Source organism: Talpa europaea (genome assembly GCF_964194135.1).
Source record: "Talpa europaea genome assembly, chromosome: 1".
Lineage (NCBI taxonomy): Eukaryota > Metazoa > Chordata > Mammalia > Eulipotyphla > Talpidae > Talpa > Talpa europaea.
Genome location: NC_140073.1, coordinates 114,748,022 through 114,892,200, shown reverse-complemented (window position 1 = coordinate 114,892,200; position 144,179 = coordinate 114,748,022). Strand labels below are relative to the sequence as shown.

At 38.1% G+C, this 144,179-nt stretch overlaps 4 protein-coding genes across 11 annotated transcripts; 2 read left to right on the top strand and 2 right to left on the bottom strand.

The window, feature by feature from the left end:
* Positions 1 to 1,845: 1,845 nt before the first annotated feature.
* Positions 1,846 to 10,306, top strand: FKBP7 (FKBP prolyl isomerase 7; the record flags this gene model as incomplete). 2 transcript variants are annotated; one of them, XM_084255800.1, is made up of 4 exons in its annotated part: positions 1,846 to 2,083; positions 3,813 to 3,964; positions 6,762 to 6,895; positions 10,145 to 10,306. In XM_084255800.1, 4 exons carry the CDS (start codon positions 1,887 to 1,889, stop codon positions 10,304 to 10,306), a joined length of 645 nt encoding a protein of 214 aa, XP_084111926.1. The 2 variants fall into 2 exon arrangements, with proteins under 2 accessions (XP_084111926.1, XP_084111925.1); XM_084255799.1 differs by having other exon boundaries at positions 1,887 to 2,083; positions 6,765 to 6,895.
* Positions 10,307 to 12,135: 1,829 nt separating this feature from the next.
* Positions 12,136 to 17,119, bottom strand: PJVK (pejvakin; the record flags this gene model as incomplete). The annotated part of the gene is made up of 6 exons (XM_084246937.1): positions 12,136 to 12,428; positions 12,609 to 12,707; positions 14,080 to 14,197; positions 15,307 to 15,448; positions 15,981 to 16,176; positions 16,909 to 17,119. 6 exons carry the CDS (start codon positions 17,117 to 17,119, stop codon positions 12,136 to 12,138), a joined length of 1,059 nt encoding a protein of 352 aa, XP_084103063.1.
* Positions 17,120 to 19,187: 2,068 nt separating this feature from the next.
* PRKRA (protein activator of interferon induced protein kinase EIF2AK2) lies at positions 19,188 to 32,128 on the top strand (the record flags this gene model as incomplete). 2 transcript variants are annotated; one of them, XM_084235723.1, is made up of 8 exons in its annotated part: positions 19,188 to 19,252; positions 19,798 to 19,967; positions 21,761 to 21,842; positions 24,230 to 24,308; positions 25,659 to 25,776; positions 27,005 to 27,099; positions 30,161 to 30,335; positions 31,971 to 32,128. In XM_084235723.1, the coding sequence occupies 8 exons, from the start codon at positions 19,188 to 19,190 to the stop codon at positions 32,126 to 32,128; spliced, it is 942 nt and encodes a 313-aa protein (XP_084091849.1). The 2 variants fall into 2 exon arrangements, with proteins under 2 accessions (XP_084091849.1, XP_084091850.1); XM_084235724.1 differs by lacking the exons at positions 19,188 to 19,252; positions 19,798 to 19,967 and having other exon boundaries at positions 21,830 to 21,891.
* A 25,494-nt stretch (positions 32,129 to 57,622) lies between these two features.
* Positions 57,623 to 136,186, bottom strand: OSBPL6 (oxysterol binding protein like 6; the record flags this gene model as incomplete). Of its 6 annotated transcripts, XM_084228657.1 has the most annotated exons (25): positions 57,623 to 57,731; positions 58,715 to 58,837; positions 60,446 to 60,572; positions 62,122 to 62,266; positions 64,915 to 65,059; positions 65,584 to 65,662; positions 67,574 to 67,637; positions 67,959 to 68,096; positions 68,773 to 69,026; positions 69,553 to 69,640; positions 73,714 to 73,851; positions 75,536 to 75,643; positions 83,363 to 83,386; positions 84,051 to 84,184; positions 87,804 to 87,969; positions 93,338 to 93,412; positions 97,921 to 98,013; positions 98,571 to 98,674; positions 105,064 to 105,196; positions 107,673 to 107,843; positions 107,953 to 108,066; positions 109,175 to 109,228; positions 112,032 to 112,154; positions 118,233 to 118,325; positions 136,070 to 136,171. In XM_084228657.1, 25 exons carry the CDS (start codon positions 136,169 to 136,171, stop codon positions 57,623 to 57,625), a joined length of 2,904 nt encoding a protein of 967 aa, XP_084084783.1. The 6 variants fall into 6 exon arrangements, with proteins under 6 accessions (XP_084084783.1, XP_084084788.1, XP_084084784.1 ...); XM_084228662.1 differs by lacking the exon at positions 83,363 to 83,386 and having other exon boundaries at positions 136,070 to 136,186; XM_084228658.1 differs by lacking the exons at positions 83,363 to 83,386; positions 93,338 to 93,412.
* Between the last annotated feature and the right edge of the window lie 7,993 nt (positions 136,187 to 144,179).

Sequence of the window (144,179 nt, the reverse complement as noted above, 5' to 3'; positions counted from 1 at the left end):
GGGGGCAGACATTTCCTCCTGGGAAGGCAGTGTGCCCCTGCGAGTCCCCCGGCAAGGAATGGCGAGGGGCTGCAAGGAATTGTGACGCAGGTGATTTATCTTAGATGACTCCAACTTAATTTAGCACATAAAACGTGGACCCGAACTTTGGAGTTTTAGTCTAACGATGGGGACGCCCTCCCACCCCCCAAGCTGTTAGGATTTTTTTTTATCCTTTTTTGAAACAACCGTCATCTTACATAATTGGCAATGATTTTCAGATTTGTGGAATTTTGCAAGCTTTTTAGCAGAGCAGGTAAAGCGAGCTAGTGCTGCTTCTTTTCCTAGCATCACTGAATAAGACTAAGACCTTTTCCCTTCTAGAACTTAATCCAGACCTTCACTGAAGTCATTCTGGCTTGGGCAAAACCTTTATGTATTCATTCACTTGGCAATCAGGTAAATTGATGGCGAATAGAGCTTAATGTGAATGATAAAACACAGGTGGTAAGAAAAGTATGGTGGTCACGATGCGGTAGTAAAATTAAAATTTTAGTATGTTTCAAGGTTATAATAAAATGTTGGGGGAGCGAGGAAATCTGGCTTTGTGGGAGACAAATTGCAGCTGCATATTAGCCGTGAGATTTGAACAAAATGTCCAACATTCAAGTTACCCCGTTTCTCCCCGTGCAATGTTGATCATTGCAGAGCATCTCACAGAGTTGGTAAGAGAAGCGACACTGATTAAGAGCTTTCCCAATAGCTAGTAGCCCTAAAATCCAGGGCGACCCCAAGTGGTGGGGGAAAGAAACACAAGCAACGGCCGGTCCCGAGTCGCCGGCATCGGCCCGTGGGAAAAGCCTTTAGGCGGGAGGGGAGCGAGGGCTCCGCCCTTTACTGGGGTCCTGGTGGTCGTCAAGGTTGTGTGTGTGGCTCAGCCTGGAACCGCTTAATGCATGACTCCGACTCCTAGAATGCGATTCGAGACACCCCTGAGGCACCCCGAAAGTCATCACAAGCTAACTTATTACCCTCAACTTCTAGAATGCCCCCCAATACGCAAGTTTTCTAGGGACCCGAGGAGCATTTTTTTAAATATTTATTTATTTATTTATTTATACAAGAACCGGGGTACAGGCCAGATTCGTGGGAGGGTGCCGAGGAGCAGAATTTTTTTTTTTAGTATTTTATTTTATTTTATATAATTCTTACATCATTTTTCATTTTTGCACAATGTATGCATTTTCATTTTGATTATATCCCCCATACAATTGCACCACCTCCTTATTTTGACCCTAATCTTTCCTCTCCGCGCCCCCCACTCCCCCGCAGTGTGTCTCTGGTTCATAGTTGCTTGTTGATTTTGATTTTTACTTTGTATTAATTAGTCTTTTTCCTGGCCTTTTATTTTGGTTATCTAAATTCCTGCTATGAGTGAGACCATCCGGTATTTTTTCCTTTCTGACTTCGCTGAGCATGATCCCTTCCAGCTCGAGGAGCAGACTTTTAAGCCTAGAAATGACAACCACATTCACTGACCACGCCGTCCTACCCCAGGCTATTTTATTTCGTCTTTGGCCAGTTTCATTTTAGGAAAAGCGAGTGTTCCCGAACCCGAGAAAAGCGTCTGTGAAATACGCGGACTTGGAAAGGAGAAAAGGCACCCAAGGAGAAAATGGACGCCCGGGCGCCGGGACTAGGGCGCCGGGACCAGCGCGCGGGCCGCCCCAGCCGGGCAGCGGCTCCAGGGCCCGCGCGCGGCGAGCAGGGGGCGGGGCTCGGCCGGCGGCCCCGGCCTTTGTGACGTAGGACAATGCCTGCCACGCGTCGGAACTCGCCGGGGCGGCCCGGGCCACAGCGACGCGCGGCGGGGAGCGCGGCGGGCCTCCGGGCCGACTTCGGGCATCATGCGTGTCCTCTTCAGAGTAGTCGTTTTCTTTTGTGTGTGGGACGTTTTTACTGCCCAGAAAGAGAGCCCAGAGGAAGTGAAAATAGAAGTTTTGCATCGTCCAGAAAACTGCTCTAAGACGAGCAAGAAGGGAGATCTGCTAAATGCCCATTACGACGGCTACTTGGCTAAAGACGGCTCGAAATTCTACTGCAGGTAGGAAATGCCAAGAACTGCTTCTGCATGCAGTGATGCAAGAAATCTAGCCTCCCTCCAGCAGCCTAATTGGTTGGTTGTTTTGAATGTTGTTTCTTATCGGTAAGAAGAGCCTGGGTGTGGGGGGATAGGGGGGAATAAGGTTAGATTCCCTACTCCCTATTAAACTGAGCATTACTTTTTATTTTTTTGTCTGATTTATTATTTTATTATATATTTTTACATCATTTTTCATTTTTTGTACAATGTATGCGTTTTCATCTTGGTTATAGTCTGAGCATTACTTTTTAAATTATTAAAAAATATTCTCCCAATGCCCCCCTGGTAGCGCAAGAGGTTAAGAGGCAACCTATGAAACTATCTGTAGCCCCTGCAGCCCTCCAGGGAGCAACCCACATGGCGAAGCAGATCTCTCCTGACTCGACGCTGCTGTCCTCAACAGTGTATTTCAGTCAGTCTGCCTGTGTTCTGTTCCCCATTCTGTCTCTGATGAATCAATTCACTACCCCCCCCAACTCTGGCCTGTACCCCAGCTCTTGTATGCATAAATAATCTTTAAAAAAAATATTTGCCCAAGAAGTCATCAAAAATATGCTACACCCACACATATCCCTCACCACCACTACCCTTTGGGCCTATAGAATTCAGTAGAATTGCCGTGAGGATGTTCACCCTTTTATTTGCCTTGGCTTGGAGTTTTTAGAGGATTAGGTAGTTTAAGAGATCTTCAGAAGCACGATTTCTACAAGCCAGGAGCCACTATCCAGTTGTACCAGGAAGCTACTAACTACAGTGACAGATGACTTCTGAGCCCTGCACTCTCTCACCTGCATGCCACCCCTCCTGGTTCAGATTTAATTGTTGGTTTATTATACTCAAGGGAGAATGTTGTTTTTATTCATCTGTACTATTACTATAGAAAGATAGAATGGGGAGGGCTTCCCCGGTGGCGCAGCAGTTGAGCGCTGGGTTGCGAAGCTGCCCGCGGCCTCTGCCACGCCGGTTCGATCCCCGGCTGGTCCCCGGCCACCGGAGGAGGGTCCCACATGGCGCACAGACCTCTCCTGCCGCCCGCTGCTCCCCTCAGCAGTGTACTTCGGTCCTTCTGCCTGCTCTGCTCCCTGCTCTGGCTCTGGTGAATTCTCTCACCCTCCCGCGCTTCTGACTGTACCCAGTGTATGTATAAACAAACAAACAAAATAAATAAATAAATAAATAAAGCATGCCTCTATTAAAAAAAAAAAAATAGAATGGGGGAAAGTTAGCTATTTCCCTTTAGAAGAAAATAAGGAAATTCAATAAGAAAAAATTAAAATTTTAATTACTGTTGAAACGACTTTTTGAGGCCAAATCTATACCATCTTTTTTTTTTTTAGAACAAACCTAAAGAGGTTAAATGAGCTATTTGGACAAGCTGTGCAACTTGTCAGGACCAGGAGACCCATTAAAAAGTTAACAGTTGAATAGTTTTTATAAAGATAATAAAAAAGAAAATGAGATGACTGTTAATGACTAGCTTTGGGCAAATAATATATGTCTCTTTCTGGCTATTATGAGAGAAATTTGAGCCAAACACTCCATCAGGGGGTTCAGAATGAGTGCTAATATAGGAAAAGAGAGGGATAGAGAAGACTCCAATTTTCGGTTATAACTAAATACCCATCTGTAATTCAAAGTTTGAATTTAATTTTCTTGAAGTCACGTTACCTAAGTGTTGTTTTGATTATAGCCGGACACAAAATGAAGGCCACCCCAAATGGTTTGTTCTTGGTGTTGGACAAGTCATAAAAGGCCTAGACATTGCTATGATGGATATGTGCCCTGGAGAAAAGCGAAAAGTGATTATACCCCCTTCCTTCGCATATGGAAAAGAAGGCTATGGTAAGGTGTTTTTAAATTTCTTCTAAGTTATATTTAAAAATCGTTAGACTTTTGGGTATACATTTAAAAGAATTGAAAGCAGGTCTTAAAGATTTAGATGTACACCCAGCTTCACAGAAACATTATTCATAGTTGCCAAAGGTAGAAATAATCTGTGTCCATTGACAGATGAATGTATAAACAAAATATGGTATAGACATAGAGTGGAACATTATTCAGCCTTAGAAAGACAGGAAATTCTGAAATGCTACAACATGGGTGAGCCCTGAATACATTATGCTGAGTGAAATAACCCAGTCATAAAAAAGAAATTCTGTATGATTCAACTTGAGGTTACATACAATAGTCAAACTCATAGAGGCAGAAAGAGAAGGTTGTTTGCCAGAGCCTAGGAGGAGGGTAAAATAGGGAGTTGTGGTTTAATGGGTATAGTTTCCACTTTGCAAGATGACAGGGTTCTGGAGATTGGTTGTACGATAGTTTGAACAATACACTTAAAATGGTTACAATGGTAAAGTTTATGTTATGTGTATTTTCGCAGAATTAAACTTTAAATTACTCAAAAAAAATGAAATATGATAGAGGAATTAATTGCAGACGTTTAGGGGCCAACAAACTTCAGCTGTATCTAGTCCAATCCAACTCAGTCACCTCTTTATACTCATAGAGAATGTCAGACATCATTGGGAAAAAGAGTCAGTTCCACATAACTACAGCATTTTAATGTTTTTTTGCCAGTTACCACAGAACCATAATTTGTATGTCCTATTTTTAGTTGTACAGGATCCCAGAAGACAGAGAAAATGAAAGATAATTTGAATGCAGTACCTGTGACAATGTTGTCATAGATTGAGGCCAGTTGTAGGCAAAATGATATAAGCAAATTTTCAATCTGTTAAATCTCATTTTCAAAGTTTCCCTTTGTCTCATGTGTTTTCCCATCAGATATCCCCACATTCTGTCCATTACTGGAACACCCACTGCTTTATCTGCTTAGGATACCCATATCCCTCACCAATAGGTGCTTGTCCTATTGGGTACCTTTACTCTAAGGCAAATGCCTACTTAATTTATCCTTTTTATAAACTAATTTATGCTTAAATATGAATGACTAACCAGGTGCCTAAGCTGTTAATAAACCAGACCCTGGCTACAGAGATGTTGAAGTTTAACTTGAGAAGTTCATATTCAATATAATGTGTCTCCAATAAGCAAAAATGATGAATCCTACTAGGAACAGCACCAACATCTTGTTTTACACTTAAGGAAACTGAGGTTCCCCCTGCCAAAGTGTGTTCCTTAGGAAGTATTTAATGCTAACCTACCTGCATTGCAATAGCTTAGATTAGGTTATTTTAAAAGTTGCAGTGTGGGCCGTAAGTAACCTAACAAATGACTTCTTGATCAAATACACTTTTTAAAATAAGTTATTAAGGTCTAACATTAACTATAACTTTATTTTAGGTAGGACTTGAAGAAGTCTTTCCTCTGCACAATATCCTTGCCTCATGTCACAGATACCTCTGCATGTCTTGAAATGCATGTGCCTTTTTAGTGCTTTAATTAATGGTAATGTGGTATGTATAGATTCTTTAACTCCTATATACTTGATATGTTTCTCTAAATACAAGTAACTTTATGGAAAAATGCATGTTTTTCTCTTTCTTATTCTCTTTTTTTTTGGCAAGAAAAAGACTAATGGGCAATATTTTCTATGTTTATGGTAGAATTGTGCAGAAACTTCCTCTTAAGAAATTTAAATTTGTTATCAGGAAAAGTTTTTTTTTCTGTCATAAGATCATGAACTGGAAAGAGTAGGAATGAATTTTGTAAAAGTAATTATTGAATCACTCTCTAGCTCTTTTACTCTTACTCTAGTAACATGCAACGGTGGTGAGGATTGTCACATTAGTCATATAGTGCATGGGTAGGTTTTTCTATGGCTTTGAAATGACTGATATAGCTCTTTTGGCTGTAACTTTTAAGTTCTTTTCTCTTTGGGTTATATAAACACTTTAACAAGAATTCTGTTCTGCACTTTTCATTAAAGAAATTACTGTGTTCTCCAAAGGATAAACAACCATTTTTTAAAATAAATGTTAAGTGTCATTCATTCAACAAATATTTGAGTGTCTGTAATGGATCAAGCTCTGTATCAGATTCTGGAAATATACTGGTGACAAAATCTACCCACTGCCTTTTAGCAAGTCATTTCTGCAGGTCATTTTTAGGAAATGGTCATATGAAAAACCCCACTGCTTGCTTGAATCATCTGTGATAGCAGGTAATAGATTTTTTTTTAAAGAGAACTATTCAACTAATACTTAATTTTCTGTTGTGATGAGAAATTTCTTCATAAAACTGTCATTGGACTATTTTGTTTCCATTGTGCTTAGCTTTTAATGTCTACAAAGAATTTGAAAGGTAAGTATTAACACATTTTATTTACAATTCCAAAAGCTACACAAGATCATTTTCTAAGAGATTTCTGATCTATACTTTCAAGTTTTTCTGCCCTTGCATTTCTTCTCTGCACCTGCTCTATCCTGTATAATGATGGGGCATATTAATAAATAATACACAATTTAAATTTATTTTTATTTAATCAGGAAATGATAATCACCTAGGTTCTTTGAACTGACTTCATTTGAAAACATGGGAAAAATTGATTTAAAAGTATTTAGAAAGCAAATTTTATAAACATGAAATTATGCAATCATGCTATTATAGCTATGTGTAAATGAATATTTGAACATTATTGTCATATAAGTTAAACTGTTAAAATTTATATTCTTAGCAGAAGGCAAGATTCCACCGGATGCAACATTGGTTTTTGAGATCGAACTTTATGCTGTAACCAAAGGACCACGAAGCATTGAAACGTTTAAACAGATAGATACTGACAATGACAGGCAACTCTCTAAAACTGAGGTAATTTAAACAAATTGTGTGTATCTAAATTTCCCGTCACAATCTAACTGCATCTTTGTTATAACTATTATTTTTTAGATCTGCCTCATGTGGGCTGATTACTTTGCTTTTTTTTTATTTTTTTATTTATGCATACAAGAATTGGGGTACACACCAGAGGTATGGGGGTGAGAGGATTCACCAGAGACAGAGTGGGGAGCAGAACAGGCAGATCTACTGAAGTACACTGCTGAGGGGAGCAGCGGGCGAGTCAGAAGAGATCTGCTGCACCATGTGGGTAGCTCCCTGGCCAGGGATCAAACTTCTGCTGCAGTGGCTGCAGATTGCTTCAGAGATTGCGTCTTAACCCCTTGCGCCACCAGGAAGGCTCTGATCACTTTGCTTTTATGGAGCTAGCTACTAAAAACTTTAAGCTCTAGAAAAACACATGCATTTTCAATATAAAACACCACCAAATCATCCTGTTCAATTGCCTTGCTATTGCAAGAGGATCATTAAAACACCAAACTAATCTCTATAGGGCATTTCCATCTCTTAAATTATAAGAGCATCAGATCTCTTTTAAGCAGCACTATAGAAATTTATATTATGGCAAATAATTCCCATCTGGATTGTGAGGATACATGAAATTATGAAGAAATCTAGCAAGAACCTGAATTATTAGACAAGAAAGTTAGTAAACAGGTGTTTAGAATTCAGCTACCTAGCCTTCACATAACAGTTAATTTTATATATGATTGAGGGCTTAATGGAGAACTTGAATGATAATAAAATGTTTTGCCCATGTTCTCAGTAACAGGTACTATTATAAGCACATTTGTGTGTGAACCAATTTAATCTTCATGACAGTATATGAAGTAGACACTATTGTCATCTTCATTTTATAGAAGGGGGAAATGATGTCCAGACAGATTAAGTAACTAGCCTAAGGCCACACATCTCTAAAAGGCAAAACCAGATTGCAACCCCAGCAATCTGACTCCACTATTATTCTCTTAACCATGGACCAAACTTGGCTCTTACAGGGAATTTCCATCATGAATGCGTCAGGGCTAATGTTTGTTTTGTTGAAATTTAGTATCTTACCCAGTCCCAATGACTGTACACTTTTGCTTAAATTGAGTTAGCCCAGTTATCTCCACTCTTGCTTGAAGACAATTAAACATGTATAATTCTCTCACCTAAATAAGTAAAGATAGGCAACTGAATCACTGATTTCAAGTGATAATAGGAAGCCCCTTTTCTCTGTTTCTTTTCCCCCCTCCCTCTACAATCCTTTCCCCATCCTAATTCTGCTCCCTTTTTCAAGAAATTATTAAGGGCTTTCCCTTGAAGCTCTGCTAGTCAGCTGATGGAGAAATAAAGGAATGCGAACATCCCCCGTTTCTTAAGGGCAGTTATGTACTTTCTGTTAGCTCCTGATCAACCTGTAGAGTGAACAGTAAATGAATTCATATAGCACCCAAGTCTCACCCTGTGCACAGAAACCATCCAATATTACTTGCACAGCAAGAAGTGTATACTGCAGTGAGACTGGTTTCCACTAGACCTTAGGTGATCTTCTGTTCTTTTCTGGAAAATGAAACTAAAGAAAGTCAAAAATAGTGACCTGCTTAGCTACAGTTTGCCGAGATATTTCTCATGTTATCAGGTGTCAACTGCATTTTCACTAAATGGATAGTGAATTTTTGTGCATGCCTGAATAATAAAAAAGCTATCTTTTATCGACACCCACAAACATTAATCCTCACATCAATCCTACAGTATAGATATATTTTCCCTCCTTTTATAGGTGACAAAACTAAGATTCAGAGAGGTTAATTTATTAATTGAAGACCACACAGCCAATACATGGCAAGGCCTGGATTGAAAACATGAACTAAAAGAAACACTTTACTTCCTTATCAGAAGAATTAGTCAGCTATTTCTTCAGGATAAGTAAGGTGGGGGAGAAGTATTTATTTTCTTAATGGCTATGTGGAAATAGTAGGATCCAATATGAGCAAAATTAAGGTCACGTTCTTTCCCACTGCCTTTTTTACCTCTTCACTAGAGTGTACTAGAAAAGTACATTTTGAGAGCCAGCAATATTGGTTATGAAAAGATAATTTACTTACTTAGGAAGTGAGGAATATTTGAGACTAAAATCTTTACATTTACATAAGATAGCTAAGTTGGAAGAAAAAAAATACATCTCCCTTTTCTAGAACAGTTGATATATTTGTTAAGATTCATTGATCATGCTACAATAAAATCAGCTTGTGATGGACTTAGTTTGGGATATGTATTGTTCAAAACTGCTCAGGGTTCAACTTTAGCCTTTAAAAATATCCTTGTCCCTAAAATGCCGTAGCCTTGCCAAACATTTTCTCTAGATAATTGTGCTTTGCTCTCTTAGTTATTAAATAGATTAGCACTTAACAATGGAATTATGATTGAATCCCATATATAATTTGAAAATTTTTAGTAGTCACACTTTAAAAAAAAGCAAGTGAAATTTTTGTGATCTATTTCATTTAATTCAATATATCTAAAATATTACCATTTCAACATGAAATCACTATAAACATTACCATAGGAAACTTTATTATCTTCCAATTTGTTATGTATAGTAACCTAAAAGTAGCATATTTCACTTCTCTCTGCCCTCATTTCACATGTTTAGTAATCATGTGTAGCTAGTAGCCACTATGTCAGGTAGTACTTAGAGTGTCTTTGTGTAGAGAAATGTCTTATTATATAGAGAAAGCAAGATACCTGTTCTGTATTTGACCCTATTATTAGTTTGTCATAGTTATGTATATTTGGGGGAGCTATAAAAACATAGGGAACTTAAAAAATTGAATTTGATTTCAAAATGTATGATAGGTTTTATTGATTATGTATGTAAAAGTATTCATTATTTTTATAGATTATAAATACCAGTTTGGATTTTATTTACTAATGGAAATCCTTGAGAGTGATTTTCCTTTGATAATGTAGGCGATGTAGACATTCAGTTTCAGCAAAATTCAATTGAAATGTAATCTTTGTGTTTGTACACTAACCATCTATAATCTCTGGAAAGCTAAAGTGAAATGTTTCTCTACAGAAAATTGCTTCAGTTATTAAAATAAAACCTCAAATAGCTTTTAAACTTTTTGTATCACTTTCAGTCTCAGATATAAGTCTTTATGTAAACATTCCTCAAAGTCATTGGGAGTGTACTAGCATGTCTCTTTATTAAGAAATACTATTTTGACCCTCTAGATAAATCAGTACTTGGAAAGGGAATTTGAAAAAGATGAGAAGCCACGTGACAAGTCATACCAGAATGCAGTTTTAGAAGATATTTTTAAGAAGAATGACCATGATGGTGATGGCTTCATTTCTTCCAAGGAATACAATGTATATCAACATGATGAACTATAGTTTATTTTTCTATCAGAATTTCATACTGTGCTTTATAAAATGAAGTCACTTTTCTCCAAGATGTATTTTCTATTTTTCACCCATGAGAATATATTTGGACACCTCCTTTGCATGTAATTATGTTATAATAAATGTGAGACTGTTTTGCAAGTTTAACTTTGAGGAAACGTTCTATTGAATTTCCTATTGCTTTATTGACTTCTGTGTCCCAGTGGGCAGTTTTCCCCCTTTGGAACATATATGGCAAAATCTACAAGCAATTCCTAATTCTAACCTTAACAGCATAAAATAAGTATGCAAATGTCCCATTTATGTTAAAATGCCCCAGGAATTAACATTTCATTTGCTTATACATTTCATAGTTTATGCACTCAGTAAGATGTTAGTATAGCGCTGTCCCAAAGAGAGCTTCGACATACTCTCTGGTATTTTTTGTACAGTTTTCTGGCTTTTGGGTATTTGTTCCAATGAAGAATGTTTAAAGATATTTAACAGACCAAAGATGTTCTGCCTCTTAAAGCAGGCATGATAAAGTCTATATTGCTCTGAGTCTTGTATTCCTTCAGACATCAATATAAATATGCCACTACTCTTTCTTGCCTACTCGACCATCCCTAGACTTTTTGTCTTAATTGTTTTAAATCAATGCCACAGTGGTTTCCAGTCCCCTTTCTCTAGGTGTCACCTTTCTGTGTCACTTCATATCACAGTGTTATTATTAATGATGAGCATTATAAGCTGGTATGCTGTCAAATATTTGATAAATGTGAAAATTTATTTTCCACATGAGGATATCAAATGAGAATACAAATGAGGACATAGAGTGCTGTGGGGATTTTGTGACATGGTCAAGTTAAGAAGAGGAGGTAAGATATGCTATAGATGATTTTCATTGGTGCCAAAGAAAGGACACATCTTTATTGAGACATGAAAGATTTTTTTCTTCTGTGTATGTAGGAAAATATGGTCAGGCAGTAAATACCTATAGATTTACTGTAATTATAGATTTTGGATTTTAGAAACAATATTTTTGCTGTGATTTTAACAAGAATATATGGTAGATAAATAATTTAGGTTAGAAACTGGTAAAGGAAAAATTCAGATGTCTCACAGAATAGATGGGGAAAAAAAATCTCTGAGAATTAAATGTTTTAAATATTTTCAAAGGAGAAAGAAATAAATGTGTCCTAGATGCTTCAACTTTAAAATGATAGCAGTGAGTTTGTATGAAGACAAACGCGGCAGGCATATGTACACCACATAATGGCAGCCCATTACTACTATCAATCACCCTGTAAACTGTGTACATAAAACCCCAAACTGTGCTCAGTGTGCTTTTAATTTGATACTACAATTAAACATTTAAGATTGCATTAAATTATTAACACATTTTTCTCATTTTACCAGACATGGGGCAATAGTTAAACCATAAAGTCACCATTAGTGCACTCTTGTCATCCTTAAATGTTGAATTAAATGCAGATTACAAATAATATTTAGAAAAATCTATGTAAAAAGCTATCTGAAACAATAGACTAAATCTTAAAAAACATTTCTCAAGTGACCAGCAGGTGTTATGAAGGAACACCTTCATATTCTGAATTCTATACTTAAACCTTTTTTAACATAAATAATAATATTAAACTTCATAACAATTTATGAGGTAGGCACAATTATCATCTCCATTTTATAGATGGGAAAATGATGCCCAGACAAGTTAGTTTTTCTTTCTCCTTCAATTTGCTGCAATTCACCAAAGCAACCCTAGAGAATTTTGGAAAGGTACGTAGAATGGTTGCACCCAAATAGCAACTGGTACACTTTTCATTTTATTTCATTCTCTTGTGCCAAACATCAAAACAAGGAACTGCATGAAGTCTCACATACTTCTGCCCATCAACAGAGCACTGAAAGCATCCATAAACTGTCTCCCTTTTTAAGTTCCCCATTCCACAAAGTATGCAAGGCCCTTTTGGGATATTGTGATTAAGTAAATTAACTCGAATATGAGTCCCTTCTTTCAGTGAAATATCAGTCATGCTGAGAGGTTTGTCATAGTAGTCAGAAAAAAGATCATCTAAGTAAAGCTGTGAACGAGAAATGGCATCCATCACTCTTCTGTCTAAAAGAACAAAAACAGAGAAATGTGTCAGAAATCAAAATTAAAAAGGTTATCACCAAACTGCATTTATAAATACATGAATCCATCATGAAATGATTTAGCTTTTAATTTTAAATTCTTGACAGCATTCTTGAATCTGAGAAGAAAAAAAATACTTTGAAAAGTCTTCAAAGGACATACTTCTTTCAAATAGTATATTTCTCAATCTGTAGAGCAGTGCAAATGTTGCTGTTTCCTCCCTTTCAAATCCTCCTTTTGACACTGAAGTGACACAAAGGTCTATAAAAAATGATAGAAGATATTATTACTTGAGCAACAATTTGTTGAAAATTTTGGTTATAGACAATGAATTCTGGTACATGCCATTTGTTTTAAGTTAAATTTTACATGTTTTTGGAGAAGATAATATTCACACATTACAAAATCCAAAGACAACAAAAAGGGGATACTACGACAAATGAGGTTGTAGTATACCCTGGCCCCAACCTCAGTTTGCCACCCCAGAGGTAACTACCATGACTAAGTTTCTTGTGCATACTTTCAAGATATGCTCCATATCTTTTTGTTAAAAAAGATTTACTTATTTATGCATACAAGAACTGGGGAACAGGCCAGAGGTGTGGGAGGTGAGAGGATCCACCAGATACAGAGCAGGGAACAGAACAGGCAGATAGACTGAAGTACACTGCTGAGGGGAACATTGTGCAAGGCAGGAGAGGTCTGCTGCACCATGTGGGTAGCTCCCTGGCCGGCTGGGGATCAAACCCACGCTGCAGAGGCTGTGGACAGCTTCACAGCGCTGTGCTTAACCCCTTGCGCCACCAGGGAGGTCCATATCTTTTGCAGCATAAAGGGATATGTATGAATGTATACCAAATTCTTTAGGTCCAAATATTACGTACTGTACACATTTCTTTGAAATATCTCTTAGAGACTCTCCCATGTCAAGATCTATGGTGCTTCCTCATTCTTACTGTCTTCATAGTATTCTGTTGTGTGGATGCACTATTTTTAACCACTTGCTGATATCTATTAAGCAATATCTATTAAGGTTATTTCCTGAGTGTGCCTGCAGGATAAATTCCTAAAAGTGTGAGACTACAGTATACATACATGATAAATTTTGATGGATGTATCTATATGTCAGTTTACACTTCTGCCAACAATCAGTACCATGGTAAAAACCTATACCTAAAGTTTTCCGAACAGAATTTCTTTGGCATGTAGTTTTGTTTCTGGTCTCCCTAATCCTTCCTTCCACAGAACTGCAGAAACAAACTAAATGAGGTTTAAAGATGTTTATAAATTACCCTGGCTAGGGGCTCCCTGCATTTTCTTTGGGCTCACCTAGACTTGAGCAACTGGCTTCCTAATCTTAAAGACATGAAATGTGGAAGTTTAAAGCTACACTGAGGTGCTAAGCCAGGTGATGACATCAGAAGTATTTGTTCTTTTAAAGTTATTTCATAAGGAGAGGTGGGGGGAGGGGTGTTCTACAATGAGCAAAACTGAAGAAAAATAGGGACAAGAGGATCTTTCCCAGGCACTTCACTCTAGCACAGGATTCTATAATCATTAGAAGAGAGAGATTGCCATTAAATTCTTCTTAAAAGTAAAATCATTTCAGTGTTTCATGCAATCATTCACTTACCAAAGGCACCATCCAAGTAGATGAAGAGTTCAGAAACACTGAAAGCTATGGTTGTGTGTGCTGGAAAAACAATAGCTTTGTCCCTTCCCTTGGGATTCTGTTCATCCATAAAATGAAACTATATTAAATAAATAATAATATTAATGTACATGTTATATAAGGATAGCTTTGTGGAGCAGCAAAAACATTTCCTACTATTCTCCAACCACACACACACAACCCCTCATTTAAAGAATTATCGTACTTGAATTGAACTGTTTATTAGCAAAGGTACAAATAGTCCCATAGGACTCATAATCTCTGTTAAGGAAAACCTCAACCACTTTATCATTTGCATTGTATTGCAGTCAATGATTAGTGCTTCAAAACAGTAACAAGCAGTATTTTGCTTTGGACTACAAATCTTGAACTAAAACTTTGGACTTTTGTTTCAAGGCCCCCCAAGCTTTCCAAAGCTTTCTCAAGCAATCTTCAGCTTATTTTCCAAAGCAATCACCAAAAATTAAGGAAAAATTTCAGTTCCTGCCCCCGAAATGATTCAAAGGTAATCAATTTGGTGGGCAGCTGAATGTAGCCACTGAACAGAATCCTTTATTTGCAAAGATTACCGCTGAACTCTCTTTCTAACAATTGGTTTTCATAAAACCAAGTCATTATTATGTGTCACCAAATGACAAGGACAAATAATATAATTGAAATAAAAATTAAATCTCAAAATTTTTTAAAGGATTTAATGCTGAATGAAATATGTTTGGTGATTGACAATAGTATTTTTTAAAGACAATATTATTTTAGAAAAATTAATGTAAAAATATAAATTCAACTTTCCAAAATACAGGTATAAACCACATCACTAAAAAATAAAATCAAAGAATTCAACATCACCCTCTGATTTTTTGCTTAAAACAGTACTTGAATAGCAATAGAAGGGACTCCAGTATGCACATTAATTCACGAAGATTAGTGTTTTGCTTATATTACATAATATAATATAAATATATAAATAATATATATAAATATATATGTATTTTATATAAATTTTCTTGGATGTTCTTTCATATCTAAAACGAAACCATTTCTGTACAAAATCCTAGATGCTTCTCAATAGTATTACAACTCCATTATCTCAACATTTGACAAAATGCACAAGTCTCACTGAAAAGTACTTTTGAAAAATTCCCATTGCAGCTTTTTAGTAAAAGAAATTAATGAGTGTGGTTTATGTACCCTCATAGCTTCTCCACGAATTCCAGCATGCACAGACAGTGAGCACTGTCGTGTGGTTCGAATGCTCTCCATGACCACGCATAATACTGCCTTTCTGTTGCTCCTTGACTGACGTATTAAGCTGTGGTCAAAATTAATTTTTCTAAAATAAAGAAAAGAGTCATTCACAAGAATCTATAACATCTAATTACAGTTATAATTAAGTACATATTTGATATAATGTGTTAGCTTGGTCATGGTCCATCTTAACTAAAAGTAAATCAAGGCAGGCCTAATACAAATTAGAAAGTATATTCCAAAGACCTTTAATAATCTTCCTCTCTATTTCTTAAAAACATGTTTATTATAGGACTTTGCATTCAGCATGTCTGCTGCAGCAGATTCCTATATTCTTTTAATCAAATAATTCAGCAAATGTATTCAGAGCCAGAGCGATTGTGTGGAATAATTAAAATTTCTGCTTATACCAAATGATTTTAGACTTCTACCTTTATCCAAAGTTTGGATATAATTTGTAGTATTTCAAACAAATCAAAACAAATTACACTATTAAATATAACCTGAATGTTTTATTTACAGAGAACATTTCATTCTTTATAATAAAGTTGATATAATTTATGTAATTAAAATAGTTAATGAAAACACTGGAATACATTAAGTACTATTATACTGACCGGGTAGTAATTTCCTTGAGTAATGTTGGTACTTCTACTTCATGTTTGGTTACTACACCAAATGAAGCTTTTACTGCAATGGAATCTGATCCAGAAACATTAATCCCAACATCATTGACAATATGGTTGCCTCGCCTTCCATAAAGAGACACATCTGATTCATCTTCATAATTCAGTAACTGATAAGATGAAATACCTTTCAGAAAATGAATATTTTCAGAAAATTAATATTTTTAAATGTCTTGAATTTTCTAGCGTAGATCATATATAATGGCATGTTAATTTACTATGCAAGACTTGATTACCTAAATATTAATGAAAAGATACCACTTCAAACCAAGATCAAAATAGCAAATCAATTAATTTGACAACAAAAATAAATACCTGGAATACTTAAACTAAAATTCACTCAACAACTTTTTAAGCATCAAGATCCACTGGTGGGTTGAAAGAAAAACAAATGTTTAAGAGAAATAATTTGTCAAAATGCCCACTTATCTCTAACTATCCTGAAAATACATTTCAGTTTACCAATTGTAATAGCTGAATCATAAAAAATAAACACATTATTTTCATGTCATTTGACTCAATGAGATAGGTAAGACTAAATAATACCCCTATCTTACAGATGAAGAAATACATCAACTCATATTCTCAGTTCATTTGGCTAATACAATTTATAAAACAACTGAAATAAAATTATACAATGAATTTTCTTATAAAATAGGTTTGAAGATTATTCAACCAATAAGATTTAACACTATATAAATGTTAGGCATTATTAATATTACACTACTATCGTAACAAAAGTTGGTTTTATAAGTGAGATATACAATATTACAAACATAAGTAGTATTTACACAACTATGTTTAGATTATAACAAAGAGCTGAATGAATAGTTACTACCAAGCAGATATTTAAACTTACCAGTTGAAATTTCTCTGTCTCCTAGAAGAATATCTTTCAGTGTAAAAGGCGTGGAAGTAAATTTATATCTAGGAAGCAGAAAGCACCGCTTCTTTTTTACCACCAGACTTAGAGGTTGGTATCTGTCAGCCTCACTGAGACTTGGAACAGGAACTAATCTCCCTCCATCTCCAACTTGCTTGACAAAGCTCTTGGTAGCGGCAGCAAACATATTAATATGGTATCAAAACGTCATCAACTGCAACCCTCAGATAATAAATCCATATTTTCAAAGAAAATTAGGCACAAAACTAAATGTTGATTTTAAATATAATTATACACCTTAAAAGAAAGCATGGTTCCACCAAGTAGTTTACCAGTGTACAATTCACAACACTGCCTCCCTTGCTGCACGCAGGTAATGAATTATAGATGAACGATGTAAAATGATATACTATTGATAAAAAAAAACTTCAATTTGGAATTTCAGTCTATAGCACAAAGGTATAAAGAGAAAGGTAATAATTCTAAAATACTACCACTGTCCTTGAGAGTGTCCCTGTTGATAGTGGTTTGCCAGTTTTGAGGGCACAATGCAATTTAGGGATTAATGTTAGCCCTGGACATCATGCTACCGTGGACCTAAGCCCAAAGGGAATTCCTTCTTTAACCAGTCATGCTAATTTTAGCAACAAGAAGTGCGGTTTTGAATCCTTCTGATATACAGTTCATTGAACATTTCATTCATTTTCCTTGTAAGCACAAAATTAATGTAAAATGTAAATTCACAGCATTTTTTAAAACTACATGCAGATTTTTAGAAAATACGGAATGAAAGTCAAATTATATATACTGTATACTATGACTTAGGAGTTTCTTAGTCTGAAGCCGACACACAGACATTTCTTTGAGATAGAGTCATGCTTGCATTTATTTTGCTTTTGTTTCATTATCTGACTTACTCAACCTTTAAAGAGAGCTATGCAAGGTTCTGCCTTCTTTTTAATGAATTCTGCGGCTAAAAATAGATTTTAGCAAACAAATGTGAGTGATGAAATAGTGTATTGCTATATATAGTTATGTGGTTGTTAATATTTTGTAAGAGTGGTTACATGGTACTTTCAGCAACGTAACAACATCGTCCATAGTAATTAATATACATACATTTGTAGAGGGAGTAGGAGGAAAAGCATAGACTTAATTCAAGATCCAAATAATATATTTTTTTTTTTCATTTGCTTTTATGTACCGGGGTTTAAGTACCATCAGGGTTCGTGAGTAACCATGGTTTTAAATAATGCCCCTAGGTACGCATAGTAGTATTGCGCAATCTCCCAGAACACGAAGAAAGCACAGGAGTCATTTTTACAAGTGGCTCGAGCAGCGACACATCCAATCTCTCTGTCGGATCCCCACCAAAGGGGGTGCATCTCAAACGCCATTACAGCCCGCAACACAGGTGTGTAGACGCATTTCAACGGCAACCGGTCCACAGACAAGCCTTCCTTTACAACCTATCGTGCCTGCCTGGGGTTGGCGGGCCCAGCATTCACCCTGTCACACAGCCTCGAAGACAATGGGCCCAGCTGCCTGGACAGGAGGGGGAACCCCGGACGTCGCCGCGAGTTCCTACAGGCTGGGCTCGTGGAGCAAAGCCCACTGCAGCCTTCAGGGACGACTGTACCCGGAGCCTCCAACTTCGGAGCCCTAGGAGGCTCTTTAGCAATTTTGCATTAGGAATTTTTAAATCTTTCTCTTAAGTGACGCAGCCCCCTCCCTAACACCACCATCAGCACCAACAACAAATAAAAATGTGAGGCTCAGTCAGGGCTCACAGATTCATGCCTGCCCGACAAGCCTCTTCTCCGCAATAGAAAAGGCATCCTTGAAAAAAACACAGAATTGTGGCCACAAGGCCACAAGATCGGTCGCCTAGAAGCCTGGGAGCCAATGGTAAGGCACAGACGCGAGCTGAGCAGAGCTGGGGCTGCTAGCGGAGGCGGAGCCGGAGGAAATGGGGCGTGGTCTCCGGGAGACACACCCCCCTTATGGGCGTGGCCACCAGAAGACACAGGTCCGGAGCCCGGGTAAAGGGGGCGTGGCCGAGGGCCGGGGGCGGGCGCTGCAGCACCGAGGCCCCGCCTCCGCCCCCGCCCGGCCCTTCGCAAGCAGGACGCAAGCAGGGAGGAGAAAGGGAGGCGGCGGCACTGGCGCGCTCCTCTCGGGGACCGGCCGACCCGGGGAGCGAAGACGTCGCTCCTCACAGCCCTTCCTCCCGCTCCGAGCCGTCCCTTCTCGCCATGTCCCAGAGCAGGCATCGCGTCGTGGCCCCGCCACTGGAGCGCGAGGACAGCGGGACCTTCAGGTCAGCCTCGGGCAGGAGGGGCGGCCCCGGCGGGGCCCGGAGACGCGGGGCCGGGGAGGCGGGGGCGCGGGCGCGGGAGCCGGCTCTCCCGCGGCATTCTGGGTAAAGCCCCTTCCGGGCGTCCCCGCCCCCGCCGCTGCGGGGGACCGCGGGTCTCGGCCCCGCCCTCCCGGCCGCCGCCGGCGGGGGTCTGGCCTGGCCCCGCCCCTCTTTCTGAGTAGGGTGTGGGGTGCGCGGAGGTGGCGAGTCCGTGGGAAAGAGCTCTGTGGACTTGGTCCAGAGAGATGGCTGCACGGGTGACCTCCCTGTTCTGAGAAGCCTTCCTGCCTGCGTTTAAGTTAATCTCCCTAAAGACCCCCGCACCCTCCCCAGCCCCGCCGCATTGGGGCAGGTAGATGGTGTCCCTTGCCAGTTCTGGCCCTGGCCACTGGGGAGCTTTGAGTACCTCCTTGGCGCCCTTGGCAGCTGTCAAAACTGGCTTCTGAGATCCTGTTCCTTCCCGCTTTGGCATGCACACAAAGCACACCTCTTTCTGGTTCTTGCAGTTTGGGGAAGATGATTACAGCTAAACCAGGGAAAACGCCGATTCAGGTATTACACGAATATGGCATGAAGACCAAGAACATCCCGGTCTATGAGTGTGAACGATCCGATGTGCAAATACACGTGCCCACTTTCACCTTCAGAGTAACCGTTGGTGACATAACCTGCACAGGTCTGTATGCACAGTTAACCACATGACCATGCAGAGTTGGCTGTTAAGACTTGACATTACTTTTCCGTTCAGAGAAGTGCCTTTTTTTTTTTTTTTCACCAGAGGTAGCTTGTGGGGAGCTGGCACTTGAGACTGAGATGTCTGATCTCAGGTCACTGAGACCAACTTCATTGGAATTTTCTCTTCCCTAGATACCAAGAGAAGCTCAGAAACATAACCTAGGGATGGTAGGGTACTTCCAAGATTCAAGGAGAAGCAGAAGTTGTTCTTGGTGCAGTACTGGATCAGTAGGGGCTATCAGATTTCATAGTTTTTTCGTAATCACAGATGGCTAAATCTGGGTCAGGAGGCATGATTTGAGAACTTTCAGAGTCTCTCCACTCTGTGAATAGACCATTTGGCCCGTCAGGCCCATTATACAACACTGTATTCTGTATCTAAGCAAAATGAGGGGTCCAGAAGGCTCAAATACAATGTATTGCTTAGTAGAGTCTAGAGTCTACAGTTTCTGAAACTGTACAGGTATTTTAATAAGACATTATCCCCTTTCTTATACATGAGGAAACAGATTTGGAGAGCTCATAAATTACATTTCAGAGTTCAGACTCATAGCTTATTATGTTCTGTAAGTTTAAGAAAATAACTGAACTGCCCCTTTGTAAATGTAGATATTGTATTCCCTATCTATTAATCACAAGCACAAGAAATAGTGGGTACTAAATTTAATTTGGAATACTAGCAAGAAAAATATTCAGGAAGGCTGAAGATCCACCATGGGCTACCTGAAGGCATTTGTTTATATCCCTGGGAATCTGAAGTCCATTATTTACCTTGAAGCTTCTTTATAGATAAAATCCCACACTAGGCTGTGTGCTCTTTCAAGGCAGAGACTCTGTTCTCTGCTGTATCCGTGACACCTATGTTAACGGGTAAAAGAATATCCTCGAGTATCCTTTGATAAATGTGTGTCCTCTGATACTTGAGGGTCACACTTGAAACTTAATCCATGTGCCTTTTGTTTCTTCCACACAGAGCAATGGACATCTGGACTCTGATACCACTTCCACGGGGTTCTCAATACCTAATTTGAAATCAGAAAGAAAATGCCATGTGTGACTGGTCACTGAAATTTAGATACCAGTCTAAGTGATTAGTCAGGTTTGTCCATTATCCCTCTTAGCTACCCACGTAGGGATGTGGAACACACATAACAGAAGCTGTTACAATCTTCCCTACTGAAACATTCTCCACTGGACTTGTAGTCAGTGACAGCATAGCCAAGCAAATAGATTTTATCTAGTATAGGATGGGCCATTTGAGTACAGTTGTGCACCTTTTGCAGTGACTATTGCTGTAAGTAACTCCCTTAAAGAAAACTTTTTGCTACAGAAGAATTTTCTTCCTCTAGGAATAAGGGAAGAGTAAAATACTAAGTTGCATTTTTTCCAAAGGTATATATGCCATGGTCTACTTCATTACCATTTTATGTAACGGACACACATAAAGTAGAAATAATAAGGATTTTTATGTGAACATGCATATACTTAAATATATGAAACATTAAATCATGATTTTTAATGTATTAATTTCATGTGGGGACTATTTTATTATAGTGTGTAACTATGAGTGTGTATTTGTATTTACCTAGTAACTATGACTTTATATTTGTATTTATCTAGTCTATTAAGTATATAAATTCTGTAGTGACTTTGTATTATAAAATCATCTATACATGCTTCATATTTTCACAACATATAGTCTATACAATTTTTTTTTTTTTCATCTTAATTCAGGTGAAGGTACAAGTAAGAAGCTGGCGAAACATAGAGCTGCAGAGGCTGCCATAAACATTTTGAAAGCCAATGCAAGTATTTGGTGAGCTAAATTTCTTTGTATTCTGCAGCTCAAAAATATCATGGCTGAGGTAAGATTAAAAGTTTGGACATGCTCACAAAAGCAACAAAGTAAACAGTTGTTAGTGTCTAGCTCTAAAATTCTGTTCTTTGTAAAGACCTGTTATCCATTAAAGGCAAGTTTATTCTTAAAAATTAAAACCAGCAATTAACTATGAAATGAAGATTCTCATGAATCGGCCCCCCCTTATAGGGTACAGTAGTACAAAGCCAGAATTTTTCTGACAACTCTCTTGTGTTGTTTCTGGGCGTCCCCAGTGGCGCAGCAGTTGAGTGCTGGGTTGCAAAGCTGCCCGCAGCCTCTGGGGCGCCGGTTCAATCCCCAGCTGCTCCCCGGCCACTGGAGGAGGGTCCCACATGCAGACCTCTACTGCAGCCCCCTGCTCCCCTCAGCAGTGTACTTCAGTCCTTCTTCCTGCTCTGCTCCCCGCTCTGGCTTTGGTAAATTCTCTCACCCTCCCGTGCTTCTGACTATACCTAGTGCTTGTATAAATAAATAAATCTTAAAAAAAAAAAAAAAATGCAGACTTTAAAAAAAAAAAAAAGATTGTGTTGTTTCTACACTGACAAAATCAAACTGTGCGGTAGCAATGGATAATCTAAAGTATTCTTTAAGGAATTCCAGTTTAGAAGAAGGAGACAAAGGTATTTCTTCACATGATAGAATATATACAAATATAAGAGGATAGTAAAGTGAGATGTTAATTCTTGATATATCTATCCAAATTAAATTTATTCCACTTTAGGTGCTTTCTGATGGTGTGTCAGTTCTAAAGCATTTCATGTATCATAAAGTGGCATCCTTTGTTTCCTGAGAGGTATGCCCTGGGGCCTGGCATGCCTTCAAGTTCTTCTCTACATGCACTCAAATATCTTGGAGTACAATCTGATATAATCTGCTCATAGCCTATAGGAGAGTTTCCTGGGAATGTAGACTATGTGTTTTTGTTCTTGGTCATAGCAGGACTTATAGCTTAGAGATTATTGAGGTTCTCATGCAGCACTCCTCCCTTTTTCTTAGTCACTCTGAACCATTTGGGAAGTTTAGAAGTAACCAGTGACAAGCTTTGGATCTCACAAAATGATGCTTGATTCTGCAGGTCATCAATTATAATTGATTTATGCTAGCTTTCATGACATGTTAAATGGTGTGGCAGGTGTTAGATTTTCCCCTTGCTGTTGATGGCCACGCTATTTCTGTGCAGCCCAAAGTGTTGCATATATTTGTAAAAATGAGTGTGCAGAATGTCCTTTATGCACTTGGGCACTTCACTTTGTCAGCAAAAAAGGCTAACTACTATATATTTGTGCTTCTTGACAGATAAGATGGGAACACTAAGCTGTAATCAGGCCTAAAGTGGCCTGATTTAATTAATACAGAGACTTTCTCACTTCATCACAATTATTTGGGTAGCTTCAATTCAGCGTGCCTCATTGTAAGTGAATATTCATATTTCATCAGTCTATGTAAAGTTTCAAATTCTGGCACTTGGATAAGAAACTTGAGGAATTGGCAGTAACTAGACCTCATTAATCAGGAAAGAAATGACTCTTCAGTTGCCTTGGTAGTAGTAACCTTGGAATATAGCTTATTTAGTGTTAAGCACTGAACTCCCAAATAACTAGTAATTTCCAACTACTTAGAAGAGATTGTTCTCTTTTCTTGCAATCATATCCTCACATGCTGAAACCAGATCCATGCAGGCTATCTATTTTATGCAGGATACCTATAAACATTAGGAGGATTATCCTAGCATTGAGCAGATAACAGGTCAAACAGATCTTTCTTCCATAGTTCCTGGATGTAACACATTTATGATTTGTATCACACACATTGCCAGGCTATATTTCCTGGCTAGTCTTCCCTTTCTTGTGTAGTTGTAACCATAGTATACTTTATTTAAATACATTTTTATTGAACCCCTACCTTATACAAAGTACTACAGGGCATATAAAGGTAAGTAATTCATAGATCTTAAAATCCCCATCAAGGATTTAACAATCTGAACAGGGGTGGGGAAGGGTGAGTTTGGGTGAGGGATATATTTGTAAGGATATATAATTCATGGTAAAATGATTTCCGAAGAAAGTGTTAAACCCAGTATTAGAATTGCATAAAGGAGGAAGAAATTCTGTACCACTTGGGTGAAAGGATAGCCTTTTTAGCTGAAGTGACATTTGAAAATTACCTTGGGTCATAGACAGATCAGATTATAGAAGAGATGAGAGGAAAGGACTTTTCTTGGGAAATGAGCAGCAAGGCATAGAGGGTTAAATGGAAATGCTTGCTATTTGTTTAATACTTTGGAGAAATTATCTTGCTTTATAATACTTTAAAAAAATGTTTAGCTTTGCAGTTCCTGACCCCTTAATGCCTGATCCTTCCAAGCAACCAAAGAACCAGCTTAATCCTATTGGTTCATTACAGGTGAGTTCTTAGACTTTTCACACTTAACATTTTGTCTACTGAAAAAAGATGTCATAAATTGATAGTATCACAGGGGCTGAAACAAGGAATTAATATTTTAAAGATAAGATAGTATTTTTTTTTCAAGTTATCATTAGTTATTACAGTGCTAACTTGAAGTTGTTTTTCTATTTATTTACATTTTGGATATTCTTCCATATACAGTATCTGCCTTTGGTTTGTGGAATTCTCATTTGAGATCAAGAGGACCTCAGTGCACATGGGTAGAGTGTTTTATACTTTAAGAATATTTCTTGCCACGCTATGACAAACCTTTCTACTTCTGTTGAAACAGAAGACTTTAAAAAGGACCCGAGCCGGGTAACCTAACTCAAGAAAAGGGAAGTAGTCTGTTTATTTGCTTATTCTACCAAAAAAATATATTCAGCTTTGAATTTCAGCATGCAGAATATCCTCCCTGCAAATTATCCATGTGCTCTGTTGGACAGTTCCCCTACCTGTTATCCAACTAGTCCTTTGGTCTCTTTTTTGCTATGTGACTTCTTCTGTAGCTTTCTTCCCCTTTTTCTTTAACAGCATCCAAGTCTATTTGGTTGCTGTCTCTGCTGTCATCTGCTTTTGATTAAATGTAGTGGTTGGCCAGCTATAGATGTGGAAGTATAAAAGTAGGAGGGGAGGGGCCTCCCTGGTGGCGTAAGGGATTAAGACACAACCTATGAAGCTATCCGCAGCCTCTGCAGCATGAGTTCTATCCCCCAGCTGGCCAGGGAGCAACCTGTATATATTAACTAGGCATGAGGCAGCAGACCTCTCCTGACTTGCCCGCTGCTCCCCTCAGCAGTGTATTTCAGTCACTCTGCCTGTTCTGCTCCCCACTGTCTCTGGTGAATCCTCTCACTCCCCCCCCAACTCTGGCCTGTACCCCAGCTCTTGTATGCATAAATAAATCTTTAAAAAAAAAAAAGCTAGGAGGGGAAAGGCTTTAGGAACTGAGGGTAGTGAGACATGTGGATTTCTATGATATTCCCAAAAAAGGGTGATAGTAACTTGCCTTTCTTTTTGAACCCTTTTGATTGATAGCAGTTTACTGTGGCTTAATGGAAGAACAGCACTTGAGCAGAAAACAATGTCAACTTCAGTACTGTAGTCTTATAAAATGTAAAATGCAAGCATTTCTTTGGGAAACAAATGAGGGTCAGCCCTCATTTTTTCTTTGCAGAATATCATTCTTTTCAAATAGATAATTAGAAAGGAAATCAAAGTCATGAAGGAATATCATTTATGTGATTGAACCAATATATAATAAAAATGACTGTTAATTACTATTAAAAATTACTGTTGATTTCATAGGAACTGGCTATTCATCACGGCTGGAGACTTCCTGAATATACCCTTTCCCAGGAAGGAGGACCTGCTCATAAGAGAGAATATACTACAATTTGCAGGCTAGAGTCATTTATGGAGACGGGTACTTACTTCTTTTTACTCTCACACAGTTGAAGACATTGGAAATATTTTCATATGATGTATCACCACAGAAATATCTGTTGTGCTATTTTTTCAGATATTTCTGTGGGAAAAAAATTGACACTCTGCTACTCTACTGTCTCTCACTTTTCTGCAATTGAATTTAAGTGTAAATATTTGGCTTAAGATACTTTTACTTCATAATTTGATATTTATAAAAATCATCATGGTTGTTAATAAGAAAACAAATAATGGACCTTTAAAAGTCTTCATTGATGGATAATTGACTTTTAAAAAACATGTTTTGGAAAAATTAGTAAATCACTTAGATTCTTGTAGCTATTGTAAAAATAGGAATAGAAGATTACATTTGAAAACAAAATGATTAATAAGAGGCTAAATGACAAAAAAATTGCAGTAAGAGAAAAATGAAGTAGAAATTATCCTTTTGAATTATAGCATGTTCTTTGTTTTAAAGACCATAAACTTTGAGGAAAAATAGGTACTTGAAAAAGAACTAGTGAGAATTCCTATTTTAACTTCTCGCACATATTTTTATCATCTTTACAGTGGCTTGAAATGTAACTGTACCTTGGTTAGATATTAGTTTCAAATAATAAGCAATAGTTTGCCCCTGAGAGGTAGCCTGAGCTGGTGCAGAAGCAGGGACCTCAATTTCCATTTTTGATGCAGTCTTTTATTGGCAAGGTTAGATAAATTACTTAGCCTCGTTGAGCCTCAATTTTTAAAGCTTTAAAACAAAGGCATGGAAATAGATGGCTTTTTATTTTACCATCTTCTAAGCCCTTATTCATGTTAAACAAAGAAATTCCACATGGTAGTCAGCTTTAAGAGATGGTAAATAAGAAATAGGCATTGAGAGATAAGGGAGTAATTCAAATGTACCTTGATTAAATTTAATTTTTGGTCCTAATAAAACTAAATATAGCTCACTAAGTTGGATATAGGGAAGTATAACTGTCAGAGAAAAACAGAAATTATAACTTATTACTAAAGAAAACTGTTAAAAGAAATGCCTTCAGAAATGTAAGTATTAATAATTGTATGAAGCACAGCAAGAAAATATGTCGTCAGAAAACCATGAGCATAAAATCAGGAAATAAAATCAAGAGGTTGTTCTCTGATTAAACCCAATACTTTATGCTTTTATCATCCTTTATAGTCACAAACTCCTTTTCTAAATCTATCATTTCTATTTCTTTATTTAGGGAAGGGGGCATCAAAAAAACAAGCCAAGAGAAATGCTGCTGAGAAATTTCTTGCCAAATTCAGTAATATTTCTCCAGAGAACCACATTTCTTTAGTGAGTAGTGATCTTACAGCTATGATGTTAATGTGATTAAGCATCTCTTGCTGTAGGAAACTTCCCTTGATTTCATGTATAGATGCTTCACAGTTGCAGTTTTCTTTTTAGTCTCTTCATTGTTCTGTTGTATGCTACCCTTGTTGCATCCTATTTGTAAGCCAGGGACACGGGTGTGACCAGGTAAGTGAACTTGGGAAATACATTATTTGAAAGAAGTATATTAACTAGGAAATGAGAAGTAAGGACTTCAGCAGTGTCTTCTCTGAGTTTATGATAAAATAAGAGCTCCTTCTGTAGACAAATCAGACTATACACAAATAAATAATAGAATTTTAGTTTTACCTTAGTAAAAAAAAACTTCACACTCACTTCTTCTAAAATTAAATCAAATGACTCCAAAATCACAAAGCTCGTTAAGTTTACATTAAATTCTGTTAAATCAAGGAAGAGATCATTTCCAATGCCATTTAAGCTCTTCCAGGCAATATACACAACATTAAGGAAAGTTTTTATACTCTCAAAAACAAATATAACACTAACACCAAGACCTGACAATTTCAAATCCCATTGGAAAAAAATATGGATTAATCTCCCTTATGTTGAAACACCTTAATATTCAATAGAAATTAAAAGAATAAGGGGCCTCCCTGGTGGCGCAGCGGGTTGAGCGCAGCGCTGTGAAGCTGACTGCAGCCACTGCAGCGCAAGTTCAATTCCCGGCTGGCCAGGATTCTCCCATGGCGCGGCAGACCTCTCCTGTCTCACCCACTGCTCCCCTCAAGTAGTGTTTTCGGTCCGTCTGCCTGTTTTGCTCCCCGCTCTGTCTCTGGTGAATTCTCTCACACTCCCACCCTCTGGCCTGTACCCCAGTTCTTGTATAAATAAATCTTTAAAAAAAAAAAGAAATTAGAAGAATAGTATGTAAACCCGGCAAGGAAGCTTTATTTCAGTAATGCATGGATATTTCAAGATTAGTAAATCTGTAACTCTAATTAATCACACATTAAAGGATTAAAGAAGAAAAAAACAATCCTTTTAACGGATGCCAAGAATATATTTGACAAAACTCAGCACTCATCACAGAGAAACACTCCTTTTTTTTTTTTTTTTTTTGTGGGACCCTCACCGGTGGCCGGGGAACGAACTGGCGCTGCAGAGGCTGCGGGCAGCCTCACAGCCAAGCGCTCAACTGCTGCGCCACCAGGGGAGGCCCCACAGAAAAACACTTCTAAATTATCCCTGTTTTGATCAAAATATATGCTTGAAAAAAATCAAGCACTTGTTTACATATTACATTCATCCCCATTAATTTCAGAAATAAAATAAAGATATCCACTAATACCTTTTTTTAAATCTTTTCAACTTTTTTATAGTATATGTTCTGCTTTATAATGATTGAAATTTAATATTAAAATAATAAAGTGATGAAAATTGCTCTGTATTTTAATTGTTCCATTAGATTTAATTCTTTGCAGATTTGTTTATAGTGTTCTTATATATCTTATGTCTTAATGTGATCATCACAAAATTCAACCGAGAGACTTTTGTACTATAGAAAAGTATTTTTAAACACTTCTAGTATATAATTGCACATGCTTCTATATTTTCTTGTGACTTTTTTATGTGTATACTTGTGTTACCTAGTTAAAATTTTAAAGTTAAAGTGCTTTTTTGCAAAGCACCAAATCTATAGTTATGTCCATATACAGTAACATAACTTTAAGCTGCAATATATGATAAATGAAACAAGTAATGTCTGTTGTATGAAAATTTGAGTAACAACAATTATACAGGAATGAAATATTTACATAAACCAAATGGATTGCACCATTATTGTGCTATTGTCTCAAAGAAAAAGTCATGCACAACCAGAAGTATCCCAATAGTTACTATTGTTAGGCAAAAAAACACACTATTGTGGGGGGGGGGAACTGACAATTTTCATATATTCAGAAATGTGTTTTGAAAGGAGAAACCTGAAAGGCCCCCAAATTGTAGCATAACATGAATCGATTTGTTTTCAAATAGATTTGGTGATATTTTTAAAATATGACTTTAAATGTCAGCCCTTTATTTTCATGTATCCCCTTTTAAGATTTACATTTATAGTGACAGCAAGTGCTCTGTAACATTCATCGGATTAGGCAAAGATCAAGTCAGTCATCTTGCATATGGGTTAATCTGCAAAAAGTGCAAAAGTGTGAAACAAAAATCTCGATTATATACATATGACTCAGTTTGTAAAGGAGAAAAAGGTGAGTAGTGTATACTTTCTAATAGAGTGCACTTTAGCACAATGCCAGTAGACTGAACTCAGAGTAGGGCTCCCTAATTTGGAGTTAGGACTTCTCTCTCAAGTGTGTTTCATGTTGCATAGTGAAAAAAAATCAGAAATCTTTTAGATCTGTATCCTTGCTCTGTGGAGAAGGGCAGGGTAAGAAAAATTAACAGTGAAATTTATTTTTGAAATAATTTGCTTAATCAATCAAATATTTTATGGTTGCTAAAGCTATGCACTGTTGAATAAACTCAGCCAGGAACAGCAGGCTAAGGAAACAAAAGTTTAAAATGTCTAAGCCAACTGGTGGCTATCCTCTCTTTAACATCTAAATTTCATGTGCACTGAGAAAAATATTACTGCTTCAAAGCAACCAAAATGATAGGCAACTGAGGTCTCAAAACAGATACTTCTTCCCCCATCACCATGAGGCTCAACCACAGTTCCTTCCTCAGAATTAATGTGTCTGTAATTAACCTGAATATGTCCAGTTAACTCAAACACCACACACCTCCAGACTTCTCAGTACAAACTTAAAATTTACCCTAAAACTTTCATTTCCTTTAAAATTGTTTCTGCTAATGCCCTATTGTAGAATTTTCCAACAAAAAAAAAATAATAATTAAATTGTAAAAAATTTAATTCCTATAAAACTTGGTACTTTTATTGGATTTTTGACTGCTTTACAGAAAAAATGCTCTGTAGGTGACATATACTTTTAATAACAGTGTTGGAACCCAATCCTAGTTAAGAGTGTTAATCTATATTTCTGTTTTTCAGACAAATGTAGTAGGACATTCTTTAGGATGTACTTGGCATTCCTTGAGGAATTCTCCAGGTGAAAAGATCAACTTGCTGAAAAGAAGCCTCCTTAGTATTCCAAATACAGATTACATCCAGCTGCTTAGTGAAATTGCCAAGGAACAAGGATTTAATATAACATATTTGGATATAGGTATGATTTATTTTTCTTTTGGATTATCTCAAAACAAATTTCCTTCTTTTTCTGAGAGAAGTACTAGTTTACTGAACCAATTTTTAATGTTCGATAACTAATTAAATTTCTAAGTATATACAATCAGAATAAGAAATACAAATAATACTGACAGTTAATAAGAAAAATAATGTTTTTTAAAAACTATTCTGCATCTTATTTATTTAGCAAGTTTATTTTTAAAATATGTTTGAGAAATAAAAACTTCTTTCATAGTTTATTTCATTCATCAGAAATTCTGACTACATATAACTACCAGAGCAGTAACATCTATAACCAATATGTCCCATTCTTATGGAAAATAGCTAATATCTATATAGTTACAATAGTAACAGCAGCAATAGCTAAGATGTATAGTTTTGCTCTGTGCCAGGCCCTGTTCTATATCAACTTAACTGCAGTCTCAGAGTAACCTTTGTGAAATGAGTTCTGTTACCATATATTTCCGTGTGTGTGTGTGTGTGTGTGTGTGTGTGTGTGTGTGTAAAATAAGGTAAGATACCTTTGAGAAACTCGTCCAAGGCCACTTAGCTAGTCAGTGGTAGATCCAGATTAGGTAAAGAATCTCAATAGATTGACTGTTGAACTAGTCCTGATTAGGCAGCATAACCAAAAGACAACCACATTTCTAGAGCAAGTAGCAAATTTGTGAGTCCCAGTCTCTTCAATTTGTCACGTCGAATCTATTCTGAGATAAATGGTGACAATTCAATGTATAAGATTATCCCAGCCCAACTGTCATCTATATTTTCTCTAGCTCTTAGTCTTAGATAAGACAACTGCAGACAGATTGGAAAACAAGTCAGATGGATTTTTAAAATTCAGTTTAAAAAGCTGAGCAATTTGTGTTTGTGTGTGATAGGTATACTGAGATTGATGTAGAACCTAGGAATTGCATGGAGACAGAAAATTAGCAAAGGTAGCTCATGAGAGACTATTCATCCAGTAAATATTTATTAAGTGTCCATACTTTTGGATGGTTAAGACCCAGAACTGAATGTCTTGTCATGAATAGGACTAAGGAAGAATCCTTAGTCCTTTGAATCCCAGAAAATAAGAAACCTGAGGTGATTTTTTAATTATGAATTAATGATGTCTTTGAAATACTTCTTACTAATTTCGAGAACAAAATAGTGATTATAAACTCAGAACAGTTGTCTAAAAACCACAGTCAGTTATTTTGGCAAACTTCTATGCAGTTACCTTCCAAAGAATCTAGGTGTTCTTCAAGGGAGATGTTTGGAGTTGCCTTTGGAGTTTTTTTTTTTTTAAATGCAGGACTGGCCACTGCATCCCCAATTTTGCATTTTGTTTTTGATTGAGCAGGTCAATGCAACCTCAGCCTTTATTTCCTTAAAGTTCTGTCAAGTGATTATGAAGCTCAGCTGTGTTAGAGAATAGCTATAACTTAGCATTATACTTTGGTTTTCATTTCATTTGTACAAGGATAACAAAGATAATGATTAGGCTATTAGATCATGAATACTTATGGAAGGATGAACATAAAATATTACGATAATAAAAGCTGTTTATTTATAAAGGATCTGCTCTCTTTTCCCTTGGCATTTACAACCATGTCTGAATATGTCCTTGCAGAAGAACTGAGTGCCAATGGGCAGTATCAGTGTCTTGCTGAATTGTCCACCAGTCCCATCACAGTCTGCCATGGCTCGGGGATCTCCTGTGGTAACGCACAGAGTGATGCCGCTCACAACGCTCTGCAATATTTGAAGATAATAGCAGAAAGAAAGTAAACTTGAGAAACACGGAAAACCCTTCAGTAGCACATAGTTTCCCTTTCTCTCCTTCCCAAGTAAAACATTTACTATAAAGTCTGAGTTTGTGTGTTGTTTCTCTCTCTTCAGAGTCCATCCACATTCCACATTTAATTATCTCCTAGTAGTTGTGTTAAGCTCTTTTTAATGGCTTCAACTTTGTATTGGTATATTGTATTTATAAACTTTGTACCATAGGCAGAGTGTAGCACCCATTTTACAATGCCATGTACATAGAAGGAAGAAACTGCATGATTATTGATGATGATGATGGTAATTAAGGTGAAGAAATAAAACTGCTAGCAACAGTCTTTCTTACTGGTGCTTAACCTCTTTATTGCGCAAGGCTCTGTAAAAGGAATTCAAAGGAATTCTAAGGAATTAGAATGTTGATGAACACAGTAACAGGCTCTTGCTGAATGTGATTATTAAATTTCAGGGAACATGATTAGTCTGCTGTGTATTTGAATCCATGTAATAAAGAGCTGTTGTTATAATGGGTTCTGCTCATTTTATATGTTACTGGTTTGACAGTGGCTCCTTTCTTTTGGCTATTCTTGACAATAACTGAGTTTAAGGTACCCCCAAGTCACGCCTATGCTTTCTCTGCTTCTGGTTCTATCAGTTAGGAAGCATGCATTCTAAAGATACAGTTCAACTCCTGTCAGATTGTCCAGATTTTCAAGGAAGTTAACTGCATCATCAGGTGCAGCATTTTGTTTACCCCTTTGCTGAGGCTCTTAATCTAGTTGGTTGTACCCATTAACCTTGTTAGGTTAATTCCCCAGTAGGCTGAACAGGCAACTATGCCTGTTTTAGATGCATCAGTGGTAGGAAAAGATGCTATATGACATTTATAACAAGTTTCAATAGGACAATTAGTGCTTAAAGGACTCTGGAATAAGGCCTTGCCATCTGTAACAGAAAAATAAATACCTTTCTATAAATAGCTCCTGCTATGTTGCTGGACCTTGGTAGAGATGTAGCACCTAACAATGGAACATTCCATGGCCTTGTTGCGAAAACTATTAGGAACTGGATTCTAAAGGTCCCATCAAGTGAGAAGGGTGGGTAAGTTGTGCAGAAATCCTTTGTAAGATGAAGGCTACGTGTGGGACCAAACAATGGATAGAGGACACTATGCTACTTTGGCAGGGAGCCCAGATTCATGTGTCAGCCACCAGTGTTGTACCACTGCCTTTTCCTCAGCTCACACCTATCACCACTGATCCTGTGTGGCCAGTTGTTCATGGAAGTGAAAAGACCTGAACTTGACTCAGGCGGGTAAGGCCAATACAAGGGTGCAAACTGAAAATAGATGACAAGATCACAACCCCACTAAGTGTACCATGAAAGCTAGTGATGAGGGGAAATCCAATAAGAGAGCAGTTTGGATAATACACACAGAAGTACTGTTTGTGTAGAAAGTGGCCCAAAGTCAGATGGTACTTGGCAACCGACTTGGTCAGGAGGTTAGGGACCTGAGAAGAATAGACAAGACGAATAAGGACAAGAAGAACTGAAATAATGATACGTAAATGGGTACAAAGTGTGGAGAGCTTCGCATTATATGCTGATCCAACCATTAAACACCCATGCTGGGAGAGCCCCTAAACAACCAAGCTGATGAAGTGACTTGGCTTGCTGACATCATCTAGCATCTGGCATTTGATAGCCACTGTGATGGGCTTAGAGGCTAAGGACTGGCCCCATGGGTTGGACCTCCACATTCACAACTGATCCAGTTATACCCACAGCTAATGGTTCAGCCTGCCAGCAACAAAGATAAATGCTGAGCACCCATTCCTCAAGGAAACCCATCAGCCACGCAGTGGCTCACTCGCAATGCCCCACCAGGGGCAGTGATTCATTTTGACAAGAATGAATTTTGACAGCATTTTGTTTTGTGCGAGTAGACATGAATTACTATGGAGTAGCTAAGAAGTTTGAAAAAGATTTACATCAGGAAAAAAGAGGCAGAAGATAGAGACAAACCAAGCATATGGGATAAAAGCAAGAAAGAGGTCAGGCTTAGAGATGATATATTTGCATATATGATGAGAAATTAGAGCTCATTTAGGTACCAGATTAAGAATTAGATGGTGTTTTCAGTGCTGAGCTCTACTACAAATACATTTCAATTCATGAGCTTTCCTCTTTATTTTATTGCAATCTCCTTTGTGGCCAGACGGGTGTGTTACTGCACAGTATTTATTGATTTGAAATTCCAAAATTGACAGGAATACCCATTCCTGGATGATTTTGTTTTGCTTTACATTTCTAGTGAATAGGGTGATTTTATTGCCAAAGGAAAGTTAAGGATTATTCATGCAAATAAACAGGACTTAAGCAAATGCCATGTTTTCACTTGATTATAGTAGGACAATAGTAAAGATTAATGTTAAACAAAAATACCGAGTATTTTTGCTTATGTCCTATTGGCCATCTTCCACTTGAAGCACTGGACTAAGAGCAAATTCATACTGCACTTTAGGGTTTAAAAAAAAATAATATGTAGTCTTTACTAAAGATTTAACTATGTCTCCTGACACTGGACAAGACATTTTACATGTAGTACATAAAACCATATCTCATGCAGTAATTGAGCAGTTTTGAATCAGATTTCCTGGACTTGAATTTAGTACCAACACTTAAAAAGCTATATGAATTTTGGGCCAGTTGCTTGAGCTCTCCATTCCTCATCTCTAATGTAAGAGCCTCCATGATGATGGGATGGCAGATTCTGGTCCAGCCCTCCCACGCAAGAGACACCAGGGGGCTGTTTTCAGACATTGGGCAACAACACAGATTGTTAGCCTGGAGGGGAACACATTAAGTGAACCCCCACATTCACCCTAGTTCTCTGTCCCTGGGCACATTTTCTAGACTTCAGTGTGAACAAGTAAAATCTTATAAGGGGTGTTGAATTGATGAGTTTGATGGGTTGAATTGTGTGATGGGTATCAGAGGAAAGGACATACATGAGAAGGAATTTTAAAGTCCTACATGGGGATCCCTAACCATCAAGCTTCATGTGTGCAAAGCTGGGGTGTGATTTCTGGAAATGACTGTGAACTGTGCCAAATATATTTGGAGCCTGTTTGGTGGCCATCTTATCTCCAGAGTTCTAATTTTGTCCTTACTTCTCTGTTTGTGGAGTGGAAGAGTGTACGTGGGTCTGCTGATAGGAAGATGAAGTGATATAATGAATATGCAAGCACTTTGAAAACCTTGAAATTGAAAAAATGCAAGGCATTTTTCTTACAAAATTATGAAATTGGGGTGACTCACTCTAATATAAATTCCTCCTATAAAATTTCAATTAAGCCTTTAAGGTACAGTCTCATGGGATCAGTAAACAGCAAAAACTTTGGCCCTAGGACAGAACCTTAAGGCCATTTGTGTCATTCTCCGAATCTGTAGCACTTCCTGCAGTTACAGTCTGTGCTGTATTGTTTGAGGATAGGTGTTTTTAAAAAAAAAAAAAAAAAAAAAGATTTATTTATTTATTTATACAAGCACTGGGTACAGTCAGAAGTGCGGGAGGGTGAGAGGTGAGAGAATTCACCAGAGCCAGAGTGGAGAGCAGAACAAGCAGACTGACGAAATACACTGCTGAGGGGAGCAGCGGGCGGCAGGAGAGGTCTGCGTGCCATGTGGGACCCTCGACTGGCAACAGGGGAACGAACCTGCACTGCAGAGGCTGCAGGCAGCTTCGCAACCCCACACTCAACCTCTGCACCACTGGGGAGGCCCAGGTCTTTTTTCTTAAGAGAACTTTGGTTGCTATTTAACAGTTAAAGCAGCACTGTCCCCAAAAAACTATCATGGAAACCACATATATAATAGAAAATTTTCTAATAGAAAATTTAATAGGTAAAATTCATTCTAATTTACTTTATATTTATTTCCAAAACATTATAATTTCTAACATGTAATCAATAAGAAAATTATTGAGACATTTCTTATCCTTTTTTATATAGTGTTTTAAATTTTGGCCAATATTTTACAACACAGGTCTATTCAAATTAACCACATTTAAAGTGCACAACAACCACACCCATGGCGAGTGGCTACCTTAACTTAGAATAGCTAAGATTTACGTCACAAAATTGTCAGTCTCCTGAAGGCATGGCTCTCCTGCTCCACATGCCCCCCTTTTTATTTTGCCTTTAGTAACTCCTCCAGGGTTTCTGTAAGGAATGCTACAGCCTACCCATGTTCTTTCAGACCTTGACTTTCACTTAATTGCAGAAAATCCCCTCCATTATTATAGAAGACAGAGATTCTGGATTAACTCTCCTCTATCAGAAAATATCTCTCTAGGAAAGCCTTCAATTGTAGCACTATGGTGCCAGACAGGTATCTTAGAACCAACATTTTATTTTTAAAAAATTTTTACCGAGATGTAATTGATATAATTAGTTTCATTATGCAGCATAGTGGTTGGATATTTGTATACAGGCAAACCTCATTTTACTACATATCACTTTATCATGTCTTACAGATACAAAGTTTCTTACACATTGAAAGTTCACAGTAACCCTGCTGTGAACAAGTCACCATCATTTTTCCAATGACACTTTCTCACTTTGTTTCTCTGTGTCACAGTTGAGTAATCCTCACAATAGTTCACACTTTTTTCACCAGTATTATACCTGCTGTGGTGACCTGGGACCAGTCATCTGTGATGTTGCTACTATAATTGTTTGGGGGTTCCAGGAACTGAGCCCACATAAGACAGTGAACCTAACTGATAAACGTTTTGTGTTCTGACTGCTCCACAGACAGTGTGTACACCCCACCCCCTGCCCCACACTCTCTCTCCTTGAAACTCCCTCTGCCTTGAAACACAACACTATTGCAATTAGGTCAGTTAATAACCCTCTACAGGCCTCTCTGCATTCAAACGAAAGGAAGTCTCACAAGTCTCTCATGTTAACTGTAAAGCTGATTAAGCTTAGTAAGAAAGCTTAGTGGGGAAAGCCCAGACAGAGCAAAAACTGTGCCTTCTGGACCAAACAGTTTGCCAAGTTGTGAATGCAAAGAAAAGAAATGTTCTTCAAGGAAATTAAATGTGCTACTCCAGTGAACACATAAATGATAACAATGTGAAATCTCACACATCCACTGGGGTAGGCTAGAGCCTACAACTCAGGGAAGAGTTGCATTTGGAGAGAGCCCACAGGAAGTCATTCTGCTGGCAAAATTCCTTCTTGTTTTGGGTAGGTCAGTCTTTCCTATTTAAGTCTTCAGCTGGTTGGATGAGGACCACTCACATAATGCAGAATAATCTGCTTTATTCAAATACACTGATTTAAAAAATAATCTCACCCAAAATAATATCTTCACAGAAATATCCAGAATTATGTTTGGCTATATATCTGGGTACTGTGGCCCACTCAAGCTGACACATAAAATTAAGCACCGCATCCCCCTGGTTTTCCATTTCATCTTTTTCTTTCCTTCCATTCGCAACTCCAGAGGACAGGTTATATAGTTGTGCTTAGCATTTCCTCACCTCAGTCCTTCATCTTACTAGTTTGCTTTGACCCCACCACATTGACATTTTCCCTCGGACTCAAGCTTCCACTGCCACGTGGAATGGTAATTCTGGAACACAGTTTCCAGTAAGCATGTTTCATAGTTTATTTGCTTTTTAAGTCAATAATAATAATTTTTAGATGTACAGGAATTCCCCTGTTGGCAATTTTTCTGTAAACCTAAAATCATTCCAAATAGAAAGTTAAAAATCTGTTATGATATTACATTTCATTGGATACATTAAAAAAAAACTTTTTTAAGATTTATTTATACAAGCACTGGGGTACAGCCCAGAGGTGCGGGAGGGTGAGAGAATTCACCAGAGACAGAGCAGGGAGCAGAACAGACAGAAGGACCGAAATGCACTGCTGAGAGGAGCAGCAGACGAGACAGGAAAGGTCTGCTGCTCCATATGGGAATCTCCCTGGCCGGCCAGGAATTGAACCTGTGCTGCAGTGGCTGCGAACAGCTTCACAGCGCTGCACTCAACCCACTACCCCACTGGGGAGGCCCCGGTACATTAAAAATTTTTTTTAAAAAGAGTCCGCATAAAAATATGTTCAGTGAACTTTGCATTAAACAAGTTTATGTATTATAGGACTTATTGGGTCCTTATATAATATCCCAGTGGGATATTTACTGAGTAAATAGCATTTTTTAAATATATCTGATTATCAGAATCCTATAAACACCATGTGGAATTAGCTCAGAGGAACACATTTTTTGGAAAATACCAATTTAACCAACTCATTCTCTAAATCCTTATTGTTCTTATTATCTTATAGACACACAGCATAAGCACAATTTATTTTTATTTCTTTCCTAGTATATACTTTAGTCTTACTCCTGGGCCTATAGGGACTCATAGTTTGACATGTCAAGTTTCTAGTATTGGTGCCATACACACAGAGAATGCTCCTAACTTAGTAAGCTTTACATTATAGCTAGTAACTTAAAATTAGCAAATACCTTTAACTATAGAAACTTCTGCACATTCGCCACCAGTAGGACTCATACAAATTACCAGGCTATTCCACCCTCAAATCTTGCCATGAAGGCCACTACATACTCTGTCCACTAACAAACCATGCAGTGTTAGGTAGGAGATATTAACCACCATCTATTTCATATTAGTGTGGCGGTGATCTCACAGTGGAATTAGATACAAAGCACAGCTAATCCAAGTTCAACCAGGCTAAGATCAGCCTATCAATTGAACATGATAGACATTAGGGTAAAGCCCCCTCAGGTTTGTCTATACTACCTGGTTTGGAAAAATTGTTTTTCCTTAGTATTTAATTTTAGGACCTGTGAATAGAACAGCTCTTTAGATATATCATATAATCCTAAATCAATTTACTATGGTGATGAAAGATAATTAGGTAATATAAAGGGTGTTCTGATCAAGGACTGAGTTTCATTTCATTTGAAATGAGGTCAGTATTTAATTTTGCAAGTTAAATAATCTTGACTTTACTATTGAAAGAAAACTGGGATAGACAAAAGTAAATTTATTTTTCACATATATGGGAAAGAAACCCATATTCATCAGTTTGACTGTCCAAGTTGAGGAATTAAGATCTTTACAACAAAACACTTTTCCTTTGAGGAATTGGGATTGGCCCTACTGCACAAGGTTGTAAAATCTGAAGGAAAAACTCTGTTCATACCTGCAGTGCCAGCAAGGCGTGGGGCAGCTTCTCCATCGATTCAGGAGACAAAAGGAGAGTCCTGGAGCCCTCAGTGGCTTCTGCAGGCTTTTAATGATATTTCTACACCATTTTTAGTGAGGCAACCAGGTGCAGGACACACAGGGGGATCAGAGGGCCAGGAGGCTGGCAGCCCCTCAGCTCTGAACAAATCTGTACACTTTCTCTTCGGTCTCTTCTCGCAGCCGTTGCTCAGTCGCTCTCAGCAGCTCTCCACCACACGCGTTCTCTGCGTGACGCCGACCTTATAGCCTCAGCCTCCAGGCTCAGGTGTGCCCAGTTACACATGCCCACGCCATACTCCAGGTGTCTGCCATCTGGCATGCGATTCGGGGCTCAAGCTCCCAAGTGCCTCGGCATTAGCACATCCAAAGCCACAGGTGATAGCCCAGAGGCTAGCAGTTTGTAAAAGCCTGACGGATTGATCTTCATTTACCCTACAATACCACTTTATAGCCAATTGTGACTATCAGGGAAATGTGAATATTTTGCTTATTTCACAGTGAAAATATACTTTCTGGAAAACTCCTCATGAGAGAGCAGAACCCTGGCCACCCAGGGATCTGAAAGTCCACAACACCAGGCCCAGGGAAGGCAGCCCCTCCCAGAGTGGGGGGCGGGGCGGCTTTCTGTGTTTTTTTTTTACTTTCACACAGAACACTTCACTTCTGACACTTTAATCACCAAATATGTTGGGGTTTTTCCCCTCACACCAAACATGCTGGAAAATCAGTAGGTGTCTTATAATTTAATTCACTTCTGACACTACCATAGGCTAGGCATTCAGTCCTATGTGACTGCTACCCCACAACACCGATAAACTCCAAAGAATCAACATCAAGTTAACTATGCTTTCCAAACATAACCAAGTAGAACTAGAAACCAGTAAGTTGAGAACTAAGTCTTATAAGGATGGATATTTAAAAATGTGATACCTGAGTTAAGGACAAAATTATAAGGAAAATTCCAAGATATGAGCGCTGAATGATTTGAAAGCATAGCCTACAAAAATCTGTGCAATATAATAAGCAGTATACAAAGGAAAAATATAAGCATATTTAGTTGCAGACACAAGAGAACTAAACTAAGAAATATGAGATGACAGAAGGCTAACAAATATAGTAAAGAGACCTAGGAGAGAAATAAGTATAAAGGGGATAAAAAATCAATTAAAAAAGAGAAAAAATATTGGGGGCTAGTAGTGAACCAAAGATAGTCCTAATAGACAGGACTGTGGCAGAATTTTTAAAGGGGAAAACTAACACACAAATCAACCTGGAAAAAGAAGGTGCAAAGAAGCAAAATGCACAATAAAAAGGGACAAATAATTATACTCTTTTTTTTCTTTAAAGATTTATTTATTTATTTATTTTTACAAGCACTGGGTACAGTCAGAAGCATGGAAGGGTGAGAGAATTCACCAGAGCCAGAGCGGGGAGCAGAACAGGCAGAAGGACCGAAGTACACTGCTGAGGGGAGCAGCGGGCGGCAGGAGAGGTCTACGCGCGTCATGTGGGACTCTCACCCTGTGGCTGGGGATCCAACTGGCGCTGCAGAGGCTGCGGGCAGCTTTGCAGCCCAGCACTCATCCGCTGCGCCACCAGGGGAGGCCCAAGGGGCAAATAATTATAAAGCAAAATTTTTTTTTTAATTTACTTATGTATGCATACAAGTACCGGGCTACAGGCCAGAGGTGATGGGGGTGAGAGGATTCACCAGAGACAGAGTGGGGAACAGAACAGGCAGATTGACCAAAATACGCTGCTGAGGGGAGCAGCTGGTGAGTTAGAGGTCTGCTGCGCCATGTGGGTAACTCCCTGGCCGGGGATCAAACTCGTCTGCAGTGGCTGTAAACAGCCCTCCCCACCAGGGAGGCCCATATAAAGCAAATTTTAAGAAATAATAAATATTATAAGCAATTGTACCTAAGAACTTTCCAAATTTAGATAAAATTGGCAAATATTCTAAAGACCAAAAACCTCATATATCATAATAGACTAATAACTATTAAGACAATTTAAATGAAATGAAAAGCTAAAAAAAAAAAAGCCCATGCCTGAACAATTCTAGAGATGAGTTCAATCAAACTTTACTGCAAAGTTTTACCCAATGGGAGAAAATACTTGCACATCATGTTTTTAGTAAGGGGTCAATATCCAAGGTCTACAAAGAACACATAAAACTTAATAAAAAGAAAGCAAATAATCCAATATAAAAAATGGGCAGAAAAACTAAATACACACTTCTCTGCAGAAGACATACAGATGACCAATAGCCATGTGAAAAAATGCTCATTATATAATTAAGAAAATGCATATCAAAATGACAATGAGATGACACTTCACACCTGTGAGAATAACCCAAATCAAAAACACTAGAAACAAGTGTTAGGAGGATATGGAAAAAAGGAACCCTCACACCTTGGTGGTAGGAATGTAAACTGATCCAGCTCCTATGGAAGGTCTGTAAACCACTGGAATATGGAGGCTTTCTGGAAACATTAAAAATAGAGCTACCAAATGATTCAGCAATTCTAAGGTATCTACCTAAAGTATGAAAAAACACTCATATAAAAGGATATATACAATCTATGTTTATTGCAGTACTACTTACAATAGCCAAGATATAGAAGCAACCTAAGTGCCCGAGACACATGAGTGAATGAAAAGATGTGGTACATAGACACGATGGAATTCTATTTAGCTATAAAATAAAATAAGATGATATCTTGCCATTTCGACAACATGGACAGAACTGAAAGGGACTACACTAAGGGAAATAAATCAGAAGGAGAATAATAAACACTAAATACCAGATGATTTCATTCATGTGGAATATAGGGAAAACAAAGGACCAAGCAAAACTAAACCAAAACAAACCAATTAAACTGTAGAATTGAGGCTATCAGAGGGGAAGAGTGGGGTCTGGGGAACAAAGGAGAGAGGGGGTCCAATGGAATACAGTAGAGGACTATTAGGGGTGCTTTGTTGGTGGGTGTGGTGCGGTAACATACAGCTTAAGAGGTGTGAACGTATAATCCTAAATTACATACAGTGCTGTAAACCAGTGTTACTTCAACAAAAATAATATGATTAAAGAAAACTTGATGAACAGCCAATTCTTATTTTATATGAATTGTTCCAGAAATAGACAAAATTAAACTATTCAATGACTACATTTGGGTAAGTATTCAATATTATGTAATCTTGAACCCAGTATAAAGACAATATAGATTTTAAGATATAGATTTTAGATATATATATATATTTTATAGATATATATCTATATTTTATAGATATAGATTTTAAGATTTATTTATTTTTATACAAGAAGCAGGGTACAGGCTAGATGCATGAGAGGATTCACCAGAGACAGAGTGGGGAACTGAACAGGCAGACTGAAGAAAAACACTGCTGAGGGGAGCAGTGGGCAAGACAGGTCTGCTTTGCCATGTGGGACCCTCGCCGGCTGGCCGGGATCGAACCCGCGATGCAGAGGCTGCGGACAGCTTCACAGTGCAGCACTCAAACACCTGCACCACCAGGGAGGCCCAAGACACTTTCTCTTATGAACTCAGTGAGCCTAGAGATTTTCAGTAAAGGTCAATTACATTGCGGTATTGTTTCATTTTAACAGGAATTTTTAAAAATCTATTATAACTGTATCAACACTACACTAAATTCAATGAAGACAAAAGCCCGTTGGTCTTATATTCTATTTTCACTGCAGCCCCTAGAACAGTTCTTGACACCTGCCATAAATATTGGTAGAAGGGAAAAGCGAATTCCTAAGGTCCACTTTTCTGTTTAGCATGAAATGCATTCAATAATCTTAAACCTCCTCATCGGCATTCCAAAGAGGTAAATCTTGTCTCTGAATTTGGAGGAAATTATCCGCCACTGCAATTGGCCTTGACCTGAGGCCACAATATCAGTTATGCCCTCACAGTGTGATATTGAGTGATAAGCTCAGAGAGAATCTGGTCTATATTTTTATGGTTTATTGTTGAGCAAATGAGGCATTTGACATGCAGGGGAATTATTGTTGGGAAGTCTGCTCAATAGGAAGGCCCCATTGCCAAAGGGAAAACTTGTTAATTCAACTTCCCTCGAAGGCTAATAACTTGTAATAAGCAATGCATGGGTTACTTGGCCCTGCTGGCTCCCAGCATGTGAACTTCTCTCCAATCAAAGTTATTTTCATGACAGACGGTGGTTGAGCAGGCTCTTTAATCTCTGTCCATGAAGTTCTATTATCCTGGTCCAAGATTTTCAAGTGACAGTGGTAACTTCCTGATTTTTTTTTTTTCACACAGAAGGCTTTTTTTTTTTTTTTTTTTTTTTTTTTGGTGGAACCCTCGCCAACAGCTGGGGAACGCCCCCGCTGCAGAGGCTGTGGGCAGCCTAGCAGCCCAGCGCTCAACAGCTGTGCCACCAGGGGAGGCCCCAGAAGGCAATTTTTAAAGACCTTTTGCTTTGAAGTAAATATAGATTCACAGGAAGTTGCTATGGTAGTGCAGAGATACCTCCACACTTCTCATCTAGTATCCCTAAGTGGTTACATCTTACATAAATTTAGTAAAATATCAAAACAAGGCCATTTATAATGCTACCATGTGTAGCTATATTTATGTTATTTTCTTTAACTCAAGTTTTAAATAAGTGTGGTAAAATACAGAGAATATAAAATTTGCCATCTTCACCATTTACAGAAGTTTTAAATGTATGCACATTATCATGCATTTTGTCTCCAGAACTCTTGCTCTTGCAGAACTGAAACTCTGTACCCATTATAAACGAAAATCAGCAACTGAAAGGGTGAACTTTACTCTATCAACTAAGGGGTGCAAGTGAAAGACCCAAAGTACAGCTTTGGACTTTCAAAGAAGCTATTTCACCAACAAAAAAATCAAATTAGTAACTTCCAAGAAAGATAGACTTCAAGTTTTTTTGCCATTGCTGAAACTCCCAGTTCCCAGAAGATAAGGTTCCAAATAGGGTAAATTTAAACTCTCCTTGTTTTCCTCAGTGCACAGGCAACATCAAGAGATACTTCACACAATCTTACTTTGTAAAATCCTTGAAAATGTGAAATGTTTCTCTTGCAAACTCGATCAAATTCTGTTTGCGAGAAATTCTGTTTGTGAGGGTCAGGATTTGCACTGCTTTTCCAGACCTATCTGGTGGCTGTTCCCGGGCTCAAGTCTTCAGTCTTGATTTTTTAATAAACCCACTGACTTTGTTTGGCTCAATTTATTTAATCAATACCATTAAACAATAACTCTCCATTAATCCCTCACCAGAGCCTCAGACAAGCACCCTTGAACAAGCACCCTTGAGTTGGATGAACAATCATGCAGCATTTTCTTTTTGTGACTATTTTAATACTCTTAGCATATTGTCTGCAAACCTCATCCATGCTGTAACTTGCATTCGACTTTCCTTCCATTTTCTACCTAAGGGGAGAAATTATTCACAAGATGGGTAGCAGATATGAACAGATAATTCACCAAAGAGAATATTCAGAAGGCCAAAAGATATATGAAAAATGTTCATTGTCAATCCTAATAACACAGATTGCAGGTTAAAAATTACTGTGATATACCACCACACACCTATGAGAATGGCACATATTAAAAGGCCCCCCAAACAAATGTTGATGAGGATGCAGAAAAAAAGGAGCCCTATTACACTGTTGGTGGTAACATAAACTGGTACAGCCATTGCACCAGTAGCCTGCAAGTAACCTGGATTTACCTTAAAAAACCAAAAATGGAAATATCATGCAACACAGCCATCCCACTCTTGGGCATGATGTGGTTTTGGAGTTTGGAGTATGGGGTCCTTGGGTTCACTCTGGGAAAGGTTTCACCAGGGCTTTCCTTTCAGGGACACGCGGCGAGTTCCCCAGGCGGGTTTCTCCACGAGACAGAGATGTTACTTATATTTAAATAGCATGTTTATTAGGGAAAGGGACAGAAGAATGAAGGACACTTGCATAGACACATGGGGGCAGGAAGAGCTGCCGGGAAAGGGACAGGTTTGCTGAGAGATGCCTGCATGGTTGCAGGCAGGCGGCCTTGAGGAGAGCAGCCTCCACTGAGGGAGGTCAGTGAAGAGAAGTCCCGGCAGGTACAGGTCACGGGCAGGCAGGAAGCTGCTGCCCTGCAGAGGGACAGAGAATTGGTGAAAAGAAGCATCTGCATAGTCACAGGTGGGAAGTAGGACTGCTGCCCTGTGCCAGTGCAGAGATTGCACTGATATAGTCTTTATCTCTTTGGGAGGGCTCTCTCCTTTATGGAGTGACCTGTTTGTTGCTGATTTTGGATAACTGCAGAATCTGAAAGGGACCGGAGATTCCAGGATGGGCCCAATCTCTATATCTTTACCCTTAGGTCTGTGCTCTCCAAGACACTCCCTACAGCATCTGATATCCGCCTGGAAACATGGACATACCGGGGGATACTGTTGTGCCCAACGTTGACCAGTGCAGCCCCCAAGGACACAGACAGCCGATGCAAGAACACAAAGGAGTTTATTACGGGCTCAAGTCCGGGCTCACGACGTGCACCGATGCAACGGCAGAGGTTGAGAGCCCCGAACAGAGGAAACAGGGGTCTTAAATAGGGTCACAAGCAGGAGCGAATTTTGAAACAAGCTGGCAATTACTCATTGGCTACTACAAAGGCATTTTGGCGCGCACGGTTATAGTTTCAAACTGATTGGACGGTTAGTGATGCTGTCCCATTTATGGATAGGACTGCCTCATTGGCGGCTGGGGTGGTCTGCTTTTTCATCACCAAGTGGAGTGAGGGTTGTGACTGTTGAAACTATCTCCGGAATGCAGCTGTACAAGGACTAACATATCAAGGTGGAGGATATACAAAATGGCAAAACCTCGGCTAAGCTTGGTTCCACAGATACCATGCATCCTTCCTGATGGGGAAACTACAGACAGAGGCAGCGACTGCAAGCCCAGGAGAGGGGCCTCAATATTTTCGTTTTCATAGCAAAGTTGATTTTTTTTTTTAAGATTTATTTTATTTATACAAGAGCCGGTGTACAGGCCATATGTGCAGGAGGGTGAGAGGACTCACCAGAGACAGAGCAGGGAACAGAACAGGCAGACTGGCGAAATACACTGCTGAGGGGAGCAGCAGACAAGACAGGAGAGGTCAGCTCGCAATGTGGGTTGCTCCGAGGCCGGCAGGGATCGAACCTGCACTGCAGAGGCTGTGGAAAGCTTCACAGCACTGTGCTCAACTGCCTGCGCCACCAGGGAGGCCCGCAAAGTTGATTTTTTAAACTGAATTTATAGTAACATTCACAAGCACAGATTTTAATTAACTTCTAAAAGTTTTAGCTCAAGTGTAAGAATTAGATGTAAAATTGAATAGCTGAATTTCTACTTGAAGCATCTATAACACTGGTATAAAATGGGCATTATCTTAGCTATTTGCAGAATTGGCTAGTGGAGCCAACACATTAACAGCTACTGCTTCATATTAGTGTGTGCACATGAAATTCTCACTCAAAGATGAGTGAGAGGAATTTAGAAGTAGACATGTGTCCTGAATGGTAAGTCTTTTTCAGAGTGATATGAATATGCATCTTCAAGTACCTGTGGATGCCTCTTCAACAGATTTCAATCTTCTTAGTTTTTGTTTTGTTTTGTTTTTAATATGGAGAGACCGAATGTAGAGACAATGGCCAGGTTAATAGTACTTTGACCCACAACCTCTGCAGTAATCAGCCCAAAGGTAAGTGGCTACCAGCTTCCATGTTTTTGCTGTTTCCAGCTCAGGATGAAACAGAGAAAGCCAAACATGCTTCCTAAAGTAAACACGTAAGATGTCCCACTTGACAGCCTGCTTCTTCCCCTGCCAACAGTCTCCTATCCAAGCACATCTGAAATTTTTTTTCAAAACAGAACTTCACCACACCCCTGTCTGCCTTTGAGTCTGCCAAACACAAGTGACTGTGGTATCCTTGCTATATAGCAAGCTCGAACTAAATAGCTTCTTTTCTCATTTGAAGTCTGCATTTATTTCCACAATGCTGTCATTGATTTTGTGATGGATAACATCATCAATGGTGCCTAGAAAATGCTGACAAATATTTTGTGTGAGTTACTCTTCATCAATTTTCTTGAGAAATAGAAGTCCAGAACTTAATCGTCAGTCTTTGTCACCACAATATGTGGTCTTTTCTACCAGTCTTGAATTCTATGAACAATTGTTCATCTAATAAAATTGTCTTCCAGGTATTTCTAATTTTTCTAAACATTGATAAGGATTAGAGGTCACAGTAGAACTTGAAAAAGCCAGATTTTTATGCAGCATGCAAAGATAATTCCCATTTCATGTTTCAATTCCTCACCAAGGAAAGACAACCACTTGGAAACTTCACAAAGAAATGTATTAATCCAGGGCCTCCCTGGTGGCGCAGCGGTTGAGCGCTGGGTTACGAAGCTGCTCACGGCCTCTGCAGCGCCGGTTCGATCCCCGGCTGCTCCCCGGCCACCTGAGGAGGGTCCCACATGGCGCGCAGACCTCTCCTGCCGCCCGCTGCTCCCCTCAGCAGTGTACTTGGTCCTTCTGCCTGCTCTGCTCCCCGCTCTGGCTCTGGTGAATTCTCTCACCCTCCCGCGCTTCTGACTGTACCCAGTGCATGTGTAAACAGAACAAACAAAACAAATAAATAAAGAAATAAACATGCCTCTATTAAAAAAAAATATTTAAAAAAAAACAAAAAGAAATGTATTAATCCAATAGCTATATATATATATATATATATATATGTATATATATACACAGAAGAATAAAGGTAGTGTGGATGGTAAGAAATACGTAGAGATTTGCTTTAGCTATTATAATTTAAAACTGCTCTTTAAGTCTCTAAACATGTATGGATTTTTGCCAAGGGAAAATGTAAGAGGAAAAACCTATCTACCTTGTTTAAATACCTGTTTTTATTTTTCTTTCACTGACAGTATTTTTGTTTCAAAACAATACCCACTCTTAATGGGAAGAAGGGTTCAGTCTTCTGCTCCTGGTGACAGACAATTGTGCCCCTGGGCAGGTGCTTGCCACCCCAGCTCCCCTCTCAGTACAGAAAACATCTTCCCCGTCAATTATTCGTATTTCTTTTTTTTTTAATAAATTTTATTTTTATATTACCCATACAATTGCAACCCCCTTATTTTGACCCCAATCCCTCCCCTACCCGCCCCCATCCCCCATAGAGTGTCTCTGGTTCATAGTTTTTTGTTGATTTTGATTTTCACTTTCTTATAGTTATTCATTTTCCTGGTCCCTTATTTAAGTTTTCTAGATTCCTGCTATGAGTGAGACCATCCGGTATTTTTCTTTTTCTTTCTGGCTTATTTCTCTGAGCATGATCCCTTCCAGCGCCATCCATGTTGCTGCAAATTGCATGTGTTTATCTTTTTTGAATGCTGAGTAATATTCGTATTTCTATAATAATGCCACAACCAAGCGTAGAGGCATGTACTAGCTTCTTAGGAGTTTCCCAACCATCTTTTTATTCTTAGGGGTAAGGGCTTTATTCATGATTTACACAGACTTTCTTGTGGGTTTTAGTGACATTTTCCTCCTGCTCCCCGGGCAATCTTCATAAAAAGTTACTTTTTATCTTGAATGAGTCATTTAAGCAATAAGCTACCTGTGTGCCAATGAGGATAAAAGGTAGGTTTGTTTACAGAGGAGGGCTGAAAGAAGCATTTTATAAACAACTGGATTTTTCCAATTTAAGCAATTTTTTTTCTTTTCTTCAATTAAATATGTTAGAAGATTCTTTCATGCTGCTTTAAATCAGGGTTGTTCTGACACAAGATTTCATTATTCCAACTTCATGTCTATTTAGTGCCAACTGAAACTGGAGGTTGTTCAGGTCATTTGCACTAACATGAATCTAGATTTAGAACAATACTTTTAGTCAGTGACCATTATACAAAGAATGATTAGATGCAGTACATGATGGAAAGCCTGAAGGAAAACAAAAAAACTAAAGGCAGCCATCATGAAGGATGGCCCCATTTCCAGCCTGGGTTTCTGTGTTCCCATTTTCTCCATCCTTTACTAGATGAATCTACCTGGGAATGGATACTACTGATCCTTTCTCCCTGCCCCCCCACCAATTTGATACCTGTTTTATTTGCCCATTTAATTGAATTTGTCACTTTTGTGGAAATGGAGAATTCTTTTTATAAAAGATTTCAAAACATACTTGCTTATATGACTTTAGTGTTATAATGATAGAATTTCAGTTTTTTTTTTCAGATACTTTCATATTCTCCTATCTGTAATCCCCAAATGGATCTGTACTCCTCCATTCATTAAGTATTTCTTGCATACCTACAGTATGCCAACCACTGTTTTAGGTGACAGATTGTAAGAGAATAATTTCATATGTCTCAACTTTAACAACTGGCTAACATTCGATTCCAACTGTTTAGTGACAGCTTTTTTACTTCCTCTGCATTTCCATTGTGCAATTTACCTCCTCTTGCCTTGCAAATACCACTGTGGTAGGTTGAGGAATGGCCCTAAAGATTCCTAGAATTTGTGAATGTTGCCTTCTGTGGCAAAAGGAATTCACAGATATGAGTATATTAAAAATTTTGAGATGGGGAGATCATCTTGGCTTATCTGGGTGGCCTTCAATGTAATCACAGGTGTTCTTATATAAGAGGTAGGAGATTTCACTACAGAAGAGGAGAAAGCAAGGAGACTACAGAACAAAGATTAGAGCAATGTGGCCACAGGTCAATGAATGCAGGCAGCCACCGGGAACAGATTCTCCCCTGGAACCTCCAAAAACCAGGTTTGTCAACACCATAATTTTAACCATTTATGGCTCATTTTGGTCATTTTGGACTTCTGGCCTCAAGAACTATAAGAGAATAAGTATCTATTATGCTAAGTCACTGAATTTGTGGTAATTTTTAATAGCACCATATGGGAGACTGGTGGTACAATTACAGATCTAGGTTTTGAGTATATTGTAACTTAAGAAAGTGAACTCAAGATCCCTCTAAAATCACTAATGTAATTCATGAGTTTGCAGTTTGGCAAATTTCCCCCAATGGTTAGCAAAAAGAAAAGCTCTTTTAATGGCATCAGTGACAAAAATTTTACTCTGAAAACTCTCTTTCTGGAGGGAGAACTACTGGATGAGTGAATTAATCCCCAAGGCTTTCCCAGGACACCAGCAATGGAAGCATCTTGAGTTCATTGTGGTTTTTATGAACTAAAACTTTATTCCCATAATCTAGGAACAAAAGTCAATGGAGACCAGCTTTCTAAGCTTTTTAATATAAATAAGTTCAAAATTCAGGAAAAATTCCTATATCCTAGAATTGGATTTGAAAACAGTAACAACTTAGTTATTATATGAAAAAAGGAAGCAGCTGGAAATGTAGTCAGAATAAGTACTCAATCTCCTTTACCTTCTATTTGCAAGACATCAAAATATTTGCTAATTTTGTGAAAAGAGCTTTAGAATATACAAAAAACCCCAAACCACTTTATATAGCTTATTTAAAATTTATTGAATTTCCTGTGCTCTTACAAATGTAACATTCTTGTATACAACATTCATTGAAGAGGCACAATTCTTATTTTGAGGTGGCACAGATTAGACCTTTTTTTCAGTGAATTATTATTTTCATTAGGAAATTTAACTACAAGCTATTTTTTCTGTAGAAAGTTGCTTGAAATTCTATTCTTAATATATGATAAAATTTAATTTTTCTATCTCAAAGAGCGTATGATAACAGTACATGGCTTCTGCCTTTACACCTTCAATTATAAGCAGAGAAATTTCACAGTGGAAGATTTTCAAAATTTTTTTGTAAATATATTATTTTCAGGGAAGAAAATGACCTGGATGAAGAATATGCAGCTATCCCTGGTCAAAAAATTGCCAGACAGGTGATCAAGAATGAGCTTTACCTTGGAATTTCTCTATGGGGTTCCCTGCCAGACTGGACCCCATTAACCAATTTAAAAAATCCAGTTAGAGACACTGCCCAGGTCCAGGAGGGGATGGAAAGGTAGGGTCGGGGGTGAGACAGAGATACTTTCACATTCTCCTCAAAACAATCTCATCTTTTAGGAAATAGAGCTCTGCCCTTCCCACACTTGAACTCGTATCATAGCACTGGCATCAGGACAGAAGCCACGGAAGTGACAAGAACTCAAGCCAGGCAGAGCCTTACACAGAACACTGTGCTCTAGTCAGTTAGTTACTGGCTTTTGAACCAGACTTTCTCACCAACTACTGAATGAGAAAAACCCCAAACACCAAAGGCTGAGGCCAGGACAAAGATAAGGGAGGAGGTGATTAGGCTAGGGCAAGCTCAGATATTCCCCACTTCCCTTACAATTCCCTGGGTATGGAGGGTGCTTTCTAAAACACAGATTCTAGGCCCACACCATGATCTGCACTCAGGGCTTTTGGAGGGGCTCTGCCTGTAAATCAAGACATCCCTTAGGCCCCTGCACCTGTCCATACATCCCCAAGGAACATGAGAACCAGCCCCACCCAGGGAACCTACTTTTCCACCCCCGATTCTACTTCTCTGTTAATCATTCTTGCCTTTTCTTTTCATTAGCATTTAATGTCAATCATGCTCTATTGAGAGTTTCTGGAAATTTTTCTACTTCTGAGCAACAGGCAGTGAGGGTGGGCATTTGAGGAATAAGCTTTCCACTAGCACAGCCCCTAATGGCAGCTCAGTGACTAAGGATACTTCATTTCCATGTCTTTTCCTTAGGTTTAGCAACTTTGTTTCCAGATGCAGAATGAAGGCAATAGAAGATATGGAAAAGCAGCTTTCTTGAGCACTGGGAGTTTCAATGTTTGTGACACAAGTGTGGCTGCCAAGGCAAATAAGAAGTAACTCTGCACAACAGCTTCCCTGGTCAAATCAGAACATTTCAAGAGCAGTCATTCTGGGTTCATATGACTTTGCAGTGATTCGTGACAAACAAGAGACACTTCCCAGGGCTTCCTTGGTGCTACCAGCAAGTTCAGTGTTACTATTTTGGACCCACCAAAGAGGAAATGAATTCATTAACTTACAGGACCATTTTGACATGAAAACCAGTTTATTGTTTTCTAGGTATTTCAAAACTAAAATTTTTACTGGGCTACCAGAACTGTAGCTTAATGAGATCCTCCTTCTCATAAAATAGTATTATTTGATAGTGGACACTAGGGAAGTGACATGGGGGAATTTGGTGGCATATATCTAACCAAAATATATACAGCCTTCTAGAAAAATCCATATGCAACAATACAAGCCAATATACACATTTTAGAAAGTGAGTAAAGCAGATCAACAATTGTTTGGGGAGAGGAGACAGGAAGAGGAAGTCTGAAGGGGCAGGAGAAATGTTTGGTGATGATAGGTATGTTCCCTGTGATAACAGTGTGGTGTAAAAGATGTATACATACATCCAAATGTATCAGATTGTACAGTTCATATTTGTAAAGCTTATTGTATGTCAGCTCAATAAAGCTTTTAACTAAGCTTGAAATGGCTGGAAAAAGTTTCTGGCAACTATTTTATTGCCTAAAGAATTAACTAGATGACAATAATTAAGAGGGCCAGGGAGTTAGGTGTCCAAGATAAAAGAATTGTTTCAGCGTTATTGTCTCTTTCAACAGCATGAAGAAATTCAGCTTTTTACCCTATTAGCTAAAAGAAACAGGTGAAATGGAAATAGGATTATACCTTTTCTGAATTCAATATTCTTTTCTCCACTATTGTCCTAATTTATATTTAGAAGGAAGGCATGATAAAAAGAATTCACAGAAAATAATGCATTGTTTTATGCTTTCCTATTGAGATAACTATTGAGAAACTAATAATATGTAAGTAGGAGGTACACTTTACTCCATGAACATTTAGTAGTGTTCCATGGGAGGTTTAATGTAGTGGCTCCCATATCGCTATCACCTTGCAACTGTGCATAAATGGTGCATATTTTACAAGTAATGGCGCAGTGCAAAAGAATAGACATGTTTATCCCTGTCCCTTACTAGACAAGGATCAGAAGGAAGGAAAAATGATTCAGGTTTGACAGCTGTTTTGGAAAACAAAAGGATGACTATGGCTGACAAGTAACTTCTTCACTGCCTGGTCACCTGAGTTGCCTAAGTCATGGGGCTTCATTTGCTTAAGATGCTGGACGTGCTGGTTCATCACAGCAGTTTTTTAAAAATTTATTCTTTTTTAGATCTCATTTTCAGAAGAATTAAAAACTAAATTTTTTCTTAAACAATTTGTCACTTTCTTTAAAAGCAAAGGCTGCAGTAAAGGTCTTACAATTCAGTATGCTTGTACAATTAGTATTAAAGTTAAACAAAGTCAGATTTAACAATGATTCATGCAACGTACAGTTTAAATCAATCAATTTTACAAAAGAAATTCAGTGAAAACTTAGATCAAATCTGGTTTGACCCGCTGTATTTCTAAGTGACTGGGAAGCTTTTTGAAAGGAAAAAAAAAAAACAACAAACCCAAACATTTTAATTTTAGCTCCAATGAAATTTTTTATCTTTCCCCCCAAAAGAACATTTCTAGAGCACAAAATAGATTCATAATTGTTTAATTAGATACATTTTATATATCTGAAGATAATGGCTCCCATAGAAATAAACTAATACTTTTTGTACACAAACTTTATTTACTATGCCACATTCATAATATACCAATTCAAGCCAAGTGCAAACATTTATTACACCCCCTGGTATGTGTGGAGCTCTGCTCCCACAAACACTTCATTATCTAGGATGACAGAGAACAAGATTAGACAAGATGGATAATTAAAATCCACAAAGTAGTAACAAAAATGTACATTAGATTATGATTATAAACTCATCTCCAATCACAGCTGTAACCAGAACTAAGCAAAACAGTTTTATCAGTTTCCTCTTTAGCTCTGCCCCCCACTGCACCCTGGGGTGGGAGTTAAGGATTGATTAGTGGTATTGCTGAAAAGCATGGGGCCAGAATAATCAAGAGGAGCAAAAGGCTTGGTAAACAGCCAACCTGGCATCCCTTGTTTTGAAAATCCCTCGGTTTCTTTATCCCAGAAAATACATTTGGCAATTTTTTCTCACATATAATTGACATGTAGTACTAAAAAGTATCTCAAATGAGGTTTACTTTTACAATTGCCTAGAAATTATGGGGTATTTTAGAGGAATCCATGAAAATAGTGACTTAATTTTAAAAAACCCAGTAAAATAGCAAAATCTGAGAGTAAATTTGCACCCTAGGTGACAGCATATGGAATCAAAATAATTAGTTTCTGGTTGGCTCCCACATGTCTGGCCTGTGCCATCGACCTGTTCAGTCTAGTCACATCTACAGGACCAATTTCACTTATTATTGCTGTCTTTAGTAGCCAACTCCAAAAGATGAAGGAGCTTAGCAATAACCATAGGTAAGTATAAAGACATAAGCCCTCCTCTAACCTAAGTCATTTTAGGGGAAAAATTGAGGAAAGTTCCCTTGAAATGAAAAGATTTATAAAATATTTGAAGAAATCAATCAGATTTTTCAAGAGTGAGCTAATATTTAGTCTCTCCTTTTGCTTTTTAAAGCCAGTCCCAAAAGCTCCAACATTATGTAGATGAAAATTCCAAACAAAATAAGTCTCACAATTTCATAACCACCATATAAATGAAAGTAAAACCTAGGAGCATTGAGGAAGAGTTTTGTGAGTCAGCTATGATAAAAGTAGTAGCTAAAACTTAATTATCACTTGAACTGGAAATCTAATCAGGGTATCTGAAACTCAAAAGATTCTAAATTGGGAAATCATAAAATGTATTGATTTAAATTAATTTGATATTCTTCTCATCTCATCTTGAAATTCTAACCAGAGTTTCAGGTTAGCTCTGATCAACTTGCACCTAGTTCATTCATACAGCTTGAACTTATTAACTAGTCAAAGTCATCTCTATATGCTAATCTTTGAATCTACTAGCTAATCATCTCTACTACTAGGTGTAGCAGTTGATTCCCTGATGGACCTGGGTCCTCTTTCAGCTGCCTGATGTCTCACCTTCCCACTTTTGTACATGCAGTACCTATACTTGGCAGGATTCTTTTCTAATCTTTAGGCTAAATATCTTGAGAGTGTTCAGAGAAATGCTAATAAGTACAGAGATGGGCCACTTTAAATAGTGTTTAAAGCTTTACCAGTTGTGGGAAAAGACTCCTATGAGGATGGCAATATAATTCTAATTTAATTATAATTAAAATCAGAAGCATGTATCTCATTATGCAGATAAAAGGATGTCAAGATGAATGAGCAGAAAATGAATCAATAAAGGAAAAATTTTATTATTGTGGGGTAAGTCATCTACAGATTGAGGTGAAATAAAGGCATTGAAAAGCATAGGAGGGTGCCACTAAAGTGGAATGCTTGGGTCTGAAGATGCAGAAGGGAATTTAATTGAGAATGAAATTTCATTCTTAACCAATGGTACGTACATATAATGCATGGACTCAGATAAAAGGACGGTGGCATTTTAGGGTAACTACAACATTGCTCCACCTAGTGGACACTTCTGAGTTTCCCTTGGCTCTCAGCAGTTTTGGTTTGACAGTGTATCAGCCACAATAAGGAATGCTTTTTTGAGAAGTAACACCAAAATCAACACCGTATAACGAAATGTAAAATGTAGTGACCTTGTTATCAGAGCTTAAAATAACATTTAAATTCTGATGGTAAGAATCTAGAATAAAAACCTAACTAAGAATAAAATATATGTAATTTTATAATTTTCTAGGAAAATCTCTAAGGAGATTTTCAAAAAATATACAGGCATTTATATAGTCACCCACGTGCAGAAACTCAGGAATACTGATGCAAGTTTCCTACAAAAGTCTCTGTATATTAATGGGGGAAAACACAATTCTTGAAGTATGCAAAACATATTTCTGCAACCTTCCCCTGCCCCCTTTTTTTCAGTTGGGATGGAGCTTAAATTTTATATTTCTGCCAATAGCAAGGTAAATGCTTTATATGTGGTCATGTATCCTACTGAATCACTTGATGAAAATATAAAATATGACTTTGCATAGAACTCATTTAAACAATGCAAATTAGCTAGTAGCATTCTTGCTTCTGTTCCCAGTGAAATTCCTCTAGTGCCAATGGGTTGGGCAGAAAATAGCGACTTGGGTTACACTACACTTCACTCAAAAATAGTTAACGCTTACATTACTCCTAAGCCCACACAGAAACAGAAATACCATCAGCTTTTTGTTACTTCCTTCCAAGATTTTAACACTGATGCCAAGTGTTCAAATCAAACAAATTTTGCCAAATAACAGGGCACACTCTAAGGTTAGGTGGGAGAGGAAGGAGTGCAGGAACAGAACTTGAGGAACAATGTGAATACAGAGATCTACTTAGTGCACCTTTCCTTTTAGCCTCTGGACGTCCGAGATAGCAACCCATCCAGGTAAACTGATTGAAATAATGTGCATGTTGTTTACCTTTTCAATCCACTGAAGTTAGTCTCACAATTGCTCTGACCCTATAAAGTGAATCATGCTGGGATTCAAAAGACCTGTCCTTCACATAAACCTATGAGTACACATTTACAAAATGATTTATTGTACATCTTTGCATTTCTTAAGGCATGAACAATGGCGTACAGATGGAACAGGTTCTGAGAAGCATCACGTCTTTTTTGACAAGGCCAGCACAAGTACACCACATCTAACAGACACTCTGGAGATCTGAGCTGGCCGCCTGCCGTGGCCAGCAGCTCCTACGGTAAGGGGATAGTGCTTCCCGAAAAAGGACCGAACACGTGGTTTATGTCATGTTGCTTTACACTTTCTGGATCAGCTTTAAGCACCAGTTACAGTTCATTTTTTCTTTACAAACTCTTCAGACTTTGGGTTTTATATTCTGCTCCTTTTATTCTGCTTTTCGAGGAAGGTGTGGATGTTTTTAAGGAATATGGTTGCAGCAAAACAGAAAGGATCCGAAAGTGGTCAGGGGCCTTGTCTAATGCACTTCTGAAAGTCCATTATAAAGATGAATAGAAAAGCAAATGATCGGTTTTTAATTGACCCGGAAACCACGCGGAGCTCTAAGAAACATACTTGTGCATAGTTATTTATTCATTCAGAGCGTGATATGTTGGCTAGCTCTACATTCGTTTTACCAAAGAACAGGGCTGTCTACTTTGCTAAACCCAGGGTCCTTTCGCAGCTCCCAATAGGTGTCATTAGAAACCCAGGCTTCTCTTTGATTGGCATCAATCACTTTCCTGTGAAAACATAAAAATAATATCAAACACATATAATATCAAAATGACCTAACTGGACACTGTCCTGTAAATAAATGCATGCATAAGCTGTACTTGAAATCAGTTAGTGTCCTATCTGCTTTTTGATGACCTGACTCATTAGTCCAGAAACAAACTCATTTTTGCTGTTAAATGTTTGCAATGGAAGTGCGTAGGATCATGGGGAGAGGAACCTCAGGCAGAAATTAATCATCTCCAGGTGTGAGGGGGAGTAAAGTGCCCCCAAGTAGTGTGCAGAAAGACTGCAACTAAAGCCTTCACCCCCAGACCCAGATCAATCTCCTTCACTTTTGGGGAGAAGCAAGTAACCCTAATAACTTTAGGGACCGCTGCAGGATCTGTATGCAAAGAGCCCACTTTTGACATGTAAAGGGTTGCACTTCAGATACTATGAAGGATCTGAATGCTATTCTGTGCTGTTCTGTCCTGGTCAAGATGGCAGCAGATGATTTGGAAACTGCATATTAATTTGTGTGTTGTGTACATAATCCTGCAAATAATCCTGTAATAATCACACCACAACCAAATCTGGGTGACAAAAATAAAATTAAATACTAATGAAATTGGAATGACTTCTGTGGGCACAGGATCCCAGCCAGTCTCTGACGGAGGGAGTGGGAACAAGTTTCCACCATTCTAAAGGGTGTAGCTAAGGCCCAAGAGTGCTCTGGGCAAGAACACACACCTCTTTTTGCTGCCTCCACGAAAGAAAAAGAGTTGTTATGGGGAATTTATTTTTGCAACTATAATTTTTTTACAAGTACAAAATCAGATTCAGTATCTCACTGCCAAAACCAAAGTTACCAACATCAGTTTAATTTTTCTAATCTTCACATTCCCTGGACTCAAAATGAGCCTTCATTTTCTTTTTTACCTGGAGTTTCTCATTGCTTATGCCAACCATTTGCAACATGTGAATGTGTTATAGGAATGAAATGACTTACTTAAAAAATTTTGGTATATGTTCAAGGTTGTTTTCTTCCATGTATCGTCTTCGAGATCTCTGGAGTTCTTCTACTCTTTGCTTTTCTGCCGCTGCAGCTTCTAAATTTCCTTCTTCCAAAAATCTAAGCAGAATGCAGTTATTAATCTTTTTGTCCATCATCTTCTTCTCAGAGAAAAAGATAATCTCAATAGGATAAAATGACTTTCTGGCTGCTGTGAACATAACAGAGTAAACAGCACTGCCCTGATAATAGCCCTTCACCCCTGCCCCAGTCTACACTGCCTCTGCCGGCCCATCAGTGAATATACTTTTAGTGCAAGTGAACTGAGTTATCATGAAAAACATGAGAATGAAGGCTAGGGGTAAGGGGAGAGTGATTTGGTTTTGGGGTCTACAACTTGGTATTTTCAGGAAGACTGGAGAGTCCAGGGTTACACAGCAGGGCATCCCAAGTCATCCTTTTCCATATTCTCAAAAAGTACTTGTTAAATGTTATCGAATGGAAGATGGTAACTGGCTCTTCTCCACCTATTTTTAGAACAGACTGAGAGGGGAGGAGTTTTCCTGTTTTGTGGGAGAGAGTAAAACTGAGGAAAAAAGGAAAAGGTAACAGCTGGGGAACATTACACAATGCCATAGGAAGGAAATGAATAGTAAATGAAACTCAGAAAGCGAATATTGAAATAGTATTGAGAAAGAAAAAGCAGACCCAACAATGATTTGCAAATATTTAAATTTCAAAGTAGAATAAAGTATAGGGTTACAATATGATACGCATTTTAGAGGCTGTGTATTGATAAATTTGAATGTCAAACAGTGAGACTACATGTTCCAGAGAGAGGGAGGGGTATAAGAGAATTAAATAGTAGAACATTCAATGCTGGGAATAGTTTGGCAGAAGATAGATAAAACCACAAAGGCACTGGAAAGTGAAAACCATCTTGGATGGCATTGTATGGCATGTATAATGTTGGAAAAAGTAAAATAAATTCTGTAAGGATAGTCAGTGTGGGTACAGAACTGTATCAGTATTTTATTTTATTTGTTTTTTTAATCTATTTATGCATACAAGAACTGAGGTGTAGGCCAGAGGTATGGGGAATGAGAGGATTCACCAGAGACAGAATGGGGAGCAGAACAGGTGGATCTACTGAAATACACTGCTGAGTGGAGCAGTGGGCGAAACGGGAGAGGTCTGCTGAGGCCCAAAGAATAATTTTAAAAAAGAACCAGAAGGTATGAAAAGTGCTGTATTATGAGTCCATCTCATACCCTGTATGAGATCAAAATTATATTGGGCAAACTCCAGGTTATGACCTCAAGCATTTCCAGGTGTCCCTATAATTTATCCTCTTATTTTTCAGTTTAAAAGATACTTCGTGTTATAGAATAATAGCAATAAAGCGGTAAAAACACTTGGTGAGAAGTGATTCTGCATGTAGCAGAAAGAGAATTCATGACTTTGCAGGCATTTGGAAAATTCTGGGTTGGGGCTGGGACAAAGCTTTTTGTTGAAAAACATCTATGGGGATCTTTTTGTTGAGCTATTCTTATGATTATCTGGATACTGCTCTACCTGGTGTAGAAGACTCAACTACTGCTGAGTCAATAGAGAAATAAATGAATGGTTCAATGAATAAATAAGTGATAGTGGTGAAAAGGTCCCAAGTACATGTGCAAGGCCATGTCACGATCTAGTGTCCATCTTAAATACTACTGTCACGCTCACCTTTGATCTGGTCGGAATCGAGCATCTGTCGGTGGAAGGAGATCTTTTAGTACAGGATCTAACTCATTGAGTTCAATCGCAAACCTTGTGAAGCCATAGTAGAGCTCATAGTTGGTTGGCATGGAACCTGGAATGAGGCCAACAAAGGACTCTTAAAAGCAAAAAAAGGCTTAGGGAACTTACAGAAGCTGACTCAACCCCGGTGCCTGATTAACATTTATAGTCATGAACATTAGATTATGAATTTTTATATATTTTTTTAGGTTATGAATTTTAAAGTGAATTAAATTGGTTATATTTTGCTAGAAGGGAAACTTTATGTTAATGATCAGAACAGATAGATATATATATTTAATAAAACCCAGACTTTAAAGTAAAATTTTATACACATAGTAATCTTCACTGGCTAAACTATATCATAATTTTTCTTTCAAATATTTAACCAAGAAAGTACACACCAGGGTGATTAACTACAGACATTAAGATTTCATCAGAAATGCAAACTACTTCCATTTGGAAAAGAAAAACATGCAGAACTAAATTAGTATTTATTGGCACTTTAAAACAAAACTCAAAGGCAGGATCTTTGTATATTCTGCTCATTGATATATTTCAAGTTCCTAGGGCAAAGTCTGATGCATAGTCAGTAAATATTCGACCAATAACTGCTGAATGAATGAACTAACCACTATACTAGCAGGAAATTTAAATGCTCACTGAGGTCTCTTAGGAAACCAACAACTAAATTTAAAGTCAGGAATTAACTGACAAAATTCCAATGAAAATGAATGTCATTTGAGACTTATTTCATTTACACTTGATATTCAATTACATGCTAGTGTATCACCAGAAATCTCTTGGTGTCTTTTATTAAATGTCAACATATTGCAGCTTTTGTTGCTCAACTGAAAAGATTATTTTTTCTGCTAAGATATTGAATTTTTGGATTATAGCTGTTTGCAGGCTTTCCTTGGTTTACTGAAACCGAGCATAAATGAGTAAGTACTTAAGTTGGTATATTTCAACTATCCAAACTCTTTAATGAATACACCTAACTTTTGAAATGTAAAGATTACATTTACAGTCATTTTACATGAAGTTCAATTTCTGATGTCATGTCTGAGATTTGGCCTAAAATTTACAACTCCATATTATCAGAGATCAAATATTGGGACTTTACATAACATACATGTTAAGTATAAATATAACTTACTTTAAGTGCTTCAAGTATCCTTGTTTTCAATTTCAATATTAAATAATACATTCCTTTTTTTAGCAGTACATCAAAATTTTTTCAAATAATTTTCTTACATAACTGTTAATTTTTGGACAGTACTTGATTTCTTCCCACATCCCTGTAGTTCTCCCACCATCACAGCACCGGTGAACCATCACTATAGTCCCTTGTACTCTTCCATCTTCTGTTTTGACCCCTCTTCCTTCCCTGACCTGCTGTATGCTTCAGATCTGTGGTCAGCTTGCAAGTTTTGTCTTTTTCCTGACCCTTCATTCAGTTTCTCTATATTCCACATATAAGTAAAATCATCTGGTATTTCTCTCTTTCCTTCTGACTTTATATAAACATTCTTCATGAAGTATATGCACACCCACACGACAGTCCCTTCTCTCTGCCACTTGCCATGTCCTCCAAAGCCCGACACTCATGCTGGTCTCACCTGGTCTCCAGATGCACTTTGCAGAGGGAGCCACGCCACAGTAGAGCCCTTCATGCCACTTCCCAAACAACCGGTGCACCACCTTCCCCTCCTGATCTATTACGACTCCCTGGACTTCATTCACATTAGAATTCCAATAATTCACCTGAAACAACCAAATTCCAATTAAAACACCTGATCTCTAATAATATCAATCATGATCATTTCCATGTGGAAAATTTTCTTGACTCTGAAGTTTCTCATTCAAATCCTATCTAGTAATCTGTCTCAAAATGTTTAATAGGTGGACTGTTGGCTTTCTAAGTGCTTGTCGGCTTAACTGATAAGAAAGGGAGGCTCTTTAGGCCTGTTCTAGCATGGAAGTATAACCCAGAAAAGGTTTGGTTTCTATTTTAATAATCCACAATTAATTTATAGGCTAGTCATTTCTTCCTCAGATCTTCCTGTCTCAAATTTTCCCTTTACTCATGGATTTTAGTGAAGTTTAACAGGTCCTCCTTTAGAAGGAGTCTGTGAAATAATTTTCACAATATCTGGAACTGGCTAGCTTTTATCATGAGGATCCCTCTTCTAGCTGTGCTGCTCCCCAAGGGGTGATAAGTCTGGGAATTTACGTACCTGGATTCCACATTCCTTTCCAAAATCCAAGTAGGCCAAACCCCAGATTTCCCTGTTCATGTGAGTCTAAGCTGATGCCACAGCCCACACAGGCCTTGTCCTTAGATTTGTCCACCCAAGGACAGGCCAGCGCACTCATATTTAAGCTCAAGGTGGCCGGCTGAGGTCACTGTGGCAGGAGGTTGGACATGTGGGCTGGACTGGCTAGGTTAGTGTGTGTGAGGCCCATCGAAGTGCAGGACAGAGCTGGTGATGGAAAGAAGGTGGCAGGCTGTGGGCCAGGACTGATTCTCCTGCATTCCAGGTTTCCAGGCCTTGATGGTTTTGTTATAAAAGATATATTTGTTCAAGGCGAAAGGACAGAATATTTTATTTGATGGTTTTTATGCCTGATTTATAGATCTTAAATATTTACATATATGATATGGGGATGTCTGTTTTTACCCTTGCCCTGAGCTCTGCAAATGTTAGGAGCACACCTCATGGCCTATAAAACTAAATGTACACATTTACTATCATTACATAGTCCAAGCAAATAATAATCCTGGCTCTTCAATTCTGAGTTACCCTAATAAGTCCATAAGAAAAAAAGGAAAAGAAAAGAATCTATAGGTAAAATATTCAATTAAAACTTGGGCCTCCCTGGTGGTGCAAAGGGGTTGAGTCTCAGCAGTATGAAGCTATCAGCAGCCACTGACGTCTGAGTTCCATCCCCAGCTTCCATCCCCAGGGAGCTAACCCACATAGTGCAGCAAACCTCTTCTGTCTTGCCTGCTGCTCTCTTCAGCAGTGTATTTCAGTAGATCATCCTTCTCTGCTCCCCACTGTGTCTCTGGTGAATCCTCTCAACCCCTAAACTTCTGGCCTATACCCCAGTTCTTGGATGCATAAATAAAATAAATCTTAAAAAAACAAAACAAAACAATGAACATGACCTTCCAATATGAGTTAGGAGGGTTTGACTAAGAAGAGAAAATTTTGAGTTTTAAGACCAATATGTTACTCATTTATGCCATATTAGAATAAGGCCAGAAGAAAAACGATAAAGGGAATGGGTAGAGTTCAATACCATGATGACTTCTATACCACCCCTAAGTAAACATGGAGGTGAGAGTGTACTCAAGTCCTCAAATAACGTCATGTTGTTCAGCATTGTCTTGTTATAACACGAAGAAGATAAAAATAAATTGATTCCTGGCCATGGCCACAGTCTAAATGGAGTTCACAGGTTCTTCCCATGTCTGTGTGGAGTTTTCTCTGGCTATGTCTGTTTCCTCCCACATTCCAAAGATGTGCATGTGAGGTCCACTGGCAGGTCTCGATGGTCCCAGTGGGTGTGTGTACGAGTGTGCCCTGTGATGGGAGGCTTATTCTGGCAATGGGCCCTAAGCTGCCAGGATAAGTTCTAGTCACCCTGACCCTGAACTCGAAAAAGTGGGCTGAAAGAAAAGTGAGTCAACACAATTTATGTTTAATATTAAAAGTATTTTTGGGTTTTTACCTAGAAGTTTGGTGATGCTTTTATGACCAGAAGTGTGTCAGAGCACTTAATTCTTACTTGTATTTATTAGACTCTGCTAAAACTGGTTTTATTCTATATCATCTTGCTTAAAATTGCAGTTTTCAAGAACCTATTGACAACTTACCACATGTTCCACTTCAGATCAGAGAGACTGAAGGATAATGGCGGTTTGTAGATATTTCTATCCTGACATCTTTTCTTATTAGAAAGATAATGCTTTTTGTTGAAATGAGAGTTGGATAAACATATAGTGAGTACTAGATGTCATCCTTGCATTCCCAGAATATGACAACTATAATTAGTTCCCTAAAATAAGATCAGTTGCTTATGTTCTAATCAAGCAGAACTAGAAACATAGCTCAGAAAACTTAGACAAGAAGTGTTTTCTGGAATTTTCCTTAATGAACTGGCTAGCTGCTAATAAAGAATATTCTTTAAAAACAATTTTTTTCTGTTATGAGATGTTGCCTTTTTTTAACTTTACAAGTTCAGAAGCCCGTCTGACTCCATCAGTTGGTTCTGCTTTCTTATCTAAAATGTCCTTAAGGACCAATAATACAGGACAGACTTACTATTGTTTATAGTAATTGTTTTAATTTTCCCTGGGAACACCTTATACTATTTTTCCTTTACTGTTGTAAGATATTATTTACCTTGACAAATGTGAGTTTGCAAATGCAAACACTGCTTTTAGTATTTCTAATGGTTATTTCTCCATAATGCTCTATCCATCTCCTCCCACTGAGAATGTTGTGTATGCACGTGGTTACTTTATTCCACACATAGCAATCTCCATACCTGGTGAAGAATACAATATTAATTAAAAACAACAAAGGAATGTCACAAACACTACTATTGCTACTAATGAGAACTTTTTTTTGGCCAAAGCTTCCTTTCCCCTCATTTCCCTCTCATTTCCTTGTTGAAAGTTTCTAGGTAGTCAGGAATACTTATTACATGATTCATTCATTTAAGGGACATTTCACTGTTTTCTATGGCTCAGGTGCTACCACTTATAATTGTATGGAAAAGAAGAGTCTAAAAAAGAGAGCCTTTCATATAAAATGGAAGCCAGTGTAGTGACTAGAAGAGGTCGGTGCCTGGGGTTGACTGATGAACAGAGGCTGTGAAGACAGAGGTAGGGAGCTGTGAGGCATCTGCTAAAGGTCTCCTGGCTTTGGTTGGGATCCATTCTCAGAACATTAGTGAAGTTAAGAGAAGCTCTGGTCAGACAGGGAAATGGCCATAGGCACCTTCTAGAGTTTCAAATATTCATTTCTGATTTAGAAAAGCAGATAAGAGATAAGATGCAAGTAACCTACCTTGGAAGCATGACATTCAGTGTCCCAACAGGCAGGATTTCCATCGACTTCCCCCAGAACTTGTTTTTCCATCTGATATCTAAATGACATAGGTGGGAGTCTAGAATCATATACTCCATATCTAATCATTTGTTCTATAAAAACTAATTTTTGTATTATACTTTACATCTCACAATGAACTTTTGTGATCACAATTGATTCTACATTATTGATTTAACCTGAAAAAATATTTTCCATGCAACTTTCTCCTTAATATATGCTGCATATTTATTTTCAATTAAAAAAAAAAACTGTTGTGCCCAGCATCGACCAGTGCAGCCCCCAAGGACACACAGACAACCGCTGTGAGAACACAAAGGAGTTTATTACGGGCTCGAGACCGGGCCCTCGACACGCACCGATGTAACGGCAGAGGTCGGGAGCCCTGAACAAAGGGAACAGGGATCTTATATAGGCGTACAAGTAGATTTCTAAAAATTAAATCATGTTGGCAATCATTCATTAGTTACATAGGCACATCATTCATTGATTACACAGGTGCATTCATTAACAACGGTGGGTACACAGTTATTTTATGGCTAGTTTGACCCCATTAGTGGCCTGCATTGCTCGGTTCTATTTTATGGCCAGTTAGACCCATTACTCGGCTCCGCTGTGGCTGGTCATCTGAGATAAGACCAGAGTGGAGTGGGGGTCATAAACCCTCTTTGGAATGCAGGCTATTTAGTCTTGAGTAAGCAAAACTTGAAATACTAAGATGGCGGTTATACACAAGATGGAGGAATAGTTGCTAAGTCTCAAATGGGAAAAGCCTGAAGTAATATGTCTGTGTATAGTTCATTTTCACATACAAATATACTCTACTGTGCTTTAATGTCTAGATAAATGTTCTAAATTTTAGCTAGATGGTGGAAGATATATATATATATATATATATATATATACACACAAAAAATGAGGTATATAGGATAATAAGTATATGGCAATACCATCATTTATATACACATATTTATTCAAAGAATGATAGCATTTAGAAGACCATTAAAAAAAAATCTCTAAAGCAGACAAAATTTATGAGAAGGGGTGATTAACTTAATGAACATGTTCTTATACAGTTGTTAAGATAAGGCCCAGCACCTCAACTCACATGATGGGCTTCATCTTATACTTGTGGAAACTCAGATTTACCTGTGTTTTTGTAATAATTGCCAGGATCACATTTGGATGAATTAAGGGAGTTTAGTCCTATCTCCACAAAATTTCTGATTCTGTGTCATAACCAAGAAATGATTCATTTTCTTATTTTGTAAAATTGCAGTTACAATGCTCTATTGTGTGTATTTCTAGGTTGAGAACAGTCACTATGTGAGCAATGAAACACCTTCCAAATGAAATAGAAGAACTATTTCTACTTAATGGTCCACTTTACAGATGTATTTTTTTTTCTTTCTAGAGAGGTACAGGACCTTTTTATTTTAGACAAGTTTGTAATACTGTGGCTGAACAATAGACACTGATGAAGTGGAGACTCAGATTTAATTCTCTGAGCTTCAATGAGTTAAAGACCAAATCACCACAAGGAAACTAACCATAAGTGGTATGCCATAGAAGGGCCTTCGGGATCAAGAGCTCATTGCTCACCTTTAAGAAGCAAGAAGGTTACAGCTACAATCTCTATTTACAGATGCAAACAATGAAGCACAAACAGGTTAAGTGCTAACCTACTTTTGCTGCCCTGAAGGCTTTGCATCTCATCTCCTAGATGGCATGGCTTGATATTTATTTCTTATTGTATTTAAAAAGCATGTATGGCTTTACCATACATATTTAAACCGGGAGATATAATTTCTCACACTGAACTCCATGCCAATTACCAATATCATCTGACTTCTAAAGGTGTAATCTGAACTGAAGACAATGTACCTTTGGAAACTAAAAACTTTTTCGTAGGTCCATAGATGGAGTTTTGAGTTATAACTGAAATACAAACCTTGCCAGAACACAAAATTCTTGGATTCACAGTGACAGGCAGAAATGGGTGGATGATGGCTAACCTGGTAGTTAAACACAAAAAGGAGGCAATGACATCAGTGTTAAAACTTCTACATGAATGATAATTATTTTACACTACACGTTGGGTGTCCTCAAAAAACTACTCAACTCACTCATGTCTATTAGTGAATTATTCTTAAAACAAGTTACTGGAGCTTTAATTTTTAAGATTTCAAACATAGAAGGCCATTATATAAATAAGCTTAGTGAGTTTCCTGTAACTGGTATTCTAACTTACCCCAAGATGTTTATCAAGAAACTATTTTCATCACCAAACTGCTTTTCTACTACATAGAAACTTCAATGAGTGCAGTGGTACTTACCTGTTCAGAGAAAAATCGAAATCCCTTGTCCTCTCTAATGCATTCATAAGTCTCCCCAAGGACAGGGTTGAATGGCTTACTTCCTGCTCTGAAATAGGTAGAGCAATATCCTGAAACTGCAAATGCAGCAATAAGAACCTGTTAAAACATTTAAGAAAGGAAAATAATATAGGAGAGACTACTTCCAGGTCTGTTTGCCCCTTATTCCTCTCGATTTCACACACCCCCAACAAGGGGGTGTGAATTGATGACATCTGCATTGTCTGTTATTCACACAGACTCTTCATAAACCCACAGAAAAAAAAAAAATAAGGGAAAATGAGGTTAAACTCTGGGTGGGAACCAGCATGCAACTGAGACCTAGTATCTCCATTCAACTTCCTTAGTATCACTGGGTTAAAAGGTTCTGAAACCCCACTTAAAGATTATGCCATTTGCAAAACTTAGCACCATGTGCAAGAGAGTTGTGGCTGCCGGTGCTTTTCAGGGGTCGAGTGTCCCACAGTCACATGGAAAAGAGGGCAGGGCTATGCACAAACACAGAGGGTTACTTAAGGAATGTCTAACTCCATAAGATATCACCTGGATACCTTTCCTTCCTAACTTCAGAAACCAGGGTAAGCCACCAAGTTTGTATTTTTTAATAGAGGTATCTGGACCTTTTTGGCCCTGCCTGATTTACGCAGAAGGACTGATTCTTCTCACCTACGCAGTGAGAATACTATGCACAAACCAATATGCTATCATAATGGATCCTGGCTTAGCCCACGCCCAGGGCTGACAAATCCAAGGGCACTACTCTGTCCTTTATTACCATGCGTTCGTAGGGATCATCAGTTTCTGAAGCCTTGTCCAGGAGCTCACTGTATTCAATTTCCTCACAGAGATGTTGCAGAGTGTTGAGTGGCTCGTTCAGCTCCACAGGCATAGAGACTTTAGATAGGTCTTTACCAATGTTGTTCCTCAAGATATTCCACAAGTTAATATTACTGGTATCAGGACAGGGGGCTGGTAGGCATGTTCGACGTCCATTTCGGAAGGCCCCTCCTGTCAGTTCCCCATTCAAGACTGAAAGAGGGAGAAAAACAAGAATCACCATGAAAGAGACCTTGGCTTTTCTTATTTCATAAAACCTGGAAGTGAAATAACTTCTCATTTCAAATAATCTGATTGTGATACATTTCTTAGGTCTTCATTCTACTCTCAGGGGTGAACAGAATTATTTTCATACAAGATTGCTAACAAATGAACAAAACAAGCATATATAGTTTTTTTTTAAACATAAGCTATAACTATACTCAAATATTACTCAAAAGATAAGTCAAATAAAAATATGTCCATATATTTAATAAGAAGGATTTGAATTTTCATTAGAATAGTAAGTACAATCTTTTCACTCAATCATCTAACTAATAGAGTTTTCAATCACTTACCTCAACAGATTATGCAAATAAAAATTTACTGAACAATCAGCTGCAAAAGAACAATCAGTGGAGAGGGCTGGGGGTGGGGGGCAGGTGGCTGTTCAGTGATTACAAGACAAGATTTAGTTTCATAATTTGGCATGTACAGAGAACAACCTGGAAACACATACTTTGCCGAGAAATGTTGTCTGCAACACTGGTGTTGTCTTCAGAAATATTATCACTCACGTCGCTGATGTAAGACTCGTCATCTGACGCCTAAAGAAGAGAAGAACATACAAAGGATCAGAACTATTGCTTGGTTGTCAGAGGGGAAGAAAAACAAATGGTTAAAAACAACAAGATGTTGCCCAAATGAGAAGCAGTGCTCACAGGGGGAAATGTGTTTGACATACGTGCTACGAACTCTTGAGGGCCTTCCGCAAACCAGAACACAGACGGCTAGAAAGCAGCCCGTCTTTCAGCAGCTCCAAGTCATAGTTGGAGAGGGAGGTTGGGGGAGGCCAATATATAACCAGAAATAATTCAGTGTGATGCAGTAGGAATGTACATTAAGGGTGCCCAGAGTAAATAATATTTGAACTGGGTGTTGGAGAAAGTAAGAGTTGCCCAGTCACCAGAGGGGAAGGAAAACAGGAAGGAAAGTGTGCACTAGCAAGGGCCACTCAAGAACCATTTCTTCTAGGAATGATAAGAATGTGAAGGGACTTAATCTTCTTTTGCTTATGCAATGAGAACATGATGCACAAACCAAATGTGCCACCATAACACAAATGTAAGTCCCTTGACTGCAGTAGGACTTACCTGTGCAGTAAGTGTGACAAAGGTGGGGCACACAAAGAGAGGGTCTGACTGAAAAGCTTTTCACATCAACATAAAGGTTTCACATATAATCCTATGAATTTTATATGCAAGGGATCAGGTTGAGTTTTTAGGAAGATACTTGGCAGCTTCCCCAGGAAAGTGAGATAATCAGATATTAATTAAATCTGGATAAGAAATACCCTGACAGCTTTGATTAAGATGGCCATGTGAGGATATGGAGGTAAAGCGCCATGTAAGAGCCTTGTCTGATGTATAATAAATAGAATCTGGCACCTTATCTGGAGATGGGGGGAGGAAGACTCAGGAGCAAGGAGAAATCAAAGATTAAGTGTGAAAAAAAATGTGAAACCAAAATTGGTGTGAAAATAAAATTCAGGGGCAAGACTTGTACTAAGAGGAGTTAGAAATGGAGCAGATGAGAAAACAAAGGAGTACGGTAGAGCCATTCAGAGGAATGGGGAAAACCAATGTCTCCCCTGCAGGCAAGAAAGTTGTGGACATCTATCCACTTTCTTTAAAAGGGAAAATAGCATTCTATATATTTTTCTGAACATGAAATAAAGTATTCCTGTTGTAAAAAGTTAGAAATGATCTGCTGGCAGGTGATATGAAAATCACCCTTAATCCCATCACTTAAAGGAAACCACTTTTAACAATCAGTTATTTGGTGATTCCCCTCAATTTCAAAACACATATACAAACATAATGACAATCCATCTTTACATACTAAAAATAGATCAATTGACACGTTTTATAGAGTTCTGAGTACATTTCCACTTTAACAATCTTTATTTGCAATGGCAATGTGTTCACTATACAGTTATGACACAAAGACAACAAATGAGAGTTGAGAAGAGTTCTTGTATTTTAGGGAGACAGAATGTTTGCATGCATAAAGAATACCAGAAGTCTTCATGAGCAAGTCTGTAATGATGGCAAAAGATGAATAAAGTCATCTTGCAATGGCTATTTTTCCCACTGTAAATGGTTTCCAGTTTCCACTGACTGCAGCAGAGTGAAAAGTTAAACTAGCAGGCTCATGAGAGCCACCTTCCTTAGCTTGGTAGAAAAAAGATGTAATTTTTTCCCCACTCGATTGATAGGATTTCTCTGCACAAAGTTCACACCCAATTATGTCTAACCTGCCTGACAGAAACTCATGTTGCATGCATGTATATTTTCTGAATATTTATTAAGAAAACACTCATTTATCCTATAAAAATATATACAGCCTATTCCAATTTAATTTCTAAGCTTGCTCAAACTAATGTATGATAGAAATGGTGCTATACCCCTGCCCATATAATGGTTTGTGTAGATGTGAAGGAACTCTACAATCTCAGTGCACCTCGAGTGAGATCTATATTAGCAGGTGTGAGCAGTAGCTGAGGCTGGGATCTGAGAGTATTCAGGTGACAGAAGCCACACAAGGGAAGTGCCCTTGGCATTCAGTGTAAACACTTGGGGACAAAAACACTTAGATAAACATGGGTATGTTTGTGTGTTGTTGTTTTTCCACATGAGCGTGTTGTTTTTCCACATGAGTGTTTTGTTTTTCTACGTGAGACAGAGAGAGAGAGAGAGAGAGAGAGAGAGAGAGAGAGAGAGAGAGAGAGAGAGTGTGTGTGTATAAGAGGTTTGTCAATTAATTCATTTTATGGAGACACACTGAGTTAGAGGTTCAGTGCAGCACCCAGGTAACAATGCTATGTGGACCCTGAGCCAACTCTCATTCTCTTTAGACCTGCTCTCTTTTAGTTTTAGATGCAAGTATTTAAATGCTCACCAGATAATTCCATTGAGTGGTCTGATAAACCCACAATGCCTCAAATTGAATGTCCCTTCTCCATGCACCCCTGCCCTCTACTTCCTCATCACCTCTCCACTACAAAATTCACTCTTCTCTTGAGGGTGGCTCCACCATCTTGCTTGGACTCATGCAACAATCTGCTCCATGTTCTCTTCATTTCTCTATTAGCAGAGTCTGGTGCAAGAAGCCTGAGTGTGCCCAAGAACTTAGAAACAGGGAAATTAGATTGCTTTCAGAACACTAAGTTATAGTGCCATCAGTTGATGGATCAACAAATGATAATGAGTTCAGATGATGTAAATTTGACTGTAACCTGATTGAAGAGGATGAATGAGTGGTTGGCAATGGCAACTCAGGAAAGAGAGAGTCAGAAAAGAAAATGCTGTTAGCCTGTCTTCAGCATGGTGGTCCCTGGGGGTACAGACACTGGTCCACAGGTACAAACACCCGCCAAGTGGCAGAATATCAGTTAATGAAGATGAAAGCATGGAGTTATTACATCCCGGCCCTCCCAGCCTTAAGTTCACTCAACTCACTCCTCCTTCTCCCCATTCTTTGCTCACAAAGCAACCTCCTGACTACAATTAAGCTTCATGCAGATTTGCCTACAGGGAAAGAGACACTAATCAGCAAGCATGATTATTTTGTCCATCTGATAGCATCAATTGTCATTATGAATAATGAAACTGGTACTTGGCTAGTGAGTGGGAGTATCTAAGAATCTTAATGGCTGATTGGGGATCTGAGAGGCAGGTGCATGGGTTGGCGTGGTAACAAATTCAGTACCGGATACAAGAACTCTATTTTACCTTTTCCCCATTATAAAAGTGATCGGCCTTCATTATTTCTTTCCCTTTGCCACTTATTTTTGTTTCTAAAATCACTCATAATTCCAAACATCCAAAACAACAACTACTAATTGTCAGGATGTTTTCTTCCAATCTATTTCCTATACATATGGAAATAACATTTAACAACTATTTCATTTCCTTTTTGTGAAAGTGCAGTAGAGATCTGCAATCTCAAATGACAAAATTCCTAGTCAAATGTGTGGGAAAGAGTTTTGGCTGTGTTTCTCATGCAAAAAAATAAAAATAAAAGCATACTCAACTAAATTTCAGAAAAGAATTAATTTCTGCAACATGACCCAGAAAGAGATTTCATTTTCCCAAGAACATTCCAAGACTTACAAAAATGAAAAATAATCCAGGAGAACTGAAGAACTCTTCATGATAGGGAGGTACCATAATTATCCAGCTAGAGATAGGAGAGATATTATCCTTTTAAACTCAAATTCATGTCTCTGGCAAAGGGGTGTGTGTGTGTGTGTGTGTGTGTGTGCACGCACATGCATGTGAGAGGATGATTGTTGATATTCTAATTTTTCTCATTCATTCTAGTTATTTGCTAGTCTTGCATAAAGAACTGTCAACTACTTCATTAACCTGAAATATGAATCATACAAGCAAGTCAAAATAAATGCTTGATTTTGTTCCTTTTGTTCATCTAATTTAATAATAACTTGGTGCTCTGAAGTGTTAAGTGCTTAGTAAAAGGGAACTAATATTTGTATGATTTTGGCTTTGCTACTATTTGAACATCTTACTATGATATTTAAAAATTTCCATTCTCTTACTCTCTTTAACCCAAACTCATGGTTAGAAGCAGATGGGACTGACACATCAAAGAAACTTACCTCATTCTCTGAGGAGCTTGCAGAGAGGAGTACTTCTTGGGCATCAAAGAACTCAGAGACAGACTCTGACATGGACAGGCGACTCTCATTGGCTACTTGCTGTGAGAGGGGGAGACTGACATGGATTTGCTCACCAGTCTACAGTAAAAGATGAGCAGAAGGAGTAATCATTTTTTCCCTTAAAATAGCTATCTGTTCTAATCAGATCATCATGTCCTAGCCAGATTTCCTGTGAAACACACACCATATGTTAAGAGTATTGACCACAAATAATGTTCACTTGCATCTCAGTAATCACCTCTGATGAAGCTTCTTTCCTCTCTCTGTCTACAGAATGCACAAGGCATAGTTCAAAGATGTTGGTTCTGTGAGTTGATTTTAAATCTATGCCCAATTGATAGTAAATGGAATGTAACATATTGAGTCTCTCTCAATACAGCGAATTGGCTGTAGAGAGAAGTCCATCCTCATATATGTAGGTGTGTCATTATTAGTTATATTCTAACCAGCACACTAGACCTCAAGAAAAACTTGTGGAAACCACTAGAGAATTGGTAAGAAGACAGTCTACAAGACTAATTTTTGAGACAATATATAAAAGTCATTTTCCAATTTGATCATGAGTTTTAACCAATGAAACATATGAATAGAATATTAAAACTTATTTCAAACTATATTTTATTCAGTAAGCAAAAAATACTGTTTTTAATGAAGCTGTTTGAGTTTCAATTAGAAAAATATGGAAGAAAACTATAATGTGAGGAAAAATATATTTCAGTACACATTCCAGGCTGAAAAGAAGACTCAAACTGAGACGTTAAAATTTCTGAGTGACAAAATTTTAGAAGTACTTCTAGATTCTGGGCAGCTGAATAAGGATGAGTGTCACCAGAGATCCTGGGACCCACAGAGGTGAGGGGACATAGGATGGGAAATAAGTTATAGAGAAGCTGTCTTGGATGATATTTTCTAATGGTAGAACACTGGCACCTGTAGGATTTTAGCACAATATGTTTTGGGCAAAAAAATGACCTTAGTATCTCTTTGTTACATGTATCATTTTTTATAAAGCTACAATATGTTGAAAAGTATAAATTATTAAAGTTATAAACATTTTTATAAAGGGTTATAAACAAATTAATACTCTGAAGTCTAGCCCAAATATTGAATGTCTTCCTGTGCTATTACTACATTTTAGTAGTACTAAATTTAGCAGATCTTTTAATCTGAAAAATGTGACAATAGCAGCACCTACAAGTTTTGCTGGGAGTGTCAAATGAGATAATACACATCAAATGGTAAGTACAGTGCCTAGCACATAGTAAGTGCTCATTTGACACACGTTAGCTATTAATTATCATCACCATCATCAATAGTAGCTATAGCAGCACCATTAGTATTAGCTTAACAAGATCAGATGATGTCTCTCATTAGGGCTTTCAAAACTTCAAGAAAATTTTTATCTAGCACCTTCTTAGCTAGCATTCCATGGATTTTTTGATGATAATGAACATATCAAATGAAGACTGGGAAAACACAGAAAATACACAAGCTGGAGTATACATAAACAAAATATTCTGACATGAGGCGAACTCAGGAATAAATAAAAAAGAGACACTGATGACCAAGAATAAATGATATCCACTTCATCTATATCCCTTACTCCAAAGTGTCAGCACTTTGTGTTGGGAAGCTGTCAGCAACACAAATATTTATTCAGGAGTCTTGTTAACATTGAAAGAACTGGGTAAAAATAAAAACAGGTAATAGGTTTTGACACTTTTAACATAAATATTCTACATCTATTAAAAATGAGTCTTACCTCATCAGGACTAGGAATAATATTGACACTGACAACCTGATCACAAATAATAGATTCTGAATGTATTCTGTTCAACCGACTCCTCAGTTCAGCATTCTGGTTGAGAGCCTTAAAATAACAAAAACCACACATGTAATTTTGAATTAATAAGCAAGTTTAAAACAGAACAAGCACACGGGAACAGCTTAGACAACAAAGTCTAGGATGTTCTCATTTGTAAATTTTTGGTGGCATCATAAGTCAGATCCTACTGGCAAGAAGGAAATAAATGGCTCAGAATTAAGGTATCCATTTTTTGCAATCAAGACTACGACTTAGTAGGTTAGTGCGTTAAAAGATCTCATGGATTTTATAAAATTGATTAATGGAGTTTCCTTTCCCTCAGAATCAAGTCTATTAGTTCCAAGCCCAGTCTACCACCACATATATATTACATTTTCAAGATGAGATCAAAACTATTGATTCTGTTCATTTTTTTGTTCTATTGTTTCAAAGTCAGATGGTTATCTTAAAAATCACCTGGATATGAAATGAAGAAAGAACTGCCTTGATATTTTATGACTTATATATTTAGTCTAGCAAAAGGAAATAGTTGCATTTTCAATTTTTAGGAACACATAATTTTCATACATGACAGTGCAGCAGAACTAACTCAAGTGTAGATCAAAAGGTGCCTTTACTGAGCAGCACAGACATCAAGAAGAATGAAAAAGAAAGCAAAACGGAAAGTAAGCTAACTCCAAGTTAAGTACATCACACTATTTTCAACACATTCTACATCGGCATCAGTAAAACACCACCTGCTCTAACACCATTTAGTAAATGCGGCAAGAAGAGAGCAGCGTTACCTAAGCCTGGTGTCCCTACAGGGGCCCTGGAGACAAAGGTGTGTGCATCACAATGATGCAAGGGAACATGTTCATGTGTAACAGATAGAGCTAACCGGATTACCACAGTCTCAAGCAAAAGATCTTGGTGAGCTCTTGTCTCGCTCGCTGCTCCCCTCAGCAGTGTATTTCAGTCAGTCTGCCTGTTCTTCTGCCCACTCTCTGGTGAATTCTCTCACCCCCCGGATCTCTGGCCTGTACCCCAGTTCTTGTATACATAAATCAATAAATCTTTAAAAAAAAAAAAATCTTGGTGAGGACAAAGGTCCAGTGAAAAGCTGGACAGCTCCTTTCCTTCCCATCAAAATCAGCAATTAGAAAATAGAGGCAGCTGTTTTAGACAGTGGAAGAGAAATATCAGGTTTGACCAAAGAGGGGTGTTTGTCCCGGGCACTAGACATTGTGCTTTTCTTTACATGGAGTGAGGGAATATAGTGAACCAATACATGCACACATGCAGTGTCAAAATTATAATCCCGTGCCTGTTAAAATACCCAGGAAAAGATGCAGGGGCTGGGCTTGGCACTCGTATTGAGCAATGCACAGTCCTCCAGTCACGCAACACTGTCCTCTCCCCACGCTGCTCCTTCTTCCCTGCAACCCAGCTTTTGCTTTCTGAGGAGAAAACTGTTCACTCACAGCTTTTGACTTTTGTTTAAAGTTTTTCTAGCTTGTAAAATATGTGTAAAACGTAACACACTTGCTTGGGTGAGCTAAGCAGTATCAATGGATTAAAGCAGTTATCGATGGACTGTAGTATGTAGATACTACAGTCATTACATCTGCAGCTGGGAAGAAGGACATAGGTATTTGGCTTGCTGAGAAAACAGGGCTGTTAGAAAAAGAGGCAATTAAAAGCACATGTGCTTCAAAGCAAGAATCTTCATATCTTTACATTCTAGAAAAGCACTCAGGATCATTTTTTTTTGGAGCAAAATCTCAAACATCTGGAATTTGAAAAAAACATTGTATTACTTCCATCCCTTGTGACTATTCTACAGTAGTTTGTTCTTTCTTTACTTCTTTGCTTCCAACTTTTCTGCAAATTACTGAAGTGTTTGGAACCAGAGCTATTTTGTTGTCTTGGAAGTGAGAAGCCGCATGGCAGGTGGCTTGATGGTTTTAATCACAGAATCACAGTCTCAGCCTGACAGTTCAGACTGTATGTAGTCACAGACACACCTCAACTGATGGCTCCTTCCAAGGGAATGCACCTTCTGTTGCCACCAGAACAGAGTTAACAGAAAACCTGCACTAAATTCAAGGGCAAGGATAAACTGGTATTCCTCAGGGTAAGAGTTTTAAAGACAAGTTTACCATTTATGAGGAAAGGAATGCTATTTCCCCCCCCCCTGGATATTCTTAGATGAGAATTAAAGCTCTCCATTCTCTGGTCATTAAATGTGATCCTGCCTACAGGTGTGTGTGAAGGTGCAGAAGATAACCTCTAGCCATTGATACACACAGGGAGCGAGGTAAATGTTTAAAAGGAAATATTTTATTAATAATATATATGCAGTGGTAGAAAAAAGTTGCTGTTAAAGAACACAAAAAGCTTAGAAATACTGTTCTACCTCTGGCAATCCCAATGCTAGAAAGTGTGGGCAGACAGCTGAGCATGCAACAGCCCATTTATGCATAGCTCATGGGCAGCTCCTCCTTTTGCCTTGGTCACACAACTGTTTTTGAAATTGGCCACAACCAAGCGCCCTGATTTTCATGGGATAGCTCTCTGGTAGTGCACGGCCACGCTCATGACTTCCCTTCCTAAAGCTCAACTGTTTTCTCTGTAATAATATCATAAGAAACTTGAAGAATATTGGCATTTTTAGTGAAATGATTCTTTTAGTGATAATTAACATAGAAGAACCCAGATGATGATAGAAACAACGTAAAGAATGCACCCAGGGAGCGGGAACAAGGAAAAAGGAGGCAGATCACCAGCCACTTGAACCAGCCAACAAGCAAGAATACAGCAGCTCTGGAGAATGTCAGTAATAATATCACTCTTTATGACACACATGAGCAGAGGCCTGATAGGGAGGAAGCACCCTGAAGCTCAGGAACAGGACTAGACTCTTCATGAGGCAGGCTCTATGCTTATTTTCACTACTTGCTTTTGTTATTGAGTTCAGACTGCACTAAAGCTCTCTACAGTATTATGTCCGTGTCCCCAATGCCTCTCTCGCATCCTCAGACACATTCAAGTCTAGTATATCCAAGAAACAAGTAAGTCCTTCTGAATCCATACAGAAGCTATCATCTTGAAGTTTTGAGCCAGAATCAATTGCCTAAATCCCCATCTCCTTATCTATAACTAAATTTGTTTGCCATGGTAGACAGTGGGTGAGGTTCACCTGAGGCTGGGCAAGATGGTAGCATATCCACTTACTGAATGAAACTGAGGGTTCTGGGAAGGAAACATGGAAGGAAGCCTGACTGCCAAAAAGGGACATGAAATGTGTGGCAAAATGGAATTACAGAGACTCAAACTCTCTGGATAAAAGCAAACCCGGTTCAGGGCCTCCCCTGGTGGCACAGTGGTTGAGCGCTGGGCTGTGAGGCTGCCTCTGGCAAGGGTCCCACAAAAAAAAAAAAAAAAAAAAGCAAACCTGGTTCAAAAGAACTAAGAAAATTAGCATGAAAATGTCAAAGCTAGAAGGTATCAAATAAATAGATAGAATTATAGCACATTTGGAAAATGAAAAAAATATTTAAAAAAATTTGTACCTTACTGCCAATCAACCAAATACTGGTAGTTTGGTGTATTTCTCTCAACCTTTTTTTCTTATTTATTTTCCACATTATTTAGCAGCAGCATAATTTACATCCTGTGTCTGCCATTTATTCTTTGCACATAAAGATTTATTTTATCTGGTAAACTTTTCTCAAGTTTGATTTTAATGGTTGCAGAATAAATTATTTTCTATTAATGGGCAGCTTAAGCTGTTACTGATTTTGACTAGAATAAATAATGATGTCATGAATGTTTATGTTACATAACGTTTCCTTTATTCAACAATACTTTCTTTGACATATCACCCACAGATCAAAGGATCAAACCTTTTTCAAGCTTTTAGTAAACACTGCCAAATTATGTCCAAAATGACATCAATTTAAACTTACTGGATATCTAAAAAATGATGTAAGGTGTCTTGGAAAAATATTTTCATACAGAACATATTTAGCCAGCTTTCAGGAAACTGGAATTGAGGAACAAACAAATACACTTGGAGCTTTTGTCCCAACACAATACTGATTTTGGTATGTAAATTGTCATGGGCACAAAGAATGGTATATATTATGACTGGAATTTTCATTATGCTGCTATGTGCCGTAAAACTAATTTTTTGCCTACATTCCCACACACACCACATTTCACTGATTCTAAGATGCATATTTTCTCCCACGTATAATACCTCTGAAGCATGACGTCAGTTTAATTGACAGCAATTCTTTTTCCTTCTTAGTAATACACAAAACAATCCTATATCTAACAATCAATGGCATATTGATTCAATGAAACACAGTGGGAGTACAAGGGTCATATTCTCACATTTAGATAGATCTAATACCTACTGCATTTAGCCAAAGCTGTGCACAAATTTGGGGATCAAACTAGTAACAGTGAGAAAGTGAAATGTATTAAAGACTCAAGTTGAATCTTTTATTATTCTAGTGCTCTGAAATGCTGACGTTATCTTAGTCATTATACACTATTTAAATTCGGTATATGGGTACATTTACTGAGACATGAAGTTATAATTTTTGTGAAATAAAGTAATTTATAAGGAGTCAGATGACACTGAAAATCCCTTCCTATAGGTTTGAATCTATCATCTATGCTGTCTCTGAAATGTGAGAGTTAATTTTAGAGTTTCATGAGGTAAAAGTAGCAGAATTATATATGTTTTTGTGTACATATAGGTCAGGGAACAAATATTACTTTAAAAGTGAGATCCATTAGATTGCCCAGCCTTATAAATTGCTACATGCCCAAGACAGTAATATGTAATGAAGAATGCTAATTTCATATATTTTAAATGCTGTGTGCCTTCAAAGGGATGATGGAACTTGCCAAGTTGATATATTTAAAGGCTTTATTGAAAAGTGACATTTTAATCACTATATATATATATCAAAAAGAACTAAATATGCCCTAAAACATTAGACTACTAAGTAACATTAAAAAGTTATTTAAACTCTGTCTCTCCCTCTCTCTTTCCCTCTCCTGGAGGGGCAACATGGCTTGGTAACTGGTCATAAGAAAAATATCTGGAAGTTTAACTGATGACACTTGAATATGGATCAAAAATATATCTTCAGATTACCTAAAATTAGACTATGATGTGAAGTTCTACTAATATAATGACATATTGAGAATATCTGTCTTAATGTACTCAAGTTATTTAGTGTTTTGTTCAATCCTAATTGCTATATTGGAAGAGAGACAGTGAAAACAGAACTGGCCAAACAGATGGTTCCCCATCAGCTAATTATCTACCATTATCAGTGTCTCCTTATCTGCTGGTTCCTTCCTCTCATAATGTACACATGCTGAGGTGATAGTCAAATTCCAAGGCTGACTCTCAATACATACACTATTTGCCGCTAAGGTCAGATACTGTCTATCTCTTCCTTCTTGAGAATACGAAAATGCTTCACACTGGGTCTCAATGGTCACACTATCTAAGTTCTTTAGATATTTTCCTGTGTCTCTTATTTTTTAGCCTTTCTTAATCAAATCAATCACTTATTTAATTAAATATTAATGTTCTTAGGAGAGTGCCAGCAGCACTGACCCTCTTTCATTCTGACTGAAAACACAATTTATCAACATCTATAATTTCTCTGACATAGTGGCATATTCACACCTTTCTCTCTAGCCCAGCTCTCTCTCCTGAGCCCCAAAACTGATTATATATCTAATTGCATGTTGGATGTCCCACTGACATCTCAACTTCCACAGAAACCACTCATCATCATTTACCTACCCCTGACACATGGGTTCTCATAATTCTATCTTGGGGAAATAGACTTACCTATTATTTACCTGGTTGTCCAATTAAACAGCCTGTAATTAGTCTTGACTCTCTTTCTGTGGCCCTCTTTAATATTTAGCTGACCTCCAGGTCATGCTGACCCTCCTCCTTCAGTGTCTTCGAAACCCTCTTGGCACTTCCTGAGTTCGGTCCTGCCTTATTTTGATTATCTTAAGAATCTACCAACTAGTTTATCTTAATTCCATCCATCCTCCATACTGTACCAGAGTAATATTTCTAATATATAGAAATATGTATAATATTTACAATCTGACATTACCACTCAATAGTTTAAAATTCTGTAAGGCCTGCCCATCACTGATAAGATAAATCTAAACTCCTAGTCCTGAAGAGCTGCCTCCTACCCACTTAGCCAGCTTCTCCTAGATTAGTTCTTCCTTGTTTGCTCTGTGCTTCAGACTCTAACTACTTACAATTCTTCAGATACCCCTCTAGCTGTCTAACCACGGATAGTGATTCCTATACAAGGAGTATATTGTCAGTAAACAGAAATGCCTAAGCCAAGGCTGTAGTGGTTTCTGAGAAAGTCAAGCCACAGTGATGAGGGGAATAGATAGCCAGCAAGGGTGTGACTGTCCCAACAAGGCTATGGACAGGAGCAGGAATGTAAATATTGGGAAAATGCTGTGATAATACAAAATTGGGAACAATGGATTTTCCATTGGATGAGATATAACTATCTGCATACTCCCAAACTATTTTCACATATTTTGAGAATAAAACCAAGCATTTTAATTAAAAGAAAAAGTCAATTAAAAAAAAACCCTCTTGAACAATGCAACAAAAATCTGTTGAGGTTCTAATTCTGGAAGCAAATAAATATGTTGTGATAAGAGAAGGAAATATTTAACCAAAAGGATGCAAAGTTAACATAATTTTGCTTATCTTACTTTTATTTTGCTTATGTTAGCATCAGGTTCTTTCTCATGAGCTGCTGCTGTCTACTCAGGCTCAATTCCTCCAGAAGCCTGATCTGTTTTCACTCACAGCTCGGGGACTTCCCATTCCTCTGCACAACCAGAGGCCTGGAAACCTGCGCCGCTCATGTGCAGCTCTGAATGGCCTACAGCATGGTCCATTTCACTGTTCATCTCACTAATGAGATAATGAGCTTCCTGGGAACATAGCCAGGGCTACTTTATCTAGGTATCCCAGAGCTTGTACTGTACCAAGTGCCTTGTCTTTTATTGAATGAAATACAACGAATAAACAAAATTTCTCTTACCATCATTGTTAATCTCACCTGATCTCCCCAACTTAGATCTCTATTTATCATTCTCTGTCTTACCAAGAGGCAAATAGAAGCAAGCAAGCAAGCGAGAAATGAGTTTTCTTATTTTCCCTAAGTTCAAGCTTGTTTTAGACCTCTAAGCTGCCATCATTAAATACAGTTGAAGGAAAGATTATAATATTTAGGGGGTTAATGGTGTATTTTTCACATTTACAAGATGACCTTTGCATGTTCATCTAACCATTATTTTGCTCTTTGATTCATGGCACTTTCAGAGCAATGGTTCAGAAGATTAACACGGACTGAGTGTTCAACAGATACATGACGGGAGAAGAGTCTGGGGCAAACCACTGAAGTGTGTGGTGAACAAAGACCTCCGCAGGCTGGCACAAGTGCCACTACAAATGCTCGAGCTTCTGAGTCCCTTAGTTTGGCGCTGGAAGCAGCATATGCACCTCGACTGACAGTGTTCTGTGGTGAACACAGAAGGGGTGGCCAGGTGACAGCACTCTATGACAGGAAACTTAACATTGAAAATAAGCTAACAGTCCAGGAACATAAAACATGGTGAGGCACTTCAAGTCAAATTCTTAGGGTCAGGGGAAACTATTCAAGCGGGAGCTGACCCACAGGAAAAACCACTTACCCAGGATTTGTTTGCTCCTTCACTCTGATCCAAGGCACCAGGAAGTGAATAATATTTTATGTAAACACTGAGTTCTCACACAAAATCACATAACAACATTGAATTCTCAAAGGAATTTTTAAAAGTGCATTTATAGATTAAATGAAGAAAATATTTCAGAGGAAGTCCTCAGTGTAAAGATGCAAAGCACAGTTTTAAATATTTTATCAGAAATTTCAATTTTGATACATATAGGGATTTGATTAGTAATAGAAAGATCACTATAATATATATTGATTAATATATAATAAATACATATTGAATACTATATTATAACATAATATATATAGAGAGAGAAAATATAAAGGTCTAGCTTTAAGGAGCATAACGTAGATAGGTAGAGAATCCTAACAGTGTAAATCAGGAAAACAAAGTAGGTAATAGTAATCAGTAAATTTCAACAGATTAAATTTCAACATATTAAAATTGAAATTTATGTTTGCAAGCAAATTTGATTGACTTTCACTTTAACCTTAACATTTTTTGAAAATGTAAAATTGAATAAACTTTTATACTGACACTATATAGTGTTTTGGGAGAATTTCAGATGAATGGGTCATCATCACCTTGATGGTGATGCCCTGCATCCCCAGCTTTCGTTTTACAGGGTTGGGAATGTATCGGGAGAGTAAGGAACACAGTCATTTACCTGAGACAGTGACTGTCGCAACCGTGCCATCTGTGTGCTGTGGCCTTTATTGTGATCCTGCTCAGAAACCATCTGCTTGAGCTTCTCCTTCTCTATAGCTATGCTGTTAAATGCAGACTTCAAAAGAGAATGCACTGGGAGGGGAGAAAAGTGAGAAACAGAGATCAAATGTATCTACCAATAATATATAAAATTATCAACTTCTTAACACTTTAACTCATGCACAGACATTTCTGAAAAGACTGCATTATAGTCTAACTAAAAGTCAGCCTTAAATGGAATCTACCAGAATATCTTTATACAAAACAACTGTGGTAATGAAAATTAATCAGGATAAAAGTTTTAGCATTACATATCAGACACCCCATCAAAGATTTGGAAGCAGCATGTGAAATATTAGTACCTATTCTAAATATGAAGATTTAGAAATTAATCCAGAATTCCTAGAAGAAAAATAGAAAAAGTTTTAATCTGCTATAATTGATGAGACTATTTGAGAGTTCTGCATACAATAAGTCTCATGCAAATAATTTAGAACTATTCAATAATTAATTTCCAGAAGTGTACACTCCAAAAGGAGCATTTTCTGAGTCCTGCCAATGTAATAAAAGTTGCTGATCTATAAGTTTTGACTAGTTCTCTTTGAAATAGGAAAATGATTGGCCTTAAGAACAAACAGCACCTGTAGTATTTTCTTAAATGAGGATGTCTTGATGTCACACAAGCTTTCAAAGGGCACAAACTTCCAGTTATAGATGCACAGGTTCTGGGACTCTAATTTATAACATAGTAATTATCTACCACTGTATTATATACTCAGAAGTTACCAATAGATCTTAAAATATTCTCAACACACACACACACACACACACACAGTAATTATATGACATGATGGAGGTGTCAGCTAACACTCTGAGGGTAATCATTTTGTGTGGAATCCCCAGGCCCCCATGTTATTATTGCTATTGTCTTTGTGTCCAGAGTTCCTGCTGGTCAAGCTAAAATGAAGAATCAGGCAGGGGCCTAACACCAGGGCAAAAGTCCTGGTATGAGGAACATATTGGGAAACCAGTATCTGCTGAAAACAGCAGGCAGAGTTTATGGCCAAATTAGCAAAATCAGCTAGAATACCTTACTTGTAAAGATTAACAGAAAGTTAAGTAAGAATAGGAACTAGAGATAGGGTGCTTTGATTAGAGGGAACAATGCAGCACCCCCAAAAAACAGCCCCTGTTCACTGCACCCTAGCTTGCACCAGACAATAACACATCTTCAATAATATCCCCACCCCATGGATGTACATCCTTCCACATACTTGCCCACCTTCTCTGAACCTGATCCTCAATCAGCATGAGACTGCCCTTGTTTAGTGTCTGCATCACTTGAGGTGTGAGCCCCTCTATGTCTCTCACTCTACTTGGACTTTGACTTGTCTTTCCTTCATCCTGTGCTGCTTCCAACACTGCCGCCCCACAACGTGACAATTTTGCAATAGATAAGTCTACCAAAGTGACATATTCCTTAAACTTATGCAGTTCTCTATGTCAACTATATCTCAATAAAGCTAAAAATAAAATAAAAGCAACAATAAAAATAACAATTTCCCCCATTTCTGTATATTTAACAACATATATCAGCAAAATCTGAGGAAGTGTTTAAATTAGATACACAAAGAGGATGAACTTCTAACTCTTTACAATAAGATTTTCTATAATATACAAAGTCTAAATAGGTTTTTCCTTATTTGAGAAAGGTTATTTTTAAAAGAAGTAGAAATTTTTAGCACAAATACAGTGGCCTAAATTAAAAGGGGGAAATGACAGGATCACAAGGAGCTCACAATCTACTGATTTATGTGCTATATTCCAGTCGTCATCAATTTGAACATAATGACTTGATAACTGCAATACATTAACCCCACTGGCAGCTCTAAAAGCATTTCAAAATCCATAATTCTTTTTAAAGTGTTCACATAAAAGTTACAGAAAAATTCTCTTTTTCTATTATAGAGATTTTGAGTATCCACTGAAAAGAAAATATGTTGTGTCAACAGAAGCTTTAAATTTCTGTTGAAGTTTGGATTTCCTGAAAGCAAACTGGTAACAACCCAACACACAAAGCTTTCCTGGGGCTACTGTCAAATGTATTCATTTCTCTTTAGCAGCTGAGCTATACTTAACTCACAAATTTGTTGTGTCTTTCTACCTGCCCTCCCTGGCCATTAGAAGTAAAAGCTACTGACTTTACTGGCAATAAACTTAACACAGTTATATAAGCAAAATAACACTGCTCTTATCTAAGTGACACAATTAGCAACCACTAAGAAATGTGATGACATCCTACTAGGAGTAATATAGTAGATGAAACAGAGCTGGCTTTACAGAATCTAGCCTGAGAAATTTATATTAAAAAAGGGAGGGTATGATCAGTTTGCTTAATTATTTTAGGAGTATGGAATTAAAGAAATTTCTGCTAGTTCATGTTTGCTGATGGTTTAACAGCAGATTTTTGTTGATTTCACCATTCCCAAAGATACTCTCGGTGTGTGCCCCTTCTTTTCCTGAGCCTCAAGGCTCTTGAGCATGGAGAAGGCAAATCAGGATGTTCCCTTCAACATACATTTTCAAGACTATTTTATAACTTATTATTAGCAACACGAGGGGAAATATGATTAATTCCCAGTAAGGTGTTAGTGACTGAAAACAATACAACATCTATCTTTCTCCAAAAGACTAAATATTTTAAAAGACAATGCCTATGAACATACTATCATAAGTCAAAAGATTAATTTCAAAGGTTGAAATTTAAATAATCAGAGCAATAAGGTGGGGGAATTAATTTGGGAGCTGAGGCTCTTGGTAAATACAGACAGGACTGCTCAGATCACCTACACCCTATGATCCTGTTTCTTACTTATTATACCCTACCCTCTGTGGCTGGTGACCATTCAATTTAAGCTACCAGCTTTACTGAAAGCTTACCATTTAAAAAAGAGACTCAAAGTAGGGTTGATTTCCCCTCCTGTCAAATATGGGTTGGCCTGTGAGGTTCTGACTGGTCGAGAGCAAGGACATGACTATGCCTGGCCCTGGACAGACGGGTTGGGCAGATTCCATTCTACTCTCTTGGAATCTTCAGCTGCCATGGAGAAGGAGAGGGACATAGCTGGGTATGGTCTTCCAGCTATCCCAACAACATGCCAGGCACATGGGTAAAGTCACCTTGCACCTTTCAGCCCAGCCTAAACTCCAGTTAAATATCACTAAGTGGCTCAGTCAATTCCAAGTGGTGCAGAAGAACTGCCTAGGAGAGCCCTACCTGAACTCCTGACCCACAATCTCAAAATTGCAATTAGTGTTATTTAGATCAGTGAGTGCTAGTTAATAAAAAGAGACTCAAACAGAATCTCTCTTTTTTTCTTACTAAGAATGACTCACAACATGTATTAAATGATAACTAAAAGATACTGAAAAAAAGGCGGTGATGTGTCTTCGGGCCTGCCTAGGATAACCCATTCTCTTCCCCTCCCTCACTACAACTCAATGACTCTTTCATTCAAAACTATAAGCCTATGATGTACACTCTCCCAAGAGGCAGACATCATACCCCACTGTATTATATATATACACAAGTCTACCCAGTATATGATATTATAATCTTCCCACCATGACAACCTTGACAAGGGTAAAAGGGTAATAGCAACCTCTCACCAATAAAGAGCTTCTCTAAAGGGCACACTGTATTTGTTGTTACCTTTCTGGGCAATTAGACAAAATTCTTCTTGAAGCTTTGTATAATCTGTTGAACTTTCCAGAGGGTCAGTGAGGTGGCTAGGGGGAGTCTGAAATTCAATATCCGCACAAAGGTTGGGGTTGGAGGAATGCAAGCGAACGGGTGACATGGTGGCACTGAAAGGAACCTGAAAGGGGAAGATGGAAATTATTAAAGAGCAACAGTGCACTTGTCCACATTTTATTCCACTGAAAAGCTCACTTCTATTCTTCATAATAAGAGATTCCTCTCTGATGACACAATCGGAGATACTCAGTGCTCATTTATTTTGCAGGGGATGGTGGTGGGAAGCAGTCTCATTTCCTACAGTTGATTTAGTCCTGTCACTGACTCATAGGCTTTTCACAGTTCCAGGGAGACATGACTACAGCATGACAGGAAGAAAAGGCATAGTCCCCGAAAAGCTTCAGCTCTGAACCCACAGTTGTATCTAAAAAATTACTGGCAGATAACAGAAATTTGAACCTAACTGACCTTCTCTTACAGTCTTAATCTTATCTCTAAGGACTTTTGTTGCCTATTTCTTTTTGAGCCTGAAGTAGGGGCTTTGGGTAAAAAATCAAGAGACACATACAGAAAAGTGAGTTCATCCTATTCCATTATTATATTTACCATTAAAGTGATTTATGTTTTAACTAATGGCTACCACAAATCAAGTTTAAAGGTAAATATAATAATGGCTTAAAGAGATTCATAATTCAATTTGAAATGCAATATAAAACAGTTAAATGAATAACTCTTGTTTACATTTGTATGTTTTATACAGCTTTCTTACATATATGAATAGACCAATACAGAAAAGCATTAAGTAAAAAAAGAAAGTCATATTACTAAAGATATTCCCAAATGGGTAGAGGCTATTTTCCCACTCAGGTTGTATATGGATTAGGCTTGTGATGAGTGGAGGAAAAGCACTTTTTTCTCTCCTTCCAGAAAGTTCTATCTGAATATTACAACTGCTGTCAATGAAATATTCTTGGAAAATGAATATATCAATTCCTCTTGTAAATAAGGTCATCAGTAACCTCCCTAATTCTTATGGCACAGATTTTCATTCAGTTATCATCAAGAATTAGACTCAGATTCCTTTGTAAGCTGAGTTTTGTATAAATTAAAGGATAATTCACACCATCTATCTAAGGAGGAAATATGCTGTAGGAGGAACGAAGAAATATCTTGTCTGATGTACATGTCTGTCAGAACCACTTTCTTTTTTACATATTTTGATTTTGTTTTACACTTTCAGACACAAAAAGAGATCGAGAGGCGAGAAGAAATTAGTGTTCACTGAGGACACAGGATAAATGAAGGAGATGGACAGAACCACAAAGGTGTGACCTGAGCGACAGTTTGTGGATCTGGGTGAGGGCAGTTGAGACTGCACAGGAGAATCCTTCAGATGTAGCTTTGCCCTAGCAGGCAGTTATTTATTTCAAAACATACCTAAGACTTACTGGGGAAGGAAACAAGCATGAGGCTTATCCCCTAAGATCAGCTAAGCACATGAATATATGATACCCAAAGTATTTGATATCTGGGGATATCAAAGTAACTTTCATCCTCCATGGGGACTTTGGCTACGTTAGGGAATGTCAACAGGTTGTTTATGTTATAAGACTCAAAATTTCTGGCTGTTTTAGAGAAGACAGAGCATTGACAGATAAGCCATTTGAGAAAATGGAGTCCTTGGGTTCAATAATTTGCTAGAATCCTATCCAGCTAATTTTGTGATGATAATAATTGAGGTGGTTTGGGGCTATCTATAAAGGAATGACATTTACATAGAAGAATAAAGATATATAAAGGAAATTCTTGCCCTTAATTATGGTGATGTTAAGTCTACAAAGAAGTCATCCCACAGTCCTCTAGGAGGAACACAGAGAATCCATGGAAAGACTGATGGAGATAAGGAGGTTCTGGGACAAGACCATGATTTAAGGAAAAGTGTAGACAAAACAGTTTTCAGATTAAAGGATACAATTTCCCCACACTAGCAACTAGAAGACCATTAAGAAAAAAAGGTGGGTGTCTGAGATGGAGACTGTAATATGCTGTGGATCTTGGACAAGGGTTTTATTTGCACTCAGGTGCCCTCCATGTGGACCTCAAGGACTAGCATTGTGGCAGAGAAGAGGGGTGTCTTCCCTTGAGTGGAGAAAGTAGAGGCTGTGAGAGTTGCGGGGAGAGGTTGTGATGGAGGCCATGATGCAGAAGAGGCCCGCAGAGTCCAGTAAGGACCCACACTTGTTCCTGTGATAACAACTTCCCCATATAAAGTTGGAATCAGATGCTGAGAAGAAAAACATGTTACAAATTTATATTTCTAACATAATGGAAGTTTAAATTGGCAATTAAAATAGTAAAAGTGATTGTGTATAAAGCCCACAGGGAGAGAGACTTGGGAATGCACCATTCAAATTGCAATCAGATAGATCCCTAGGAAATTGAAAACTAATTTTTATATACTTCAGATTGAAAATGTTTGTATTGATATCTTTTTTTTTTTGCTAAAAGAAGTATATAGAATAGGTCGTTTACATTGAAGAACTGATGAAATGAAATTAAGAATACCAATAGTGATGTATTAATCTAATTTTAATTGAGTATCTCTTTAGCCTAGGGATTTTTTACTCAGTTTTCCATTAGCCAGTTTGGGTATTATGGGATTCAAACATTTAATGGTTAATAGGTTCTCTCAGTGATGGCTGGAGTGGGAGCTGAGCTGTCTATAGCTCTCATGTTTGCCCCAAGAACCCACAACAGTGAATGAAGCCTCTACATCCTATTCTGGAAAGAAGTCCAAGACTTCTCTGAGCTTCTGTGCCTGGGGAGCAAGCCTGGTCCTGGAATATCCTGGTTCTGGTAACTGCACTTGGGATGAGGGTGTTAGGAGATGAATTCTAGGTAATAGGAACCTATCACAAAGAACACATTCAAAATATGTGGGATAATTTGAATATTGGGAAGAGGAAGGTGTGGTTACTAAGGAGAAACACTGAGCTAAGAGAATTGGGGGGGCTGAATCACCCACAGCGGGTCATTAGATATGAGTGGGGAGAGCCACTCACTCCTAACACTTGTTTATGAAGAAGTCAAAAGAGGATGGGTTGATAGTGAAACTATTGGCACTAAAATTTAGTAATGGTAGCAAGAATGAAACAGGGGACCTGAAACAGCAGGTCTATGAAAGAAACTAAACTTCTGTGACTCTCAGCCAGGATGCAGAGTCCCCTGCTGTTCCTCTGCGTCTGGCAGGAGCACTGGCTCCATCCGGTCTCTCAGTGTTTGTTCAGGGGAGGGGCTGGGTTTTTCTTTTTCCAGTTCTGTTCTACTGGATCTGGCTGATGTTGCACATAGACCATACTGTGTGCTTGTGCTAAGAATCAGTGAGGATAATCCTCTGTGACACCTCCTTGGGTGCACTTTTCATTGAGAACAATCTCAGCTGTCCCCGGTAGGCAAGGAAAGTAAGTGCCTAGAAGTCGCTTGGAAGAATTCTAGGTAATAAGAACCTATTAGGAAGAACAGACTCAAAATATGTGGGATAATTTGACTGTTGGGAAGAGGAAGGTTTGGTGACTAAGGGAAAACACTGAGCTAAGAGAAATGGGGGGGGCTGAATCATCAGCAGCGGGTCATTAGATGTGAGTAGGGAGAGCCAGCTGAGTTCTTGCCAGAAGTTACTCAGCTCTGGTATTGAATTAAAGCTCTAAATCCTAGGAGATTTAGAGCAAACCACCCCCCACCCCCAGCTTATTCCTGAATACATTAATAAATGTTGCTAGCTTTTCTCACTGGATGCAACTAAGCTATTCTTAATTTCTGTGGTTACAGCTACTCTAGAAGGTGGGCATTAATTCTTTCCTCTTTTAAAAGCTTTGTCTCATTGATTCCCGACTTTTAAAAATATAAATCCATTTTCTTCAATAGGTTCTATTTGCAGTTTTATTATATTCACCAAATGTATCTGAAATTAAAAAATGAAAACAGTAGAAACCCAATCACTTCCCTGTGTGCTCTCTTAGAAGGACATTATTTAAGCAAACATCTGTATTTTCATAAAATGATTGACCTTCTTCCCCTACTGAGATATTGTTCTCTCTAACAATCATGTGGATTTCTGAATTTTATAAATGAAAGACTACATTTGAGAATTACTTAACTGATTATACAGAGACCTTTTATCAGAACCTGTTACCATGTCAGTGCCAAATGCTTGACTCACCTGCATTTGAATACATGCATGAGATACACATCACCCACTAAAACAATTTCCATAATTTGTTTGTTCAAATGTCTACTAAACTTTGAGTCTGTCAGTTCCCTAATAAACTCCAAGCTGTTCATTTCATCATCAAAAACAACTCTCATTTCTTAAACAATCCAGCTAATCACCCAGATAGAAAGCAGAAGTCAGCAATTAATCACAAAGTAGAAAACCAACAATCCTTTTGCCCACTCTGCATTCTTCTACAAAAACCCAAACCTTTTCATATTTTTCAGCAATTGTAGTATCAAAATACTAGAAGTATTTTAGTATTAAAATATATTCCACCTCTAACAAGAGCAAGCCTACTGTTCATTTAGAAAATATGATCTAATAGTCAAAAAACTAACATCCATAATCACTATGAAGTCAGTACTCTATTTTAAAAAGCTGTTAGGATATCACGAGTAAGCAAATACTATGATTTACTTTCATCCAGCAACTTCTTGTATGTACATATTCTTTTTTATATTCTGTAAGGACAGCTCATTATTCTAAACATTTTCTACTCAATTTTAAATTTTGGTTATTTGCTTATCTTATGTCAATACTTCCTTTGTCTTCTGAATAACCACCTTATTTTATCTTAAAAAAAAGAAACCCTCTCGAGACACATCAAACACCATTTAACATTTTGGCTTTTCTCCTTCCCACACTTTATTTTCTGATTTTCAGCTCAATATTCTTTCCAGAAAACAATTTTCCTTTGCTACATGTAATTTGGTAACCATTTAGAGAAGAAATGAAATCCACATTTTTTTTTTTTTACTCTCTAATTTCTTTACTCTCACATTCTGTTCAAATGGTCACACACTACCCAAAAGAGTGCAATTTATATTTGTAATAAAATGACATTTCTTAGAAAAATAGAAATCAGTTAGCAAAGATTTCAATAGCAAGATGACAAAAAATAGCATTTAAGGAAATCCCATACCACAAAGACTTGGACTCAGCTTTGCCACCTTGAATTTAAATGATTTTTTACACTGATTGAAGTAGAGAAATGGATTATGTAATACAATAGCTTCCCACTGCAAAAACGAACGAATGCCTGTGTGTGACCCCTGCCTGGTGAAGACAGCCAGACAACAACGTGCAAGGCGATGCCAACCAGGAACGGGTCACAGGATGCCATCACACGCAGGTGGCACCATTAGAACAGAGGACGTGACACTCATACAGTTTCTCATTCTCATTAAACATCCACTGGAGATTGAAATCCACTCACTGTTGTAGCCACTGCTGCTGCTAGCCTCTGCCGGCGCCGAGTTGTGTTGAACTGGCCCTTCGTAGGTGGCCCTTCCTGACAGTGAATGGGAGAAGAGGAGGGAGGAGAAAACATGGGGGAGGGGAGGGAGAGGAGAGGATACGGGAGGATGAAAGATAATCAGACAAGGGAAAGGGAGAGTTTAACTGAAGTTATTTTTGTCTAAATTTTAGCCCTGAAATGAGCTTGAAGGGGCATTTATGCTGTGAGAAAAGCTGATTGACCCAAACACTTAAGTGTACTTGCTGATTGTAACCCCCAGCCCAAAAGGGGATGGAAAGCTATGAATTGATGAATAATAGCTTGTGATTTTACGGTAAAATAAAGGTACCTACTCTTTTATTCATGCAATATCACTTTATATGAAGGCACAAGACATTCGACAAATGGAAGCAAAGAAAAAATAAGTTCAGGAAAAAGTGACTCAATAAAACAATGCACAACAGGCTAAAATGAAGAAGTTGTAAAGAGTCTCCTGTTAGTGAGACAGAACTTTTTTCTCTCTTACTGGGAGGGAAAAGTAAGGCTAAGGGTACCGGGAAACCTTCAATTTCCAATTTATTCCCATATTGTAAATCTCTCTGGGATTCAACATTAGGGAAGATGTTGGAATTTTCCAGCCGAAGAATTTTCCAAGGGAGAAATCAGTCCCCATAGCATAAGAAAAAGCTCTCAAGTTCCTCACTGTGGTGGGATAATGTTTACAAAAATCGACTATAAAAAATGAAAGCAGAGGTTTCATTTAGTGTCTGGCACCCATACGTGAACTAGTAGCAGAATCCTAGAGGGTTTTTCCTCTTTGGTGAACTGGATTAAAGGAGAAAGACATTTCCTTCTAACCACCTAACTCTGTCTCCCTTTGACAGATTCTGACTCTTCAGAATTATTGAGCCATAGTTTCAATTCCAATGAACTGAAATGTTCTTAGAATCACCTATCAGTACAGATTCAGGAAAAAAACAGTAAAGCTGCTTTAGCTTTTTTTTTGAAGAGCAACAACAAAAAATTAATTGTGATACTGCCATTTCTCTACAATGTTTCCAAATTTCATTCATATTTTTCTTCAGCTTCATAAATCTGCATTTATGTTTGTTATACATATATAATCTGTTTTCCACAAAACCTTCTACACAAAATCCTTTATGTTTAATATATGTTAAAAAATAAAAGGACTTTTACCCTTCAGTGTGATTTGAGTATCTGTGAGGTCTAGGATAGCTACACATGGATGTCATCCGGCCATTTCATCAACTACTCCTTATTTGTTACTACTCCTCATTCTTGATTAACATCTAGGAATCGAGTATTTAATTTGTTAGCAACAGCTCTCTTCTAGAGTAACCCTTTAAAAACTATTCCCTCCTTGCCTTCTTACTCATTTAAAACACAAAATATTACTGCATAATGATGATGTTGAAATTTCTGTTGGAACCAGAATTTTGAAGTTTCAGAAACAGGAAGCCCTTTTCTAAATTGCAATCACCACAGAGCCCTCTAGATCAAATGCTGCCTTTGGTGAGTTAAACGATGATTTCTGGGGTGAGCTTCCCACTGACTTCCAATAAAAAGATGAACACAGACATCCAAAATTTAGTTTCACATTCAAATCAAAGTCGAATCTAACCTACAAAAGGACACACAAGGAAATAGCCAGTATAACATGCTCTTCATTTTTACTTTCCTGAGGCCCATTTTTCAAATGATCTATTTTGCAATTATTTCAAAATGACTACTATACAATACTGAATGCAAAATTCAATGAAACAGCATCAACAACAACAGCAGTAACAACCACTACCGCACCAACATCAGAAGTCTAGGCCCCTTTACAAACTGCAGTGGACTGGATGTTTCAAACACTGGAGAGGAAGAAAAATAAGCCACTCACTACAAAAGCCTCTCAAGTCGGCTGCTACAATGACCATCAGAGAAGGTGGTTCAAGTAGTGAGATGATTATGGGTCTTAAAACAAATAGTTGGCACCATCAGATAAGATTGTTATGACCAAGAAACATTTTAAACAGGAAGAAAAAATCTATTAGGGTGGGAGAAGGTGGTAGGGATGTTTAACTCGCTACCATAAAAATAAATGCTATGCCTTCTGTAGGTAAAATACTGATGAGTAATGACATTTATATTGGTCACAGCATCCCTAATTGATTTTAAAGCTTTCCACCCAAGTGTGCATGTTAAAGAAATTTCAAGTAACTGCCCAGCAATAGACAATGGGCATCCTATTAAGCCTCATCCTATTAAGGCTGAAAGCCTGTTGGTTTGAGGGAACAGAAAAGGGCCAGGGATGGTGTCAAAATTCTGCAACATTCACCCTACAGTATCTTTTGTTTTACTAGGTTAAGTGGAAGTGGGGGCTTCTCTGACACTGATTACTTACCATCACCGCCCCCCACAAGTCTATTTCTACTCGAAGTTAGAACTAAATTATCATTTGAAAGCCTAAATTCTTCATCGAGTATGGGGATGAGATTTCAACTTCCCTCAAAAATAATTAAACTGGAATCACAAAGGCAATTATGTTCCTCATTGACAAAACAGAAACAAAGCATAGCAGTATAAAGACAAATTTCAAAACAAACCACCCAAATATGTGGCAGTAGTACAAATGAAAAATATTTTCATGCTTTTTGAACAATTTCTTTTGATGACTCAAAAAAAATATTCATAACCTCTCCTCATATAGAAAAGCAAAGCCAGTCACTGAGTAGGCAATTCAGAGCTGGATTCTGTTTCCATCAGGAAAAACAGAGGGATACAGGGACCATGGAGAGTCTTCAGCAGCAGCCAGGGGCCGGGGGCACCTCACCCAGACTTGCTGAGATGCTTCCTATTCCACCTATTCTGTTTGCTGGCATGCCTACTAAAACAAGATCAAAATAATATCTATCCAGGTATATATATTTTTTAAGATTCATTTTATTTATTTTATGCATATAAGAAGCGGGGCAAAGGAACAGGTAAGAGGATTCACCAGGACAGATGGGGAGCAGAACAGGTGGATCAAGTGAAATACACTGCTGAGGGGAGCAGCAAGAGAGACAGGAGAGGTCTGCTGTGCCAGGTGGCTCAGCTCCCTGGCTGGGGATTGAACTCATGTTGCAGTGGCTGCCGATAGCTTCATAGTGCTGAGACTTAACCCCTTGCATCACCAGGGAGGCCCTTCTTCAATTGTTTTATTTATATGGATTTTCTTTTCATGGCTATGATAACGACAGATACCATGCTTAAAAAAAATAGCAACCAAAAAATTGACAATCTCATGCACAAGACAAATGAAACTGCCAAAAGCAATTTTAGGTAATTTTCTTATGAAATCATTTGGTACACATGTCACCCCAGTATTTTCTGACTAGAAGGGAAAACACACAAAAACTTACTGAATAAAAGAACACAAAAAATAGTGTTCACAGAACATGAACATTCTAAATTTAAAAAATGGCGCTTTAGTGCTTAGAAAAACTTATTTTCAAATATACCAGATTAGCAAGCAAAGCAATGAAGAATTTGTTATTTACACATTCAGAATTATAACACAAAGAGGGTTATATAGTCAGAATTAAAGGTATTCTTTAGTCAGAAGACACTGAAGAGTTCTGAAAAGCAGTTCCCTTTACTTCTGTATTATAATACAAATTGATTTACAGTGTAAAAAGTAAAATCATAAGATTAATTTTAATTTTTGTTAAAATCATAAGATTAATTTTGATTGTTCAGGACAAGAATTCTTCATAAGCTACAGTTAGGGTCAGAGTATTAGTGAGACTAGTTTAAAGAACTGAAAATAATCTGATTTATGACATGAGAGATTTTAGGTAATTACCATAGTCTGAAGATTATCTTTCTTTAAAAATTTAAAACTACTCATTTCAAATAATTTAAAATAATTCAAGAAAATTTGCATTGGCCATTAAGACTTGAATGATTCAGATACTTAGAGTAATAGTTGAAGATTAAATGATGTTGAGTTTTGTAGAATCATAGAATTTTAGAATTGGAAGGGAATTCAAAGATGATTATTAGCTCTGTATCACTTTACCCAGGAGAAAAATGAAAAGTCCAGAAATTTTATAGAAATGCACAAGATTAAAAAGCCAGGAAATCAGAGTGAGTAGACTGCAGCCTAGATTTGTTGTTTTCCAGTCTACTGCAGCCTTTATTCTTATATTGACAGACTCAAGCTTGGACAAAGCTAACATAAAAGATTCTCTTAAGACCTATGAGTGTTCATTATAACCCACTGAATTTAGATTTTTAAGTTGATTTTATGTGAAAATATATTTTAATAGTTCAAAAGTCAGAATGAAAATGCCACTTATAGCCATACTGAATGATTTTAATCATTTAAAAATTATTTTTACATATGCTAGAATATAAAGAGCAGATTTCCCATTATTTTAGTTAAGAGTCAGAAAGGCATTGGCTTTCAAGCATTTAAGCTGTTCTCTAACTCTCACTTCTATGAACTGACATAAAGACAAATATTTCTTAAGTATATAAAAATATGAATGAAGGAAAAATAAAGTCTGTACCTGCAGTTGTATTTTTGTATCTTTGCTGACACTTTTTGTTCTCCATCGCCTTGTGACTCGCTTGTCTTTCTTTGAAATATCTACACAGTTAGCCTACATTACACAAATAGTTAAAAGCAACAAAGGTTTATTAAATTCACACAAATGATAAAGGTATAGATAAAGAGAGCATAGCAAGTTAGTAAGAAATCATTGTTAGACACCTAAAGCAAAACAGCCAGGACAGAAGGCGTTTAGCTGACATTAAAAGCAGAGCCAGTACTTTAATTATAATATATCTTTTTTTCTGCTTTGCAAAATGAAAGGAGTGTTAGAGACCATCAGCAATTTTTCTACACGAAAAGATGATAATTCTGAGAGCACAAAAGTTATATCTTCAAATTTGTCATTTCTAACACAAAACCAACATGGAAGACTGATTTAGATATTTATCTCCTTTAATTAGTTTGTGTTTATATATATATAAATGGAATGTAATAAAACATTCCAAAAGAGACAACTTAACACAATGACACCAAGATTCAATATAAGCTAATCTGTATTGCAGTTATTTCCCTTTAAAAATTACCATATATAGTCATAGAACAATCCAGTAAAAATTGTTAGTTAATATTTCAAAGCACCTTTACCAGCAACAATAAGATGCTTACCTGCATATCAGTGAAGTTAGGTGCTGACTGAGTTCTCTGAAGTATTTCCAAATTTTGCAGGAGTTTGCTAAGTTCCACAAGGTTTGACTGGCAGTGTGCAAGGTCTAATAAAAATCAGAAATAAAATTATATGAGAACTAGTCAGGAAGTTGTGGTGATGGCAAGAAAAGTGATTCCATCCACATGATGGCAAATAGGATTAGATAGATCTGTATTTATATAATGACAACGGTAAATAAGAGACTCATCTCTGTTTTAGAACCATAAAACCATCAATAATTTATTAGATGATTTCTTACAAATTAACAGCTCCTAGTGTAGAGAGCCACTGAAATCTGAGTCTCTATGGATGTGCTCACTCTGTCCGCTTGGGGGGCTCTGACACCGAGCACACCCAAGAGAACTGCAGCTATATATTACACAACTTTATTTTTAGGACTGTATTCGGTCCACCTGCTCCTGAAGCAGTTTATAAAGTGGCTGCCTAGAATTTGGGTGTAAAGTCAAGTCCATGAACAGAGAAAATACAAAGTCAAATAAACATATTTATCTATAATTTAGTTCACTAACAATGAATGATTTCATTAAAATCTACTGGACACATCATGTTAAACAAAACCAAAAATTCTTAAAGCGTTCCCTGGCCCAGCGATAACAGCATTTCTTGGGCATGCAACTTTATCTGAATTAATGTTTAGAATGAACAAATGACTGATTAAAAAATATTTTGTCTGTATTTGAAAAAAGAAAATTTTCAAACAAACTCACCCTTTGCATGTTAAATTAAATAGTCAAGAAAATTAAGATATCAGTATTACTCAATTACTAAATATTGATATTTAGAACATGACTCTCAGTTATGTGATGACTTTTGCATGTGTATTGTTTATGAAGAGACTGCATATTTATAAATCTGCAATATTATAGAGTGGTTATTATTTTGTGGTCAGTTGGTAAAAATTTTATGTATATAATTTCTGTTTATCATTAAATCTCAAAAATCTGAATTGCTCAATGATGACACTGGCAGCAAAATAGCACTCTTAAATATGGCTAGTGGTTAGTTGGGTAAATATCATAGATACTTATACTTGGGGATTTTTGACATTTTTGATGGGTATGAACTAAGAGGGTAACTACTATAAGGAGGTCTATGTAGGTCAGAGGCAGTGCGCTCCTTGGAGAGTGGGCAACAATTCACAATAGGTCCCTCCTCTTAGCAGCCTCAGTGGGGAACCTGGTGGGTTGTTAATGTGCAGCTTGCTGTTTGGCCAACTAACTCCTGGCCATCAATGGTCTTTAAGTTTCTTAGACAAGGAGCAACCCAGGGAAGTGGGAGGAAGAGAGTGCTGAAGAGGCCAGTGCCCTTCCACCCCCATCCATCTTCAGAGGAGGCAGCACCCTTGCACTTCCACATCCTCCCCCTACAAATCAATGAGATACCCCCTCACACCTGTGAGGATGACCCACATCAAAAAGGCCAGAAATGACATGTATCCACCCAGTGAAAGCTAAAACACTAAATCAAAGGTATATAAGCACTCCTATGTTACTGCAGCGCTATTTACAGGAGCCAAGTTATAGAAATAACCTAAGTACTTAAAGACAGATGAGCAGATCAGAAAGATGTGGTGTATATACACGATGGACTACATCTCAGCTTTTAAAAAAAAAAAAAAAGGATGAAATCTTGCTGGAGGGCACTGTGCTATGCAACATGAGTCAGAAGGAGAAAGACAAATACTGGAGATGGTGTCACTTACATGTAGAATATAGAGAAAGAAAACAAAGGGTCAGATAAAACCAAACCAACAATAAGCCCTAGAAATCTGACTGTAGAACTGAGGCTTCCAGAAGGCTAGGGGGCAAAGGAAAGTAGAATGGGAGGGGGCACAATGGATCATGATGGAGGACTACAGGTGCTTTGGTAGTGCGGTAACTTACAACCTAAGGGTTTGGTCCTATATCACTAAATCATACACAGTGTTGCTGCAGTAAAAAAAAATAAATAAATAAATAAGAGAAAAGTGTTTCAGAAAGGTATGACATACAGAAGATAAAAGGGCAGAAACAAGGGAGAAAATAGTGCAAAGAAGGAAGGAAGGGGTTCGAGGGAAGAAGAAAATGGAGAAAACCAGAAAGGTTGCTATATTTTAATTTGCCTTTTAAAGAACTAAATCACAAGTTAAACAGCTACTTGGGACATTAGTTGACATTATCTATCCACTAAGTATTCTACACAGTAAATATGTCACTCATATTTCTTAATAACTGTGACTGTTCTACACAAAGTATTATAAAGGTAGCATGGAAATCTGGAATTGGGGCTTAAAACCATCAAGATACCATCCACCATTTTTTTCCTTAACAAAATTTTGGGAAAGAGCTTCATTAGAAAAAGGACTCAAAACAGTCAGGAGACCAATTCACTTCACTTTTCTTAGTTTCAATTTCCTCACCTGGTGATAGTAATATTTACTTCTTACTTTCCTAATTAGGCTACAAACTGAGATCGTAGATGAGGAAGGTCTATGAAAACCAGAAATGGTCTTCACAGAGTACTAACTGGCTATTTCTAATCATATTCCTACAACAAGAACATCATTCCTTGTCATTTTTTTCATTTAAAATATGGAAAAAATGGAATCGTTGGCAGGATTCCACAGGTTGCCTAATTGCCTGGCTATTTGTAAGGATTATAAAGACTTGCCTAAGATAATAAAAAATACCTCTAGTAAAGGGAATTTCCAGAATTCCATTAAATATTAAATCTAATTATAGACTGGGTGGAGAAGGAAAAAGTATGCTAAGAAGGGACTATTGAGATCTCCTTTAATAGTGAAAAATTAAACACTAAATACATACCAGTTTACTTATTTTCTCATCATGCTCTACCTTGTTCCAAAAAGAAACATGTTATCCAAATATGGTATGGTTTTATTAGTATACTCAACAGTTACTCATTGTTTCATTTAGGTACCATAGAGAGAGAAGACAGTATGTACCTAGCAGTTCCAAACACAGGAATACAGTAATCAGTTCATGGCATTTTCTGCTAGGTTTTAAAAGAATGTACACAGTCAACAAGCTGTATTTTAAACTATTATGGACCCCTCTGTTATGATGAGGTGTGCTGGCATGTGAAGATGGCTTATAGAATACTACCAATACTATGGTGGAAAAATGCTCTCCAAGAGGCAAGCAGTTCCTTTACATACTTGAGAAGATCTGAACTGATGTAAGCCCCCAGCTATAGTTAAAACTGTAAGTCAAGTAGGAGTTCAATAAGATATTACATAATGAACTTTTGAAATACAGCCAGCCTCAATATTGAGGACTCTCTATGAAATTATTACAACTCTCCAAAAAAAAAGGTGCTTTGGAAATGTAGGAGGGAAGAATTACTAAGTTTTGAGGTCATCAGAGCAAATGTAAAAAGTGGAGTGGAGTCTTGTGGGACTGGAGGAACAATTGAAAGGATTAAGGAAAATAAAAGAATAAAAGACGGAGAAGTGAAGAGCCCTGCAGGTTGGGAAGAACACCTATGCAAAGACAGGGAGGTGGGAATATGCAAATATGATCAGGAGATAGTTAATAAGTTTCATTGGATTTTTGGAAGGCAAGGTTGAAAGCGTGGGTAGGGGCAGAAAGCTAAAAGTTGCATGTTATATGCTAACCTAAGTAGTTTAGACTAAAGCCCCGAGTCCATGGAGAACCACTGGAAGAGACTTTTGCATTAAAGCTATTTTAAGAAATATCAGTCTTGAGGGAACTTTATGTAGTGGACAAAAATATTGGGCTTGGGGTATTCAAACATGAATTGGCTGGAGTCCCAACCTCTCTACTAGGGCAATTGCGTAATCCTGGGCAAATTCCTTAACTTCCACGAATTGTACTTCACCCTTCATCTGCAAAGCTGGAATAGTAGCAATACATACATCTTACAGCTGAGTGCAACAGAATAATGTCTGTCAAGGGGCTGCAAACATGTTCAAGAATTGTAATTACCCAGGAGACTTTGAGAGAAATGGAGCATTAGAGTAAGAGATGAAGGGTGAGAAAACCAGTCTGGAGCTGTGACCAGTGCAATGATGGGGCAAAAAGTGGGCCTGAAATGGGAAAACAAGGAAGGGAATTCAAGAAGAATGGTAGTGAGAGAGGGGAAGGGGGAAAGTTTTCAAAGTAATCCCAGAACCCAGTCTCATCTAGACGAATAGAGTGGGAGGACCAAAGATAACCAAGGTTTCGGACAGAAACAGAAGTTCAGGAGCTGGAACCATTTCCACAGAAGAGACAATTTGGTCTCAGAGAAGCTGAGAGGGGGCTGAGACACAGTTCATACAAGGAAAGGGCCAAAAGCAGGTGAGGCAGTGGGAATGCAGCACAAGCCCGCCATGGAACTTTGAGGTTTAAAGAGTTTTCAGTCTTTTTGAGAGGAATACGAATATTTTCGCTGGAGTCAGCCCACTTAATTCTGTATCTTGTTGTGTGATCCTGGTCAAAATGAACTAACTTCTCTGTGCCAAAGTATTACCATCTGTAAAATGGAGTTGAGAGGATTGCTAGGTTTCCCTATCTTAAAAAATATGGTTCATAATTTCTACTTGGTACTGTTTGGTGAAGATTTATATAAAACTATATATGCAAAGCGCATTAGCTCAGTGCCTGGCCCATAATGCATACCCAATAAACTGTAACTATTATTATTGCAGCAGGGAGCATAAGACTGAATCTTGAACATCCACAGCCAAAGTTGGCCAGAGGAGAACATCAGAGGCACAGGAGGTACAGCAGAGAAAAGGGGAACCTTCAGGGGGCCTCAGGGAGGAGGCTCATTGGAAAAGGTCCTGCAGAGCAGGTCAGGGGCGAGCCCTGAGAACAGAGCAAAACTCAGATGCCCTCCTGCTACCAAGAAAGTTAAAAATCAAATTACAGGGTAGAAGCTGGAGTAGATTCCCCAGAGAGCAGGAGAATGAAGTAGACAGACCCTAGTTATCTCCAAGAGATAAAACAATTATGCACTAAGTCCCAAAGCAAACTGGAAAAGCAGGATGGAGGATACGTAGAGCAGACAGGTTGAGGAAGAGGAGGATCCCCCTCAGCTGGATTGAGAGCACAGGGAATGGGCCACAGAGTGCTGTGAAGCACAGGGGGAGACAAAGGCACTGCCCTACTGGCCTGGGAAGGGCGGGGGGTGAAATGGGGGGGCTTCTCGGCATCCAGGTCAATGGCAACTCATTTTTTCAGACAAATGGATTTTGTCCCAGTGGATGGTCCTAATCTTTTCAGCAATGTAGGCAGCAGTTTAAATGCCATGAGGTGTGTATGAATGAGGAAGATGAAGTACAGGTTGAAATGGCTTGAACTGCTGCTGACGTGTACCTGCTGTGTTCTAGGAAAGGGAGGTTTGGCTTCTTCACCTGAAGTTAATATACTCAAATTAATTAGCTGTATGTTTTGCAAATACATGCAACAGAACTGTTTTAATGGTATATCAGCCAAACATGTATTACGAATATTGCATCCCTTTTAAAATCGTATTTTCATGCAAAGATTGAGTTTGCAATACGTAAAGAGCTAATAAAAATGCTGCACACTTTGAGTTCACACACATGTAGTGCAAAAAATATATATATATATTTATTAGGGGGAGAGTGTTAGGAAGATTATCAAACTAATTTTTCCAAGTGGGGACATAAAAATTGAACATTTATTTTTATCACAATTTTATTTTTAATGAAAAAAAATTAGATTCAACATCAACCTAAAGTAATTTTAAAAATTAATTAACTTAGCCTTGTGAAATACTTTCTATGTTATCTGTGTCGTTCTCATTTTTGAAGGTCAAATGAAAACCATTTCATTGGATAGAAACAGTCTGTGGGTCAAGTTTGGATCAATGTGCTCGGGCTAATTAAAAGGCAGGAGAAAGTTTATGTAGATTAAGAGGCTCAGAAATGGCCGAGTGAGGGAACCATGTATCACTTCTAAATATTCAACAGCTGATCCACAGTGGAAGACCACTATCAGGGAACTGTCTGTAGGATGCCATATAGTGGAATTTTGCTGTTTATTGCCAGTTTGTCAAGAAATAGACTTTGCTCCATGGACAAGACAGAACAGCACAACAGCAGCTGTGCAAGTGTCCTCGCAGAGTCAAGGAGCATGACAGAGTGTGCTGTCCTCAGGGTCCAGGACCCTGCAAGGCCAGAAGGGAACTGGTAATAAAATGAGGTGAGAAGGTGAAGCCGGTGGAAGTCAGGGTAAGGGCAAAACCAAAAATTTCACTAAACACAAAGGTGCAGAAGAACTGACAGCTAAGAACCCCGAGTCATTGGAAGGAGAAGGATCTGGAGTCTAAAAGGAAGAAAAAGAGAAGGTGGAAGTAGTCTAGGGGATGGTGGGGTGAAAGTACAGCACCCACAAATCACCACATGTTTCTGGGTTGTTTGCTTTCACTTATTCTGCTGGCCCATGCGGGGCCAGAACTCACCTTCTGCACACCTGTCCATTTCTTCTGAGTCCTGCAGCCAGGCTGCCACTTTGCTCTGGCCAGTGGTACATGTGGCAGGGAGGCTGCTGCTGCAGGGTAACGGGGACTGCCATGGGAAGCTGTTCTGTTGCACCTACGAGAAACAAAAAGTGACGGAGGGCCTGGTTACACTAAGCAGACACAACCTGTTTCTGTGATTTAAAAAATACCATTAGTCTCAATGTGACACTGAAGAAGAGAAGAAGAAAGGTTGCTCCACATGTGGAAGAAATATCTTGGCTACATGTGCTATGTGCTTAGGGGAAGTCAAAATTCATAAACAATACCAACAATCTCATTCAGCTGTTGTCTCTAGTAGACAATGAAGGGGATGTATAAGACAGAACATCTCAGAATATTCTATCTTATACTCTCAGGGACCTATCAACTCAAATTCCCAGTCTGTTACAATCCGTAAGTTGCATTTGATCCCGTGTCCTTACTGCAGCACTCTTACCTCGTGAGTGAAGGCCTTTCCTTTCCAACTGCATCCTTATGATCAGCTCAAGGTCTCACCATCAACTTGTGACGCCTAAATACATCACGCACCAGAAACAACCTTGTGATGCTTTAAATGCATATTGAAAAGTATAATACATAAAAAGGCAGTCTTGGAAAGTTATTATCAATGGCTCATAGACTTTGCATTAAAGGGACTTTATTGAAATAAAGTTGTATAAAGTGTGTAGGTGCTAAGGTGAGAGCACTTAGAGAAAAAAACACTTAGAGAAAAAGCAGAAACTCATTTCCTCAGAAGCTGAAATGATTTTAGAAGGCTACATTTGATTTTAATATTCAATTACAACTGATTGTATCTCCTTTAAATCACAATGAAATGAACAATGTATACACTTAAAGAACCAGACTTATTTATCATCCACACAGGGCCACAAACCAATTAACATTCAGGAGCCTCATAATTTGATACTTAGAATGCAACCCAAGTGATAGAAACCTCTTTTCCCTCTTCACTGCAGTTTGATAAATGTAATGGAAATCTTTCACTGAGTTAGATCTTAGAGGTATGTTGCGTGTAACTGGAGTGGTAGATCTTTTCTGAAAATCAAAGCTGAAGAGTTTTCTTTATCTAAGATAAACATTGGGGAGGATTTGGTTTTAACTCTCCATTCTCAGGTATCACCCAAGTTATTTAATAAATAACCTGAGGGATGAGAATAATACGTCTTTTACCAACACCCTGTGTCAAAGATATAGGCAGAAGCTAAAAGAACCAAAGCAACAAATATTTACATATTTAAAATATCCTCTTGGATGCATTTTTTGTTTAATTGGTCTAACTCTGGGATTCCTTCTATCCTGCAGTGAAAACAGGCGGCCCAGAGAAACATGGGGACAATCTTGAGCATTTGTGTTGGGTCACACCCTGTTTTTTAACCCCTTGACCTCTTGGTTTGTTCTTTCATTTCAGAACTGTTTAGTATTAGGGTTAACGCAACACCCTGTTCTTAGGAGAAATAAGTCCTGGCAAGGCTACAAGCAGATGAAATAATGTAAGGCTTGAGCCCCTTGTGAAATACAATATAAGACTATTTTATTAGTCTTGCAGTTACTCCATGAGTTTTTTCAATTACTTGCAAAGAAAACTTGAATACACACACACTATACATATATATTATATACATATTGATAAATAAGGAAACACAGAAAAGCAAAATCTTCACTTTCTTGAACCCAACATTTATTAACAAACAACTCTGTTCTCAGTATCAGGTGCCAGGTGGGAGCTGGAGCACCCCTGGGCAGTGCATTGTGGTTATGGTCCAGAAAACTCAATTACTGAATCAAAGGCAGAAACAGCTGTCTCCCTGCCTGTTGTCATAACTCTGATTTCTGAAGGACAACACTCCCAGCTCTTCTGTAACACAGAAAACAAAATCTTAATACAGACCAAAGAATAACTTCAGCCTCCTTCAGTCTGGCACCCAGTATTATGGAATGGACACTGATTTTGGAAACAGAGAGATAAGGATTCAGATCTTGACTCAGCTGTTTAATGGCTATGGAACTTCTGGAAAAACATTTTACAGTCTCTGAGATTTGGCTATAATGAAAGATTAGATGTGAAAGAAAGTTCAACACAGTGCACAACCCTCACAATGGCTGGCTCTTGTCATATTCTCCTGCCCACTTTCAGTGACTTCATGAAAAAATTCACTGGTCTCTTCCAAGGTCATATATCTATTACAGCTCAAGGAAAGAAAACAAGTTCCCAAACCCTGCAGTCTTCTTGTTACCACCCAGGAAGACACTGATTCCTAGATATTGATTATCCATAGGCTCACTCTTCTTCCTTATAATCCAGCAAACTCATATAAAATTAAGATGTAGTCCATTCATAGAAAAGAAAAGTAACTGTTAATTCTCCTGGAGATCCACATTTCTGCCAAATCTATATATATGATTGATTTGCATGCCAAATGTCACTGTTGTCTTCAGAGGATGAGTTTACAAAGCAAATCTCTTTCTCGTTTGTCAAATGAAAGCTAGCCTCATGTCTGCATAATTTCTTAATCAATTTCTGGGCTTATTTTTATATAACAAAGTCATACCTTCCCATCCACCATAGACACATTGGCAGCTGGTGAGGATTCAGCTGTGGAAGTTGAAGGAAATATGTGAAAACTAGCATCTCGTGGGGATCTCACAATTTCATTCTGCCGATACAATCGATGATGGCGCAGTTTGGACACCCATCCATCAAACCAGTCCTGGGATTTCACCTAAAACAGTAAACAAGAGAAGGTAATGGTGAAGCCAATCTCCTGGTTACCAATGGTATAGGTAAGTGATAGTGATCATAGCAGAGAAACTGCTGGAAAGTGACTTCACCTTCAAGTGATAGATGTGCTCTTCTGTGTCAAGGTCTATTCTCCGAGCTTTCTTTTTAATTGACATAACAGAGAGCCCAACATCGATGCTGCCATGGACCTTCCCTTTTTGAATCTGAAATCAAAAGACTAGTAAGTAGGCTGGAAGGATACAGAATTTTATTTGCCTCTGTATTAATGTGAACTTAATGTAACTTTCAACTTATGTACGGAAAATGGAATACTACACACCAAGCAAAAAAGATCAAGGTTCTGAGATTAAGGTGTTTAATCTGGGGAAAGCTGAAGTTGTAGTGACTTCACACCAATTTCAATAAGACTGTTCATCTATTTATTCCTGTATTTGGTATAATATACAATATCAATTATTCATAATTCTAGGTTGTATAGCATACATCCCAAAAAGATACCTTTAGTGGTTTCTAAAAATAAACCATGGTCTATCTTTGAACTATAACCCTTAGAACATCCCGAGTGATAAGCTATAAGACAGCTGCTGAGGCAGAATTAGGCAGCTGGGACCAGAGGGCCCGGAACAACCAGCTCTTGCTTCTGACTGCCCTCTTCTGACCAAGGACATACAGCTAGAAGAGATGAGGACAAAACTGAAACCCAAGCCTCTGTTATTTCCCCTACACCATGATGACAAGGAAGGAATTTTCCAGTTTTGCATGCAAACAACTACTTTTTATATTAAAGAAAAATAATTTGAAATAATTTTATTAAGTTGAGAGACCCAAGATAAAAGGATATATGAAATAGAAATGAAGCTGATAACACAAATTACAAAAGGACATCTATAAAAGAATAAGGGTTGCTTTAAATCACCAAAACAAACAAACAACAAAAAAAGGCACATAAAGCAAAGCTTATTGAGAAATGCAGAGCCAAAAAAGCCTATTTGGGTTTCTCACTAACACAGAAAGGGTAATTCCTCTTAGAATGTCACTTTTAGGTTTAAGTTTCTGTTTTTAACAACATACATAACAAGAGTTAAATTAAATCTTCATGTACCAGTTTGCAATTTTATTCTATCTTGAGCATAAGCATAAAACAAACTTTTCATGGAACAGGGAAGTTTGGTAGTTTATTAAATCCTACAAACATAGACATGTGCAAGGCTGGTAACTATGGCACAAGGCTTACATAATTGTGGGGTTTACTCTACTCACTTCAAGCAGAATTCAAATCAACCTCTGAGACATGTCCTGTGTGTTACTTACATCAAGTGGTGCCTTTGAATACTTTAACATTCCATTATCCAGGACAAAAAAACGCTGCAAGAACAAAACAACTCCCAGTTATTGTCGGTATTTAAGTTATATAAAAGAGTCACAAATGTGGGCCTTTATTGCTTGACTTTTATTAATCAACATTTGATCATTTTAATGTATTTGAATTCAGTGCACCCTGCCACCATCAGTCACACTAGATAGTACGGACATTAGAGTTTAAGTTTCATACTAATCCCCTAGGGTTCTTCTACACACAATCCAAGGGGGATGGAGTCTTTTCACCATGTTTTTTCTCAATAGGGGGTTAAGGATAGGGTAGGGAGAGGGATTTCGGGGTCTGACATTTCTGAATGAACCACACTGGGATGTTTTTGAAACTAAGAAATAAGGATATCCTGGGTTAGGTCACCGCACTTCTGAGAGGCTTGTCTATACGGACTTTTTTTTACTCTAAGGTATACTCCTGCATTACCCTGGATACCACAGAAAATTCCTGAAAATGCTCATATCTATTAACAGAAGCCAGTCTATGAATAATGAATTATTTGGAAAGATTAAGAAGTTGCCTTAGTAATATGCTTACATCTCCACTTAGGAAAAATGCTTGCATTTTACTACTAGTAAAAGATGCTAAAAAATATTTTTGAATTATAATAATTAATAAGTAAAAAAGAGAGATTAAAGTAATACTGGAGAAATTATGGGCAAATTTCATCTTCTCTGAGGTGATCCTAGTTTGGTCTAAACCAATCTAGCCATTTTTACTCCACAAACACTCAGGACCGCTTTCCATGTCAATTTACAAGAAAACAAAGAGTTCTCAGACCTCCTTCAAAGCGCCCTCCTCCAAAGCCCACAGATGCAGAGAGGAAGTCATTCTGTTGCTGTAAAGTGGTGTTGCAGTAAGTTTTTATGTGATCCAGGAACTCTTTGCTGCTGAGATGGCAGGTAGTCAGGCCCAGCGACACTGCACAGAGCTCACAGATGGCTTTGTTACAAAAGCTAACTCTTTTGTTACAGGTTAGAGGGTAAAACAAGCAAGCACCAAAGAAAGAATCTCTACAGTTGAAAAACATTTATTACTCAATTACTCATAATTTGGGCAATCAAATAGGCTGATGGTTGAATAAATGATGGTTTAGAGACCAGGAGGGAAGGCAATGCAAAGGAGAGTCTTCTATTTATGTAGCAAAATGTTCATAGGCATGGGACAGAAAGAGCTGCTACTGAGCCACAGCCAGTTCTGCTGAAACATGGACTGAGAGTGCAAAAGTTAGTGATTCATCTTTGAAAAGCTTTTTTGACCTCTTTGTTCCATTTTTCCATTTCTAGCTGTCAAAGGATTTAATGGGAGTAACCTATAGGATGGTCAGAGATTAGAAAAGCCATTGATTCAAGGAACTGCAAAATGTCAGGGTAAGAACGAAGGCAAAACCTGATTCTAGAAAGGAGTCTGATCAGTTGGCGAAAATTCAAGGAAAAACAGGGAAGAGACTGATTCCTGGAATTGGGATAACACGGATACAGTGGAGACTGATATGGTTTCTGATGAGCAGAGGTACTATTAGTCAGAATCCTCTTTGACCTCATTGTTGTTTTTTTCCACCCTGAGAGGAAAATAGGGTAACATTTCCAACTATTAATTCTTAAGTCTTTCCACTAAAGTGTAAAATATACATATCATCAAGAATATTACAATGGGGCATCCCCTGGTGGCGCAGGGGTTGAGTGCTGGGCTGCGAAGCTGCCCAAAGCCTCTGCAGCGCCGGTTTGATCCCCGGCCGCTGGCGAGGGTCCCACATGGCACAGAAGACCTCTCCTGCTGCCCGCTGCTCCCCTCAGCAGTGTATTTCATCAGTCTGCCTGTTCTGCTCTCTGCTCTGGCTCTGGTGAATTCTCTCACCCTCCCACGCTTCTGACTGTACCCAGTGCTTGTATAAAAAAATAAATAAATCTTTAAAAAAAAAGAAATTTTAAAAAAGAATATTATAATGCATAACCTCCCTACTTTGGGCCAATGGGGAGGCACCACATGGCCATATGAGCCAACAAAGCCATTTGCCCTGAGATGAAACCCATTAGCAGATCTGGCCAGTATATGAACCTGCTCTTCCAGTGATTTCAGAGAAGATGCTGGTAATGGATCAAGGGATTTATATAGAAAGTGGAGGATAACTTTCTCCTCCTTAGCACCACAGGATTCTTGCTACTCAGGTAACTGCAACAATGTAGTTCAAAATATTTTCTCCAAAATTAGAACTGGAAGGTGGAACAAGGATGTGGGGTAGGGTAGAAAGGAATAAGCCATATACTTTACAGGCAGTAAACAAACCAAGACCAGCAATTTCCATCTTTAGTTTGCACTGGTAACAATTCTAGGAATTTACCCCCAAGGAATTAAATACAATTTCATATGTAAGAATGTTTATCACAATATTATAATAGTAAAAAATTTACACACCCTACATATCCAGCAATAAGAATTGATGAATGATGGTGGCGTATATAAATCCACCCAGTGAAATACATGCATTCATTTAAAAACATCTCATATTTAGGATAGTTAAGAATATATTCATGCTATTTAAGGGGAAAAAGTAGTGTCAATAACAATACATACAACAAACTGGATTTTAACAGCATGTGAAGTATTTCTTTGCATAAAGATCTTGCAGATGTTTTCATTTAATAGGTATAACAGTTTGCAGCCTGTATTGTTAAAATAAAGTCTTGAAAATTAGTTTTACACATACAACCATATTACTGGTTTCCTATCTAATGACATCAAATAAGATTTTCTCTATTTATGAAGATGATTTGAACTCGAATGCGATGAAACTGTTACCTTGTGCCAGCCTTTTAAAGGCCATTTTCTTTTCTTCAGCATAAAGCCTTCATGTTTGTCTGGTCTCTGGACATTGGTTTGGCCTATTTTCAGCCCTTCTATAATTTCCCAGCTGTCAGCTTCCTGAGAGAAAAGAAGAAAAACAAATCACATGTTTCTTAGTGCTTGATGACACACTTAAAGCAAATTCTTAAGTAGAAGTTGCTTTTGAAACAACACTCAACCCACCAGAAGTATGAATAACATTCTGGAGCAAATTCTAACAGACACTTATAATTGAAGTTAAAATGATTTTCAGGTAGATCTGGGGGAATGTGGGCCCATCAGAGACTCACTGGAGATGGAGTTTGGGGTAGAATGGAATTTCGATTGCCTGGACTCAGAGTTTAAAATGCATTTTTCCAGACAGTTGATTTCTGGACACACAGGCACTTTAAAGTTTGAAAATAATATTGTTTTGATGACAAATGCTCAATTAGTGCATGGCCTTGGCTTTCTGTGTAGAAATGGAAAGGCTACAGTCATTTATGTGGCTTGTAACCTGTTAGCACTGAAGTGCTGTGGGCACCTGCTTCCTCTCAGTTGAGGCTGCTGATTTCAAAGAATGCATGAAATGCCCAGTCCTTCTTGGCAAACACACACCAAGAAGTCCAGGCTTTTGAAGACACATATTTTTGACTGCATGGCAAGAAACTAGGTATTTTATAAAATCTATGATTTTATAGTCTACACTATCACCCTCCTCTGTTAAAAATGGGCTAAGTCACAGATTCCTCTTCTACCAGGTGTTTAGGTTGCTTAATTTTTTTTAATGAGTAGTCAATATTTCAAAATCAGAAGATTTCAGACTTTAAAAGTAAAACTTTCTAAATTTTCAAAATTCTTATAAGATCTGGCACCACTGGGTATGACGTGAACAAGGAAGCCTGAGTTCAGTCTGCCCCCGTGGGCTTGGGGCACTGGTGGCTAACTAGACTTTAGCAACATCCTGGGTTTTAAATCCCCTGGATTTGGAGATTTCTAGGGATCCACGTAGCTCAAAGAAACTGCTGGCCTGGCAAATACTCACAGATTGCAGGTATGTAGCACAGTTAAGCAGTGGAGGCTGAAACAAGCAGGTTATATCCCATGTACAACTGCTTCAGTCCTGCCCCCAGCCCAGCAAAGCAGCACCTCTTTGTGGAGCTTCTGCTGCTGCCTCAGCTTTGGAGCTCCACAGATCAAGGCAGACCCCTTGGCAGAATATCCCCCCTCAAACTAACCTGGGAAGTTATGTTCTAGAAAGACATATCCTCTCAGAAATCATCCTCCTACCACAGAACAAAGGCTTCAACAGGATGACCAAACGGGTTTCAACTCAGGGCAGATGAATTTGCTGACCCCAACTGGTCAGGCACTGGCTTCCCAGGACCCGCTCAAAGAATGTGAGGTTCTGACAAGACCCAGCGGCAGAGGTGCTTGAATCAGTTACTAATGTCGGCCATGGGGACAGGAAGAGAGAGGGCTGAATACTTATCAACTAATTGTCTTTACTCTTTCTTTCTCCTTTCATCCAGAAGCTGCTTTCACCATGGCCAGTCAAATCTATTGTTAAGTCCAAACATAAAGACACTGGGTGGGATTTTCATAGAAAATTATGCCTCTAAGAGATATGACTGAACACTGCTTCATTTAAACATTTTTTAAGGCAAGAGATGCTCTTGCTTCTGAAAAGTTTGTGAAGTAAGCATCTCGGTCCTGCAGTTCCTGGCCCAAATGACCCCCATCAATGGAAAAGCCACCTGAGACTGGCGTCATTTCTTCGTCTTCTCTGTTATCTCTGAGGGGGCCTTAGTGAATGAATTACATACATTACAGAAACACACCTGCTGGTCTTCCTTTGGCAACAATAAGAACCCTTCAAAGGGTCTGTAAATTTCCCATTACATAAAAAAAACCCTACTAAGTGATTTCCTACTTGAAGATATTATTGTCAGAAATGAATTGATTTGCTCAAAATGTTAATTAGATAAGTGTTTTTAAAAAATGTTCCTGGTAAGATAACTTCAGGCAGTAAAGCAAGATTTTTGGACAACGTAAGTGCAGGTGACAGTGTCACCCAGAGTACAAAGTGCATGCCCTGGCATCTCTATTCTTAAATACTGAGCTGCAGGGCCTCCCCGGTGGTGCAGCAGTTGAGCGCTGGGTTGCGAAGCTGCCAGCAGCCTCTGCAGCGCCGGTTCGATTCCCGGTTAGATCCCCGGCTGCCGGGTGAGGGTCCCACATGGCGCGCAGACCTCTCCTGCCGCCCGCTGCTCCCCTCAGCAGTGTACTTCATCAGTCTGCCTGTTCTGCTCCCCGCTCTGGCTCTGATGAATTCTCTCACCCTCCCATGCTTCTGACTGTACCCCAGTGCTTGTACAAATAAATAAATCTTAAAAAAAAAAAAAAAAAGAAAAAAAAAATAATACTGAGCTGCAATCCAACGAGTGAGGGTAGCTTATGAATAACATTAGAATGACAGGAAAAAGCTGTACGTTCCTAAAAAGGGTCCAATAACTGGTTTTCTACTCCCCCAGAAAAACAGGTAAAAATTTCTATAAAAATGATGCATTTCTAGTCCATAAAAATAATGAATTTCTATGCACTTCTTTTTAAAGGCTTAGTATAATCAAGACATTTAAAATAATAACTCTGGGGCCTCCCTGGCGGCGCAAGGGTTTAAGCACCGCACTATGAAGCAATTCGCAGCCTCTGCAGCACAAGTTCACGAATTTGATCCTTGGCCAGCCAGGGAGCAAACCACATGGTGCAGCAGACCTCTGCTGCCTCGCCCGCTGCTCCCCTCAGCAGTGTGTTTCAGTCAGTCTGCCTGTTCTGCTCCCCATTCTGTCTCTGGTGAATCCTCTCATCCCCCACAACTCTGGCCTGTACTCCAGCTCTTGTATGCATAAATAAATAAATCTTAAAAAAAAAAAACCTCTGTATATATATGTGTAAATATATTCATTAGAACTCTCTTTGTTCCTAGAGAGATATGAGCTCTATTGAATGATGTTTCTGATGGGGGCTCGGGAGAGCGGGAAGGACACACATAGCACAGGCTGTACGCACAAGCTTTATGACTAATGATCTGTTTTATTTAACTAAAACTCTTGTTTTGAACTGAGATTCCTGCTCCGTGATGCTGATGCCCAAAGGAATGCTGGACAGTAACCCCTGCAGATGCACCAGGATCAAGATAACCAGGAGGCTGTGAACAAGTTCTGGGGGCTGAACATGACAATATCAGGAACATCAACTGTGACAGGCTGTTCTGATGGGCTGTTTGCTTCTGACTGTTTTTGTTTAACTCATTATAAAAAGGCTAGCTCATGCCATATGATCCAGCAATTCCACTCCTAGGTATTTACCAAAGGACACAGAATCATTAATTCAAAAGGGCACCTGCACCCCTATGTTTATAGCAGCACTATCTACAATAGGTAAGCTATGGAAACAACCCAAATGCCCAAAAATAGATGACTGGATCAAGAAGATGTGGTACATATACACCATGGAATATTACTCAGCATTCAAAAAAGATAAATTCATGCCATTTGCAGCAACATGGATGGAGCTGGAAGTGATCATGCTCAGCGAAATAAACCAGAAAGAAAAAGAAAAATGCCAGATGGTCTCACTCATAGCAGGAATTTAGAAAACCTAAATAAGGGACCAGGAAAAAGACTAATTATAATAAAGTAAAAATCAAAATCAACAAGCAACTATAAATCAGAGACACACTATGGAGAGGGGTGGGGGGAGGAGAAAAGGAGGGAATAGGGTCAAAATAAGGGGCGTGGGAATCGTATGGGGAATATAACTAAGGTGAAAATGCATACATTGTGCAAAAATGAAAAATGATGTAAAAATGTATAAAATTAAAAAAATAAAGAAAATAAAAAATAAAAGGGCCAGCTCAACAGGCAATGGCAGAACAGTTTCTTTAGGGTGCTGTGCCCCCGTTCCCTCAGATCAATGGCCAGTGACCTGAAAAATAGAAATGCTTATAGATTCAATTCCTGTCTGTTTATTGGTTTTGGGTGGCGAGAGGCAGCAGAATCCAGGCTTATTTCCAGCAACATTTCTATTTTTAAGTATCCTATCCATTTATAGCATCTCTAGAAAAATAGCATTTTTATTTTTATTTTTGGCTAGATCTTATCTATTTGAAGGCTAATGCTGTCTTTGATTCTCTCTCTCTCTCTCTCTCTCTCTCTCTCTCTCTCTCTCTCTCTCTCTCTCTCGCGCGCGCGCGTGTGTGTGTGTGTGTGTGTAATATTCTGGATAGCCTGTGAAAATGGAAACATTTAATAATAAGTACAAGTACATTTTGAATTTGTTTCTAATTAAACTCAAAATGTAATAAAAACTTGCCCTTGCAGAACTATGGCTACTGCTTTCTATGACAGTAGCTTTTTCTTCCTTGGGAGTTTAACTGCTAGGGTGGCAGTAGGGAGGGATAATATGGAAAAAGTGAAAAGATGATAACTTTTTTTTTTAAAACATACATGTGGTAGCTCTGAACAAATAATTCCATTTGCTCTGATGCAATATTATGAAACTCAAAAGAAACTAGAAAGAATCTTAATATAGGTTTTACAGTTAAATAAGCTGTCAAATTGACAAAGAGGCAAAGGATAAAAGAAAGCAAACAATCTTCTTCCTACTTCAATTATAAATGGTGATGATAATTTTACAAATAAGATGTGTAAGAAATGACACAACCCATCTCATTACTTAACACAATCCATCCCTATGCTTAGTAGAGTAGGTTTATCTTAAGAAAGCTGTAATTATTTTCTGACTATTGAAGCTTTTTTATAACTTCAATTGATATTAATTTCCTATTTAAAACAGTCTCCAATTTTTTGTAGGTTTACTTATAGTACAGACAAAGTCAGATTTGACTTGAGTCAGATACACAAGCACATTTGCCATGATAGAAGTTTTAAAATATTTTTGATCTAATAACAGTAGCTAATAACAAACCAAGTCCATTCATTTGAGACATTTCCTTTCTCAAGGGCATACTATATGTGCATATATGCTTGGGAAGAGGTTGGGGATGGTATGTGAATGGAAATGCTTTGGGAGGCAAAAGCTCCAAATAAAGAACTTGAACAAATCCTGACACAGGACAATGTGTACGTCAAACAGTGTTCTTCCGCCACCAACCAGCACCCTAGAAGTTCATCATCTCTCAAAGGGTTGAGAGAAGGTGAGATGCCTTGGTATCTGGCCCCCTGACTTCATGGGGCCTCAAGAGATGTAGTATCTACTAATTTAAAACACAAGAAGAATATTAGTCCTACATCAAGACCCAAGTGGGCAACAACTTGAAGGAGAATGGGAAGTGGAGGTGTTGGTGCCCTCACCAGATCCCTGCATGGGCCTGAGGACCCCAGGCCCGGGCTGCTGGGAACATTGGGAACTGCTCAGGCTCACAGCTCCGTGTACGGGGAGTTGCTGCTTGGCCACTCCCAGTTCCTCCCTCCACCTAGCTAACACTCATGTTCTTCTCATAAGGTAGACCTACAGGAATTTTTTTTCAAACACTGCTCATCACCTCCTTACCCAATGCACCCTCAGCTCCAGTATAGCCTGTCTCTGTACACATTGCTCTATGATACATTCTTTTCTTTTTTAACCACTTAGCTGTTTTGTTTTGTTTTGTTTTTACTCTGGGCAAGTTTTTAATTCTTTGTCTCCATATTTGTGAAACAAAAGGACTAGTTACATTGCATGGAGCTATAGTAAATGGAAAAATGTATTTAAGCACTTAGCATAATGTCTGGTATGCAGTCTGTGGGCAATAATGGTAATTGATATCATCATCACCATCATCATTGTTATTGCTGAAACTAGTGACTTTTTTCTATGACCTTGGCATAGAAATACTTTTTCAACTTTCCAACAAGGAATCACTATGGTTTTTCTTTAAAATAAAGAGAATTCTGGATCCTTGTATGTAACCCTGCAAATCCCAGAAAAATATGCTTTCATCTATTCCCTTCTTACACAAGGCACAGAAACAAACCCCCTCCAACCACTGTAGGCGAGAAGACATGTGGGCGGCACAGCTGCTTAGAGGAGTCAGGTGTAGGAGTTCTTTACAATTCAGCCTGCCCCAGAACAGACTTTGTGCCACCTAAGAAAGCACCACCTTTCATCACTGACCTTGGCCAAGGGCACCGGCTCAGGTTCAAGCAATTGCCGACTCACAGAGGGCTCGGTGCCAGAGGAAGCAGTCCTCTCCAGTATGTGGATACTCTGAAAATACAAGAAAATTGAGCCTAGAATTAGACAACCCATTTCTCATGTAGCTGGGCATAGGAGTGAGAACCCAGAGATCATAGTAAGAACAGTGAGTTCTGTGAAAAAATGACACATAGCTGATGAGAAGCTATGTCAGGAGAAGCAATTGTCTGAAAATTGTCAATACAGGTTTTGTTTTCCCTCTTCTGGATTTGCTGTGAATGTGTGCTGTGGTGTTGGTTTCAGCCTTAGAGAGTCAGAGAACAACAGCTCTTGGAAAATGTTAAGACACAATTTTTTTTTAAAAAAAGAAAGAAAGTCTGAACACTTTTACAACTTTATGAGAATAGTACATCTATGACTCAGGCAGTGAACCTTACATAGAAATATTTCCTCATCTCTTCAACAGTAATGGACAAAGAGAAAGGTCTATATCAGGAAAGTCCAGAGCCTCAATACCATTTGGCTTCTAGAGTTCATATAAAAATGTACAGAGAAGAAGCCATATTTATCAAGTATATTAAATAGTAGATGTCTTTTACAAAGAGATAAAAAATTCATAATCAGTAAGATAGCATTCCAACAGAAAAACGGGGAATGTAAGTGAACAGGCAATTCATGTAGAATATAGGAAAAAATGCTCAAGTTCAACCTCAGAAGTATTCAAAAAAATGAAAACCAAAATCATAATTTTTTTTTTTTTACCAGTCTAATTCAAGAATACTTCAGGGCTGCAGGAAAGGGAGTATAAATTGAGTATGATCTTTCTAAAGAGGAATTTCGCAATTGTATTGAAAGCTGTTGGGCAAAGAAAAAGTACATGTCTCAGTGACCCAGCAATTCCACAGCTAAGTCTTTAAGAAAATAATTAAATTAGTATGCAAAGGTATAAGAACAGAACAGCTATTTTTATCAAAGCACTGTTCATTGTGGTAAAGTATACTTTATGTAAGAATAGTATGGACTTAGAAAAAAACACCTCACAGAGACTCAAAATGATAATATGGACCTACATTTATTGACATGTTGTCTGTCAACTGGAAAATCAGACTACAGAAAGTACACAGAATATGATGCTTTTTATATATATATAAAAATATGTGTATACATATATATGTAAAATAAAAATATTTTCCAGAATGTTAATAGTACCTATATAAAGGTGATGGGGATTCTAAGTGATTTTTAATTTTCTCTTAAATTTTCAACCTTTTGGTACATTCTATTACCCTGAAAACAAGGGGTCTGGCCATAGATTTCTCAAATCCTACCTGAATGCATTTTTCAAGTTATTTATTATAAAGAGAATAATTAGGATTTATGAGTTGCTCCTGTTTCTTCAATTTGTGAGGAAGCAGAAGAAATAAGAAGAGATATCTGGGGATCAAATATAAACCTGGACAGGAATTCTTGGCAAGAATTACTAATCTAACAGCCACAGTGTCCGAAGACAATTTAAGTATTACCTGGCCCTAGGCAGATGTGAGAATCCAGCTGTTTTCTACTATGTCAGGGATCAGAGTATACAGGAATGTACATATAACACCATTCTTCTCACTAAAATTTGTTTTGGAAAATTTTTTAAAATAAAAAATGATATTTAGGTTGATAGAGGGTCTACAGTTACTTTTAAATAAATATTTGTTTTAAAAATTTCAGACATAGCAACTATTGATAGATATAACCCACATAAACAAAAACTCTGAAATCTTCAATAATTTTTAAGATTGTAAAGAGTTCCCAAGACCAAAAATTGGTCCTCTAGACTGCTGTTCTAGAAGAACTACTGTTAAAAATTCAGGTTTATTATTGGAATAGAGAATTCTGACTTGCATATAAGTTATTTCCTTTCTCATAATGCTTCAAGGAAAAGCATTTTCAGAAAAATAAATGCATTTCAAAATTTATAACTACTTAATCCACCTTAAGCTAAATTACATAAATCTACTCATTAATAGCTCCAAACTACCTAAGAGGAACACAAACCTTGTTTCATATGCTGCACAAACACATCTTAGCAAAACTTCAATAAATGTAAATTCTATGAGGGTAAAAAACTGTTAAAAAAAAGGTATTTTTTAAATGTGTGAGTTGATTTTTAAAAAAGAATTACTAGCAATAAAGATATATATAGGCATAACTATATTACAGATGTAAAATGCCTCCAGCTTGCCCACAGCAAACAACTTTATAATTTGAGATAATTTCCTACAGTAAAAGTTGTTTCCATGATATGACTTTCAAAAATCAAGAAATGAAACCATTTAGAAACTACAATTTTTGTACTAAAAGTTTCAGAAAAGTAAATGTAATGAAGTAGAAGACCAGAAACTGCCAGTGAAACATGTCATTCATTCATTCACTCACCGATTGGTTCAATTAACCAACAAATAAATATTTGGCACCTATACTGTTCCAGGTGCAAACAACAGGGTGATAGAAACAAAACAAAGAATTAGTCCTATTATGCTCATATTCTAGAGAGAGATGTTATCATACAAAAGACCAAGTAAGGCTGAGTGAATTCTGTAACCCTGCTTTTACTTGATTTTTCTAATGAAATATCTTGGTCTGGACTTCTCTTTAAGAACTCTCCCCTATTTTCATGCTAGCAAGGTTGCTGAGCAATAAAACACACATACATCACTTCCCTCCTCCTCTTGGTCAGAAAAGCAAAACATGGAAAGAAACTTGATCTTAGCAACTGTATAAGCAAAAAATAAAGGATTAATTCTAAGAACTTAGCCTGGAGAAGGAAACTAAATCCCTTAATTTCTAAACCTAGCCACATAAACATCAATTTAGGATAAAGTGTGCTTAAAAATAATTTTTGTCTCTATAGATACCTGAGGCTACTTAAAATGTTGCCAGAATTTTGTTGATGAGAATGGTTAGAGAACAAACAAATCAGGCCAGAATCTGTAAAATATTTACCACAGAATCTCACAAAAAATGCAATATTGATTCCTTCATTTTATTTTACAGAACAATTTATACTATTGGAGAAAATTACAGGTTCATTGGTTTCAAGCATGGTTTAATATAGCACATATTCAACTGAGCAAAAAATCCAAACCTCTTATTTTGTTAATTTGCCAAGGCACAGAGAATTATAAAAACATTTACTAAGAAATATTAAGTAAAATTAATATTTTTATTATCACAAATATATATTTTACTGAAAAGTGAAAGCATGATTTATAAAACTACCAGCTGATACACATTATTACAAATATAAACTGACTTTAAAAAATAAAATCTCTCATATCCAGATGGTGTCACTTATATGTGGAAAATAGAAAAACTGAAGTGTCAGACAAAGACCCACTTTAAAACCAACCCTTCAAAACTGACCATAGATCTTTGGCTTTCAGAGGAGGAGGAAGAGGAGGAGGAGGAGGAAGAGGAGGAGGAGGAGGAGGGAAAGGGGTGAAAACAGGGTGTAAGGGAACACAATGGGCTATGGTGGAGGACTATGGGGCTTCACTGGTGGGAGGTTACAGTGACTACACAGTAAGTGGGGTGGGGAGAGGGAATCCTGTAGTGTCAAAACAAGCATAACAAACTTGCTATATATACAAGACAAGTAAAGCAAGGATATAAAAAAATGGTACTTCAATAACATAAAGCTCCATAATGAAAATGAAGAAACTAAAAGCTCTTATAGAAACAGTCTAGCCTTATATTTATGTATATTATATAATATATTATATATATATTTTTAGAACTTAACTATTATTGTTTATTCAAAAATAAAACATAAATCCACTATCTTAAGAATTATCTTCAAATTCATGATTTTTAAAACCAAAAGCATACCCCTGAAATTATATAATTACACATATAACCATTCATTCTTTTAAATGAAATATCCAAGTATTTGAATGTTATTTTTAAAAACAAAACTGTTTTCACTGACCATACCCAGCCTGAGACTCTGGTTAGATTGGGTGCTGCCTGAAGGTAGGGGCCAGTTTATCTTCAGGTGGCATCTCGCCCCCTCCCAGCACAAGACCCTGCACTTAGTAGCCAGTAAAAATATTTTTCCATAGCCAGAAAAAAACTGAAAGCTTTCAATGCTCTCTGATTAATTTGTAGAGAACAGTTCCTAAGCAATTATTAACACACGATTAGGCATAAAACTGCCTTCTAGCTTATGTTGGAATTTTAAGAATCACAGCTCCAACTGGACAGAACTTTTGAAAACACTGAAATAGTTTAGCTTTTAAACCTGAAAAATCTAGGGGACTGCTCGCATGCAGAGCATTTGCTCATTAGATTTACAGCTATGATTTTACGTCACATTTATTTTGCAATTTAATTTCCCAATCTATTCCGAAAGAAAAGTCATTCTTTTCATAAGATTTCCTTCCAGATCATAATTTGTACAATAACTTTTCTTCACAAGCTATTTTCATATTCCCCCACAGTGACTTGAAGGCACACAATATGGTGTCACACATATTATACAAGCAGGTTAAATAAAGGGTTACACAGACCTGCTAATCATTCTTTTAAAATCAGTTTCCTCTCAAATACTATCATTTCAACTTAATTTCTAGGTCAGTGTTTTCATAAAGACTTTTTTTTTTAAAAGCAGTATTTGCTTTACTCCCACAATTGAGTGGGAGGTACAGAGAGGTTCTGACACCCCTTGCCCCCACACATGGACAACCCTCCCCTATTAGAAATATCCGCCCTCCCCCGCCCCCCTCCCAGGAGGTACAATTGAGACCACTGATGAGTCAAGGTTCAGTCCAGGTCAATTTTCAAGGAACTTAGAACACACAGACAAGGTGAAAGTACTTACCCTCCCTTTGATCCCCCTGCTCAGAGAGAATGGATGCATATTTAGCTCAAAACCAGGAGCCTAGACCACATAGTTCACAGTGGCTCTTGAACATGGTAAAAGTTTATCCCAGAGTAGTGTTCACTGATCACAAAACCTCCTGGGCAGCAAGTGGAAATCTGCTAACAAGACAAAGAGTCTGGTTCACTCAGTATCAAAGATATGAGTAAACAGACCAACAAGGAGGCATTTAACAATAGCTGAACGGTTTAGTGGGACTCCAGCAGAGAGGAACGTGACCTCCACATGAGAGTCCAAAGGATCTTGGTCTCCTGGTGTGTTGTGCCTGTCATTTTCTCTAATTTTAAATATATAAAGGAACCGCAGGAAACACTTTAGGCTGTGATGACAGATTTCTGTATAGACTCACTTTTTTATATACAAATTTAGGACAATAATGAGAATTACATTACTGCTCCACAAATGTTAACTCCATTGAAATTGCTCTGTCTGATTTTCTTAGTTATTTTTATATTCATTAATTATACAAAACACTTTCAAAGAAAAATATCCAAAATAATTCAGAAACTTCTAAGGTATTTTCTTCTCCAAGCTTTTGGCTGCTGGGTTTGTCATTCTCCTAGTTATATCTACTGTAATTCTAATGCAGCAACATTCAATGATACTCATAACCGTCATAGGACAGTGATGATCACGGTGGTATGGCACTTAATATTTAGTGCTTTCAATATCCCTGTCTATAGCCCTGCTTTACATGGATTATTTCATTTCATCTTCACAAAAAAGCTTTGAAAAATGACTATTAAATTGATTTCATGGCTCATTGAACAGAGGAGGCACAGAAAGATTAAATTAATGACACAGAGTCAGTAAGTGTTGGAGTTGGAATGTGAATCAAGATTTACTCTAGAGTCCAAGCATTTAAATACTGCCTTCTACTAAAGTTAAAGCTAATACTAAATGACAAAAAATTATAGAAATTTCAAGTAATGTATTCTCTCAAGACGAGCTGAATACATGAAAGGCATCCTCTACCACAACCTTCCACCAAAGAGAGACAGAAATGAATAAATCAAAAAAGAAAAAATGACATCGCTGTTAAATATGGCGCAAACTCAGGGTTCATTTCCAAGTTTCAAGGATGAAGACAAGTTGGTTATTTTTACTTTAGGGTTGCAGCGTCTGATGCAGAGGAGAGAATGTATGTTCTCAGTCATACAGATGAGCATCCAGCACTCAATGCTGCTAGTTACCATGACAAATCACAAGCCTCTCTCAGCCTCAGTGTACTCATCTGTAAACGGGGATAATAATGTTGACACTGGAAGATGTTGCAAGTCACCCAGTGTTTGCACAGTACTTCTCAGAGGCTGTTACACTGCAGACGCTCTAACGGTAGCTAATGTCTTCTCGGTTACCAACAGAACAAGACTAAAGATCTGAGAATCTTGGTGCCACAGAAAGATGTCACCAAACACAGAGCAGGTATATGACCTTTTCAAAAGTTATTTCCTTTTGGAAGTGAAGAATCCATGCCCAACTGGACCACCGCATTACCCAGTCAACCCAGAAACCATAGTCAGCTCCACCTCCTGACCAGAGTATCAGAATTTTCCGAGAGCTGATGAAACGAGGGGAGACAGATGCACTAGGCACTCACCAACGAAAAAGCAACCACAGCGGACGGTTATGCAGACCGCCTCTTTCGGGCAGCCTGAGGCTGAGGACGCCTGCTATCTTCTTGATAATTTCCTTCGAGGAATCATTGTTACTTTTGAAATTGCATAAAATAATAACACCACCGGGGCCTCCCCTGGTGGCGCAGCAGTTGAGTGCTAGGTTACGAGGCTGCCTGCAGCCTCTGCAGCGCCAGTTCCATCCCCGGCCACTGGAGAGGATCCCACCAAAAAAAAAAAAAAAAAAAAATTTAACACCACCAAAGCCAGAAGTCCATGACTGAATAAGTAGTAATTCTACCACTTTTTCTATAGTAACGATTATCTTTCCCTCGCTGACTGATGGCAAAATTACATTAATTATAAATCTCCATCTCAGTGCTACTAAAATGAAAGTAGAAAATTTTAGAAAAAGTGGCCAGAAAAATTCCACACAGCACACCTGGAAAATCCTGAAGGGAGGAAACCAGTCATTGGGGTTTTAATTATTCTTATATAGAAACATGAAAGTCATTGAGAATCAACTGCTATGACTCCACATGGATCTGATCTGTTGTTGGAAACCCTGCATAGTAAGAAATAACATTAGGACCCACGGAGTGGTCCATTTAGAGCCCACAATATTTTTGTGATCTCAGCCAGAAAGTGGTAAAAACCACATAAATCAACAGTTCTTTAAATCCAATGGTCACCCTTCAATATAATGAGAACCAGATCTTACTGGCTGCTTCTCACCTGTACTCTCAACACTCACAGACACATAACTAAATCCTGGGGAAACCCAGCAACTGTGAGCATGCTTCATGACAATTATTAAAGAATGGCTATTAACAGGGACAAATTCTTAGCCAGTTCAAGAGCAACAGCTCTGGAATGTGTAGAGTTAATTTAAGGCAGAACAATTCTGTGTGACTTGAAAAGAATACTGAAGTCAAGTTAATTTGTAATTTTCTACAAGTCCCTTACAATGACCCTGAACAAAGGTTTTCAGTTGGATAATCACACATGACTTTGGTAACGGTACAAGCAAAGAAAATCACATATATTTAACATTTCTGTATGTATGAATATCTGAGGCAGAGTGCTTTGGATCTCCTACAAAATCAGAGTGGGTATGTCTACTATTTGCCTGAATGTACTCAAACATTTGGTAAGTGAAAAAAATGAATAAATATTTGCTCTAAGATATACAGTAAGTTCTCACTGTTTGGCAAACATGCTTAAGTTACCCTGAGATAAATACAGGTGGCTAAGAAGACAAACAGTGACCCAGAAAATGCCTCAGTGACTCAGAGGTAGGTTAAAACATCTTTCTCCTCCAAGTTTCCCATGTGGCATATCCTTTATATTTAATTTTAAATCTTATACCTATGGAGTCAGGACTTACAATTTTAAATTAAAATAGGTGATATATCATATTTGCTGTATTACAAATACTCTTTTAAAGCTACAAACACAATACACTTTAAAATTTTTTTAAACTATACAACAATACATATTTATTGTAGAAATTTGGAGGGGGACAGAGAAGAGATTAAAAGTGCCCACAATAAGCAATGAACTCTTTCAAGATCTTGGTATCCTTGTTTGCATCTTTTAAAAATGCACATATAGAACATTCAATTCTTAAAAACAAAATTCTAATTATGCCATATTTTTAATTTAATAGCAGTTCTTTTCAATTTACAATATGTAATTTCCCCACAGCATTAAATGTTCTTCAAAAACATTTTAGCAGCTATGTAATATTCCATCATATGGCACAGAAATCTTTACATGTATCTTTAGTTATTTCCTTAGCACACATTCCTAGAAGCTGAGTTACCTGGTCTTATGGCATGATTTTTTTTTTAATTTTTATTTTTTGAGCATTTTTAAAATTTTATATATTTTTACATCATTTTTCATTTTTGCACAATGTATGTATTTTCGTCTTGGTTATAGTCTCCATACAATTCCCATTCCCTCTTGTTTTGATCCTACTCCCTCCTCCCCCCCTGTAGTGTGTCTCTGGATCATAATTGCTTGTTGATTTTAATTTTTACTTTATTATAATTAGTCTTTTTCCTGGTCCCTTATTTAGGTTTTCTAAATTCCTGCTATGATTGAGACCATCTGGAAACAACCCAAATGCCCAAAAATAGATGACTGGATCAAGAAGATGTGGTACATATACACAATGGAATATTACTCAGCAATCAAAAAAGATAAACTCATGCAATTTGCTGCAACATGGATGGAGCTGGAAGGGATCATGCTCAGCGAAATAAGCCAGAAAGAAAATGGCGTGATTTCTTAAGAGACTTTAGACACAAATGAAAAATTTCCCTCCAGAAAATGGGAATTAATTTACTAGCTTACCAGCAGTACATGAGAGTGCCCATTTTCTGGAAACCTCACCAACATTGGTTATTATTATTACTATTATTACAAAGTCAGCTCTTAATAAGGATTTAGGTCAAGAAATATGGCTCTTTAAAGTATACAATCTACACAAGACTTCCCTGTATCTTTGTCACAGTATTCTGCTTATAGCCTTGGAGAGTTATAAGGGGTGCTAGCCAAAGGGATGTAAAATTTTTTATTGGTCCAAGGTGAAAATCAAATAAAGCAGTTTTGTAGATTTTACGGTCCTTCAAGATGATGTTTTCACAGTCTTAATGAAACACCTAAAAGTATATTCTGTGAGAGTGATGATAACTAAACCTTGGTGAATAACAGTCTCCTGGGAAGCTTCTGGAAACCACAGATTCCCAGGCCTTCTCAATAACCTACTGAATGAGATCCTCTTGGGGTTCATTACCGGATTACACTGTGGCTCTCCATTTGGTGTTATGCTTCAGAACCGCATGGGCAGTATTAGTCTTGGGTCTAACAGATAAATTTGCTGCTACAGAAATGTTATCTCACACCAGCCAGCTCAGGGAATTAAGATAGCTTCTTCTTAAGTGAGAAACTGATAAAGCAAGCCTAGAGAACAGAAGCATTCTGGTAAACATACCAGGGAAGGCAGAGAACAGATTCTTTCCCGAGTAATGTAGAGTTTGGAATCACTTGTGGATAACAAGTGTCTGAGTGCCAGGTGGCAAATTTCTTTCCCATGATCTCACTGCAGCACATTTGACATGCACTAAACATGTACTGTAAACAGCAAACACAGCAACAATGATCTCCAAATGGTGGGGACAGCAAGAAATCCATGGGGAAAAGGCTAATCGCAGTTTTTAATAAAGAAATGATCAAAACTTCTTATTCCAAAGGCAAAACATATAGTGAAAATTTAAAAAAAAAGGCACAAAGGATGTAAAAAATTCACCTTTGATACCAGTGATACCAGTTCTCCGTGATAATAACCATGACTATCTTGGCTGATGTACTGCTTGGTCCATGGTTTCCCAGGCTAGCGAGGATGGAAAGGAACATCACTATTATTACTGAGGGAAAAAAATGAGAAGGAAACACATAGCTCAAACTCAATTGATACATGCTGCCTTACAAAGTTCATTTAGAAGTGGACAGAAGGTCCTTCCCTGGACCCTCAAGTCTTACAACAAAACAGTGAAGCAGCCAAAACAAAGGCTCCAGAATCAGGTTTCCAGGTAGTAAACCCTATCTTAGCCACTCACTAGCTGTGGTCAAGATATTTTACCACTTCCTGCCAGAGTTTAGTTCTTTGAAAAGGTGATGATAGTTCCAACCTCCCACAGTGAGAAGTGATGAAATATGAGCTCTTGCTGTTGTTCTATTCGTTTATTACAAACTTTGCCTGACATTTAGACTTTCTGAGCATCCAGTTTACAAAATGCATCCAAATCACAAAAAAATAGTCACAGTATTAGTTTTTGCAAGCAAGTATTATTTGCCCATTACATTGGGGAAATAATATCCTACAAGTTAGATTCCATAGATGGGTGGAATCCCCAAAAGGCTAAAATGGAAGCAACTGGAGAATTTAAATAATACCAAGCACCGGGCCTCCCCTGGTGGCGCAGGCGGTTGAGTGCTGTTCTGTGAAGCTGTCCGCAGCCTCTGCAGTGCTGGTTTGATCCCAGCTAGCCAGTGACGGTCCCAGGTGGTGCAGCAGACCTCTCCTGTGGTGCCCGCTGCTCCCCTCAGCAGTGTATTTTGTCAGTCTGCCTGTTCTGTTCCCCGCTGTCTCTGGTGAATCCTCTCACCCTCCCGCGCCTTTCGCCTGTACCCTGGTTCTTGTATAAATAAATAAATCTTCAATAAATAAATAAATAAATAATACCTAGCACCAAGCCCCAAGGGCTTTATTCACTAGCATCAGTCCTGTGAAGACACTGAAGATTTTCAGCTCAGGTTAGTATTCTTTTTTTTTTTTTTTTTTTTTTTTTAGAGGCATGTTTTTTTTATTTATTTATTTATTTGTTTGTTTGTTTTGTTTATACATGCACTGGGCACAGTCAGAAGTGCGGGAGGGTGAGAGAATTCACCAGAGCCAGAGCGGGGAGCAGAACAGGCAGAAGGACCGAAGTACACCGCTGAGGGGAGCAGTGGGCGGCAGGAGAGGTCTGCGCGCCATGCGGGACCCTCCTCTGGTGGCCGGGGAGCAGCCGCCGGGGATCGAACCGGCGCCACAGAGGCCGCGGGCAGTTTCGCAACCCAGCGCTCAACCGCTGCGCCACCAGGGAGGCCCTCAGGTTAGTATTCTTCCCTGAACTGAGACTTGGGTTCCATGATCATCCTGAAAATCCCTGGATCCATGGAATTTTACATAGAACTAAGAATTTTCTATTGACATGCTGGCAGATTTCAAGTTATATATTCTCCTTTACAGATAAGACTGGCTATGATTTAAATTGGAGGTTAGGTATTAAGTCAGTAATGTTTGAATTTTTTTCTATAAAAATTAAAAGCTTACTAGTTGAGGTAATAGTCTATTGTTCACAACTTAAAAGATGAAAATAGATTTCATATTGAGAAGACAGAGACTCTTCATTACAAAGCAATGACTTGGTCATGTCATTTAGCAAAACTATTTGAAGAAGATCAAAGTTCAATTGGAAAAAACATATTCCACTTCAGTTCATGTGTATTATCAGTCTGTTTGCCCCCAAAAGAAAAATTTTTATAAACACCCTGTCTAAAAATAGTATGGTATATAAAAATAACAAAAAGAAAATATGACAAAAGCAAAACAAAAAAAGGTATAGTATAGACATACTATGAAGTATACATAAAGTACAAACATTGATGAGAAACACTTTTCCTTTCTGGTTTTCTAGGCACCTTCTTCACTTACAATGAAATAGTAGGTATAGCAAATGCTGCTATTACCATAAATGGCTGGTTATGTCACCAACCTCTGGTTAACAGGCAGTTCCACAGAAACCCTGCTGGGACAGACTTCACATGCCATCAGTGGCAGCAACTGGGTGGGTCAGAGCTGCTTTTGAAAGGTATTGCTATAGATGATAGACAGGCAAAATTTTTAGCTGTCCATATAATTGAAATGTTGCATCAGATAACCATTAGATTTAATAGATATTTATTTTTTTCACATTTTAAAAAGACAGTTTACTAGGAATGTATATTTTATAAAAACTGGCAAGAAGATTCACGACCAGCTTCTCATGACTTATCTATGAAATAATTTTTCCCCAAAAATTTCTTTATGATCTCTGAGCTTCAGCAAACTTGAAATCATTCTAAGGAATGGCTGATATTTTCTCTTTTGACTTTTCATTAAACAAAGAAGATGATTCATTTAAGCATTTGCAATGTCTAATAATAGACACTGTCACCTGGTAATTACACATTCCAAATCTTAATTTCTTAGAGTAATATTGTCTGATTACATGACTTTGTAATATTTTAATAAAAATAATCAAAAGTTCCAAACAGGGGCCATACTTTTAAAAATGCAGATGCCTGGATCCGATCCCAGAACTACCGAAACCGTGTCTACAAGATAGTTTCAGTCTTGTATATTATTAAAAATTCTCTAAAATACACAAAGGTAAGAGTAATTGTCAAAACAAACAAACAAAAATCAGTCAATTGGTCTCCAACTTAGTAAGCCTATTACATAATTCATATAAAATAAATATTAAGAGAGATGAGAAATCAATAACCTCTGTTTTTAATATAGAGTTACCTTCTTCTGCCACCAATATTTTGTGGGACTCTCGCCAGCGGCTGGGGAACGAACCGGCGCTGCAGAGGCTGCGGGCAGCCTCGCAGCCCAGCACTCAACTGCTGTGCCACCAGGGGAGGCCCTTCTCCCACCAATATTTTGAACATCTATGTTGAATGCCACCACCACTTTACTTTTTTCTGCTATAATTTCCTTCCTACCTCAAGCCATTTCTTGTACCATATAATAACTGTAAGTAGCAAGCAGAGGGTCTTATTCTCCTGGCTCCCCAATGCCCCCTTTGGACAACTCCTCTTCTATGCTCAAGTAGAGAGTCTTCCTGGGATACTCAGAGCTTCCAACATATCACTTTCACTCCTTGTTGTCACCTCCCAAACTCAAAATTGTTCCTTCATGGCTATCAAGGCCTCACAATCTTCCTCTTGGTGCCAACCTCTTCATCCATTTATTCATTCAAAAAGATTCTGAGCCACACCATATGTGAGGTACTATAAGACGGGCTAGAGATACATTATAGAAGAAAATAAAAACCCCCACCTATGGAGAGGTTACATTTCAGTGGTAGGGAATAGAGGAAGAGGATAAAGAGATAAACATAGATATGTAACATGTCGGGTGGGGGTTAATTTGTTTTGAAGACAAGTGAAACCAGGTTGGTGGTTAGTGAGTGATGAGGATCTGCAGGGGAGGGCAGAGAAGTGCACCCAAGTGGGTGCATGGAGAGGATGAGTCGAGTATGTGAGCACACCTGGAGGTGCCTGGCAGAAAAGCAGGCTAGGTTGAGGAGGCCACAAGGGCAGGCTAGGTGGAGGAGGCCAAAAGGGCAAGATCCTGCAGTGGAAGCAGGTCTGGTACATCTGAGGAAAATGCTCCAAAGAACTCAGTGAAGAGGAGTGATAACAGGGGGGACACTGGGCCAGGCAGAACCAGATTGTGAATGACCTGGTGGACTATGGTAGCCAGTCAAATATTATTTGTAGAGAAATTGGAAACTACTGGGAGCAGAGGACAGATTTTTAACTTAGGTTTTGAAGGAATGACTTTGAGCACTCTGTAAAAGATGACCTGTGTGTCAGGCAAGGCTAGAACGGGAAGACCAATGAGAAGTCTGTGGCCACAGTTCGGGTGAAAAATGATGGTGGGTCAGACCAGGTTGGAGAGCAGGAGGCAATGAGCAGATTCCAGGTACATTCTGAAGGCAGGAAAAAACAGATTCGCTGTGGGTTTGGAAGCAGGGAGTGAGAAAAAAAGAGGAGCCAAGGATGACGCTCAGGTTTTCGACTAACGAAAGGATGAGGAGGGATAATGAATAAATTTTAAAAGGAAATTAAGAGTCTAGTTTGGACAAGTTAAGATGCCTTCTTAATATCTAAGTGAATATCACCTTTGATCACATATATATTACATAATAATTGACCTACTGATATCTGGGGTCAGGGTACATACGTTCAAATACTTTCAGGGGGCAAAAGTATTGAGACACAGTAAGGAGAAGTAGGGACTAAGGCTGATAAAAACACAAATGCCCCATCTGAAAGGAAAGTCACTTTCAAGGCTCAATCCAATGTTGCTATTTGGAATTTTTCCCCAGATGGTCCCATTTCCAAAAGAAAGAACAATGTGGATTTTCAACAACCAAATCTTAAGAAATAAAAAAGTCCTATAACCTACCAAATTTTAGAAGTTAAAGTTCTAAGTTCAGGACATATCAGTGCCTTTAACTTATTAATTTTTACACTGCAAAAAGAAAATTGTGTTTAGCATTTCTCTAACTTATTTGATAGTAGAACTCCCTTTTCATGCAACAGCTCAAGAGACAAGCATTCCTTGGTGCATACTTGGGAGAATGATGATTTATGCACAAGTCCTTGATGTTTAATCAACCCCTTTATTTCCACTTTGAAGATTTTAAGGCATATATTTCTTGCAATTTATGAGTTGTACATACATCTCTCTCACACACACACACGGCCAATTTTGTTAGATGTTCTAACATCTAATATCAGACCTACCTGAACAAAATGTAAATGAAGCAATTACTAAAGTCTCCCAACTTGTTAAATACTAAGTGGAGTCTTGACCCTCTTATTGATGAAGAAAACACTTAGTGAAATCACAGGGGCACTGAATCACTTCATTTCCCAACCCCTCACCTCCTTTACCTGTTGGGCTACATAATTTAGTGACAAGAAGGACATTCAATTACTACTATGTACTTGGCAGATGTCCTTTGTTTTACTTATCTATGAGTAAGGAAGAAGGGAGAAGACAAATAAATCTGTAATGGGAAAAACTGTAATAAAAAGACAAGACTAATATTGTTGCAGGTTGCAGGATGCATTAAAATATTTCAGGTGCCAAGTTTGTCTCTGAAGAATTAGAGTGCATAGTCTGGTTAGAGGAGTTCACAGTACAGGCGAGGAGATCAGGACATAGGAAATTGGATTTTGTGAGGCATTAGGGCAGTGGCGAGGCAAGAGTACTTTCAGGAACCTGGATTGAGGTGATGAGAATCTGGGCTGAGGAATGGGCAGCAGCAATAGAAATATCATGTAGGAAGAAATAATCAATAGGGCTTGTTAACCTATTGAATGTGAGAAAGGCAACAGAGCAGGGCATGGCTTTGACCTTGAGTCCATTAGAGAATGATGATATCGACTGTTTATCCATATTGTTTTATCCATAAACTAGTTTATCCATATTGTTTTAAGGTGAATGTGGTACCCATAAGTAGAAATGCTCACTTAGTTGTGATTTGGGAATAAAACTTTGGATGGGGGCCTCCCCTGGTGGCGCAGCAGTTGAGCGCTGGGCTGCGAGGCTGCCCGCAGCCTCTGCAGTGCCGGTTTGTTCCCTAGCCAGCGGCGAGGGTCCCACAAAAAAATAGCTGCCACATTCTCAGCTATGGGCTAGATCCTTTTCCTATGTGGTCAATTTAAGAGATGAATACTTAGACTTGCACCATGTTATTCAAACCAGGAGAATGGTAATAGTCAATGAAAATAAATTTATCACGCTTTCCTGTCTCTTCATTGAAAACAGTCATTACAAAAAAAAAATGCAAATAAAGAAAAACACCAGATCATATCATATCATATCACAGGATCATATCACAGGATCACTCAACAGTTCTGATTTCCAGAACAGTTTTGGTTTATAGAGTGATGGAAAAAGTTAAGAAAAAAACAGAACTGCAATTTGTTCTTTATTCTTTTCTCCCTTGAGGGAGGTGAACAGACACGAAACACGAGGCAGGAAGGAACCAGAGGAGAAAGAATTCAGGAACATTTCTACATGCCAAGATAAATAGGCATGACTGTAAACTCTCACCTTAAAGAATAACAACCATCTGAACATTGCCAAGAGAGAAATTGTGTAGAATTTATTATCAATTTAAGGACATGCTACTCTATTCCCACTATAAAACTTTCCATTCACATGCCAGCCAGGACTCACACATTCCACCTTCAAACTCCCTTTGGCAGACCAGGGTCTAGGTTTTCCCCTGTTGTTTTGCAAGCTAGCCCTGGAGCTCAGGTGCAACAGGCAGATTAACAATGCGTGACAGATGTTTCCACAGCCATCATCGGTCTTTTCCATTAGCCACAATTCTCCAGGGTGAGCAGGGTCAATCCCTTCCTTCCCTCAGCAGCCAGGAGGGCCCAACTGCTTAAAATGTCTCTCAGTTTAAATGCCCGGGGCAAGTGGAAAATGCAGAAGCCATAACAAGAAAGCACAGAGGGGCAGGTGAAGGGTAGACTAAATTTGCAAATTTAGAAAGCCTCTCTACATGCTGTAGTGATTTAACGTAAATGCATTTTCATTCATAATACTCTTATTTTCTTTGACTCTACAAATGCATGCAATAAATTATATGTAAATGTAATAAATTTGTTAATTAGTGTAAATGCAATAAATGTGTGTATAAACAAAGATTTAGTCAGTGGTGTAAATGCTTCCAATGAACAGAATTAAGGTGTGTTCTTCTAGAAGACCCACGGTAGAAAGAGCTGCCCCTGAATCTGTGAAAGATATGCATCCATAAGGAAACCTTGATTTTTATAGTTTGCTCTGGAATCCCTTGCTCAAAATTGGGGAGAGAGTGTTGGGAGGATTTGTAGCTATGGTTTCTCTAAGAACACCCCAGCAATACCTTCCCACTGTCTAGAAGAATGGATTCACACACATACACACAAAGAATGGATTCACATCTGGAACTGGTGTTCTTCAGATCTAAGTCCCTACTACTATAGACCATCAAATAATGGATGCCTATACATCTAGAAACTAGGGATACAAGTTTGAGCATGTACTATGTGAGAAGATGAGTGGAACACCAATGATGACCAGTTGAATGATTCCCAAAGGTAAGTGTTTATAAAAAGCAACTGCTTATTGTGACTTTCCAGTTACACAATAAAAATCATATCACAAGCTAATATTTTAATGGCAAATAAGTAACATTCCAACCTGTACTGAGCAAAAACCACCACCTGTTTTGACATGAAGATCACTGATAGGATTATAATCGCCACACCACCCTGGCAGTAGAACTAAAGCAATTCCAGACAAAAACAGACACATAATTTACCAAATTGACTTGATGAACAATCAAGGAACAATAACTTACTTTATTGACTTTAAACACTGAGTTCTCACTGCCCTTAATTCTATGATACTACAATTTTACTTGTATCCTAACTCCCAAAGATGACTGCTTCCAGATTCCATGAAACAACAAACCAAGGTTTGTGCTTGAAAGAAAAAAGAAAGAAAATGAAGTTAGTGCTTGGCAGACTAGTGAAAGGCTTACAGGAAGAAGACCTTTGCAGGTTCAGATCCTTTCCCAGCTCCATGAAGGAAGAAAGAAGAAAGCAGAATATTCAAGTTCCTGAAGCTGGCTCCCGCCTCCAGAAGCAGACAGGGAGAAGACTTCAGGGAGAACACTGCCCCCAGACGCTCTTCCTGTGGTCCAAAACTAAAAAGGACCCTAAATCACAGAAAAGTAAGGTGGATCTACAGAAAATAGTTAATCTATGGAATTAAAAACTTCACAACAAAGTTTCAGAATTAGTTCACATAGTTCACAATCCCATCGTGGTTAATGGTAATCTATTTGCATGAAAGGAAAACAAGCATTTTGTCCTCTTACCTGGCGGCTGTCCCTCTGGGAGGATGTTGAAGAGGAGGCACTTCTATGGGTTGGCGTGGCCGTCTTATGGGCAGGGGATATGCCCTTCTCGTCTGAACTCATATCTGCAGTGAGAGTCTAGTGGTATGCACTTGAGATCATCCCAGTTGTGTCTCAAATTCATAGACAAAGTAGATGATTTTTCAGCTTCAGTCCATTTCAGGAATCAGATCTGACTGAAAAAGAGTAGGCAGAATATTGAGGGTGTCCCAAAGCAAAACAAAAATTTTATGTAAGTACTTAGAGCACAATTAAAACCTCATTTGGGAGAAGTACTACGATGTTAGTCATGGGAAGCATCCTGACACATTACGTCTTCCTCTTGGTTTTAAGATGGTGGATAAGTGTTAATATGAAAGACAGAAGTCTTACAAGGAGAACAGGAAGAAACCAAATGCTAAAGTCATATTGTCCCCTCACATTGTCTATGTTTTATTTTTTTTTAATTTTTTTTTTTTAATTTTCTAGAGGCATGTCTTATTTATTTATTTATTATTTGTTTGTTTGTTTGGTTTATACATGCACTGGGTACAGTCAGAAGCGCGGGAGGGTGAGAGAATTCACCAGAGCCAGAGCAGGGAGCAGAGCAGGCAGAAGGACCGAAGTACACTGCTGAGGGGAGCAGCGGGCGGCAGGAGAGGTCTGCACACCATGTGGGACCCTCCTCCGGTGGCCGGGGAGCAGCCGGGGATCGAACCGGCACCGCAGAGGCCGCAGGTAGCTTCGCAACCCAGCGCTCAACCGCTGCGCCACCGGGGAGGCCCTGTCTATGTTTTAAAGCAGATGACAATGCTATGTTCTGGAACCTCATACCAAAATACATCAGTTTCTGTTGCTAAAAATTAATTTCCCCTGTCCCCTGGATTATAACGAGAGCTCAGGTCACACAATTTTGCTAATGCAACTGGATGAGATGACATACATTTAGATCTCAGAAACTCTGCAAATGCCAATAATTGTTCTACAACTTACATGTAGTTTTGTTTTTTTTTTCCTAATAGGTTACCTTTTTTTTTAAAAAAAAATTATTTATTCATACAAGCACTGGGTACAGTCAGAAGCGCGGGAGGGTGAGAGAATTCATTAGAGCCACAGCAGGGAGCAGAGCAGGCAGAAGGACCGAAGTACACTTGCTGAGGGGAGCAGCGGGCTGCAGGAGAGGTCTGCGCGCCATGTGGGACCCTCTTGTGGTGGCCGGGGAGCAGCCGGGGATCGAACCGGTGCTGCAGAGGCTGCAGGCAGCTTCGCAACCCAGAGCTCAATCGCTGCGCCACCAAGGGAGGCCCCTTACATGGAGTTTTATGCTTTAGATTACATAGATGTATTTTGTGATCCTGAAGGTATTAATCAAGATTTAAATGGTCACCTGGCTATAGAGAATATATGAGAAAACCATCTAACAATTTAAAAGGCAAATAACTATAAACTGGGAAAACTTGATTCCTGAGACTTGAATTGGTAACCCTGCTTTTCCTGTCACCACAGGAAAAATAAAAGTTACTCTATAGATCTGAGGCTTAAAGCAGGAGATGGGGAGGAAAAGGGATCAAAACAGGGAGGGAAGAGCACAAGGGACCATGGTGATGCTTCACGGGTGATGTGGTGGTGGGTTTTTTAGGGGGACTACACCTGAGGGGAGAAATCAAATACTGTGCAAAAATGAACAACAATGTAAAAACATTAAAAAATTAATAAAAGAAAAAAGTATTGATATTGTTGGCATTAAAAAAAAAAAAGGAAGTTACTTAAGCCCCCAAACTGGAAGGCTTTCTCGTGAAACTAACGTAAGTCTTTGGGTTCAGAGAAGTGTAAAAAGCTGTAGAGCTCCACTGTTGGCTCAAGATGAGGTTTCATTTAGTATTGGCAAAAGGAAGTAAGAAGCCAACACTTGATAGATGATCATCTAATCCTTTTGTTTAAAGACGGTAGTCATTATAATAAGTGTGAGTAAAATTTCCCATGCCAAGCTCTGATGCCAGCAAACAGAAAGACACTGCTCAGATCCCTGATGAAGTAATTTGCTTTCTGCTAAGATGTTTTACAAGTATATACTGACACTTGAGCCAAAAATATGGAGGTTCTGTGAAGTGCTTGAGGGCCCCAAGGGATGAGGTTGAGACAACCGAACTCATTAAACTGTTATCCATTTGGAAATAAATTCAATCCAAGCTACCTCAAGGGCCAACATTTCCTCTGTTAGACTTTTTCCCCCCCTAAACTGCATCCAACTGCAACTTTCTCATTAACACCAATGCTAACACCTTGGTTTTTGTTTTAATTTAATATGACATTTTCAGGGTAACTTGTAAATGATGAAAGGACAATATTTTGGCTAATAATTAGGAATATCTTGAACAATATCAAGAATGCAGAAAAGGTAAGAGATTTTAATTCATTCCAAGAATTGTTTTTGAGGTTATTGTTTTATTAATTTTTTAAATTAAGGTTGAGCGTGATGACTTTTAAAGATGACTCTAACCTAATTATCAAACATTTAATCAAAATGCATTACAAAAGTAAGTCTAAACTCTGCTAGCAGGTTGCACCTACTTATTCTTTATTGTTAAGAGTGCAAGAATTACTGTGTTATTAAAAAGAAACTTATTTCATCTCTATCAAGGCATATTTTTAGAAATTGCCTAAACAAAATTCTAACACCACAGAAAGACCATAGATTTTAAAAGCTAACACCAACATAATTCCTATACTCAATGACAAAAATACAGTGACTGGAAATAACAGCAATATGAGAGCCAAACATCTAATTTTCCATATCTTTCTTCCTTCATACCAGTGGGGTCACAAAAATTGTAAGAGCTGTAACATTTGCATTTACAATGAGTGACACAAAATTCAGATTTAAAACCCAGAGACCGAGCTAAGCAAAAAATGGGAGGAAAGACTTTGAGAACTTGCTTTTCATAGGAATCATAAATTATCCTGTTCAGAAAACCATTGGAAACAAGGGACTACTTTGCCTAAGTTGTGATGTGATAACACAATTTCCAAGGCTCAAGGGCTCATAACAAAGGTTTGTTTCTTACTTATTTAAGATGTCCTTTACAGGGTCACCCACAGCACTATTTTGTAATGTCTTTACCATGAGAAAGCAAACCCAATGCGATGGAACAAAGAGAGGCAGGGCAAAACCAGGAGACAGTCCTTCAAGCTGTTGCTTACAGGAGGTGCGTGTCACTTTCATTCACTTTTTATTAAGCAAAGCAAGTCACAAGGCCAGGGTAAGGTGAATGATGCCTGAGAGTATAATCCTCCCAGAGGAAGAGACTGTGAATTCTTTAGCACCACTAACTCACCAAGAGCAAAGTTTAAAAAGTAACAGATAAAAAAGTAAAAGTACAGATAAAAAATATTTATTTTTTAGTAGGGGAGAGCATGAAGGTAATCCCACCACTACCACCAATTACGTAGTCGATTTTGCCACATTTGGGGACCTCACAGGGGTAAGCAAATCTGGATGAGCGTCACCCTGGAAGAACCACCTTCATGATCAAGGACTCACCTCTGCAAGGTAAGCATAGATGAAAATATTTAAATTTATTTTCATTTCAGCACCTAGAAATAACCTCAGTTCACATTTTGGTTCTATTTAACCAAACTAGGAAAATAATGTCTATACCATCTGCAATATACTTTTTCAACAAATTATATACTGGTAACACCCTCCCTTGTAAACAGAGAAACTTCAATACAGCAATCTTATTTACTAGAGACCAGGGTACCTCACAGATATACCACAATACACCTAACCTTTCTTCTATCGAAACATTTAAGTTGTATTCAATATATTTTGAAACAATGAGGCTTATCACAGAAGAGTTTTTAATAATTACATATTCACTTTTGATTATTATAAAAATGCTCTTTGCTCCTTTCGTCATTTTGTTTTATTTGATGGTTTTGTTTGACTTGCAAGTGATAAATGAAATCTATCCTCCTTCACATTTAAACTTTATCATTTTGCATTATGTGCTCCTCTGGTTGTTTAAAAAAATCTAATTTTAGTGCAGTTTTTCCCATTTTCATTTTATGTTATAGTTACTAGTTCGCCTTACCCCCACGATGTCATTTTATACTTTCCATACTTTGGTTCTTTGTTTCCTTTAATGTTTGATTGCTTTTCCTTCTAATCTTCCTCTCCTTATGACACTGACTTTTATATGGCTTTAATTGACTTTTATATTTGCCATAATTTGAAGATGCAAGTCCCCTTTTAAAGCTATATTTCTGTTTCCCTTTAAAGGTCTGTAAATCATGCTGGTACCTACAATCGGTATGTCACTATCAAGAAAAAAATGGTATCTTTTGAGTCTTGCCATGTAATATAAGACCCTTCTCACGCCCACCTCCAACCCAATCATTTCTCCTCCCACCCCCTGTTCTCAATCTTGGTGATTTAATAGGGAGCTTTAGAGATTTACACTTAGGATTTTAGAGCAATCAAGAAGAACTAAAATACCATTTTTCTAGCTGAGGCCAACCAGGATCTCAAAGAGTGAGGACACAGTGTAGCACATGCAGAAATGGTTGTTTGGATCGGAAATTCCTCCAGAGAACAGGACATGATTTTTCATTTTGTGAACATGTAAAGCACTTGTGTTCTAAAGCTAACTGTTTTTTGCTAGGGTTGAGGCTGCAAATAAGTCCTCTAGCTATCTCTTGCACATAACAATTTTCTCTCCTTTTGGGGGGAATAATTTTTCCTATGTTTTATATACATATTTCAAATTTTTTTAACTTTTATTTGTGTGAAATCTGATCCATGTCAAACAATTATTTGGCCAGTTATTCTGGATTCCCTTCATGTTTATTTGGTTAGGAATCAAATCCTCCCCTTAAAATTCACCCTGGAGGACTGGGTGATACAGAATGTATTTTTGTCTTACTCGTTTACTGAGCATAGGCCCTAAGGAGTGAAGAAGGGATTTGAGTTTTGGTCAGTTACCAGAGGACTTGTGTCTGATAACAGTTACCAGTAATCAGAAGACTTCTCTTTGTATACTTTCTTCCTCCTTAGTTTTGTAAATGACTGTATCAGAACTCAGCTTGGGGTAAGGTTGTATTTTGGGGATTCACTGGGACACTTCAGAAGTCAACACTAAGGAAAGAGGCAAAGGGCAAAGCAGGTCTTGAACTGCTGTGCTACCTCCTTCCTAGCTTTCTCTGTCATGCCAGGGAAAAAAAAACACCAATAAAGATAGCAGACTCTTTCCATGTGCCAGGCCCAATGCCAAGCACTTCCCATCCATTCCAAGGCACTCTTTTGTTACCAGAGTTCAGGTGAGCAAAGGAGGACTTAGAATGTTTATTAAGCGGAGCCCCCTCCTCACTTTGATTTTCAGATCTATTTGACATCAAAGCATAGGCGACAAATTCTTTCTTCCTAATTCACCAGTAAATCAATGAATAAGCAACAAATCAAGTGTTTTAGAGGACTGTGCACTACTGATGGCATACATAAAAATTTATAGGCTTTTAACCTGGGGTTCATGGGTTTAGCACACTCATTAAATCCCAGAAATAATATGAAAAGTGGTGGCTATACATGCATTTTATTTTCCTAGGGATATATTCAATAACTTTCATCAGATTGTCAAAAGATCAAAAAAAAGTAGATCCTTAGGAGTTCATATTTCTGAACAGATTGTTACTAGCACAGGTTAAAAAAAAATCTATGAGGACAAAAGATGTACAATATATTTAGTATAATGAGATCACAGGACAAGTGATTTTGATGGGAGTACATGCCATGAACACAGCTGACAAAACCTGTTGATACCATCACAATAATTTTATCAGTGCTAATCTTCTAAGATTTTCAGTCACTTTTTCACTCAGTACTTTGTTCTTGGTCTTAGGTAATATGTTTTGATAAGTAGTTTGATCCTGACATCTGAAAGCTAATGTTGAGTGTATCTGAAAAAATAATATTGAGAACTATGGTTCCTGTGACTGCTAATAGATACTGTCAGCAGATGCTGAATGCTTGGCAACAACAACAGGAAATGTCAAACATTTTGCTCCTGCTTTGTGACCTTAAATAACAATTCATAAATCCACGTTTGTATAAACTCTTACTGAGCCACCAACTGACTGGAGTGGCAGCACATGCCCTGTTCTCTAGAGGAATTTCCTGTCAAAACAACTGTTTTTTGTACTGAGCTGAGGTATGCTAGAGAGTTGGCTAAAGCAGACAAATTGGCTTAGGTTAAAAATATTCTTGAATTAATCCTGGTACATAGCTGTTGGGAATGTAAAATAATGTAACTGCTACAGAGAATGCTATGGTGGAGCCTCAAAATAATTAAAAATACCACAAGATTAGCAATTCCAGTTCTGGGTATGTATCTAAAAGAATGGAAAGCAGGGACTTGAAGATATTTGTATACCTATATTTGTAGCAGCATTATTCACAATAACCAAATGGTGGAAGCAGCCCAAGTGTCCATCAGTGGATGAGTGAATAAACAAAATGTGATGATTTCATGCAATGGAATATTATTTAGCCCTAAAGAAGATGAATATTCTGACACATGCTACAACATGGATGAATCCTGAAGAATTATTCTAAGTGAAATAAGCCAGACACAAAAAGACAACTATTGTATGATTCTACTTATATAAAGTACTTAGAGTAGTCAAATTTAGAGACAGAAAGTAACAGAGTAGTTGCCAGGGTTTGTGAGGAAGGAGAAATGGAGTTAGTATTTAATAAGTACAGAAATGCAGTTCAGAAGATGAAAAGTTCTGGAGATGAAAGCTACTATAACAAGATGCCACAGACGGGGTGGAACAAACAACAAACATTTATTTCTCACAGTTTTGGAAACTGGGAAGTCTAGGGTTATTGGCATTACCAGGTCAAAGGTCTAGGATCAACTTACTGGCCCCTTGATGACTATCTTCTTACTGTGTCCCCATGTGGTGGAAAGGGACAAGGGTGCTCTCTGGAGTCTCTTTTATAAGGTACTAATTCCATCCATGAGAGCTCCACCTTCATGACCCAATCACCTCCAAAGCCCCCACATCTTAATACCATTACCTTGGGGTTAGCATTTTAATTCGTGAATTTTGGAAGGATAGAAATTCATACCATAGTAGTAGAGACGGTTACAGAACCAAGTGAATGCACTTAATGGCAATGGCCAAACTCCACACAATCAAAAATCGTTAAAATGGTCCGTTTTATGCCATGTATATTTTACAACAATTAAAAAATATTCCTGAATTACCAGCTATCATGACTTTTGTAACATCCAGGCATTAATTTTATTCTACTGGCATACCTCAGTGATATGGCAGCTGCAGTTCCATTGCAATAAAGTGAATATTGCTACAAAGTGAGTCACATGAATTTTTTGGTTTTCCAGCACAAATGAAAGTAATGTTTACACTCTAGAGTAGTTTAAGTGTGCTACAGGACTATGTCCAAAAAAGTGTCCATACCTTAATTACATGTCACACAGAGACATGAAGTGAGCACACGATGCCAAAAAGTGGTGTTAATAGACTTGCACAAGGCAAGGTTGCCCCAAACCTTCAATTTGTTAAAACACAATATATATGAAGCACTCTAAAGTGAAGCACAGTAAAACAAGGGATACACATATTCTGTGCACAGGACTCATCTTTATAAAATATTGCCTTATAAAAATATTGCCTAACAGAATCAGTACACTTCATTCTGCATTACCTCTGTGCCGCTATACCTCTATACTACAGCACATGCACTGCACTAGGTCAACTTGTGCTCATTCTGTGCTCTTTGAGGGTGGAGACTGTGGCACTTTCATCATTTGTCATAGGCCATAAAGACCACTCAGAATGTTTATGGAGCTAATCACTCAAATGAACATTGAGGTCCTCTGTCCTATCCATTAGGTATAGACGATTATGCTCACTGGCAGCCTATAGATAAAAACCTTCATGTCAGTTCTTTGATTTAACTACATTTGCCCAAAGATAATGCCCTCAAACCAAAATGATTTGTACAATGGAGCTCCCTACTGTTCAGGAGTCAGCAGAAGAGAGACTGTACAAAGTTCAACACTCC